Source organism: Saccopteryx leptura, chromosome 1 (assembly GCF_036850995.1).
Source record: "Saccopteryx leptura isolate mSacLep1 chromosome 1, mSacLep1_pri_phased_curated, whole genome shotgun sequence".
Classification (NCBI taxonomy): domain Eukaryota; kingdom Metazoa; phylum Chordata; class Mammalia; order Chiroptera; family Emballonuridae; genus Saccopteryx; species Saccopteryx leptura.
Window position 1 is genome coordinate 297,487,896 of NC_089503.1, and position 133,541 is coordinate 297,621,436.

Genomic DNA, 133,541 nt, shown 5'->3' on the forward strand with positions numbered 1-133,541 from the left:
ACATGTAAAGAATATTTTATAAATCTTACATCATAGAGCAGCCATCATTCCTATTCATCTCTTATTTTTTAAAATACATTCTTTCAATCCTGTCTCTCTTGGTTATTAGCCCTTCTCTTTTTGCTTTTATTTACATGCTTCTTGTTTAGGATCATTTTTGTTCATGGCTTCAGCTATCATGAAATGGTCATAAATTCTAAAGCATAATTTCACCCCCCAACTGGAACCTAAATTCCACCCAGATATCCTGAAATAATCTTAAAGGCAACAAAACCAAAACTGAATCTTATCTCCAAATCTGCTTATTCCACCTACATTTTTTATCTCAAGTAGTGGTGTACCCCAAGATCCACACAATGCCCCAAGCTAGAAACCTCATCTACCTTCAACTCCAATCCTTGTCATAATCTCTGGAATCTGTCCATGACCTTCTTTTATCTCCACTGATCCTGCCTTATCTCTAACCTGAAATAATGCCACTGCCTCCTCAATGCCCTTCCTGCCTCCATTCTCTTCCATTATAATCCATCGGCTGTACTACCAGCATAATTATCAGCAAATATTTTCCAAAGCAGAAATCTGATCATCCTCCCCAAATTCACTCTCCATAAAAGTCTTGCATGGCTAGACATTGCCTATGAAATAACGTACACACAGTTGCAGTATCATCGTGCTTCAATCCTTCTTACACTGGATGCTGGTAAATGTTTTTAACAACCAGATCTCCAGGAAATAAAGCCCTGATTTGTAGTGTTTACCTCTGTCAGTAGGACAAATATTGTCACAAATGAACGATCTCAAGCTATCCCAAAGTCACCAAACACCGATCACAGAGTCAATAAGAGATGCACACAATTGGTTCATATGGACTCTATGAGTCAGCTTTAGCACAGACTGTTTTGTTTGGTAAAAACTCAGACTGTTTACCTACACACTAGTGACTAGACACTCTCTCTTTCCTCCCAGGTTTTATCACAACTAATCTCAAGCATGCAAATACTACTTTTCAAATACATACTTTGGCAATGTGTAATTTTTTTTTTTTGTATTTTTCTGAAGTTGGAAACAGGGAGGCAGTCAGACAGACTCCCGCATGCGCCCGACCGGGATCCACCAGGCATGCTCACCAGGGGGCGATGCTCTGCCCCTCTGGGGCATTGCTCTGTTGCAACCAGAGCCATTTTAGCGCTTGAGGCAGAGGCCAAGAGCCATCCTCAGCCCGGACCAACTTTGCTCCAATGGAGCCTTGGCTGCGGGAGGGGAAGTAAGAGACAGAGAGGAAGGAGAGGGGGAGGGGTAGAGAAGAAGATGGGCGCTTCTCCTGTGTGCTCTGGCCGGGAATTGAACCTGGGACTCCTGCACGCCAGGCTGATGCTCTACCACTGAGCCAACCGGCCAGGGCCGGCAATGTGTAATTTTATAACAGTTAAAAACATAATTCTCCTATAACTATGTAATGGACATGTACCACATATTTACTTGTCATAGTAATAAGTGAATATAGCTTTATACCCTATCATGTTGGCTCTTAAGTAATATGAGTTAAGAAATCTTTGATGCATGTTCATTGTTGTTAGTCAAATAAGTTTGTAAATATGATATATATGTTTGCTTGCTTATAGTTTGCATTGGGTGTGGGGGACAGGCCGTAAGCTCGCAAAGTCCTTATACTCTAAGGCAGGGGTCCCCAAACTACGGCCCGCGGGCCACATGCGGCCCCCTGAGGCCATTTATCCGGCCCCCGCCGCACTTCTGGAAGGGGCACCTCTTTCCTTGGTGGTCAGAGGATCATAGTTCCCATTGAAATATTGGTCAGTTTGTTGATTTAAATTTACTTGTTCTTTATTTTAAATATTGTATTTGTTCCCGTTTTGTTTTTTTACTTTAAAATAAGATATGTGCAGTGTGCATAGGAATTTGTTCATAGTTTTTTTTATAGTCCGGCCCTCTAACGGTCTGAGGGACAGTGAACTGGCCCCCTGTGTAAAAAGTTTGGGGACCCCTGCTCTAAGGCTTAGTTTTAAGACTAAGCCTTTCCCACCCTTTTAATACTAAGATCTTTTCAACACTTAGCTTTTCCCCACACCCTTGACTGTTGCATGATGCAGGGTGGTGCACTCTTATAAGGAATCCCATTTATGCCTCAGATAAGTGACTTTGTATCATAGACTTTCTTATTTGTATATTGGCTTAAAGGCTTTAATTTCTACACTATAAGATAAGACGGGGGGGGGGGGGCGGGACTCTCTCTCTCAGATCCTGTCATCAGCATTGCAGAGGAGAGGCAGCCAAGATGGCGGAGTGCTGAAGGAGAAGCCAGTTTGTGCAGAGTTTGTGCAGAGAGAAGGAGATGGGGAACAGAGGTGAATAAGGCTAGTGAGGTAGAAATCTTTAATTCTAGGAATATTCGGATAAATCTGTGGCTTTGGGAGCCCTGAATGGAAAAGGAAATGTTTTCTCACTGTGTGTATTTTCTCACTCGCCAGGTGTGAGCTAGGATTAAAGGTAATGGCCCACCAGTTCTTGGCTCCATTGTTTCATTACTGTCTATCCAAATCAAATGCGAATCTGCACGGGCCAGGTGGTTGTGATGGTGGCCGTGCCTACTGGCCTTAAAATTGTATATTTGAATGACAGTCATTTTTTTAACTTTTTAAAAGTTGATAATGAAATAGCAATTAACAAAAATGTAAATTAATTTAAAATTCAGAATTTATGGTGGTTTTGTGACGTGTTCTCAATCCAGAGAGAGTAAAATTTAAATTATAACCATGTATTTTCTCAACAAAAAATTTTACTATAACTACAATTATTAACCTGTGAGGTTTATTGATACTTATTACTTTGAAAAGGAATATAGATTTTGTTCCAGCCAAAACATTAAGCCATTTGCTATTTAGAAGCCACGAACTTTGAACTTTTTTTCATAATTGTGTTTCACCTCTCTGAAACATCTTATCCTGCCTAGTGAATTAATAATAATAGCCACCATTCCATTGTATCTGGGATTGTGTAAGTACTTTACCTTCATTACTTTGGTTAGTCCTTACAACAACCTCAAGAAGGTAAATAGCACCATGAGGCTCTGAGATTCTTTTGCAATGATCACATAGGGAAAAAATCACAATCATTCCGATGATCACATACTTTTGCTATGATCATACACCTAAAAATCTACAGGGATAGGTTTCAAATGCAAGGCTTTGACTTCAGAGTCAGGTCTTTTAACACTTGAAGCTGACATTCTCATCTTTGAAATATGTCCACTGTAAATCTGTCTCTGACTTAACCAGATAGAAATGAATCACTTTCTTCTCTGTGTTCTCATAGTATTTTGTTTCTGTTTTCAATTATGCTAATGATAATAGGATTTATTGAGAGCTTGACGTATGCTAGACAGTCACTTTACATGCATAATCTAATTTAATCCTCACAAAATTCTGAACTAGATATAATTATTTCAATAGTCATATATGGTAACTGGGGCTGAGAGATAGAAATAAGTTGCCCAAGTTTATACAGCTACCAAGTGGCAGAGCCAGCATTTGAACCAGTCTAATGACAGAGCTCAAGGTTTTAGCACTAGCAATTTACCTTCCACACTAGGCTGTTAACTCTTTGATGGCAGAAACATGTTTGTTTTTATTTAGGCATCCCTAGTTATTTGAATAATGCCTGTTTTATAGTACATGGTAAATATTAAGTGAGTAAATAGTCAACACATAATATATCTTCTTTCCCTTCTTCATAAAGGGACAGGGGTTGTACAATGTGTACACTACCCCTTCTCCCCTACACATACCCACACATCTTCCTGATACATCCCTCAGAAGTAGTGTAACTTCTTTTCCTCTTTTAGACATTACTGGATGGTCATTTTTACCTTAGAAAAATATTGGTTTGGGCCTGACCAGGCGGTGGCACAGTGGATAGAGCGTCGGACTGGGATGGGGAAGACCAGGTTCGAGACCCCGAGGTTGCCAGCTTGAGAGCGGGCTCATCTGGTTTGAGCAAAAGCTCACCCGCTTGAGCCCAAGGTCTCTGGCTCGAGCAATGGGTTACTCGGTCTACTGAAGGCCCGTGGTCAAGGCACATATGAGAAAGCAATCAATGAACAACTAAGGTGCTGCAACGTGCAACGAAAAACTAATGATTGATGCTTCTCATCTCTCTGTTCCTGTCTGTCTGTCCTTGTCTATCCCTCTCTCTGACTCTCTGTCTCTGAAAAAAGAAAAAATCTTGGTTTGGGGCTGGGTGGATTGCAGCCACAGAGCTGTAACAGTTCTCCTTACTATTTCAACAATTCCTTCCTTTTAACGGAAATTTTCAAGTGAAAATTAACATCTTAATTTCTTTACATCCATTAAAGATCTAAAAAAAAATTTTGTTTTTGTATTTTTCTGAAGGGAAAAATTGGGAGGCAGAGAGAGAGACTGCTGCATGTGCCGACCGGGATCCACCTGCAAACCCAGGGGGCAATGCTCTGCCTATCTGAGGCCTTGCTCTGTTGCAACCAGAGCCATTCTAGTGCCTGAGGCAGAGGCCATGGAACCATCCTCGGCGCTGGGGGCCAACCTTGCTCCAGTGGAGCCTTGGCTGCAGAAGGGGAAGACAGAGATAGAGAAAGGTGGAGAAGCAGATGGCCGCTTCTCCTGTGTGCCCTAACTGAGAATCGAACCCGTTACTTCCACACTCTTGGCTGACGCTCTACCACTGAGCAAACTGGCCAGTGCCAATGATCTAAAAATTTTTACATCTTTATACAACAATCTAGTGAGGGGTAAGGCTGATATTAACTCATTTTTATAGAGGATTAAACTGAGGCTAAAAATAAGAAAATTATTTTCTGCAGGTTACACAACTAGAAAATATTACAGCCAGGACTTGAACTTAGGCCATTTAATTCCCAGATCCTGTACTCTATTAGGGAACGATGTCAACTTTTACTTTCTTAGTATTATAATACCAGATGAAACATTGTAGCATTTAGCCAGGAAAGCAGAAAGAATATTTTAGCAAAGGTAAAGAAACTGAAGGCAAGAATATGAAGAAAGCTGAATAGGTAAACAGTGCTAAGCAAGCAGAAAAATTTGTAGAGATAATGCCGAGGATAAGGAGAAGTAGGATGTGGAGGAGACTCTAAGATGGAGATAGGAACAGGAACAGTGGGGAAGGTGGACTAAAACACCAGAAAGTTTGGTATTCAAAGTCAAAGCACCCAATAGCATCAGGGCAGCGGAGGACACCGCGGGATGACAGGAAGGGTGGCGGAACAGCACACCTACCGCGCCTGCCCGGACCCCGCCCCGCCCCGCCCCGCCCCGCCCCGCGCTCGCGCCGGCGAGCCCGAATCGCCCCCGCCCTCCCCCAGGTCTCTTAGGTGATGCTGCAGCCAAGATGGCGCCGGCGGTGGGTTCGGAGGCCTGAGCGAGATGCTCCCGGTCCTCGGCGGCGGCGGCGGCGGCGGCGGCGGCCTCGGCCCGGGCCTCGGTTTTCTCCCGGGCGTGAGTGCCCAGGCTTCTCTCCTTCGGCCGGGTTGACCCTGACACAGCGGAGACGGCCACGAAGAGAGGACGCAGTGAGGAACCGAGAGAGCGCGCGGCGCCTCCCGCCTCGGCACCATGGCTGGGCTCATCAAAAAGCAGATCCTGAAGCACCTCTCCAGGTCAGTGAGAGCTTGGGGCGCGGGGGCCAGTGCGCCTCCGCCTTGGCCGCACCCGACCTGCGGCCTCAGGGACGGCGGGGACTGACAGCCGTGCAGGGGCGACCCTGTGCCTCCCCGCTCCGGAGGGGCCCCGGTTCTCCCTTCGCGGGCGGCGCCCGGAGTCGGCCTCACAAGTGCGCCCCTGGCCGGCGGCAGGCTCGAGGAGCGGCGCGGAGGGCAGCCGCGAAAGGCGGTGGGCTGGGGCCGCCCCCGCGGGGCGTCTGGGGGCGTCCCGGCGGAGACCCGAGCTGGCTTGGCGTCAGCTGCTGCCCGGGCTCCGGAGGAGGACGGCGCGAGCTCGGTGTTCGCCTCCACTCGGGGCCGAGTGGTTTCGTTAACCCGGGGCACCCGGGGCGCCCGGCGCGGCGTGGGCTCTTCTGGCAGAGGCTTATCTTGAAATGATAACCTTTTTATTGTTCTGAATTCACCCCGCCGTGCCCGCGCGGGTGCAAGGGAGGGTGTGCCCGTTTGCACAGTTAGGATTTATTGCAGGTAAACAGTTCCCAGCTTTGGCAAATTCTATCTGGAGTCATCTTAGCCCCACGTCATTCTCACAAAAACAGTTGCTTTTTTAAATCCGAGACTCATAAATTCACAAGAGTCAACATCTGTGGTGGTAAACCCAGGACTTGTCGTTCTTGCCATTTCTTAAACGTGGTTTTAGTTAGAAACATGACTCAGTAAAGCTGGCAGTTTTTTGCTCCTGGCTTCTCTAAATGTAGGAACTTGTTTCCAAGTTGTTAACAGCGAATCCAAAGCGCATGGTTATGACCCTTTTCCCTCTTTTTTTTTTTTTGTCTGTAAGTTAATGATTACTTTTAACTCATTGTAGAAAAAGACTAGGGTACATGATATTCTTGTATAGTAGTGACAATTCTTGGTTCTACAGATCGTTGTATATCACAGGTTATATATTGGGGAACAAAATTAATATTTCTGTGAATTGGCAAATATTTTCCTCATAACATTGAATAAGAGATAACAGATTTCTTAAAGTAATAAGTAACAGCAGCATTTATGAATATACATTTCTTATTATTACCATTCATTAAAATGTTTCTTTTAAAATTGTACACAGGGTCCATATGAATAGCGTATTTTGGAAGAAAATTTTATCTTTATTTTTAATTTATTATTTAGGTAAAAAGTTTGACTTATCAGATGTCCTTCAGTCTTTCTTATGTTTAGATCGACAAGCTTATTCAGACCTACAGAAAATGATTAGAATGTTTCTCACTCTCCCCAGTGTGAGAATACATAGTTCCATTCTATGTAGATGCAAGGGAGGCAAGTTAATTCAATCAATGAGTGCCTTAAAGCATTAGTTTCTCTTGAAGAACAGTTGAGAAAGGACTATTAAAAATTAATAGTTGGGGTAATGGCTTACTGCACAAAATAGACAACACCCACATATGCAAAATTTGTATGATTGCTAATATCTGTGTTCTAACTAGTAATGAGGATTTTTTTTCAGAGAGATTTTGAAACACTTTTTTAGTTATTTCATATTTTGAAACAACTCAGGTGACTGAAGAGTATCACATTTATATTCTTGGTTACTCTTACTGCTATTGCTGTCATCTTTTTATGTTATTTATAAACCTAAAGGTTGACAATAGATGAAACAAGGAGGTAATAGCTATTCGAGCAGGAATGAACTTTTGAAATTATCTGAGTCAAGCTTAATTTTATAAATAATCTAGTAGTGAAGATGTCACTACATATATTGATGTGATCATCTGAAATACAGTTTAATACAGTTTAACAGGAAATAGTTAAAACGTATTACCTCTCAGTAGTAGATAGTACATACTGCCAGTGAATGCAACCATGACACCTTCTCCAAGGGGGCCTTACTGACTGACCAAATTTTCTCATAGCATTCATTCTCATCTCTCAGTATATATCTGCTGTTTGTTGGTCTTTTTCACTTGACTGTAAATCCCATGATGGCAGGGATTTTTGTTTTGAGTCTAGCATAATGGACACTCAACTCTTTTTTTAATTAAAAAATTTTAGAAAAAGTTTTTTTAGATTTTATTTATTGATTTTTAGAAAGCGAGGAGAGAGAGAGAGAGAAAGAGAGATAGAAAAGAAAAGGAAAGAAAAAAGAAAGAAAAAGAAAGGTAAGAAGCAGGAAGCATCAACTCATAGTAGTTGCTTCCTTTATGTGCCTTGATTGGGCAAGCCCAGGGTTTCGAACTGGTGACCTCATCGTCCCAGGTCGATGCTCTGTCACCTGTACCACCTAGGGTCAGGCCTAATTAAAAGAAATTACTGGTTTTAGGGAGAGAGAGAGAGAGAGAGGGAGGGAGAGAGAAACATTCATCTGTTCCTCTGTGTTCCCTAAAGTGGGATGGAACCTAGAACCTTTAAATATTGGGAGGATGCTCTAACCTATTTTTTTTTTTCTTTTTGTATTTTTCCAAAGTTAGAAGCCTGGAGGCAGTCAGACAGACTCCTGCCTGCGGCCTACTGGGATCCACCTGGCATGCCCACCAGGGGGCGATGCTCTGCCCATGTGGAGTGTTGCTCCGTTTTGGCCAGAGCCATTCTAGCGCCTGAGGCAGAGGCCATGGAGCCATCCTCAGCTCTGGTGCCAGCTTTGCTCCAATGGAGTCTTGGCTGCGGGAGGGGAAGAGAGAGAGAGGAAGGAGAGGAGGAGGGGTAGAGAAGCAGATGGGCACTTCTCCTGTGTGCCCTGACCGGGAATCGAACCTGGGACCTCCACAGGCTGGGCCAACGCTCTACTGCTGAGCCAACCAGCCAAGGCTCTAACCTATTTTTCGAATGAATGGATGAATGGCACCAATCAACTGACTCTGCCTCACATTGCTTTTTTTTGTTTTTTAACTGAGACAACATTCTATTCCACAATCTTATTGTAGTTTACCTGTGTTTTTTAGGAAGCAATGGGTAATCAAATCATTGAATAAATGTGGGATTTATGGTATCCTGGAAAGAAGGACTAGGAAAATTGGGGGTCTTTCAGTAGGGAATAAGACTATCTGGGAACCACCAGGAAAAAAAGTGTTTACTCTGAGCCTTGAGATTGAAGTATGGTGAAATTATAAGATTAAAACCCAGACCAGTGTTACCTGGATATAGGTGCTTGAGAAATAGGCTTTGAGGCCTGACCAGGCGGTGGCGCAGTGGATAGAGCGTTGGACTGGGATGCAGAGGACCCAGGTTCGAGACCCCGAGGTTGCCAAAGAAAAGAAAAGAAATAGGCTTTGAGTAAATGCTGAACTATTTGAGATATTTAAATCTATATACTTGTTTTTTGCCTAATTGTTTAGTTTCTGTCCCAAGTATGTCTTGTATTGTTAATAAAATTAGTTTATATACTTGGAGCTGATAGGTGTGAGTTGGGGAGAAGGAGGAAAGGAGAGGGAGGCCATTTGCAGATTTCATTTGCCTATTTGGTGGGTTAGAGATTGGAGTTGTTACATTTTAAGAGAAGTGAAACAGGAAGTCTTGAAAGGAGAAATTACCCTGATCTTTCATACTGTAATTGGTGCAAAATATGCTTTGTGTTTTGTTTTGTTGTTTTTTTTGGTTCTTTTTTATTTATTTTATTTATAGAGACAGAGAGAGAGAGAGTCAGAGAGAGGGATAGATAGGGACAGAGAGACAGGAACGGAGAGAGATGAGAAGCATCAATCATCAGTTTTTCGTTGCGACAACTTAGTTGTTCACTGATGGCTTTCTCATATGTGCCTTGACCGTGGGAACTTCAGCAGACCGAGTAACCCCTTGCTCAAGCCAGTGACCTTGAGTCCAAGCTGGTGAGTCTCGCCCAAACCAGATGAACCTGCGCTCAAGTTGGTGACCTTGGGGTCTCGAACCTGGGTCCTCCACATCCCAGTTTGACTCTATCTGCTGGGCCACCGCGTGGTCAGGCCAGAATATACTTTGGAAGCTTTCTTAGGGGTGTCTTTTTTCACAAGGGAATGGAAAGTTCTAAAGAAAAGTTATAATAATTATCAGAAAGGAAATAAGAGCAGGAGCTACTTTTCAGTTTAAGACCTCATTATCTTTTTCTGTGTGTGTGTGTGTATACCTATGCTTGAGCAGAAGCAAAGGGGAAAATAGAAGCTGGAAGATGGGGTGTATTTAAGCCAGAACCTGTACAGGGGTAGGTAAGATTCAGATACAAATAATCCCGCTTCTGCTCTGGCTCAAGGCATCCTATAATGGGTACAACAAGGTTTACTGGGGAGTAGGAGTTGGGTGGACAGACATACATCACACCTGAGGGGAGTCTATGTACTGTTTAAAGCAGTGATGTTCAACCAGGGGTGATTTTGCTCCTCTGGGGAAATTTGGCAATGTCTGAAGACATTTCTAATTGTTACATTTGAGGAGGGGATAGGGTTAAGGTGCTGAAATCTAGTGGTTAGAGGCCAGGGACACTGTTAAACATCCTACAATGCACACAGCCCATTCCTACACAGCGAAGAAGTATTTGGTCAAAATGTCAATAGGTTTGAGGTTGAGAAACTGGTTTAAAGTGTACACGTGTGTCAGATGATTGAACTAGGATTTCTGTGCCAGTGAAGGTTATTTTGTCTGTAAACAACAAAACCCTGCTCTGTTTAACTTAGGTAAAAAGGTAAATATAACTGAAAGCTGTTGAGTCACAGAATAAGGGAAAGTACAGGAACTAGAACCTCATTAGAAGGTTCCAGCTCCTAGAACCTCATTAGAAGAGTTCTTGAACCTCAACACGGTTTATATTTTGGACGAGATAATTCTTTGTTGTGAACGGCTGCTCTGTACATTGTAGACTGAGAGTGTTTAGCAACATCTCTGATCTCCATCCACTAGATTCCAATAGCAGTCTTAACAATGAAAAATATCTCCACACATTGCTAAAATGTCCCCCGTGGACAAAATGGCTTTTGCATGTTAACTACTGCTTTAGGGTGCTGTCCCATCTCTCACAATTCTCAGTTTGTGATCTTTCCTTCCAAGTTTCAGATTCTTGGGAGGGAGAATTGGTTTGGCCCAGTTCTTATTTATCATTGTGTCAGCAATGGCAAAGAATTATAGGTACAGCAAAGATATGATCAGGGAGTGAACTAATATCTTGTGTCAGGCTTGTTGTCTTTAATAGGCACTAAACTAAATTATGTGTCAGAGGGCCTCGTTTGCTGTGTTCAGGAAATTGAACTTCATCCCATGAGATGACTGCTAATCAAGAGTTCCACACAAAAGGACATGATCACTAAAGATGCCTGCTTGTCAGTTTTTTTTTTGTTTTGTTTTGTTTTTTGTACTTTTCTGAAGTTGGAAACAGGAGAGGCAGTCAGACAGACTCCCGCATGTGCCCAACCGTATCCACCTGGCCTGCCCATCTGGGGTGTTGCTCTGTTGCAACCAGAGCCATTTTAGCACCTGAGGCAGAGGCCATAGAACCATCCTCAGTGCCCCGGCCAACTGTGCTCTAATGGAGCCTTGGTTGCGGGAGGGGAAGAGAGAGACAGAGAGGAAGGAGAGGAAGAGAGGTGGAGAAACAGATGGGCGCTTCTCCTGTGTGCCCTGACTGGGAATCAGACCCAGGACTCCTGCACGCCAGGCTGACGCTGTACCACTGAGCCAACTGGCCAGGGCTACCAGTTTGGTTTTTGAAGTCTAGGGATTAGTAGCAGTTGTCTGGGGTGGCAATAGAAAGTCTACAGAGGGGCTCCGATGAATTTAAATAGAAAAGTAATGTATTGGAAGGATGTCAGTATCCCATGGATTTATGGGAAATTTTACCAGACTTGGAAAGGGACAAGATCCATGCTAGTTCCAAGGTTTTAGGTAGCAGAAACTACCTAGAACTTAAACTAAGTTCTTAACTAGTTGCTTAAACTAAGCGGAAAGAACAACTAGAAAGAGGGGTCGTCTGAGAAAATTGCTGAATATTTGGAATATTTGTTAAAGAGATTAGGAAGTATTGAGCACTTGGCAGAATCTTGTGACTGAATGGCAAAGTAATGAGAGTTTAAAGATTGCCTCACAGTGTTTGATGGGATGGTTTAGGTTGCAGAAGGAAGGAAAGGAGAAAGGGGGGAGGGAAGGGAAGGAAGGAGCTGTATAGCCTTGGGAGAAATGGAGAGAGCCATCCAAGAATTGGAAATTTATCTAGGTGGAAGAGCAGTTGAGAAAAACAAATGAGAGAACTGGAAGGTTGGAGATTTTTCTGAAAGTATTATATTGAAGTTTTAAGATTTTAGAGGTGAAATAGGCCCAATTTTAGGACATGGTGTCAGATAAGGTCATGGAAGTGAATTGCTAATGAAATTAAGCGTGTAATTGGAGATGAATGCTGTTAGGTCTATAATTGTTCATGTACTGGACATTTCATTTTTTTAAATTTAAAAAATTTAAAATTTTTTTAGTGTGTGCGAGGGGGGGGGAAGGGAGAGAGATGAGAAACATCAACTCGTAGTTGCAGCACTTTATTTATTCATTGATTGCTTCTCATACATGCTTCAACTGGGGGTTCCAGCTGAGCCAGTGACCCCTTGCTCAAGCCAGCGACCTTGGGTTCAAACCAGTGACCTTTGGGCACAAGCCAGCGACCATGTGGTTATGTTTATGATCCCAGACTCAGGCTGGAGACCCAGCGCTCAAGCCAGCGACCTCGAGTTTCCAAACCTGGGTCCTCAGCATCTCAGGTTGATGCTCAATTCAGTACATCACCACCTGGTCAGGCTAATTTTTATTATATTTATTTTTAGCGAGAGAGGAAGGGGAGGGTGGAGAGAGACAGACAGACAAAAACATGAATCTGTTCTTATGTGTGCCCTGACCAGGGAATTGAACTGACAAATGATGCTCTAATCAATTCAGCTATACAGCCATGGCTGTACTAGACTTTTTTTTTTTTTTCCTTTTACAGGGACAGAGAGAGAGTCAGAGAGAGGGACAGACAGACGGGAATGGAGAGAGATGAGAAGCATCAATCATCAGTTTTTCATTGCAACACCTTAGTTGTTCATTGATTGCTTTCTCATATGTGTCTTGACCGCGGGCCTTCAGCAGACCGAGTAACCCCTGCTTGAGCCAGAGACCCTGGGTCCAAGCTGGTGAGCTTTTTGCTCAAGCCAGGTGAGCCCGTGCCCAAGCTGGCAACCTCAGGGTCTCGAACCCAGGTCCTCGGCATCCCAGTGCGACACACTATCCATTGAGCCACCACCTGGTCAGGCAGACTTTTTTTTTTTTAAGATTTTATTGAATCAGGCCCTGGCCGGTTGGCTCAGTGGTAGAGCGTCGGCCTGGCGTGCAGAAGTCCCGGGTTCGATTCCTGGCCAGAGCACACAGGAGAAGCGCCCATCTGCTTCTCCACCCCTTCCCCTCTCCATCCTCTCTGACTCTCTCTTCCCCTCCTGCAGCGAGGCTCCATTGGAGCAAAGATGGCCCGGGCGCTGGGGATGGCTCCTTGGCCTCTGCCCCAGGCGCTAGAGTGGCTCTGGTCGCCAGAGCGACGCCCCGGAGGGGCAGAGCATCGCCCCCTGGTGGGCAGAGCGTCGCCCCCTGGTGGGCGTGCCGGGTGGATCTGGTCGGGCGCATGCGGGAGTCTGTCTGACTGTCTCTCCCCGTTTCCAGCTTCAGAAAAATACAAAAAAAAAAAAAAAAGATTTTATTGAATCATTTTATGGGGGGGAGTGAGAGAAGGGGGGAGGAGCTGGAAGCATCAACTCCCATATGTGCCTTGCCCAGGCAAGCCCAGGGTTTTGAACTGGCATCTTCAGGGTTCCAGGTTGACGCTTTATCCACTGCGCCACCACAGGTCAAGCTGGACATTTTTAAAAGGAAGTGCAACATAGATTTTTATAGACTGTCAAATTATTTTCTCAAATGAAAATTTTATATAATCGATAAGCTAGTTATTTATATCTTCTATTTTTATGGTAAAGTTCAATAAACTTTTTGAAAGTTTATGTATACTGTACCAGGTCTTGAGCACTTGGCTTTAGAGATACAAAGATGGGTAAAATATGGTCTCAGCTCTTGGAAACTTCAATGATTCCCATCCTGGCATAAGAAGCATGGGTAGGATCACAGGATGTAACCTACTTATAGAACTACTGTATTCTGCCATTGAAATTTGTGAGATTTGTTTTACTTGGATTAGGCTACTGGAAAAAAAAAATTGAGTTAAATGTTACCTTTTAGGATTATAAATAAATTTACTTTTATAAATTTGGATATTTTAAGGTAACTTGGTTACTTGACAGTAATCTATAAAAAGTAATCTTCCATAATGTTTATTTTGACACTAGATATACTAGTTATTTATTTAACAAATATTTACTAGTGCTACTTTGGTCCATGTTGCTGGGGCAAGAAATCCCTGCCCTCAGTGGAGTTTACATCTTAATCAGAGGATGCTGATAGTAAATAAATAAGTGAAGTACATTATATCAGTTTGTGGTAAGTGCTACTGAAAAAAATAACAGGAAAGGGTGTAAAAAGTGCCCAGAGGTGGGGCTGGGATTTGCAGTTTTAAATCTGTTGAATCCAGAAGCCTTAATTGAAAAGTTCATAATTTGAGAAGAGATCTGAAAGACTGGTGGAAGCAAAGGCAGAGATCCAGAAGTGGGAGCTTGCTTGTTATTTCTGATATATATCTAGGCCACCAGTAACAGGAGGAGTGAAGTGTGAAGTGAATAGAAGATAAGATCAAAGGCCAGAACTTGTGGGATAGTGTAATGACTTGGCTTTTACCTGAGTAGGATTGGAATGCACTGGAAAGCTTGGAGCCAAGGATATCTCTGCAGCCACGTGGGAAATAAATAATAGCAGGGCAAGTGCAGAAACAGGAGCCCAATTAAGAGTGTTAACTATCCAGATGAGAAAGATATTGTCTTGGACCTAGATGGATGCAGTGGAGTTTTTGAAATATTGTCCGGTTTTAGATGTATTTTGAAGGTAAAATCACAGGATTTTGTTGACAGATGAAATGTGAGTGAGAGCAAAAGAGGGCAGTCATGGATGACTACAAAGTTTTTGATACAAGTAGCTGATAAAGTAGAGTTCTGTTCACTCAGTTGGAGAAGACCGCTGGAGGTGTAGGCTTATGGATGAAGATCAAGAGTATGGTTTTGAACCCCGGTCGGGTTGTTCAAGGGATGAAGTGTCGACCTGGCATGCCAAGTGGGTTAAGATACTTACAAGAAGCAGTCAGTGAATACACAATTAAGGGGAATAACAAGTTGATGCTTCTCTCCTCTCTCAAATCAATGGAGGAAAAAAAGTTTGGTTTTGGATACATGAATTTGGATATCTTTTAGATATCTATGAAGATTTTTTTTAAATTTATGATCTAATTTACACTACATGTTTAATCTGGCAGCAATGTGAGTGTTTTTTGTGTGGTTATTCTTCAGTTAATGCACTACAGAATTTTAACAGTAGGATGTTTGTTTCGTTTTGTTGGCTAGTATATACACTATGTAGAAGTATCTGAAATTTGAGCAGGTGCCCATTTCTTTCAGATTAACTTCCAAGTAAACCAGTTCTGAGTCTTATGAAAGTTACTTTCCGGACGTTGATTTGAAAACTTTAGGTAAAAAAAGGGTTGGATGCTTGGTCCATTGGATGTTGTAATATCATCATTCTAGAATCAGAAGGGATTTATTCCTGTCTATCAGAAGGTAATTATTAAAATGTTATATGTGTCATTTGTCTAAGGTTAAAAGTTTGTCAGGTGGTGTTGAGTGGTTAAGTCACTGATCCAGCACCCTTTAAATTTGATTTTTCTATGCTTCCTGCTCAGGCTGTTGTTCCCACCTAATGGCTTGATATTCTTTTTTATTTATTTATTTATTTTTTGCATTTTTCTGAAGCTGGAAACAGGGAGAGACCGTCAGACAGACTCCCGCATGCGCCCTACCGGGATCCACCCGGCACGCCCACCATGGGGCGATGCTCTACCTACCAGGGGGCTATGCTCTGCCCATCCTGGGCGTCGCCATGTTGCGACCAGAGCCACTCTAGCGCCTGAGGCAGAGGCCACAGAGCCATCCCCAGCGCCCAGGCCATCTTTGCTCCAATGGAGCCTTGGCTGCGGGAGGGGAAGAGAGAGACAGAGAGGAAGGTGCAGTGGAGGGGTGGAGAAGCAAATGGGCGCTTCTCCTGTGTGCCCTGGCCGGGAATTGAACCCGGGTCCTCCTCACGCTAGGCTGACGCTCTACCGCTGAGCCAACCGGCCAGGCCTTGATATTCTTAAACTCAGCTTTCAACATTGCCCTTATTACTTATGGTGTTTCACCATCCTGCTGCAGTACCCCTTAGGAGGTTCTTTTTTTTTTTTTTAAATAAATAAATTTTTATTAATTTTAATGGGTGACATCAATAAATCAGGGTACATATATTCGAAAAAAACATGTCCAGGTTATCTTGTCATTCAGTTATGTTGAACACCCATCACCCAGAGTCAGATCGTCCTCTGTCACCTTCTATCTAGTTTTCTCTGTGCCCCTCCCCCTCCCCCTCTCCCTCCTTCCCTCCCCCTGCCCCCCGGTAACCACCACACTCTTGTCCATGTCTCTCAGTCTCGTCTTTATGTCCCACCAATGTGTGGAATCCTGCAGTTCTTGTTTTTTTTTCTGATTTACGTATTTCACTCCGTACAATGTTATCAAGATCCCACCATTTTGTTGTAAGTGATCCGATGTCATCATTTCTCATGGCTGAATAGTATACTCTGGTGTATATGTGCCACCTCTTCTTTATCTAGTCTTCTATTTTTTTTTTTTTTTTACAGTGATTAAAGCCTTTAAGCAAACTCTTGGCCAAAACAGCAAGAATCCATTAAAGAGTAGTGTCCTTAACAAGTTCACCAAGTCCAAGTTGGCCCCAACACCATGCCAAGTCCCTGATAAATGCAACCCAACCAGTTCCGTCTGTTAGGAGCTGTCCCAAGGAGCAGGAGTCCAGGAAAAGTCCACATCCAGGAAAAGTCCGCATGGCACTGGAATTGTTGTCACAATTCTATACTTTGCAGTTCACGTCCAAGTCCCAATGACCGCTGCTTCTATCTGGTAATGATTCAGGTAGACTGGAAAAGCCATCTGCAGCATGTGTGGAGATGGAGCTTCTGGTCTCTGCCTGGAGAGATGAGACCAAGTTGCTTTTCCCTGGAGCTCTGCGACTGTGGCTTGGTAAAGAGAACCTTGGGATACACTAAGCTGGGTGGCAAAGGTAAATTCATAATAGAAGTTGGCAAAAGGGGGAAAGAGAGCTCTAAATTAGGAGTAGGTCCCAGCCTGAAATATGAGTGGGGCATTGAGGTAGGAGGAATAAAGGAAACACTATATATTAAACAAAGCAGCAGAAAATAGGACTATCAACACCCACAACAGAGATCTTCAAGGGAAGAATAAGAAACCTGACTATTCAGGCAAGACATAGTTAAGTGGCCCTTGTGCAAATGAGATCAGTTTACCTGCTTCTTGGAAGAAATACCCTAGGCTCGTCCACAGTGTCGTAGATGGGGCCGACGGCCCTGGGCAGCTTCAGCCTTCAGTGGCAAACCCCAGCATTTTGGGCAAGGTTAGGTCATAGGTGGCTGGAGCAGGGCTGGAAGAGACTGAACCCTCCCTTAGAGGAGCAAGGGGGAAGCATACCTTCCAATGTCCCTGTTTCCTCACAGCAGAGGCATGTAAGTCTGGTAGGCTTTAGCTCAATGACCTTCCTTTCCACTATTGAAGCAGGACCCAGATGGCATCCTATGAGACCCCTTTGGGGCGTTGGAGCCTTTAAGGGTGTATCCTAAAAGCTGGTAGTTCCCCTGATCTCTATGGGGCTTTTTCTGCCTCTTGGTATCTTAAAAGCCATGCTCAGAAGATCTCGCTGAGGGGTTTGAGGATCCCCATCCGCCTATATAAATCTTTTCCATATATCGGGCTATTTGGAAAAAGACAAAACAGTGTTATTAGCTGGATCAAATAAAGAAGGTAGTAGTTTGCAGGAGAAAAAGATTTGGCGTCTCCTGTTCATCAGCATTCAAAAGAAATTTAAAATTTTTTAAGTAAAAAGCATGGTATGGTAGACCTGTAGGAGTTCCAGGATATGACTCCCCCTTTTAAATTTTTTTTAAATTGACCTTAAAATATTTGCTGGGTACACTTTAATAATACCTTGACTTCAAAGATTGTAAGAAATACACATAATTCGAAAGGTTTGACAAAATACAGCAAATGCTTTTGCTCCATATGCAGGAGCATTGTCAGTTTAACCAGTTTAGGAAATCCAATAATAGAACAATGAATACAGACAATGAGCTATAACATGCTTAGCAGCCTCTCCTGTTCTGACAGAGGTTACTATAGGAGGTTCTTTTATTGGAAATCCTTTGACTCAGCAGTTCTTTGAAGTTATGGAAGCATAATTTCTCTGTTTCTTTTTACTTGTGTGTTGTATATTGCACTTCATCTTAATACTGCAGTTTTTGGTGTATTTTAATTTTCTTTTATTGATTTGAGAGACAGAGAGAGACAGGAAGGGAGAGAGAGAAGGAGTAGAGAGATGAGGATCATCAGCTTGTAGTTGCTTCACTTTAGTTATTCATTGATTGCTTCTCATACATGTCTTTATGGGGTAGGGGCTCAAGCCCAGCCAGTGACCCCTTACTCAAGCCAGTGACTATGGGCTTCAAGCCAGCAATCCCACACTCAAGCTGGTGACCTCCGGGTTTCAAACTGGGGAACTCAGCATCAAGCCAGCAACCCCCTACTCAAGCTGGTGACCTCAGCGTTCCTGGTTGACACTTTATCCACTGCGCCACCACTGGTTGGGTATGTAGTTTTCAGTGTAAACATTTCCTTAATACGTTGATCTGTATATTATATTATTTAGGATGAGTAATTAATATTTTTATTTTATATTGGTATTTAATCAGTTGGCATTAGTGACTGGAGATTGGATGTAAGTAACAAGTAGAAGACTTAATGACTATTTCTCTTTGAGTGAAATATGAACAGTTATCATATCAAGACCAAGTTATTAAAACTGAGAGCTGAAGCAGATACGATTTGAGATTAGTAATTTATTGTTTGATTTTTTTCAGGCAATTTTTCTGTCTGATAATTCACTGACTTATTTTTAGACCTCACTGAGGCAAAATGCATGTAATATATAAATCTTTTTTTTTTTTTTTTTTTTTTTTTTACAGAGACAGAGAGTCAGAGTGAGGGATAGATAGGGACAGACAGGAACGGAGAGATGAGAAGCATCAATCATTAGTTTTTCGTTGCGCATTGCGATATCTTAGTTGTTCATTGATTGCTTTCTCATATGTGCCTTGACCACGGGCCTTCAGCAGACTGAGTAACCCCTCGCTTGAGCCAGAGACCTTGGGTCCAAGCCGGTGAGCTTTTTGCTCAAACCAGATGAGCCTACGCTCAAGCTGGCGACATCGGGGTCTCGAACCTGAGTCCTCAGCATCCCAGTCCGACGCTTTATCCACTGTGCCACCGCCTGGTCAGGCGAAATCTTGAATTCTGTAGTTATCTATCCTTTAAGACTTAATTTTTTGTATATATATACTCTTTCTACTCAAAAATACCATTAAGAGAGGGGTAGCTGGCTTCTTTTGCTACTGCTACCATAGCATCAAGTGTTTTTTTCATCTACGGTTATCTGTTTGTAAACCTTTTGTAACTTTATTGTTAGTAATTAATATTTAGGGATAAACATACTAATGCCAGAAAATTCAGATATTATAAATTTTTTAAAGCTCTGCTACTAGATATTAAATTTGAGTTTCTTTAAATTTTCCTTCTGCTGTGATGCTTTATATTTAAATGAAATAAACTATAAAAGGGGACATCCATAATATGTAAGATTTATCTTTAAGAAATATTGTAAATATCCTCATTGATAAGTCATTCATTTATTTTTTTCTACCAGTGATTAAAGAAGGTTCTGTAAGATATATAAATAATACTAAACGCTAGGAATGTCTTCCTGAAACAATACAGTAGACAAGTAAGTAAATAGAATTTAATATAGAATATAAGTTTTATGAGATCAACTTTAACGTAAGTAGAGACAGTTAGATGGTGATCTAAGCCTCAGAGAAAATTATAAAGCAGTAATGAAATAAAAGCATATAAACAGCCTGACCGGTTAGCTCTGTTGGTTAGAGCATTGTCCCAAAGTGCAAGGGTTGCTGGTTCAATTCCTGGTCAGGGTACATACAGGAACAGCTCAATATTCCTGTCTATCTCTCCCCTCCTTTCTCGCTGAAATCAATAAATGAAAAATTTTTAGAAAGCATATAAATGATAGCTTAGTGATATAAAGTGGATAGTTATTAGATCTGTTTTCTCTGACTACAGCATGCATACCAAGGGAATATATAAGGAAAATATTTAGAGACGTTAAGGGGATGTAGGTCCTTCAAATTTGGCTGCAATTTTATTTTTCACTCTTTTCCAGTTTTACACTTCTTCCTACCTACCCCTTCACCCATCTTTTTACTAATTTTTTTGGAGGCAAATTATGTCCCTAAATGAGAGGACATCCTTTCTGGCTTCATTTTCATTGTCCGTCTTCCATAGACAACTTTAACTAGGCTAGTCTTCACTGGTCATTATTGTACTTTTGAAGTTTTTAAGGTCTTAAAATATATTCTTTGTTTTATTAAAACAAAAGCTTTATATGTGTTAGTTCTTCAGATTGTCATCTGTTTAAGGGCAGATGCATCCTGATAGGCTCTGAATTCTGAGGACAGTGACTGTGCTTGTCTTATTTGTCATTGTACCTTTAATACCTATCACAGTACTGTGGTACATAGTAATTGTTCAGAAGCATATTTAGCTGACTCGAGAAATAAGTTTATACTACATTGGCCTTTGTAGAATATGTAGGATGCTCTGAATCCATTTTTGGCTGGTTTAAAGTTGACTCATATCCAAAAAATTTAGATTAAAAACTTTTTTAAAATTTTTTTATTTTTTTGTATTTTTCTGAAGTTGGAAATGGGGAGGCAGTCAGACAGACTCCTGCATGCGCCTGACCGGGATCCACCAGGCATGCCCACCAGGGGGCAATGCTCTGCCCATCTGAGGCGTTGCTCTGCTGCAACCAGAGCCATTCTAGCGCCTGAGACAGAGGCCATGGAGCCATCCCCAGCGCCCGGGCCAACTTTGCTCCAATGGAGCCTTGGCTGCGGGAGGGGAAGAGAGAGACAGAGAGGAAGGAGAGGGGAGGGGTGGAGAAGCAGATGGGCGCTTCTCCTGTGTGCCCTGGCCAGGAATCGAATCTGGGACTCCTGCACGCCAGGCCAACGCTCTACCACTGAGCCAACCGGCCAGGGCTAAAACTTTTTTTCCAAATAAATATTGCACTTCTCCAGTTTACTTTATTTATTTATTTATTTATTTATTTATTTATTTATTTACAGGGACAGAGAGAGAGTAAGAGAGAGGGATAGACAGGGACAGACAAGAAGCATCAATCATCAGTTTTTCGTTGCACGTTGCAACACCTTAGTTGTTCATTGATTACTTTCTCATATGTGCCTTGACTGCGGGCCTTCAGCAGACCGAGTAACCCCTTGCCCGAGCCAGCGACCTTGGGTCCAAGCTGGTGAGCTTTTTGCTCAAGCCAGATGAGCCCGCGCTCAAGCTGGCGACCTCGGGGTATCGAACCTGGGTCTTCTGCATCCCAGTATGACGTTCTATCCACTGCGCCACCGCCTGGTCAGGCTCCAGTTTACTTTTGAGTATATAGATGTAGTTTATTGCTGGATCCCTCTTTGGTTTGTGGTTTACTTGTCATAGGTAACTTTACTGGTTCTATGAAATGAAATGAGGATTATAGTTTTAACTGGGCCTTTTAACAGTTAATTTGACAATTTGTATTTGTAGATTTTATGTCTTTTAGAGTCCTTGTCTTAATTGGTTTCATTTAATGTTGAATTATACAGGTCAGTCTTGGTATAACTTTTGTGCAATATAGTTATCTCATGTTTTAAATTAGCATTTTTAATATAATTTTTAAAATATATATTAATTTAATAGAGTAGTGGCAATTCCATTAGTAGAGAGATTGAAGAAATCATAAATGGCTAATTTATCTTAGAATTTTTGCAATGCCTTTAGTTAATCCAGTGTGAAATACAACTGTATTTTAAAAAAGTGAATCGCAGCTAAATATTTTTATTATATCATTCCTTTTCTTTTCCTTCCCTTAAACTTGCTCCCTCTGTGTCCCCTGTGTACCCATTCCCTGCAGCGATCCATGCTGGCTGTGGTGGAGATTGGTGTGCTGTGAATTTCATAATCACCCAAATGAGTACCAAAGGAGTCTAAGAAACCCTGGCAACTGGCTACTTGCTTTCTCCAGTAGGGACCTTTTGTCTGAAATTTCCTGCCCTCAGGTAATACTTCTGTTCCCCATGTATTCTTTTTTTTTTTTTTTCCCCTATAAATGCGAGCACTTATGCCCCTCTTAACAATACTTAGAGAATAATTTCTAATTTTTGTTTTAGTTAGATACAGATTCCATTAAAAAAAAATGTAGCTACCGGGTCATGAAATTCCTTTTAGAACTTTTTTTTTTTTTTTAACAGAGACAGAGAGAGAGTCAGAGAGGGATAAATAGGGACAGACAGACAGGAACAGAGAGAGTTGAGAAGCATCAATCATTAGTTTTTTGTTGCGACACCTTAGTTGTTCATTGATTGCTTTCTCATATGTTCCTTGACCGTGGGGCTACAGCAGACCGAGTAACCCCTTGCTAGAGCCAGCGACCTTCGGTCCAAACTGGTGAGCTTTGCTCAAACCAGATGAGCTTGCACTCAAGCTGGTGACCTCGGGGTCTCGAACCTGTGTCCTCCACATCCCGGTCCGACACTCTATCCACTGCGCCTCCGCCTGGTCAGGCTAGAACTTCTTTTCTGGCCCTGGCTGGTTGGCTCAGCAGTAGAGTTTCCATGAGGGGTATGGAAGTCTCAAGTTCAATTCCCGGTCAGGGTGCACAGGAGAAGCAACCATCTGATTCTGCCTCCCTCCCCCACTTCTCTCTCTCTCTCTCTCTCTCCCCTTCTTCCACAGCCATGGCTCAAATAGTTCAGCAAAGTTGGTCCAAGGCACTAAGGATGGCTCAGTGGCCTCCACCTTAGGCGCTAAAATAGCTCGGTTGCTGAGCAATGGAGCTGCAGCCCAGCTGGGCAGAATATTGCCTGGTTGGAGCTTGCCGTGTTGGATCATGGTCCAGGTGCATGTGGGAGTCTGTCTCTGCCTCCTTGCTTCTCACTTAATAACAACAATAATAATAATAACAATAACACTTCTTTTCTAATATTAGGTTTGGCAATGCATGTATAACCAGCTCTTTATCATGTTGCCAAGAGAAGAGTTTAATATTTTAGAGTCAGATACTTGAAAATAGTAATTAGCATTTGATCTATTCTTTAATGACTAAGGCCTCATAGTCTAATATAATTAATGAGGTATGAAGGTTCTTTTGATAAAGAAGATGCTTTGATCAGTTCTCACTGAAGGATTTAAGAGTTTACTTTGTGTACTTAATGTTAATTGTATTCTTCATTAAGGAGATAGAAATAAATAACTCATGAATAGCAGTGAAAATAGGATTCATATTTGAAGGATATAAGGCAGGGGTCGGGAACCTTTTTGCCTGAGAGAGCCATGAATGCCACATATTTTAAAATGTAATTCCGTGAGAGCCGTACAACGACCCGTGTACGTTACCCATTATCCAATAAAAATTTGGTGTTGTCCTGGAGGACAGCTGTGATTGGCTCCAGCCACCCACAACCATGAACATGAGCGGTAGGAAATGAATGGATTGTTATACATGAGAATGTTTCATATTTTTTTTATTAAAGATTTGTCTGCGAGCCAGATGCAGCCATCAAAAGAGCCACATCTGTCTCGCGAGCCATAGGTTCCTGACCCCTGATATAAGGGCTCCCTAAACCATTCTTTCCTCGCTCCCTTGTTCCTTTTTAAAAATTCATTATCAAGGAAAGTGGTTATGTTATAAAACCAGATTTGAATGGCACTGAATTTCTTTCAATTTAGGAATCAGTGAAAAACTCAGTATCATTAATAGTCCTAATGCTTAGAAACTGTATCCACGTAAATACTTGCAACCTATTTTTAAAGTCTAGTAAGAAATTGGACTAATTAAAGAATAACTACGAATGAAGTTGTGCAACTCATTACATACTCACCTAGGAGCAATAGGATAGTTGATAAACTTCTTGGCTGTATGTTGGCTAGCAATTGTATAGGTATGATGACATAAGTCTTATTTTTCCAATATTCTTGTCTGCTTTGATTCCATACTGCTCACAAAAATTAAGGGATATTTTATCACTTTATATTCATTTTGAAATATCCCCTAATTTTTGTGAGCAGTATATCATTTGGGTATCTAGATCTCTACTAGAATTGCTGAGGGAGAGATGCCAAGCTTTAACCTTAGACCACTAGTGAAACCTTTGAGATTCTCTCTAGGATATTGCTAGTTAAGGACTTTTTGTTTATGATGTCATTCAAGGATGGTTCTGATTTTGTACCTCTAGGAAATCCTCTGGGACCTTTGCTCCTAAAGGATAGCCATAATTAATCCTTTGCTTTTTCTAGATTGTACCTTCTTACATACCTTTTTTGGCCTGGTTTGCACTTAGCCTATTGAAGATGAGGTGTTATGGTTTTATTCTGAGTTTAAACCACAGCTATTCAGAAATTTATTCAAGTCACCTACCAAGTTTAATTCCTTGGTAATTTCTTTACCATCTCATTTTAATCAATTATGATTCCTTTTTATTTAAATAACTCTTGAATTTATGTTCTTTCTACTGAAACTAGCACATAGCCCTACGTCATACAAAGTAGATATCAATATTTGAATTTCTCTGTTGTCACTACCCAGATTTACTTTCTTGCATCAGTTGTTGCAGCTAAGTATTCTGGGTTCCTTCTGGTCTCAATACTTTTTCAGTCCTTGGCACTGTTATCAGAGATCTTTCCAAAATGCTAATTTTATCATTAATTTTTTGGTAAGAATCTTTTAATGGCTCGTGTTTTAAGCTTTTTAAAAAAATGTTTGTTTATAACAATAGATTTTTTTTCCAAAAAATATTAAAATAGAACATTATTGTATAAAATAGATAAAAGTAGAGCTTCTCTAGTGGTCAGTAATTAGAGGAGTGAGCTGTCATATCCTTTTCCTTTTTATTTCTTCTATCTGGGTTAAATCATGAGCAGTCTTCTTAGTGGCATTGTGGAAATGATACTGAAGTGTAGGATGAGACTCAAATTTCTTGACCTGAGAAATTTTCTTGACAGGCCTTCATGATCTAGCTTTAGTCAACTTTCAGAGTTCATTTCTTTTTGAGCTACCTCATGCCTTGCACTTCATCTTTGCCTATTGAATATGAATTGAGAACCTTGGATATGCTGCTGCTTTGCTGGAAATGTTCTCTTTACCTTACTCTTACTCTTAAAACTCTTAGTCTTCAAAATAGCTCAAGTGCTCTTTCCTCCTTGAAGCCTTCCTAAAGCAGTATTCTTTTTATTTTTTTTAAAAGATTTTATTTATTGATTTTACAGAGAGAGGAGAAGGTGGGAGAAGCAAGATGTATGAATTCATAGTTGCTTCACTTTAGTTATTATTCATTGGTTGCTTGTCAGAGGTGCCTTGACTGGACAAGCCCAGGGTTTCTAACTGAGGACCTCAGCATTCCAAGTCTACAATCTATCCTCTGTGCCACCACGGGCCAGGTAAAAAGCAGTATTCCTTTTAACATAATTGATCATCTCTTCCCTTGTACCTCCATCTTATACTGTCCTTATTTTTATTGTAATATCTGGCACACAGTGCCTGGCACATAGTAAGATGTTAATGTACTGTGATGGTTTCTGTGGTTGTCTCTAGTAATAAACTGTGAGGTCTTTGAAAGCAGTAATTATATTGTATTTGTCTAAACTGCCCAAGAGCCTAATCAGTGCTCAATTTTTGTAATGAAGGATCTATGTCTAATTGTGTCAAATGTTCCAATGTTTCAACAAAACTCAGAAACTCAGATTTCAGTATAAAGTCCATCCGTTTTAAATGCTACCCACAAATTCAGGTTTTCTTTTTCTTTCTTTTTTACAGAGAGAGAGAGAGAGTCAGAGAGAGGGACAGACAGGGACAGGAACGGAGAGATGAGAAGCATCAATCATTAGTTTTTCGTTGCGCGTTGCGACTTCTTAGTTGTTCATTGATTGCCTTCTCATATGTGCCTTGACCGCAGGCCTTCAGCAGACCAACTAACCCCTTGCTCGAGCCAGCGACCTTGGGTCCAAACTGGTGAGCTTTGCTCAAACCAGATGAGCCCACGCTCAAGCTGGCGACCTCGGATTTCGAACCTGGGCCCTCCGCATCCCAGTCCAACACTCTATCCACTGCGCCACCGCCTGGTCAGGCTCTAGGAATTTTTTTATTTCTTCTCTGATCTCATTCTTAATCCATTCGTTATTTAACAACCTGCTATTTAGTTTCCATGTGTTTGAGAATTTTTGAGCTTTTCTGTTGTGGTTCATTTCTAGTTTCATGCCATTGTGATTGGAGAAAGAGCTTGATATGATTTCAGTCTTCTTAAATTTGTTGAGAGCACTTTTGTGCCCTAACATGTGGTCTATCCTAGAGAATGTACCATGAGCACTTGAAAAGAATGTATATTCTGCTGCTTTAGGGTGAAAGATTCTGAAGATATCTATTAAATCGAGTTGATCTAGTGTTTCCAATAAGTCTGCTGTTTCTTTGTTAATTTTCTTTCTTGAGGATCTGTCTAGTGATGTTAGTGGAGTATTGAAATCCCCTACTATTATAGTATTGCTGTTGATCTCGCCCTTTAAATCCATCAAAGTCTGCTTTATATATTTGGGTGCTCCTATATTAGGTGCATAGATATTTATAATAGTTATATCTTCCTGTTGTATTACTCCCTTTATCATTATGTAGTGGGCCTTCTTTATCTCTTACTATATCCTTTGTCAGGGGTCCCCAAACTTTTTACACAGGGGGCCAGTTCACTGTCCCTCAGACCGTTGGAGGGCTGGACTATAAAAAAAACTATGAACAAATTCCTATGCACACTGCACATATCTTATTTTAAAGTAAAAAAACAAAATGGGAACAAATACAATATTTAAAATAAAGAACAAGTAAATTTAAATCAACAAACTGACCAATATTTCAATGGGAACTATGCTCCTCTCACTGACCACCAATGAAAGAGGTACCCTTCCAGAAGTGCAGCGGGGGCCGGATAAATGGCCTCAGGGGGCCACATGTGGCCCACGGGCCGTAGTTTGGGGACCCCTGTCCTTTGTTTTAAAGTCCAATTTGTCTGATATAAGTATTGCTACCCCAGCTTTTTTTTCATTTCCATTTGCATGAAATGTTTTTTTCCATCCTTTTACCTTCAATCTATGTGTATCTTTTGTTCTAAGGTGTGTCTCTTGTAGACAGCATATGTATGGGTCCTGTTTTCTTATCCACGCAGCTACCCTATGTCTTTTGGTTGGATCATTTAATCCATTTACATTTAAGGTTATTATTGATATGTAGTTGTTTATTGCCATTTTCTTCTTTAAAGGTGTATTCCTTTTTTGCTATATTCTTTTCCCACTTTGATCTGTTTACAACAGGCCCCTTAACATTTCCTACAGCATTGGTTTGGTTGTAATGAATTCCTTGAGTTGTTTTTTGTCTGGGAAGCTTTTTATTTCTTCTTCGATTTTAAATGATAGCTTTGCTGGATAAAGTAGTCTTGGTTGTAGGTTCTTGTTCTGCATTACTTTGAATATTTCTTGCCATTCCCTTCTGGCCTCGTGTTTCTGTTGAGAAGTCGGATGTCATCCTTATGGGGGCTCTTTTGTAGGTGATAACTTTTTTTTCTCTTGCAGCTTTTAATATTTTCTCTTTATCGCTTAGCTTTGGTATTTTAATTATGATGTGTCTTGGTGTAGGTTTCTTTGGGTTTCTCTTTAATGGAGTCCTCTGTGCTTCTTGGACTTGTGAGAGTTTCTCTTGCATTAATTTAGGGAAGTTTTCAGCTATGATATGATTGACAAAGTCTCTATCCCTTGTTCTTTTTCTTCTTCTTCAGGAACCCCTATGATGCGGATGTTATTTCTCTTCATGTTGTCACAGAGCTCTCTAAGAGTTTCCTCTGACTTTTTGAGTCTCTTTTTTCTTCTCTGCTTTCATGCCTTCATTCCAGTTGTCCTCCAACTCGCTGATTCGATCCTCAGCTCTATCTATCCTGTTTTTAATTCCTTCCATTGTGGTCTTTATTTCTGATACTGTATTTGTTATCTCCGACTGATTCTTTTTTATACTTGCTATTTCTCTCTTTAGGTGTTCATAATGACCATCCATTGTTGTTCTAAGATCCCTAAGCATCCTTACAATCATTATTTTGAACTCTGCATCTGGAAGTTTGATTATTTCCGTATCACTCAGTTCATCTCCTGAAGGTGTCTCTTGTGGTTTCATTTGGATTGCACTTCTTTGTCTTCTCATTGTCTGTTTGGGGGGGGTTTTATTTGTAGAGTTGGTTGAGTCTAGGCTTGGTGTTGTCTGCCTCCAGTTTTCAGTTGTGTTATTCCTAGGTCTTCTTGGGTTGGTATCAGCTGTTATCTGTAGTCCACTTTCGGATTTGGGCAGCTTTGAAGTCTTGATTTGTTTGTTTTCTTTTTTTCTTTTTTTGATTTGTTTGTTTTCTTAACAGGTGATAGTCTTGTTTACTGATCTCAGCAGGGGGCTTCCATGAAACTGTATCCAGGAATGCGATGGGTGTAACCTGAGACTCTGAAGGCCTCTTTAGCCAATTAATCTCTCTGGGGGCAGGGTGTTTTCTCAGCTTCAGTAGGGGGAGGTGTATCTCAGATCTCCATGGAGACCTGAGTTACTGTCCCTCCCCACTTCTTGTTTTCAGCTGTGTCTTGTTGGGCTGATTGGAGCTGGATAGATGTCTGGAGATCTCTGATCCGGAAGCAATTCAGCTCTGTTTTGTGAAAGGTTCAGTCCCTCCCCCAGCTATGGCCGCCTCCAGCACGGATGAGTCAGCTTTTTTAGGTCATCTCCTTTATTCCTTAGCCCCTCACAGTCTGTCCCTCTCTCTTTCCTTTCTTCTTGGGAGATAAGCTGGTCTTTTCAACACACCTCGCTCCCTGGTCGCCAGGCAAGTGGCTGTGAGCAGTAGTTTCTGCTCTTTTCCCTTGTGTGAGATCCCCTCTGGGCTCTCAGCCTCACCCCCCCCTCCGTTCCTGTAAGCAGGGGAGATTCAGGCACTCCCTACCAGGTTTGTTGTGGCTTCTTTGCTCCTTGGTTTTTGAGAGCTGTTCTTGTAGTTCAGAGTTGGTTTTTCATGCTGATTTTTCCTAAATTGATTTGTATTCCAGTTTGGTGGTGAGAGCTAGGCGTCTGTGCGTCCGCCTACTCTGCTGCCATCTTTTCCTTCCGTCCCTTTTCTTTTTTTAAGATTCTGTAGGATTCTCTGTATAAGCAATGATGTTGTCTAGGAAAAATACACTTTTACTTCTTTTCTAAACTAGATGCCTTTTATTTCTTTTTCTTGCCTTATTGTACTGGACAATATTGAATAGAAGTGGTGAAAACAGATAGCCTTGCTTTATCCCTGTCTTATGGGAAAGGCATTTTAGTCTTTAGTAAGTATGATTTTAGCTGTAGGATTTTTTATAGATGTCTTTTATAGTGGTGGGAAAGATCTCTTCCGTTCCTAGTATATTGAGAGTTACTTTTCCATGCATGTTGATTTTTGTCACATGTTTTATAATGCCTCATCATGTGTTTTTACTTTTAATATGGTGAATTTCAGTAGTTGTTTTTTTTCATGTTAAACCAACCTTCTTTACTGGAATGAATACTTGGTCATTATATATTGTACTCACATATTGTTTTTTAAATGTGGGGCATAGCTTGTGCTGTGAAATATATTGTTTGTTAAGTGTGGATCATAGTTTGCCTTGTGAAATTTGTTTAGTAGGTTGTGATCACCATTTTATTTTATTTTTATTTGTGACAGAGACAGAGAGGGACAGATAGGAACAGACAGGAAGGGAGAGAGATGAGAAGCATTAAGTCTTTGTGTGGCACCTTATTTGTTCATTGATTGCTTTCTCATATGTGCTTTGACGGGGGGTGGTGGCTACAGCAGAGCTAGTGACCCCTTGCTCAAACCAGCGACCTTGGGCTTCAAGCCAGCGAGTGACCTTTAGGCTAAAGCTAGTGACCATGGGTTCATACCTATGACCCCGCGCTCAAGCTGGTGAGCACGTACTCAAGTCGGCTGAGCTAGCATTCAAGCCAGTGACCTCAAGGTTTCAGACCTAGGTCCTCTGCCTCCCTGTCCCACACTCTGTACACTGCACTACTGCCTGGTTAGGCATGATCACCATTTTATTTTTTTTAATTTATTTTTATTTTTTTGTATTTTTCTCAAGTTGGAAACGGGGAGGCAGTCAGACAGACTCCCGCATGCACCCGACCGGGATCCATCCGGCACGCCCACCAGGGGGCGATGCTTTGCCCATCTGGGGCATCGCTCTGTTGCAACCAGAGCCATTCTAGCACCTGAGGCAGAGGCCACAGAACCATCCTTGGTACCCGGGCCAACTTTTGCTCCAATGGAACCTTGGCTGCGGGAGGGGAAGAGAGAGACAGAGAGGAAGGAGAGGGGGAGGGGTGGAGAAGCAGATGAGCGCTTCTCCTATGTGCCCTGGCCGGGAATCCAACCCGAGACTCTTGCACGCCAGGCCAACGCTCTACCACTGATGATCACCATTTTAAAAGAATGAAATAGAATAGAAAATGTCAGACTATATTAAACTGTTGCTTTGTGAAGTTTTTGTTTCAATTATGTGTGAATATTAGATTTTAACTTAAACAGTCTGTTTCTTGACCTAGTTCAATTAAAAAATTTGAAAATAACTAATTCACTTTAAAGCCTGAAGATAATGAGGCATAGAGTAGAGCAAGAAAGCAGCTAGTGCCTGATGTATGGTGGTGCAGTGGATAAAGTGTTGACCTGGAACGCTGAGGTTACCAGTTCAAAACCCTGTGCTTGCCCGGTCAAGGCACATATTGGAGTTGATGCTTCCTGCTCCTCCCCCCCTTCTCTCTCTCTCTCTCTCTCTCTCTCTCTCTCTCTCTCTCTGTCCCTCTCTCCCTCTCTCCTCCACCTTCCCTCCCTCCCTCCCTCTTTCCTCTCTAAAATGAATAAAGTCTTTTTTTTTTTTTTAATGGATTTTATTATTGCTATATGCTCTTAAATCAATGTTGGTACTTTTACTTTTTTTGTGACAGAGAGTCAGACAAAGGGACACATAGGGACAGACAGACGGGAACGGAGAGAGATGAGAAGCATCAATTCTTCATTGCGGCACCTTAGTTGTTCATTGATTGCTTTCTTATATGTGCCTTGACCGGGGGGCTACAGCAGAGTGAGTGACCCCTTGCTCTAGCCAGTGACCTTGGGCACAAACTGGTGAGATTTGCACAAACCAGATGAGCCCACGCTCAAGCTGGCGACCTCGGGGTTTCGAACCTGGGTCCTCCGCGTCCCAGTCTGACACTCTATCCACTGTGCCACCGTCTGGTCAGGCTAAAATGAATAAAGTTTTAAAAAAACAAACAAACAGAAAGCAGCTAGCCCTAAGAGGAGGGTGCCAGGTTAAAGGAGGTAGCTTGGGTGAAAAAATGGTCTTCGGTAAGGGAGAAAATGAGACATATGGGTTGCTTTAGAAAAGTCTTATCTGTTTCTTAATTTTGATTGGAGGGATTGTTATGGCTGCATGATGAAGCCCATGGACAGTGAAAGGATGCAATTAGTTACAGATTAATAATTTAATGTTCCTAGCCAGAGGACTTGGCAGTCTATTAGATTTTGGGAAGTCTTTCCAAGAACATCTTCTCTTGTATGACATGTGTTGTAAGATACTTTTCTCTTCTAGAAATCCTGTTTTGGACAAAATCAAGCAGAAGCTGTTAAATTTGCTTATACAAAGATACTGCTTCTTATAATACGTCTTCATGTACAATGAGAATTTTTTTTTTTTTTTTTTTTTTTACAGAGACAGAGAGTCAGAGAGAGGGATAGATAGGGACAGACAGGAACGGAGAGAGATGAGAAGCGTCAATCATTAGTTTTTTGTTGCGACATCTTAATTGTTCATTGCTTGCTTTCTCATATGTGCCTTGACCACGAGCCTTCAGCTGACTGAGTAACTCCTTGCTGGAGCCATCTTCCTGGTGAGCTTTCCTCAAACCAGATGAGCCACGCTCAAGCTGGCGACTTTGGGGTCTCGAACCTGGGTCCTCCGCATCCCAGTTTGACACTCTATCCACTGCGCCACCGCCTGGTCAAGTGTACAGTGAGAATTTAATCCTTGTAGGGGCACACAGTTTTGAGATACTAGCTAATACTTTTAATTACTTGTTCTTTTTAAGAGTATTTGAGTTGGGTGCAGCTTGGGAGAATGAAACATGATGGGGGAAGAATCTTTATGGTACCTTTAAGTTCTAAAATGTTGGATCTGTGTTTCTCTTTCAAATATACTCTTTATTTATCATCCTGATCCTAAGGTAGTACATACTTTAGTTTCAAATTTTGAAGGAGAGAATCTGATTAAACAGCCTAGAAACCTTGTCAACCTCTAGGTGAATTGGCTGTGAAAAAGGAAGTATGCTAAAATATCTAAGATTTGCACCTTTCCTCCACGGCTGTAGCCTTTCTCTGGCAAGATGGAATCACTGGTAGCTGGAGAGCTATCCTAAGAGGTGCTTGTTCATCAATAACAGTTTAATTTCATACCAATATTAAAAATAAAATCATAGTATTGAAATAAATTATTTTCCAAATGGTTAAAGTTGATTTTTTTTTTCTTTAACTCAATGGTTTTTAGCCTCTTTGCTGTCCAAAACCCCCTTTTTAAAATACAATGAAATATCCTGGAGCCCTGAAGCCCATCCACTAACTTCACATTGAGTGTCTACTTTAATTTAATTAAACAATTTAACATACATTGTTAAATTCTCTATAAAATCTAGTTGTTCATGCTATAGCATAAAATATTACAGGATAGGAATGATAATTTCCAATTACAACTATTATTTGAGAAATATTATCAAGTAGCAGAGCCTGTTCTTAATTTTAGAGAAATAGTAGGTATAGATATGAATATCTAACAATAGGTACAATAATAGGAACCATAAACAATTTCAGTACAAGATAAATCAAGAAATTCATTATATGAATGCATAGAAGTAAGTGTGCAAGAAGGTTGGAAAAGAGTTTTTATAAACTACATTCTAAGATTCTTTTTAACTCAGAGTCTTTGATTTTACCCTCCAATATTAACCTGGAGATGGTCATTTCACAAATCTGTTTCAGGTTTCTCTCCCCCACCCCATTTATTTACTGATTTAGAGAGAGAGGAATGGGAGAGAGAGAGTGAGAGAAACATTGATCTGTTTCTGTATGTGCCCTGACCGGGGATTGAACTGGCAACCTCTGCGTATTGGGACAGTCCTCTTACCAACTGAGCTATCCAGGCTGGGTTGTTTCAGGATTCTTTAGCAAATAAAACAACTGTATGATCTTTGTTTTCATGATATAGCTGTAAAATGAATCCGATGAAAACTCAAATCATAACTAAAATTTATAATATCTGATATAAAATTTGTACTTTTGATTTATACAATACTTTACTGCATACTTAGTGTTTTATCAAGATAAAACTTTTTTAGACAATTGTGATTATTGGTTTATATATTGTCTCTGTATTGTTCATATTCTTATTTAGCCTGTATTTTATTATTAATATTTGTTAAAACTTACTGAATTTCTCTGTGTTAGGGACAGTTCCTAGTATTTTAACTGTTCTAACCCAGTTAATGTTCAAACAGTCCCATGAGGCAGATGCTATCGTTACCCCATTTTACAGATGAGGAAACTCAGGCATAAAGAGGTTAAGTAGCCTGACTAGGCAGTGGCGCAGTGGTTAGAGTGTCAGACTGGTGCGGAGGACCCAGGTTCGAGACCCCAAGGTCTAGCCAGCTTGAGTGCCGGCTCATCTGGTTTGGACAAAGCTCACCAGCTTAGACCCGAGGTCGCTGGCTCGAGCAGGGGATTACTTGGTCTGCTGAAGGCCCGTGGTCAAGGCACATATGAGAGAGCAATCAATGAACAACTAAGGTGTCGCAACGAAAAACTGATGATTGATGCTTCTCATCTCTCTTCGTTCCTGTCTGTCCCTATCTATCCCTCTCTCTGACTCTCTCTCTCTCTCTCTGTTTCTGTAAATAAATAAATAAATATCTTAAAAAAAAAAAGAGGTTAAGTAGTTAGAAGTATTTTTCTTCTTGCAGAGCTGCGATTCTGGACTTTTTATGCATTTACGCTGTGTTCCCTTTAGCAAATTAAAAACTTTGATTATATGGACTTTCTTTGTTTCACCCTGTTTATTTAGTACAGTACTTTGAACATAATTTAGATTCTAATAATTATGTATTGATTGTAAATTGTTTAATATAAGTCAAACCAAGCATTGGACTGGGATGCAGAGGACCCAGGTTCGAAACCCTGAGGTTGCCGGCTCGAGTGCTGGCTGATCCAGCTTAAGTGTGGGATCTCCAGCTTGAGCGCAGGGTTGCTGGCTTGAGTGTAGGATCACAGACATGACCCCACGGTCGCTGGCTTGAGCCCAAGGTCTCTGGCTTGAGCAATGGTTCACTTGCTCTGCTGTAGCCACCTAGTCAAGGCACATATAAGAAAGCAATCAGTGAACAACTAAGGTGCTGCAACGAAAACTTGATGCTTCTCATCTCCCTTCCTGTCTGTCTATCCCTGTCCCTCTTTCTGACTCTGTCTCTGTCTAAATAGATAAATAAACAAAAAAATAAAAATAAATCTAACCCATTCTTTCCATTTGGCTAGAAGTTGTAGTTAGCTATTTTTTGTTAATACTGAAATAACTAGTAAATTTATTCTTATTCTTATGTATTAAGTGTAATTAAAGGAATTTTGGGTAAAATGAAAACTTGCTTTTATATTTTAAGTGTTTTAAAATTGTTACCTTGTTAAAAATATGAGAAAGTTAACCAATAAAATATATATTCACACTGAAATTTATTTTATAAGATATTAATGTAACAATAAATGACACATTTATTTAAAAACCTTTTTGCATGCTTATAATGTACAGAATGAAACTGTGGGTTCTGAATTTTAGAAATATCAGAGTTGTGCCATTTTTATCTTTATTATATGTTACAACTTTCTTATGTGGAGTTGTAGGTTTGACATATTCAAGTCAGTCAGCTTCCTCTTTAATCTTTCTCGGTGCTGGCTGGTTGGCTCAACAGTAGAGCATCAACCTGGCGGGTGGAAGTCCCCCGTTCGATTTCTGGTCACGGCACACAGGAGAAGCGACCATCTTCTTCTTCATTCCTCCCCCCCTCCATGTCCTGCAGCCATGGCTCAAATGGTTTGAGGAAGTTGGCCCCAGGTGCTGACGATGGCTCCATGGCCTTGCCTCCGGCACTAAAAATAGCTCAGTTGCCAAGCAATGGACATGCAGCAGCTCCAGATGGGCAGAGCATCACCCAATAGGGGGCTTTGCAGGTGGATCCCTGTCGGGTTGCATGTAGAAGCCTTTCTGTCTGCCTCCCCACCTCTTACTTAAAAAAAAGTCTTTGTTGACATATCTTGTTTGGTTTTATATATGATAGATTTCAGGCTTTCATTCTTTCTTCCCCCTTATCTCCACCAAATAAATAATTATTTAGAGTTTAATTATTTGACCTAGATTTCTATTATTTTTTAAAGTTTAGCTTTAAAATGTTTATATAGCTTTTTGTAGCTTTAAATGATTCTTTTTTCTTTTTTTTTCTTTTTTCTTTTTGTATTTTTCTGAAGCTGGAAACGGGGAGAGACAGTCAGACAGACTCCCGCATGCGCCTAACCAGGATCCACCCGGCACGCCCACCAGGGGTGACACTCTGCCCACCAAGGGGCGATGCTCTGCCCCTCCGGGGCGTCGCTCTGCCACGACCAGAGCCACCCTAGCGCCTGGGGCAGAGGCCAAGGAGCCATCCCCAGCGCCCGGGCCATCTTTGCTCCAATGGAGCCTTGGCTGCGGGAGGGGAAGAGAGAGACAGAGAGGAAGGAGGGGGAGGGGGTGGAGAAGCAAATGGGCGCCTCTTGTGCCCTGGCCGGTAATCGAACCCGGGTCCCCCGCACGCCAGGCCGATGCTCTACCAACGAGCCAACCGGCCAGGGCCGAAACCCAGCTTTCTAATAACTGTGAATGTGACAGTTACCAATGTTTTCATCTTTCTATTTCAATTTTTTTTTTTTTTTTTTTACAGAGAAAGCAATAGACAGGGACAGAAGACAGGAACGGAGAGATGAGAAGCATCAATCATTAGTTTTTCATTGCAGGTTGCAATACCTTAATGTTCATTGGTTGCTTTCTCATATGTGCCTTGACCGCGGGCCTTCAGCAGATCGAGTAACCCCTTGTTCAAGCCAGCAACCTTGGGCTCAAGCTAGTGAGCTTTGCTCAAACCAGATGAGCCTGAGCTCAAGCTGGCGACCTCGGGGTCTCGAACCTGGGTCTTCCACATTCCAGTCGGACGCTCTATCCACTGCATCACCCCCTGGTCAGGTTATTTCAAATATTTTAATTAAAAATATAATAGATGAAGAATATTAAAACAAGATGTTTTCAAGATTAGCTCCATAGCTCAGTCATTTAAAAGTCCTATTTGGCTAAGCACGAACTTTTGATATTGCACCAGTTAAAATTTTAACCAAATTGTTCATTTAATATGAATAGAAAGAGGGAAGGAGAAAGAACTCAGTCAAACATCTATTTTGTACCAGATGCTTTACATATCATCTTTACTCCTCACTAAAATCTTTTGAGGTTGGTATTTCCCCCATTTTACAGATGAGCAAATTGAGTTAGAGAGGCATCACAATAAGTACCTAAACTAGAATTCAAACCTGTTTGTCTGACTTTATGGCCCATGCTTTTTATAGATCTTAACCCTTTGTTATGAATCAATTTAAAGATAGAATTTCTTGTGAATGACATATATTTTAATCTTTCCATCTTTCACTTTTTACTCTTGCCTAGCCTGTTTTTTTGGGAATCTGTTGAACTTTTGTCTTTATGAAAGTGATAAACGCTCCATATATATTTAAACATACAGAAAAGTATAAAGATGAAGAAATAAGTCTAAGATCTTACCAACCATAGGTACTCTTGATATTTGAGATTTTATAATGCTGCCTTTTTTTTTTTTTTTTTTTACGGGGACAGAGAGAGAGAGTCAGAGAGAGGGATAGACAGGGACAGACAGACAGGAACAGAGAGATGAGAAGCATCAATCATCAGTTTTTTGTTGCAGGTTCATTGATTGCTTTCTTATATGTGCCTTGACCACGGGCCTTCAGCAGACTGAGTAATCTTTTCCTCGAGCCAGCAACCTTGGGTCCAAGCTGGTAGCTTTTTTTTGCTCAAACCAGATGAGCCCGTGCTCAAGCTGGCGACCTCGGGGTCTCGAACCTGGGTCCTCTGCATCCCAGTCCGATGCTCTATCCACTGCGCCACCACCTGGTCAGGCAGATTTTTTTTTTTTTTTTTTATAATTTTTTTAAAAATTTTTAAAAATTTATTCATTTTAGAGAGGAGAGGGAGAGACAGAGAGAGAGAGAGAGAGAGAGAGAGAGAGAGAGGAGAGACGGGGGGGGGGAGGAGCTGGAAGCATCAACTCCCATATGTACCTTGACCAGGCAAGCCCAGGGTTTCGAACCGGCGACCTCAGCACTTCCAGGTCGACGCTTTATCCACTGTGCCACCACAGGTCAGGCCAGGCAGATTTTATAATGCACTTTTTACGTAATTGAAATTACAGTATAATTTTGAACTTTGACTTTTCACCAGTCATAATAAAAACATTTTTTATTTGATTGGCAACATATATGCTTGATACATATAGAGTATAATGGATCAAAATTAAAGGGATTAGTCCCTTTAGGCATTTAGCTGCTTCCTCTTTTTTCTCTTTGTAAATATCATTAAGATGAACATTCTTTTACTACCCAGTCAAGATGTTGCCTGATTTGTCCTCTAACCACCTCCCTCCAGATGCACAAACATACATTATGTTCTACCCAACACAAAGGATATATAGTCAAATGTGTTTGTGAGTTACTCATATTAGTCTGTCTATCTGTCCCTGTCTGTCCTTCCTTTTGTCTTGTTTTCCTGTATCACTGTCATCAGCATACAAGCCCACTGACTTTTCTCACATTAAAACAAAACAAAACCTGGTTTCTCTCCTACCTTACCGGCCCTTCTTAATCTCCTTTATTGGTTTCTTTCACATTGCCTCAGCCTCTTAATGGTCCCTGACCACAGACTTTGAGCCATTTGCTTTCCATTTCCATCTTGCGACCATAAATACTGTTTATAACATTGGTGATTACAAAATTTATATCTGTAGCTACTGAATGAGATCTGAATATCCCACTACCTAATTAGCATCTGAGGTCCTCTTGGGTATCTGAGAATCATCTCTTTTTTAAAAATTTTTTATTAATTTTAATTTATTGTCATCTCTTAACCTTTTTAAAGCCTAAATTCTTATCCTTAATTTCAACTTATTTCTCCGTCTTCTCCCCAATAAATGAGAATTCTAGTCTTTCATTTACTTAAACCAAAAACCTTAGAGTCATCTTTGAATTCAGTGTATACAAGCAAATCTTGTTGGTGTTACCTTCAGAATATAGCTAAACTGTTCCCTTCTCACCACTTCCCACTCTTCCATTTTGATCAAAGGCAACATCTTCTTTTACCTGTATTGTCACAATAGCCTCCTGTTTGGGCTCCCTGCTCCTGGCCAGGTCTTCCTATTATATAGTTCTAAGTGATCCTTTAGAAATGAAAGTTTCCTCTAGTCAAAACCATCTCTAGTCACTCTCATTTTTACTCAGAGTAAAAGGTCCTGCATGATCTGGCCCTTGTTATTTCTGTAACCTCATCTCCTTTTATTCTTTTTTTTTTCTTTGAGAGTGAGAGAGAGACAGCAAGAGGGAAAACGAGGGTAAGAAGCATCAACTCGTAGTTGCTTTTACCTTAGTTTTCTTTGCTTTTCACATGTGCCCTGACCCCTTGCTCAATCTAGTGACCTTGGGCTTTTCATGCTAGGGGCCGTTGTGATCAAGCTGGCAAGCTTTGGGATCATGTGGATGATTCACCTGCACAAGCTATTGATCGCAGAGCTTTGAACCAGAGACCTCAGCATTCCGGGTCGGTCGACACTTTATCTACTGTGCCACCGCCAGTCAGGCTCCTTTTATTCTTGCCTTTGCTCATTCCTCCAGTCACACTGGCCTTTTTACTGTTTGTCAAACATGCCAAGCATGTTCCCATCTCAAGTTTCTGTCCTTGCTTTTTCTCTGCCTAGAGCAGGGGTTCTCAAACTACGGCCTGCTGGCCACATGCGGCCCCCTGAGGCCATTTATCCAGCCCCCGCCGCACTTTTGGAAGGGGCACCTCTTTCATTGGTGGTCAGTGAGAGAAGCTCATTGACCATCTCATTAGCCAAAAGCAGGCCCATAGTTCCCATTGAAATACTGGTCAGTTTGTTGATTTAAATTTACTTGTTCTTTATTTTAAATATTGTATTTGTTCCTGTTTTGTTTTTTTACTTTAAAATAAGATACATGCAGTGTGCATAGGGATTTGTTCATAGTTTTTTTTATAGTCCGGCCCTCCAGCGGTCTGAGGGACAGTGAATTGGCCCCCTGTGTAAAAAGTTTGGGGATCTCTGGCCTAGAGCATTATTCCTGGAGTTATTTCCATAGATAGCTCCTTCACTTCCTTCAGATCTTTGCCCAAATATCATCTTTTCAATGAGGCTTTTCCCATTCATTGAAAAAATTAAAAGGCTCTCTGCTTGCATGTCCTATTTTACTGTTATGCTTTTTTTTTCTTCATAGATGTCGGAGCCTAGCTTACTATATATTTAACCTGTTTTTCAATTCTCTGCACCACCCCTCACTATCTATCTTGTTTATTGTTAAATTCCCAGTGCCTATTAAATTATAGGAGCAGTAAGACTTCACTTAATGTTGTTGATGTAGAACTGTGGGGAAGGACGTATAATGAAACCAGTTTCACCATAAGCTAATTGATGTCAACAATAATTAAGTTCCTGTGGTGTCTCATCAGTGTTCTAACAAAATGACATTATTTGAGGATCTGTTATATCAGTAAAAATATATTAAATGAATTAATTAGTGGACAGAATGGTCAGGGCCTTGGATAATTGGTGCCCTCTTTGTCCTTCCAGATTTATCTTCTACTTTCCTGGCCCTCTTGCTGCATTCCAGATGCTAATCTTTTTATATTTATATTTTATACCATGCTTCCTCCTGCCTCAGAACTTTTATACGCTTTATCCCCTCAGTTTGGAATACTCTTTCTTTCCCTGACACCTTCTTTTCCTTCTGTAGTTAACTTCTACTCATCCTTTAGATATCAGCTCAGGTCCTTGTTTCAAAGAATCTCTGGATTAAGACCTCCTACTGCAGGGGTCCCCAAACTACGGCCCGCGGGCCACATGCGGCCCTCTGAGGCCATTTATCCGGCCCCTGCCGCACTTCCAGAAGGGGCACCTCTTTCATTGGTGGTCAGTAAGAAAAGCATAGTTCCCATTGAAATACTGGTCAGTTTGTTGATTGAAATTTACTTGTTCTTTATTTTAAATATTGTATTTGTTCCCGTTTTGTTTTTTTTTTTTACTTTAAAATAAGATATGTGCAGTGTGCATAGGGATTTGTTCATAGGTTTTTTTTATAGTTCGGCCCTCCAACAGTCTGAGGGACAGTGAACTGGCCCCCTGTGTAAAAAGTTTTGGGATCCTTGCCCTACTGTATGCTCTCTCAGTCATGTTATTTGCTCTCCTGTCTTACCAGCTAAACTGAAAAGCAGACTGTGAGTGTACTGCTTGCCTCTGTATATGTCTGTATAGTAAATCCTTAATAAGAACTTACTGAATGTTCCCTTCTAGCTGTAATATTTTGCCTTGAGGAAGTGGCAGATCATTCCTGTATGATTAAGAATGGTAGGCTATCAGGAAACTTCACAATATTAAATTAAACATGATTGGCAGTTAAATATAATATAGCCCGACATTATTCGTCAAATATGGGTTAAATATGAACTTTGTATTTCTCAGTTGACATTCTGTGAGAAGATACGGATATAGATAAAATCTAGGTCAAGAAATTCTGGTTCAGCATCAGTAGGAAAGCATGTGTATATTGATTGATATTCTTGTTGATGGGTAAGGCATGTAAAAACCCAGCACATTTTGCTGTTTTAATATTTAATTTCAGAAAAGGTTAAAGACTGGCTAATAACTCTTGTTAGCCAGTACATTTTGTCAGTAGTTTCACTTTTAAAAAGTAATTGCTGTGTGAAGTTAATAATTTTACATTTTTAGTGTTGTTTTAAGGATTAAGTAGTATATATGAAAGTGCTTTAAAGTATATGTAATTTACTATTATTACTATTATTGTGACATTAAGCAAATAAGTTACTCATTATATTTACTCATGTAAAAAGTGAGGGTAAAAGTAGCACGGACCCTAATTGGTTATTTTGAACGTTAGTTGAGGTAGTAATACATGCATAGAAGGACCTGGTATACAGTGCACCCTTGGGAAAATGTTCACTACTGTTGTTTTTTTTTTGTTGTTTTTTTACAGAGACAGAGAGAGTCAGAGAGAGGGATAGATAGGGACAGACAGACAAGAACAGAGAGAGATGAGAAGCATCAATCATCAGTTTTTCGTTGTGATACCTTAGTTGTTCATTGGTTGCTTTCTCATATGTGCCTTGACCGTGTGCCTTCAGCAGACCGAGTAACCCCTTGCTCAAGCTAGCGACCTTGGGTCCAAGCTGGTGAGCTTTTGTTCAAACCAGATTAGCCCGCGCTCAAACTGGCGACCTAGGGGTCTCGAACCTGGGTCTTTCCGCATCCCAGTCCAACACTCTATCCACTGCGCCACTGCCTGGTCAGGCTGTTCACTACTGTTTTAACTCTTATTACCAACCTTTCATAAGTTTAAGAGCTTTCATTTTTAAGTCATTATAGAGGATCTGAGTTCTTTAGTTAGAATTCAGCGTACACTTTTGGCACTTTTATTACATGTGTACTTTATGTTCAGTTATCAACTCCTGTAGAAAAGATAAATGGTGCTGTCTGACCAGGCAGTGGCACAGTGGATAAATGGTCGGACTGGGACACAGAGGACCCCGGTTTGAAACCCCAAGGTTGCTGGCTTGAGTGCAGGCTCATCTGGCTTGAGCATGGGCTCACCACTTGAGTACAGGGTCACTGGCTTGGCTGTAGGATCATAGACATGACTGCATGGTTGCTGGCTTGAGCCCCAGGTCACTGGCTTGAGCAAGGGGTCACTCACTCCGCTGTAGTCCCCGGGTCAAGGCCCATATGAGGAAGCAGTCAATGAACAACTAAGGAGCCGCAACGAAGAATTGATGCTTCTCATCTCTCTTCCTTCCTGTCTGTCTGTCCCCATCTGTCTCCCTCTCTCTGTCTCTGTCACACACAAAAAAAGATACATGCAGCCTGACCAGTGGTGGTGTAGTGGATAGAGTGTTGACCTGGAACTCTGAAGTTCAGAGTTCAAAACCTCGGGCTTGCCCAGTCAAGGCACAAATGAGGAGCAACTATTAATTGATACTTCCTGCTTCTCCACCCACTGCTTTTCTCTTTCTCTCTGTCTCCTGTCTCTAAAATCAATCAATGAAATCATTAAAAACAAAATCAAAGATACAATAAATGGTATTTGTGCAACTAATTCAGGGTTGTAAATAACCAGTATTTTTAAGAGTCTCACATAGAGCAGTGGTTTTCAACCACTAGTCCTCCAGAAATTTTGTGCCAGTCCACAAAAGAGTTAACCACTCTGATGTATGAAGATTATAGCCCCAGTGATCTTAGTCGAATTCGGTTATGTTCAGGGTTATTTCTGCCATAGCAATTCCAAAATAATTCTCCTAGTGAAAACCACTGACATAGAGAACACCAGTATCTGCTGCTAAATAGAGTTGCATAATCCCCTTCCTCAGAGAACTTTTAGAACTTTAGTGTAATATAATTTATTCCTAGAGTGATCTGGGTTAGTCTCTAAAGCTGGGAATCACTGGGTGATTCTAAAAGGAGTGCTAATGTGGGTGTACTCAGATTCACTTGCTCTGAGCGCCAGTGCTGGGACAGCAGCTCCAAAGGTATCAAGGACATTCATTGTCCAGTGAGGGCTGGAGGGGCAGCTTTTCCCCAGACAGAAGTGCTAGCAGAGGCCATTGGTTTTTTGCTGAGCCCTCCCCCCACAGAGTTGGCAGTCAGGTTCTATATCTAAGTCTTCATAAACCTGGCTGATGCTCTTCAGTCTGCTGGCCCTTCAAATTGCTGGCCCTCGCAAGTCAGTTCCACTGGATTTTCTATACAAATAGCCTGTCTTTTTGGGTCATGCTTCAGACTTTTCTAAAATCTCCCAAGGGTTTATAAACGCCATATAAGCAGCATCTGTCCTCAGCCTGTTTTGTACTTCTCTCACAAAGTAGCCACAGGACAAGTATTAGTTACAGACAGCCTCAGTTAGCAGCTAGGCCTCTCCCATATACCTCCAAGCTCAGCAGAGTAGCAGCCATCTGCAATTGTTTTGTAGTTCATGCTGGGTGGTCTTGGGCAGGGCATAGGCAGCTGCTGAGTTAGGTGAGCATCTCCCAGCAGGTCCTAGAGGTAGCACACCCAATGGACAACTTAAGACATGCCAGAACACCACCCATTTATTCCCAGGAGCACAACATTCAAGGGGCAGACTCATTGGGCACCAGAGCCCTGATGAAGTGAGTCCTGCCACTTGGAGTTGGTCCTTGCACAACATATCCCCCTGTGGTTGCAGTCAGTCTTTGTAGCCAATCAGACTGGAGGTAAATCTCTCCCATTGCAGTGCCAACAGCAATCAAGGCTCAACTACAACAGGAGGGTACTACACACAAACCACACAAGAGTATACCTGGCGGCCCTGGCCGGTTGGCTCAGTGGTAGAGCGTTGGCCTGGCGTGCAGAAGTCCCGGGTTCAATTCCCGGCCAGGGCACACAGGAGAAGCGCCCACCTGCTTCTCCATCCCTCCCCCTCTCCTTCCTCTCTGTCTCTCTCTTCCCCTCCCTCAGCCGAGGCTCCATTGGAGCAAAGATGGCCCGGGCGCTGGGGATGGCTCCTTGGCCTCTGCCCCAGGCGCTAGAGTGGCTCTGGTCGCGGCAGAGCGACACCCTGGAGGGGCAGAGCATTGCCCCCTGGTGGGCAGAGCGTTGCCCCTGGTGGGCGTGCCGGGTGGATCCCGGTCCGGCGCATGCGGGAGTCTGTGACTGTTTCTCCCCGTTTCCAGCTTCAGAAAAATACAAAAAAAAAAAAAAAAGTATACCTGGAGTGTCCAGTTTGGGTGACAAGGGACACTGCTCTACTGGGCCCTATAGAACAACTACTACATAAGGCCAGTCTACCAAGACTGGAGACGTAGCAGCTCTACTTAACCCATAGAAACAAACACGGAGGCAGCCAAAATGAGACAAAGAAACATGTCCCAAATGAAAGAACATAACAAAACTCCAGAAAACTAAAAAAATGGACACAATCTACCAGATACATAATTCAAAACACTGGCTATAAGGACACTCAGTGAATTTAAGGGGAAAAAAGAAGAACTTAGTGAGGACTTCAACAAAGCGATAGGAAAACATAAAAATAGAGATAGGAAACAAAAAAGAACAAATCAGAAATGAAGTATTCAAAAAAAATTTATTAACTGAAATGAAGAATACTTCACAGGGAATCCACAGAGTAGATGAAGCATAGAATCAGATCAGTGATTTGGAAGATAAAAACAGAAAACACCCAATCAGAACAGCAAAAAGAAAAAAGAATCCAAAAATGAAAATAGTTTAAGAAGCCTCTAGGACAACTTCAAGCATACCAACATTTGCAGTAAAGGGGTGCCAGAAGGAGAGAGAGAGAGCGAGCAAGGAATTGAAAACCTATTTGAAAAAGTAACTGAAAACTACCCTACTTGGCAAAGGAAATAGACATATAAGTCCAGGAAGTGCAAAGTTCCAAAAAAAATGAACCAAAAAAGGCTCATACCAAACCACATCATAATTAAAATGCTGAAGGGTTAAAGACAAAGAGAGAATCTTAAAAGCAGCAAGAGAAAAGCAGTTAGTTACCAACAAGGAAGCTCCCATAAGACTGTCAACTGATTTCTCAAAAGAAACATTTCAGGCCTGCAGGGAATGCCACAAAATATTCCAAGTGATGAAAGGCAAGGACCTACAGCCATCATAACTCTGTCTAGAAAGCTGTCATTTAGCATAGAAGGACAGATAAAGAGTAGCCCAGACATGACAAAGCTAAAGTAGTTCATCACCACCAAATCAGTATAACAAGAAATGTTAAATCAGGGTACATATGTTCAGAGAAAACATCTCCCGATTATTTTGACATTTGATTATGTTGCATACCCCTCACTCAAAGTCAAATTGTCTTCCGTCACCTTCTATCTGGTTTTCTTTGTGCCCCTCCCTTTTCTCCCCTCCCCTCTCCTCCCCCCCCCCCCCCCCCAGTTACCATCACATTCTTGTTCATGTCTCTGAGTCTCTTTTTTTTTTTTTTTACAGAGAGAGAGTCAGAGAGAGGGATAGACAGGGACAGACAGACAGGAACGGAGAGAGATGAGAAGCATCAATCATTAGTTTTTCGTTGCAGCACCTTAGTTGTTCATGGATTGCTTTCTCATATGTGCCTTGACCGTGGGCCTTCAGCAGACCGAGTAACCCCTTGCTCGAGCCAGCGACCTTGGGTTCAAGCTTGTTAGCCTTGCTCAAACCAGATGAGCCTGTGCTCCAGCTGGCGACCTCAGGGTCTCGAACTTGGGTCCTCTGCATCCCAGTTCGATGCTCTATCCACTGCGCCATCGCCTGGTCAGGCTGATTCTCATTTTTATGTCCTATGTATGGAATCATATAGTTCTTAGTTTTTTCTGATTTACTTATTTCGCTCAGTATAATGTTATCAAGGTCCATCCATGTTGTTGTAAATGATCCAAAGTCATCACTTCTTATGGCTGAGTAGTATTCCATAGTATATATGTACTAAAGCTTTTTAATCCACTCGTCCACTGACGGACACTTGGGCTGTTTCCAGATCTTTATCAATGTCACCCCATTAAAATTAATTAAAAAGAAAAAAATGTTAAAGGATCTTCTTTATAAGAAGGAAAAAAATAAGATCAAAATATGGGTAATAAAATGGCAATAAATGCATATCTACCAATAATTACTTTAAGTGGATTAAATGTTCCAATGAAAAGACACATAGGGGCTAAGAATGGATGAGAAAACAATATTTAAAAATGCCTCAGTTCAGATTGAAAGACACACACAGATTGAAAGTAAAGTGATGGAAAATATATTTCATGAAAATGGAAACAGAACAAAACAAAAAAGCTGGGTTAGCAATAGTTATACTAGACAAAATAGATAAAACAAGAGACAGAGAAGGACCCAGCAATTCCACTTCTGGGTATTTATCTGAAGAAACCCAAAACACTTCATTGAAAAGACATATGCATCCATATGTTCATTTCAGTGGAATATGACCGAGCCATAAAAAAGAGTGCACTCTTGCCATCTGCAGAAACAGGAGATACCTAGAGGATATTGTGCTAAGTGAAATAAATCAGACAAAGACAAATGCCACAGGAACAAAATAAAAGAACAAGCAGAACAGGAACAGAAACAGACTCATAGAAACAGAGTGTATGTTGATGGTTGCCAGAGGAGATGGTGTCGGGGGATGGGTATTAAGTACTATGTATGGTGTGTCAGATGGATACTAGAATAATCAGGGTGATCACTTCATATATATATATATATTTTTTTTTCATTTTTCTGAAGCTAGAAACAGGGAGAGACAGTCAGACAGACTCCCGCATGTGCCCGACCAGGATCCACCCGGCACGCCCACCAGGGGCGACGCTCTGCCCACCAGGGGGCGATGCTCTGCCCATCCTGGGTGTCGCCATGTTGCGACCAGAGCCACTCTAGTGCCTGGGGCAGAGGCCACAGAGCCATCCCCAGCGCCCGGGCCATCTTTGCTCCAATGGAGCCTTGGCTGCGGGAGGGGAAGAGAGAGACAGAGAGGGAAAGCGCGGCGGAGGGGTGGAGAAGCAAATGGGCGCTTCTCCTGTGTGCCCTGGCCGGGAATCGAACCCGGGTCCTCCGCACGCTAGGCCGACGCTCTACCGCTGAGCCAACCGGCCAGGGCCTCACTTCATAATTTATATAAATGTCTACTGGATTGTACACCTGAAACAAGTATAATAGTATATGTCAACTGTAAAGAATTCTTAATAAAGAATAAATAAAGAATTCTTAAATACATTTATTTTTTACTTTTTTTATTTTTTTGTATTTTTCTGAAGCTGGAAACGGGGAGAGACAGTCAGACAGACTCCCGCATGTGCCCGAACGGGATCCACCCGCCACGCCCACCAGGGGCAATGCTCGGCCCACCAGGGGGCGATGCTCTGCCCCTTCGGGGCGTCGCTCTGCCGCGACCAGAGCCACTCTAGCGCCTGGGGCAGAGGCCAAGGAGCCATCCCCAGTGCCCGGGCCATCTTTGCTCCAATGGAGCCTTGGCTGCAGGAGGGGAAGAGAGAGACAGAGAGGAAGGAGGGGGGGTGGAGAAGCAAATGGGCGCTTCTCCTAAGTGCCCTGGCCGGGAATCGAACCTGGGTCCCCCGCACACCAAATGTCACTGAGCCAACTGGCCAGGGCCTAAATACATTTTTAAAAAAAGGATAGCGCCCTGGCCGGTTGGCTCAGCGGTAGAGCGTCGGCCTAGCGTGCGGAGGACCCGGGCTCGATTCCCGGCCAGGGCACACAGGAGAAGCACCCATTTGCTTCTCCACCCCTCCGCCGCACTTTCCTCTCTGTCTCTCTCTTCCCCTCCCGCAGCCAAGGCTCCATTGGAGCAAAGATGGCCCGGGCGCTGGGGATGGCTCCTTGGCCTCTGCCCCAGGCGCTAGAGTGGCTCTGGTCGCGGCAGAGCGACGCCCCGGAGGGGCAGAGCATCGCCCCCTGGTGGGCAGAGCGTCGCCCCTGGTGGGCGTGCCGGGTGGATCCCGGTCGGGCGCATGCGGGAGTCTGTCTGACTGTCTCTCCCTGTTTCCAGCTTCAGAAAAATGAAAAAAAAAAAAAAAGTAAAAAAAAAAAAAAAAAAAAAAAAGGATAGCTATTGTCTATTATTATTCATGGGATGATGAATGGCAGTGATTACTGCTGCTGCTACTTCTAATGGGTCCCCCTACCCCTCTTTTTTTTCTTGTACTTTCCTTGAGGTTAGTTAGTAGAATAGGATTATCCCTTTCTGTTTTGTAGTCTAGCAAAGTAAATAAAATGTGATATGTACTGCCTTTCATAGTGCTTGGAAAATAGTGCATACTCAATAAATATTCATAAATTTGCAAGGCAGTGAGAACCAGAGCTTGATTACATATAGGAATATGATATTCAAATAAACGACAAGAACACTGTAAGAGAGCTATGGACAAGAGAGATTAAAACAACAAATAAAACCATATTGGAAAACATGGATTAAAGTAGAGCCTGTCACTGTGGTTTTGGGTTTCTTAGTGCTATTACATTTTTAATGCTCTGTGTATTTGCAAGACTGACTACTGTAACTGACATTAAAATAAATGTCAATATATATTCTCTTTCAGATTTACCAAAAACTTATCTCCTGACAAGATAAATCTAAGTACACTTAAAGGAGAAGGTGAACTGAAGAATCTGGAGTTGGATGAGGAGGTGCTCCAGAATATGTTGGATTTGCCAACATGGCTTGCTATCAACAGAGTTTTTTGTAATAAAGCATCAATTAGGGTGAGTCTTTGACATCTGTGAAAATTATTTTGTTTTTATTTTTTAATTTCATCCCTATCTTTTTTTTTTTTTTTTTGTATTTCTCTGAAGTTGGAAACGAGGAGGCAGTCAGACAGACTCCCACATGCGCCTGACTGGGATCCACCCGGCATGCCCACCAGGGGGCGATGCTCTCCCATCTGAGGCGTCGCTCTGTTGCGACCAGAGCCATTCTAGCGCCTGAGGCAGAGGCCACAGAGCCATCCTCAGCACCGGGGCCAACTTTGCTCCAATGGAGCCTCGGCTGAGGGAGGGGAAGAAAGAGACAGGAAGGAGAGGGGAGGGGTGGAGAAGCAGATGGGCGCCTCTCCTGTGTGCCCTGGCCAGGAATCGAACCCGGGACTCCTGCACGCCAGGCCGATGCTCTACAACTGAGCCAACCGGCCAGGGTCATCCCTATCTTTTAAAATAAATATTTTGTTTTAGATAATTCTGTAAAGAAGCATTTTTATTAACATAGTTTTCAAAGGAAAATACCTTTGTATAAATTATTACATGAACATATGCCTATGGATTTAGTCATATACTAATATACTAATTATTAATATATATATTTTAACTTTTGTTAAATACTGAATGTTATTAACATTCAAATAAGATTATTAATAGTTGCCTATCCAGGCAGTGGCACAGTGGATAGAGCATCGGCCGGGGACACTGAGGACCCAAGTTCAAAACCCCAAGTTTGCCAACTTGAGCGTGAGCTTAACAGCTTGAGCACAGGATCACTGGCTTGAGCATGGGATCATAGACATGACTCCATGGTCACTGGTTTGAAGTCCAGGGTCGTTGGCTTGAACCCAAAGTCGCTGGTTTGAACCCAAGGTCGCTGGTTTGAATAAGGGCTCACTGGCTCAGCTGGAGGCCCCCCCCCCATCAGGACACAAATGAGAAAGCAACCAATGAACAGCAAAGGTGCCTCAGTGAAGAATTGATGTGTCTCATCTCCCTTCCTGTCTGTCTTGACTGTCTTGTGTCTGTCTCGCTCTCTCAAAAAAACCCCAAAAAACAATTAGTAGTTTATTGATAAAATAATTGGTTAAATTTGGCATATATTCAAGATTTTTAATAAAATTTGTTGTCAAATGTGACAATTTAAGTTTGTGATAAGTAAACTTTATTTTAAATGAAGACATGAGGATTGGTAAGTTATTCTGTATGTTTTACTTTTATTTGAAGTTTTATCCCCTTTTCTCATTTGTTTCCTTTTTTTTTTTTTTTTTTTTTTGTATTTTTCTGAAGCTGGAAACAGGGAGAGACAGTCAGACAGACTCCCGCATGCGCCCGACCGGGATCCACCCGGCACGCCCACCCGGGGTGATGCTCTGCCCACCAGGGGGCGATGCTCTGCCCCTCCCGGGCGTTGCTCTGCCATGACCAGAGCCACTCTAGTACCTGGGGCAGAGGCCAAGGAGCCATCCCCAGCGCCATCTTTGCTCCAATGGAACCTTGGCTGCAGGAGGGGAAGAGAGAGACAGAGAGGAAGGGGGGGGGTGGAGAAGCAAATGGGCGCTTCTCCTATGTGCCCTGGCCGGGAATCGAACCCGGGTCCCCCGCACGGCAGGCCGACGCTCCACCGCTGAGCCAACCGGCCAGGGCCTCTCATTTGTTTCTTATTGTGAGGATTTTAAATTTTCTTTTATTATTATTACTACTAAAAACTTATTCCTGCTTGCCTTGACACTAATCATGTCATATCACCTCTTGCTATTCAAGACTAGGCTTAGTTTGATAGTCTGTTCAGTAGAAAGATTGAATGCTAATTTGTTTTGTAAAGTTGAAATTGGGCACCAAAGTAAAGATTATGGAATAACTAACTCTTAATTTTTTATTCTATCCTCCATAAACCCAAATATCTACAAAGACAAGATATTTTAATGAAGGTTATGTTTGAATATTATTTATTTGAAATTGCCTGCATTTCACAACAATGTCCTCACTTTTATATTTGTTTTGAATATATACAAAAAAAGTGGTCAGAATTCTAGAATATAAAAAATTGTTAAATAAACAAAACACTGATTATGCTTTGCTGGGAAGTCATAGCCAATGTATTTTAATTAAGGACTGGGAAAAAAAGATATTGAAGACAACCTGAAATGTTTTTTTAAAAGATGACTAAGAAAATATGATTAGTCTTTTATATAATGTAGGCACATCTAATTTTAAGAGGATAATGAATTACTCATTTTATTATTTTGCAATTTAAGAAAAATGTCATCTGATACAATTTGGTGTGTCTACCACTATATTACAAAAGAAACTGTGTTGGTTACTATTTTATATTTTTTTACTGATTCATTTTAAAGAAACATATTATTTTCCCCAGATCCCATGGACAAAACTGAAAACACATCCCATCTGCTTGGTAAGTTCTAAATTGCCTCAGAAACATTTATATAAGCATATGATCTAATTATTATTTTAATATTAATGAATTTTGTAATTGGAAATTGCACTCTATAAAATCTGATGATCTCAGAAGTATATGGCTACATCGTATAGTTTTTCTCTCACAGTATAATATATTCAATTACTCCACCAGATAGTAAGTGCCTTGAGAAAGGACTGAGCACATTGTTTTCTGTTCTGATGTTTGTCTTTTTAGGCCTTTAGAGGGACATTTAAAATGACTGCTCACTTACTGTTTACTTTGCTCATAAAGAAATGAAAGAAAATGTAGTCTTGCCTGACCTGTGGTGGCACAGTGGATAAAGCGTCGACCTGGAAATGCTGAGGTTGCCGGTTCAAAACCCTGGGCTTGCCTGGTCAAGACACATATGGGAGTTGATGCTTCTAGCTCCTCCCCCCTGTCTCTCTCTCCTGTCTCTCTCTCTCTCTCTCTCTCTCTCCCCCCCTTCTCTCTCCTCTCTAGAATAAATAAATAAAATAAAAATTAAAAAAAAAAAAAGATGAACTTCTCCATCAACGGCTTGTTAGTATCAAGAAAATAACCAGTGGTCACTCAAAGCCAACTCTAGACTCTGTTTAGAAGAAAAAAAAAAAGAAAGGAAAATGTAGTCTTAATATGATATTTTTATGGTATACATAAAATATTTAATTATTTAAATTTTTTATGCATTTTTATTAGTCCCTAGATAAAGTAATAATGGAAATGAGTACTTGTGAAGAACCACGAAACCCTAATGGCCCCTCACCAATTGCAACTGCTTCAGGACAAAGGTAAGCTATTTCCATTCATCTGTATGACTGTCAGTTATTTCCATTAATCTGTATTCCTGTAGTCATCTCTGTTATCTGCAGTAATAGAACATAAAGTCCACTAACCTTAAACTGTCTCTGTTTCAATCACCTCTCCCATCAAATGTTTTACAGTTTTAGTATATGTTACAAAAGTAGCAGAATTGATTTTTAGCCTCTTTTATTCATCTTGCTTTTTGTGATATTTAAATAGTAATGATCAACCAAAGGCAGAGCAATAGAAGAAAATGAAAGCAGAAGAGCTTAGGCATTCTATAAATCAGATGTGCACATTTATTTTATGCATCAGTGGAATTTTTATGACTCTAAAGAGTTAAATTGGTGCCTACAAAAATCATAGACCTTTTGAATTACTCAAATTCATTAAAGAATGCTTACAATTTAATTTTAATAGCTAAAATCAGATGCTAATAAAGTAGAAGCATGAGGCCCATTCATAGAGCCTTCTTGAAAAGTTAGAATAGTTCTTAAAATATAGATCTTTTAAAAAATGCCTATTTATTTTTGCATACAGTGTGTTTAGGTCTTAAACTATACATTATTTCCTCAAGGTGGATTTCTGCACTATTTTGTATTGTGCAAACTATTTATCTTAAATATTCACATAGATATTAATGTGATTGGTGCCTCCTTCAAGTTGTACAGATTAGCAGCCCTGACGTTATAATATTCTACTTGCAGAGCAAAGCCAGTGATAAAACTCTTGAGGATGAAACATGCTCATACACATACACACACGTTATACGTGTACATGCAACATTCTTTTTCACCAAGGTTGACCACCGTTATATTAGTGTATTCTATCAGATGTGCTATTTATATTTGCACTGCAGGTAATAGTGATTGGGAAAAGAGCTTTTATATTAACTTCTTTGTCATTTATGCAGTGCTCAACAATTGAAGATTTTAAATTTAAATTGTGTTTTCAAGTTTGATAGAGTAGATTGGAGCAGTTGGTCATTAAATTGACGAGTCAGAAAAATTATAAAGTAGAAATCTTTATAAGTTATTGAAAGAGTTAAAGATCAGGAAAATTGTTATTAATGAAAAATTTTAATTAGATATGGCAGAAATTAGGTATTTTTTCAATATGAGCTGAGTGCAGTTGATAGTGTTCTTCCTAATTCACTTTTTATAGTATCAATAAACTTCATAATTCGACGTTGTAATTAATGATAACAGCCCTTATATTTTAATGCATGGCAGTATGGTTCATCTGTTTCCATGTTTTCCAGACTTGCCTGATTGTAACTTAGGGTGTTTACTAAGTCTGCAGAGTCTTTATTTATTTATTTATTCATTTATTTATTTGTTTGTTTATTTGTTGTTAAGAGAGACAGGAAAGGAAAGAGAGGGTGAAAAGCATCAACTTGTAGTTGCTTTCACTTTAGTTGACTGGGGACGAGCCAGTGTCCCCTTGCTCAAGCCAGCTACCTCTAGGCTCAAGCTGATGGCGAGCTTTGGGGTCCCATACACAATTCCCCTCAAGACAGAGACTCCATGTTGACAAGCTGCACTCACAGCCAGTGAGCGACCTTGACGATTGGAACTGGGGACCTCAGTGTTCCAGATTGATGCTTTGTCCACTGTGCCACCACTGGTCAGGCTAGGCTTCTTTTGAAATTAAGATTCATTAGCTCTATAATGGTTGTCGAGAACATGAATATGTATTTTTAACAATTCTTCATAGTCATGCAACTTAGGGAACCACTGATCTATTTGATTTTGTTTCTAAGAGATTTCTTTTAAATAGAGAAAAACTAATAATAAATAGGCTTAGAAGAAACTTGTAAACTGGAATTTTCCCTTTTTAATTTATAATGAAAGACATAACCATAAACATGTAGTCTTAGTCATTAACATAGGCATCACCTTTTTGATGGTAAATCCTCTAATACAATTGTAACACTTTTTAATGTGTGTTTATTAGAACAGATGGGGTTGGATATTTGGAAGAGTATTCCCATATAATTATTATAGAAATATTCTTTGCAACTCCAGGAATATTTCTAAGTGACCAATATTTGTCCTTATGATCAAAGCAGCTCTTTCCTAGGATGCTGATGAGTTCTTACTCTTGGGTTCTCAATTTTGTAAACCCAAGGTAGATGGCTATCTCTTTTTTGTTTTTTTTAAATAACAAAACTACCTCAGGCAAGCAAGACAAGGACTGTATAAATTACTACCCATATTATCTTTCAATGAAAGACTGTAGCAACCCTTTGAAATAGATATTATTTTCACTTACAATACAAATGAGGAAACTGAGGTTTGTAGACTTTCAATGGTATTAATATACTACTGTTAATAGTATAAATAATAGTTAATTTTATGAAGTATTATGAGTCAACAGATGGACATTATTTCATGTAATCCACAGATAAACCTACAAAATATTGCTTGATTTAAAAGATAAGTCAGATAAGGCTTAGAAAGGCTAGGTGATTTACTTACACATTAAAGTAATAAATCAAAAAGCATAGCAGCAAGTATGGTGGAGGTATGTACATGATCCATAAAGATGGTGGGTTCACTTTTATACATGTGGGTTTTGAAATGTGTTGAGAGCAAGCCTTGTGGAGCTGTGATTGGCATTTGAATTTTACAGTCTGAAGTTCTAGTGAGAGTTCTGGATAGAGACATAGAAGAAAAGTAATGGTCAAATTGATGATAATTGAAGTGATGTGACTGTTGGACAAATTTTTACCACCCCACCTGCCAAAATATATTGATAATCTATATTCCACTTATGCTGTACTACTACTCATAATTCTCAAAACACAGCCTTGCTTTCCTATCTGTGCCTTTGCTCATGCTTTTCCCTGTTCCAGGATTTCCCTTCCATCTGTCCCCATGGAAAGTTCATCCTTTTTTTCTGGATATATTTCTCCCTAGTTATATGCAATTTCTTCCTCTACCAAGCGTACTGATAATTCATTTTTAAAAACAATTAATTACAGATTCCCTTATGTTTCAGTTGCTAGGAAATTTTTTCCTCCCCAAGTAACGTACGAGTCCTATGTCCCAGTGTTCACATCATAGATGGCTCAGTATTTGCTGAATTGAATTAGGGAATGTGAACTTTTTCTAAATTTATTCCTAAATTATGAGGTTATATTCCAGCTGTAGTCTCTTATCCTTTTTTGTGTCAAGAATTTAGCTCTCTTATTCATATTATAGATGTTATATATTATAGTTGTCTGGACTAATGCTTTTTGAGATACTGATCATAATAATTTAATTTAGGAAATCACCTCTAATTTTAAAAATCTTTTATCATTTTGAGAAGAGCATTTTTATAACTTAATGTAACCAGGTTAGACTATTGTTTTAACAACAATTTGGTTTTCTTAAACCAAAATGAATAATGTGGTAGTTTGTGTACTTTGTGTGAGAATATTAACAGATAACTTTTTTCTTTTAATGATTTTCTTGGTATTAGCACATTATATTTTGTTTTACTTCCCTTTTACAGTGAATATGGCTTTGCTGAAAAAGTAGTTGAGGGAATTACTGTTTCTGTAAATTCCATTGTTATTCGCATTGGAGCAAAAGCCTTCAATGCATCCTTTGAACTTTCCCAGCTACGGATCTATAGTGTAAACGCAAACTGGGAACACGGAGACTTAAGGTTTACTCGTATTCAAGATCCACAGAGAGGCGAGGTAAAGAGTTTTTTCTTTTTTTTCAACAATTTTAGTCACTGATAAATAAAAGAGGATGTTTAAAATAATTACTTTGTTACCTAGATTCATATACTACTAGATTTACTTTTGTCTTTTAATCACACTTTTCTCTGTTTTCCCCTTAATCATTAAATTACATATTTTAATGTTTATTGCAATAAATATTTCAACTTACAGGGTTAAGTTCTATTTTAACTTCATTGCTACTAGGAACTGACTTTTTACATTTACAAAATTAAAATATGTCATTTAAATTCTTGGTTATATGATTCAAATGCTTTTTGTACTCTATTAAAATTAGATTACTGAGAATAAAAGTATTAACAGCTTTACAGGTGATGAATAAAATTATGAAGGTGTGCTACTGAATTTGTTGGAAGTGTACAGTTTCAAAAAATACAATCATAGTGACTGTATCTAAAAAGTCATATGAAAATTAGTGAAGAGGTACATTTCTATTTTTTTTTCTTTTTTTTTTTTTCTTTTATTTTTTTTTTATTTTTTATTTTTTTCTTTTTTTTTTCCCACCCCTCTGAAGCTGGAAACAGGGAGAGACAGCCAGACAGACTCCCGCATGCGCCCGACCGGGATCCACCCGGCACGCCCACCAGGGGCGAAGCTCTGCCCACCAGGGGGCGATGCTCTGCCCATCCTGGGCGTCGCCATATTGCGACCAGAGCCACTCCAGCGCCTGAGGCAGAGGCCACAGAGCCATCCCCAGCGCCCGGGCCATCCTTGCTCCAATGGAGCCTCGGCTGCGGGAGGGGAAGAGAGAGACAGAGAGGAAAGCGCGGCGGAGGGGTGGAGAAGCAAACGGGCGCCCCTCCTATGTGCCCTGGCCAGGAATCGAACCCGGGTCCTCCGCACGCTAGGCCGACGCTCTACCGCTGAGCCAACCGGCCAGGGCCTTTTTTTTCTTTTTAATCTACATTTTTCTTATTCTGTTCTGCATGATCTCTATCTTCTCTTTAGGTTTTGACATTTAAAGAAATAAATTGGCAGATGATTCGAATAGAGGCAGATGCTACCCAAAGTTCACATCTTGAAATTATGTGTGCTCCTGTTCGATTAATAACCAACCAATCAAAAATCAGAGTCACACTTAAAAGAAGAGTAAGTTAACAGATTTCCTTTTTGATTCATGTGATAACTATTGGAATTAACAGGAGATTTAAAATAATTTTAAGTGAAATATTCGTATAGTAAACAATGCAAAATGAAAGGAAATATAGTGCCTTATGTAATATTTGAAGAAACTTACTGTGATAACATTTTTTCAGCCTTCTAGATTTAATATTTAGATTTTTTTTAATTTTATTTTTATTTTTTACAGAGACAGAGAGAGAGTCAGAGAGAGCTATACATAGGGACAGACAGACAGGAATGGAGAGAGATGAGAAGCATCAATCATTAGTTTTTCGTTACGACATCTTAGTTGTTCATTGATTACTCTCTCATACGTGCCCTGACCGTGGGGCCAACAGCAGACCAAGTAACCCCTTGCTCAAGCCAGCGACCCTGGGTCCAATCTGGTGAGCTTTGCTCAAACCAGATGAGTCCGCGCTCAAGCCAGCGACCTCGGGGTCTCTAACCTGGGTCCTCCGCATCCCAGTGCGACACTCTATCCACTGCACCACTGCGTGGTCAGGCTAATATTTAGATTTTTATTTTTTATGATTGAGTAGATTTCTGAGTTGCCAGATATCTGTTGAACATTAACAGTTTTATAATTTTATTTGTCCTGTTGAATTGCTCAGGAATGGGTAACTGAAACTATTAGGTTTAGAAGGTTATTAAGACAACTGGTAATTAAGATAAATAGAAAGATATTTACTTAAGGTTGTCAGAGTTGAGAGTCCACTATGGATTGTGATGTAATTTAATGATAGAGTTATGACTTATTTTAACCATGGCTTATAATCTCAAAAACATGTTTCGTGTCACTTGATACAAACTACTATACTAAATTATAATTGAAAAATATATTTTTAGAATATGTGGTTAAAATAGCATTTTAGTTTTTAATTTAATGCTACTTTTTCTACTAGTATTAGTTGAAGTAACATTTATTAACAAATGATTTATTAGCTATAAATGCAAAATTATATTATATAAGTACTTGTACCTATTATAACCTTTACCTGTTTAGGTACAGGAATTTGTCCTTTTTTTTTTACCACTCTGTTGCCAATACTAGGAGATATTCTTTCCATACTTTTGGAACTCAGTAAATATTTGGTGAATGAATGAAGGATTCATATTTAATGCCATTCAAAAATTAAAAATTTTAAATATAAGTACATTTTAAGTTTTATTTCTTGGCTTAATTTTATCAATTTTTTTTGACAGTTAAAGGACTGCAATGTTATTGCAACAAAGTTAATTCTAATATTGGATGACTTATTATGGGTTTTAACGGATTCTCAGTTGAAAGCTATGGTACAATATGCAAAATCTCTTAGTGAAGCAATAGAAAAATCAACAGAACAAAGGAAGAGCATGGCTTCTGAACCTACACAGGTATGCTATTAAGTTAACGGGGAAAAATACCTATTATATGTAAATGGTTTAAAAATCAGAACAGTTAGTTGTTTACTTTATGTAAAATAGATTTTAATACTCTTGAGTCTAAGAATCTTCTTATACGCCTTACTATATAATATTATATACTTGATACCCATATGAAAACATTAATTTTATTTCTATTTGTGTAGTGATTATTTTGTTTGGAGGCCTATATTAGACTCTAGAGAATTAATAATGGCATAAATTTTTTTTCTTTTTTAATTTTTTTTTGGTATTTTACTGAAGAAGCGAGAAAGCAGAGAGACAGACACCTGCATGCGCCCAACCAGATCCACCCAGCATGCCTACTAAGGAGCAACACTCTGCCCATCTGGGGCGTTGCTTCACTGCAACCTGAGCTGTTCTAATGCCTGAGGGAGAGGCTGTGGAGCCATCCTCAGCACCGGGCCAACTTTGCTCCATTGGAGCCTTGGCTGCGAGAGGGGAAGAGAGAGACAGAGAGGAAGGAGAGGGGGAGGGGTGGAGAAGCAGGTGGATGCTTTTCCTGTGTGCCTTGACTGGGAATTCAAACCCAGGACATCCACACGTGGGGCCAACACTCGAGTACTGAGCCATCCAGCCGGGGCAACATAAAAATGTTTGATATTGCAAATATCTCCTCAGGAAGTTAAGAATAATTTTAAAATTAGAATAAAAACTGGGTAAACGCTGTATTGTTCTACCAGTAAGTAATATTTATTCAATGAGATATCCTCATAATTCTCTGGGGAACCTAATTTTAAAAAGTCAGAACAGAACACTGGACTCTAGCACAGAATAGTTTTCCTGAGCAGGAAGCCTAAATTTAAGCAGAAATATATGGTGACTAAATTTAAAGTGCATTATATATTAAAGAATCTACTTTTACTTATGGGCATGTGGAAGCCAATGGGAATTTTTAAATAGGAAAGAACAATCAAATGTGACAAGGTGGTATTACAGAGAATGGACTGAAAAAGAGAGAGATTGCCAGTCTTAGGAGAGTGGTGGTGGACTTGAACCTCTGGTAATGGTTTTAAAGAAGAAACAGCATGGCCCTGGCCAGCTGGTTCAGTGGATAGAGTGTTGGATTTGTTTTGTTCCTATATAATTCAGAAAATAATTTAGGAAAACTGAGTTATTGATATAAAAGTAAATGTATTAGCTTATTTTTTATCACTTTATTCCTAAAAATATTTCAGTTTTCTTGTGTGGGGAATTTCAAGTATTGAACTTGCAGTGATAAGGCACTTTTGAATCTTTTAGAGCTCTGCAGTAGCCCCATCAACACAGCAAGCAAAGACACCACAGACTTCAAATGCTCCTGATCTAAATGACGCAATTGTGAAACTATTTAATGACTTTAATGTTAAAGAAACTTCTCATCATTTAGTGATTTCTCATCTAGATCTACATATATGTGATGATATTCATGCTAAAGAAAAAGGTAATTAAAGCTGTTTATTTTAAACTATTTTTTCCACAATTTACTATAAAACTGATATTTTACATAATCCTATAGTATGTACTATACAATAACATCATAATTTATCATTCATAAGTGATACATGCATGAAAGGTGTAATAGACATAGATCTCAGTACATTGAGCTCCACAGATACAGTACCAGGGCAAGTACAAGCCAGATGGGCACTGGGCGACTGTGCTCACTGAGGAACAGGAACTCCACCCGGACAAGGAGACCCTAGGAAGCTGAGAGGCACCATAGCCTCACATGCTTTCTTTGTGCATACTTGCTGAGAGGAGCAGAAGCAGAAGCTTCGAGATGCTTCAGTCAACTTCTCTGAGTTTGCTAAGTGCTCAGAGAGTTGGAAGGCCATGTCTGCTAAAGAGAAAGGAAAATTTTAAGACATGGCAAAGGCAGACAAACCCATTGTGAAAGAGAAATAAAAACTTACGTCCCTCCTAAAGGGGAACAAAGGAAGATCCCAGTGCACCCAAGGCGCCTCCTTGGTCTTTTTCTTGGTTTGTTCTGAGTAGCGCCCAAAAAAATCAAAGGAGGGCATCCTGGCCTATCCCTTGGTGATACTGCAAAGAAGCTGGAGAGACAGGGATCACTGCGCAGATGGCAAACAGCACGATGGAAAGAAGGCGGCTAAGCAGGAGGAAATACAAAAAGGATATTGCTGTTTACCAAGCTAATGGACAGCCTGATGTGGCAATAAAAAGAAACTTGCCAAGGCTGAAAAGGCAGGGTAAAAAGGAAGAGGAAGAACAGGAGGAAGAAGATGGAGATGAAAATAATGATGAGTAATAAATTGATTCTAGCGCAGTTTTTTCCCTCTTTAGATAGCCCTGTCCTGGTGGCATTTGCAGTAGCCATTGAAGACTAACCGTGCCCGGTACAGTAGGGGGTTGTGAACTGGCAGGGGAATTTAAAGCAGGTTCTTGTTAGTGCACAGAGCAAATTAGTTATATGTGTGGGTGGTAATTATTTTATCTGCAGTTATCTCTGATGCAGCTTATATGAAATAATTGTTCTGTTAACTGAATACTCCTCTGTGCAAAAAACTTGCAGCTGTTTTGTAGACATTTGCAACACTTCTAAATAAATACAATTTTTTATTAAAAAATAAATATTGGCCCTGGCCAGTTGGCTCAGTGGTAGAGCGTTGGCCTGGCGTGCGTGAGTCCCGGGTTCGATTCCCGGCCAGGGCACACAGGAGAAGCGCCCATCTGCTTCTCCACCCCTCCCCCTCTCCTTCCTCTCTGTCTCTCTCTTCCCCTCCAGCAGCTGAGGCTCCGTTGGAGCAAGGATGGCCCGGGCGCTGGGGATGGCTCCTTGGCCTCTGCCCCAGGCGGTAGAGTGGCTCTGGTCGCCAGAGCGATGCCCCCTGGTGGGCAGAGCATCGCCCCTGGTGGGCGTGCCGGGTGGATCCCGGTCAGGCGCATGCGGGAGTCTGTCTGACTGTCTCTTCCCGTTTCCAGCTTCAGAAAAATAGAAAAAGAAAAAATAAAAATAAAAATAAATAAAAAATAAATATTATAAATTGGTTTGAAATTTTATTTTGCTTTAGTAGTTAGTACTTCAGCCCACTTGTTATCTATCAATGCTAAAAAATTAGGCTTATAGAAATCAAAGACTGAGCAGATGACATCCTTGGAGAATAGTGAAATATTAAATAATTGTCCTTGAATTAACTTTTTTATAATTTTGAAATTCTGCATAAATTAAATTATTGCCAGTACTAAAGTTTATAATTTCCACATGTGTTTCCAACATAGTGGTTTATATTTTTCTGACCCTATGTGCATGTAAACACAATTATGTGGCTGTTTAACATTTCTTGTGTCTTCTTCTCCCAATACTATAAAATTTGGGCAGGATGCTCAATTTCAGTTGTTTTTTCTTTCCTTTTAGCCTTTGTCTTATTTTTCTTATTTAGTGGACAAAGGTAGCGGGGTAGCAGGAAGCTGTCCTTGGTCACTTTGAACATCTGTGGTTCCCTAATTAAGATTCTGGGGCATTTCTCTGTCAGAGAATGTCCCTGGCCCCTAAGTGTTAAAAGGATTCAGCAGGTAGTCTTTTCTCTAGGACGCTGGTTCTCAAACTTTGGTGAGAATGAAAATCAAGCTGGGTTTTTTTGTTTTTGTTTTTTTTTTCTGAAGCTGGAAACGGGGAGAGACAGACTCCCGCATGCGCCTGACCGGAATCCACCCGGCACGCCCACCAGCTGCGATGCTCTGCCCACCAGGGGGCGATGCTCTGCCCCTCCGGGGTGTCGCTCTGCCACGACCAGAGCCACTCTAGCGCCTGGGGCAGAGGCCAAGGAGCCATCCCCAGCGCCCGGGCCATCTTTGCTCCAATGGAGCCTTGGCTGCGGGAGGGGAAGAGAGAGACAGAGAGGAAGGAGGGGGGGGGGTGGGGAAGCAAATGGGCGCTTCTTTTATGTGCCCTGGCCGGGAATTGAACCTGGTTCCTCCGCATGCCAGGCCGACACTCTACCACTGAGCCAACCGGCCAGGGCCTGAGGGGTTTTTTTTGACAGAGAGAGGGACAGATAGGGACAGGCAGGGAGGGAGAGAAATGAGAAGTATTAATTCTTCATTGCACTCCTTAGTTGTTCATTGATTGCTTTCTCATATGTGCCTTGACCAGGGGGCTACAGCAGAGCGAGTGACCCCTTGCTCAAGCCAGTGACCTCGGGGTTTCAAACTTGGGTCTTCTGCATCCCACTCTAACACTCTATCCACTGTGCCACCACCTGGTCAGGCAAGCTGGGATATTTTTTAAATGGAGATAATCAGACCTGTGTTTCTCAAACCTGAATCAGAGTAGTACCTATGAAAATTGTTGCTCTGGATTTTTAAAGCTGAAAGAGTGAATATTGAGTCTGATCATGGGTACTGAGCAGTAGAAATGATCTAACCATCATGTAAGGCTACCAGATCAAAGGGGGGGCATGAAAGGTTAGGAAGATTGGGAATTTGGATATTTGTCCTTCCTTTGTCCATCTTTCTGTCATTTGGCATAGTTGGTATCTTTTGTTTTAGTGATTTGGAAGGAAAATCTAAATCAAACAAACCAAAATAACAAAAAGAAGGGTCAAGGTTAAAATAGTGAGAAAAGAACAGAAAAAAGTATTTTCTAAGCTCTTTTACATTCCTCACTTTATGTATTCCCTCAGAGAATAAACTGAGGGAATTTAAGAGAAAACTTCCCCACCAACACATCCCCATCATTGTACAGATCTGTAATTAGTTCTCTGCATTTTAAAATCCAGAAAGTTCTTAAATGTTTCTTCTTAGGTTTGTAAAAATTTTACTTGCTGGAAAAACTTGACCTACTCAATTGTATAGCTATTTATTTTCTTCATTTTACCCACTTATATAAATGAGTTTTGCTGCAGAATTACTGTTTTTATATTAATGCTGCCTCAGAATCTGCTGGGAGTGTTGTGTATGTGTGTGTGTGTGTGTGTGTATATATATATATATATATATATACCATATTACTTTCATAAAATATAAAAGTTCTGAATTCTAAAACATTTGGCTCCAGAGATTTTAAATTAAATGAGTGGTGTTGATCTGCACTAGAAATTCTGCTAGTTGAAGCCCTGGCCAAGTAGCTCATCCCAATATGCCAAAGTTTTGGGTTTGATTCCTGGTCAGGGTGCATATAAGAATCAACCAATGAAGGTGTAAATAAGTGGAACAACTATTTCTCTCCCTCACTCTCCCTCTCTCCCCTTCTCTTCCCTTCTCTCCCCTTCTGTCCTCTCTTCCTCCCACTCTCTCCTTGTCTCCCTCCCTCTCCCTCTCTGTCTCCCTCACTCTCCCTCTCTCCCCTTCTATCTCTCTTCCTCCCCCCTCTTTCCTCTGCCTCTCTCCCTCTCCCTTCTCCCTCCCCTTCCTCCCTGCTTCCCTCTTCCTCCCTTATTCCCTCTCTTCCTCCCTTTGTTCTTCCCTCCCTCTCTCTCCCTCCTTCTCTCTCACTTCTTCCCTCTCTCTCCCTTCCTCCCTCTCCCTTCTTCCTCCTTCTCCCTTTTTCTTTCTTCCTACTTCTCCCTTTCCCTCTCTCCATCTCTTCCCCCTCTTCTTTCTCCCCCTTTCTCCTCCCTCTCCCCCCTCTCTTTTCCTTTTTTCTCCTTTATTCTCTTTCTAAAAGAAATTCTGCTAGTTGAGATAGAGTTAACAAATGAATGAAGAGAGTGTGTATATAGCTATGTCTTAATTTGTATTTTATTTGTCCATGCTCTTTTAAAGTTTGATTTTTTATGTTGAAGTTACACTGACTTACCTACTTCTAATCTGAATTTAGTTCTGTGACCATGGATAACTTATATAACCTAACAGACCAATTTCCTCTTTGGTAAAAGGCAGGCTGCTATAGTGTAGTGGTAAAGATTTCCTAGGTTCAGAACCACTTACTGGCTGTCTGACCTTGGCCTATTTAATGTAACTTTTTTTTTTTTTTTTTTTTTTTTTACAGAGGCAGAGATAGACAGGGACAGACAGACAGAAACGGAGAGAGATGAAAAGCATCAATCATTAGTTTTTCGTTGGGCGTTGCGACTTCTTAGTTGTTCATTGATTGCTTTCTCATATGTGCCTTGACTGCGGGCCTTCAGCAGACCGAGTAACCCCTTGCTGGAGCCAGCGACCTTGGGTCCAAGCTGGGTGAGCTTTTTGCTCAAGCCAGATGAGCCCGCGCTCAAGCTGGCTACCTCGGAGGTCTTGCACCTGGGTCCTTCCGCATCCCAGTCCAATGCTTTATCCACTGTGCCACCACCTGGTCAGGCTTAATTTAACTTTTCTGTGTCTCAGTTTTTTTAATTTAAAATAGTGGTCGGCAAACTCATTAGTCAACAGAGCCAAATATCAACAGTACAACGGTTGAAGTTTATTTTGAGAGCCAAATTTTTTAAACTTAAACTATATAAGTATGTACATTGTTATTAACTTAATTAGGGTACTCCTAAACTGGCCTTTGCTAAAAACATTCTCAGTCTGATTGAGCTGCATGTGGCTCGCGAGCCGCGATTTGCCAACCACTGATCTAGAAAATGGGCATAATTATAATAGTATCTATCTCAAAAGATAGTTATGAAGAACAATGAGTAAATATAAAAGTTGTGCTATTGTATGTGTATTATATTTTTTAGCCTTTTACCTTGCAAATGATAGGGGCTTAATACTTACTAGATTGAAGTGCATTTCCTAAAATACTTAATGTATTATCCATGATAACAGACAGTTATTACTGCTTGGTCTGTAGGTATGATAAATCAAGTGTTTCTGATGTTTACTTAATAACTTTTTTTTCTTTCTCAAATCCATATTTTTCTTTTCACAGAGTCAAATAGACGTATTACTGGCGGGGCTATGCAACTGTCTTTTACAAAGCTAACTATAGATTATTATCCTTACCACAAAGCAGGTATGTATAACCATTTCTTTAGAAGACATAAATCTTGCTTTCAAATTATATAGCCAATTTACTTCATTTTATTTTATTTTGTCTTAATTCAATTTTTTTTTTTTTGTATTTTTCTGAAGCTGGAAAAGGGGAGGCAGACAGACTCCCGCATGCGCCCAACCGGGATCCACCCGGCATGCCCACCAGGGGGCGATGCTCTGCCCATCTTGGGGCGTCGCTCTGCGGCAGTCAGAGCCATTCTAGTTCCTGAGGCAGAGGCCACAGAGCCATCCTCAGCGCCCGGGCAAACTTTGCTCCAATGGAGCCCTGGCTGCAGGAGGGGAAGAAAGAGACAGAGAGGAAGGAGAGGGGGAGGGGTGGAGAAGCAGATGGGCGCTTCTCCTGTGTGCCCTGGCTGGGAATCGAACCTGGGACTCCTGCACGCCAGGCCGATGCTCTACCACTGAGCCAACCGGCTTTAATATTTAAAGCAGAAAGAGATCGAGGCATTTGGTATTTGTTGTTTTGCCTCTGTAGTATCTTACCAAGGAAAATGTAATGGCCATAGAAAATCTCCATGCATTTTATATTGAAGTGTATGTAGGTTATTAGAAATAATAACTTCTTTAGATTTTCTAAATTTTATCAATAAATAAGATTTAATAGGCTGCTTCTTTTTTTTTTTAAGCAGAGACAGAAAGTCAGATAGGGACAGACAGACAGGAAGGGAGAGAGATGAGAAGCATCAATTCTTCCTTGTGGCATTTTAGTTGTTCAATGATTGCTTTCTCATATGTGCCTTGACCGGAGGGCTACAGCAGAGTGAGTGACACCTTGAGCCAGCGCCCTTGGGCTTCTCTCAAGCCAGTGACCATGGGATCATGTCTGTGATTCCATGCTCAAGCCAGTGACCCTACACTCAAGCTGGATGAGCTCTTGCTCAAGCTGGTGACCTTGGGGTTTCAAACCAGGGTCCTCTGCATCTACTCCGATGCTCTACTCACTGTGCCACTGCCTGGTCAGGCTTAATAGCTTCTTAATAATCAAATATTTATAGATTTTTCACCCTAAATAATAATAATAACAAAAAAGAATATATGTTTCTGGCTAAATTAAGTAATTTGACCTTATACCCAATTTACACATGCTTAAAATATTTTTAAGTATAGGAATCACATTGGGAGGTAAAACTTAGTTATAAAGTAAATTTTATTTTCTTAGCCCATTTGTATACACATTTCTTTCCTTAGTTGCTACAGAGAAACCTAATCGTCCTGATTTTTAAATTTTTATTCCAAAAAAGTTATATACTGATACATCTTTGTGACTGATATTTATCTTGAGAATTTTTATCAGTTTCTTCAGTTTTTTTAATAATCCTCATCATTTTTTTTTCTTTTTGTATTTTTCTGAAGCTGGAAACAGGGAGGCAGTCAGACAGACTTCCGCATGCACCCGACCGGGATCCACCCGGCACGCCCACCAGGGGGCGATGCTCTGCCCATCTTGGCGTCGCTCTGTTGCAACCAGAGCCATTCTAGCGCCTGAGGCAGAGGCCACAGAGCCATCCCCAGTGCCCGGGCCATCTTTGCTCCAGTGGAGTTCTGGCTGCGGCAGGGGAAGAGAGAGACAGAGAGGAAGGAGAGGAGGAGGGGTGGAGAAGCAGAGGGCGCTTCTCCTGTGTGCCCTGGCCGGGAATCGAACCCGGGACTTCCGCACGCCAGGACAACGCTCTACCAGTGAGCCAACCGGCCAAGGCCCTCATCATTTTTATGTATATATTTTGTTAGCCTCTTTACAATAAAACTTTGATGAAAAGACTTTTCTTTGATGGTATTCTCTGAGACTCTACCCAGTGGAGATATGCCAGGTGGTTGATATTCAGTGAAGGTTCACCATCAGTGCTGTTTTGAATTGAAATGTTACATGGTGTTTTACCAAGTATTGGTTCTAGGTAGAAACCCTCCCAGATTATTTCCTTTTGACCTCTTTTTTACCTTGTGTTTTCTAGGAAGATTAAAATATGCAGTAAGTGAAGGCTGTAAATTTATTGGAAAATTGAAGAATCCCTTGAGATTATGAATAAATCTCATTAGAAGCATAATAGAATAAATAGAAATTGTGTACTTTTCAATGCAATTTCTTGTTACTCATTTTACAGGAGATAGTTGCAATCATTGGATGTATTTTAGTGATGCAACCAAGACAAAAAATGGATGGGCCAACGAGTTGTTACATGAATTTGAGTGCAACGTTGAAATGCTTAAACAGGCTATAAAAGATCATAATGTAGGTTCACCTCCTAAATCCCCAACACATGCCTCTCCCCAGCAAACACAAACAGGTATTTTACCTTTAACAACATTGTGGCATTCCTCTGATATTAATTTTGTGTGTGTGTGTGTTTATATTTTCTGTAAGTATTATGTTTTTTAAAAATTTATTGACTGATTTAGAGAGAGAGAGAGAGAAATATCAATTTGTTGTTCCATTTATTTATGCATCCACTGGTTGATTTTTATATGTGCCCTGACCTGGGATTGAAGCCACAACCTTAGTGTATCTGGATGGTGCTCCAACCAACTGAACTATCTGGCCAGGGCAGTAAATTACTGTATTTTGCCATGTATAAGATACACCTTCATTTTGGGGCCCGAAATTTGAAAAAAATGTATTACATAAATTTATTGAACTAAAGTTTTATTTATCATAAAATTCATACAACTCATTACTGTCAAAACGCCTATCCATTAGCTTGTCCTCATCTGTGTCTGATGATGAATTACTGTCTTCAACAAATAAGCGTAAAAACAAGCGTGGAAAAGCGGGGGATGCAAGAAAAATAAAAACTACAACCACTGTATAAGACACATCAAGTTTTTAGTCCCAGAGTTTTTCGGGAAAAGGTGTGTCTTATACATGTGGAAATATGGTATGTTTAATTGATATATAAAAATTTTGTATTTCATTTAGACCATAGGCCTATGGAAGAAAGCTTTTTTTTTTTTTTTTTTAAATGTAGGACTAATACCCAGGTAGAATATTTTAGACTTTAAAATGGCTTGCAGATTTCTCTTTTTAATAAGTATTTCAGCCAGTCGTTTCTCGGCCTTTTGTCTAAGCTCAAGTGTAATAAGTATTTCAGCTAAACGTTATCTGTGAGAGTATCTTAAATGTGATATAAGTATGATTTCTGTTTAAAGAATAATGATTATGAAAAAATAATCAAATAACTTATTTCTATATCAGTTTATATGAAGTATTTTCCCATATATTATCTCATTTGAGAAATCAGTATTTTTAGTAGCTGTCATAATAATAAGAGTGACTGTTAGAAAAAAAAAATTGAAAGAAGTTTTTATTTCCCACAGAGAAAGACTCAGCTCTGAAAGGGACTTCCAGAACACCTTCAGTATTATCTCAGCAACCCAAAGCTAAGTTAATGTCCAGTTCTGTTGTGGTTAGACTTGCAGATTTCAATATATACCAGGTATGTTTCACTTTTTAAATTAAATTTTCTGATAAGTACATTTACTATCTTCGGCAAGCAACTCTTACAAACTAATGCCACCATTTTATTTAAAAACATCTTAACTAGTTTTGTTAAGTGGCTAAATTAGACAGGATAGAAAATAGCAGTTCATTAATTTTTGTGTATATAGTTTCCCGGGATTAGGCACACTGTGAGGTTAAAGTCACAGTTCTCTAGTTTGCCAAGTATGCACAAGACTTCTGAATACAACTGCAAGTTCAGGAGTTTCTGTAAACTACCCACAGATTTGAGAATTCACAGGAAAAATTCACATAACTACTTGAAATCACCTGAGTCACATTTATTCCAGGGGAAAGAATACAAATTAGAATCAGCCATAGGAAGAGGGCAAAGAGTGGATTCTAGGAGTGTTCTAAATTCAGAACCCCCTTTTCCTCAGGACACGGACATGTAACCACATGCATGAAATATTGCCCACATAGTTGAATTCAGTCTCTAGATAGACTGATACCAGTTGACCCAAGGTATCCACCCTCTAAACAGTTAAACTACTAAGTAATCAAAGTATGGCCAGTGGCACTCTGAGATATCTTGTGACATAAACTGTTGGTTGTGGCCCCAGCAATCCACTGTGAATAGAAAATTCCAATTGTTTAGAATTACCTCCCAGGAGCAAAGAAAAAGGCCAGACCTCTCTTTGTAGTCCAGATTCTTTATTACACAATTGTCTTAATGGAAGAAACTATAATACCTTTTTGCTTTATTAAACTAAGAAGTATTGGTTATACTGCAAACATAATTTTATAGCTAAGAACTGTATATCCATTTACACTAAAAATCTTATTCAGGCTGTAATCTCACAACATGGTCTGACCTTGCAACCCAACACAACTGAATATGTATCCTATTTTTAAAAAATAAAAAAGGATTCCAGATGTACATTAGCATTTATGAATTGTTCTCATTTATTTTGATAAGCTCATGACTTTGAAGCTTACTTTTATCTGAAAAGTTTTCATTTTACCATTGGTTTTCACTGGGGGATGATTTTGCTCCCCAGAAGACATTTGACATTGTCTGAAGACAATTTTGGTTGTCACAGTTGGAGAGGGTTGCTGTTGACATTAGTTGGTAGAGACCAGTGATTCTGCTAAACATTCTACAGTGCACTGGACCACCCCCACAAGAAGGAATTATCTGGCCCAAAATGTCAATTGTGCCAATTTTGGAAAACCTTGGTTTATCAGTTATTTTTTTATTGTGCAGTTGCATTTATATATATATGTTTTATCTGATAGAAATATTCTATCTTATTTTAAGGCTTAAAATAATGAGTTTGCTAGGAATGTTCTGCAGAGTTGACTTTAATTGATAGAAATCCAGAGATTATAGTTTTCTGACTAGTTGATTTTATTTTTTATTTTATTTTATTTTTATTTTTTCATTTTTCTGAAGCTGGAAACAGGGAGAGACAGTCAGACAGACTCCCGCATGCACCCGACCGGGATCCACCCGGCACACCCACCAGGGGCGAGGCTCTGCCCACCAGGGGGCGATGCTCTGCCCATCCTGGGCGTCACCAGGTTGCGACCAGAGCCACTCTAGGGCCTGAGGCAGAGGCCACAGAGCCATCCCCAGCGCCCGGGCCATCTTTGCTCCAATGGAGCCTTGGCTGCGGGAGGGGAAGAGAGAGACAGAGAGGAAGGAGAGGGGGAGGGGTGGAGAAGCAAATGGGCGCTTCTCCTGTGTGCCCTGGCCGGGAATCGAACCCGGGTCCTCCTCACGCTAGGCCGACGCTCTACCGCTGAGCCAACCGGCCAGGGCCTGACTAGTTGATTTTAAAATAATTTAATGTGAAGTTAAATATATAGTAAAGTTTTTGTTGGAAATTAATCATTACTAAATTACTGGAAGCAGTTTTTTTTTTTTGGTTTTTTTTGTTTGTTTGTTTTGTTTTTTTTGTATTTTTCTGAAGCTGGAAATGGGGAGAGACAGTCAGACAGACTCCCGCATGCGCCCGACCGGGATCCACCCGGCATGCCCACCAGGGGCGACGCTCTGCCCACCAGGGGGCGATGCTCTGCCCCTCCGGGGCGTCGCTCTGCCACGACCAGAGCCACTCTAGCGCCTGGGGCGGCGGCCAAGAAGCCATCCCCAGTGTCCGGGCCACCTTTGCTCCAATGGAGCCTTGGCTGCGGGAGGGGAAGAGAGAGACAGAGAGGAAGGATGGGGTGGGGGGTGGAGAAGCAAATGGGCGCTTTTCCTATGTGCCCTGGCTGGGAATCGAACCCGGGTCCCCCACACGCCAGGCCGACGCTCTACTGCTGAGCCAACTGGCCAGGGCTGGAAGCAGTTTTAAGAGTTTGAAGTGATAACTGTGTTGCATACATTCTTTGGAAAGGCTTTTTTATTCAGTGTTACTTTAGGAAACTTATTTTTTCAGGTCTCTACAGCAGAACAATGTCGTTCTTCCCCCAAAAGTATGATTTCTTGCAATAAAAAATCTTTGTATCTTCCACAAGAAATGTCAGCTGTTTATATAGAATTCACAGAATATTACTATCCAGATGGAAAGGATTTTCCAAGTAAGAGAATTTTATATTTTATTATTTGTCTATTATTTAGGAAGTTTCTTTTTTTCTTGATAAGTTTTAGAGCTTTGTAAATTGAAAAAAGAGTCAACGGTCCATTATTTTTATTATCATTGTGTATAGTATGTAACTCTTGTATGGCATTTTTATATATTATTATTTGCTCATATGTTCTTTTCTCTTACTAGCTTGTAGCATACTTGATGTTAGGAATTTTGTAGTAATTCATTTTTGTAAATGAATTCAATTTTGTAAAATGAATTCATGCTTCATTTTATCCCTGAATTATATTTTTCCCCTAAAGTGAGAAGCCAGGAGTCAGAGAAACAGACTCCGGCATGTGCCTAACAGGGATCCACCCAGCATGCCCACTAGGGGGCATGCTCTGCCCATCTGGGGCATTGCTCCACTGCATCAGGAGCCATTCTAGCGCCTGAGGTGGAGGCCATGGAGCCATCCTCAGTGCCTGGGCCAACTTTGCTCCAGTGGAGCCTTGGCTGCAGGAGGAAAAGAGAGAGAGAAAAAGGAGAGGGGGAAGGGTAGAGAAGCAGATGGTTTCTTCTCCTATGTGCCCTAGCCAGGAATCAAACCTGGGATTTCCACACGCCAGGCCAACATTCTACCACTGAGCCAACCGGCCAGGGCCTATCCCTGAATTTTGACTCATTTTTGTATTTAGTAGCTGTTTGTTTGGTGAAAGTTAGGCTATGTGTAGATTAGATTTTTTTTCTTTAGTATAATTCTCATTTATATTTCTGCTATATTAATATAAGTCTATATTTCATTGAGAAAATGAATAATGAAGTTATTCTTTTAGCTACAGGGAATTTTTTGGGCTTGGTTTTAATAATTATATATTATATCTTGGACAACTTTTGGCACTTGTCTTTATTTAGAAACATTGAATTACATGAATTTTTATTTGTAAGCTGCTTTGGCTGCTTAGAGTTAAAATGATTATACATTGTGTTCTTTGAATATTATAATTTTTTGCTATTTGTTTTGTAGAGGAATCCTAAAACTGAAATTTGTCTTTGTTTATGTGGTACCTTTTTAATTATTGTGGTAAAAGTCTTAGTTGAGAAAATGTGTTTAAATGGAATAGGACTAGGTTGTTATTGGAAGAAAAAATTTTACATCCTCTCTTTAAAAATAGAACTCCACAATTTGTTTGACCCAGTTTGCCCATTTTGTTTAATATTTACTTAATATAGGTTCTTAGTTTCAAAGAAATTTATTTTATCGTGAGAGAGAGAAGGTACAGACAGGGACAGACAGACAGGAAGGGAGAGAGATGAGAATCATCAACTCATCATTAGGGCACCTTAGTCGTTCATTGATTGCTTTCTCATATGTGCCTTGACCGGAGGGCTCCAGCCAAACCCGTGACCCCTTGTTCAAGCCAGGAACTTAAAACTCCAGCCATTGATCTTGGGCTTCAAGCTAGTGAACTTTGGGCTCAAGCCAGAGACCATGGGGTCATGTTTATGATCCCACACTCAAGCCAGCACCCCCTGCACTCAAGCTGGATGATCCTGCGCTCAAGCCAGCGACCTTGAGGTCAGTGTCCCAGGTCAACACTCTATCCACTATACCACCACATGATCAGGCCAAAGGGAATTTGTGATGCTCGTGCCTTTGTTGTTTCATTAAAAAGAAGATAGCCTGGAAATTACTTTGGAGAAACTGATGTTGAACTATTTTATCACTTTAATTTTTGTTTGTGCCAGACTTTAGGGATCTAATCCTCACCATTTTATGCTTTTCAATAGTCTTTTATATATTTCACACTTATTTGTTTTTTCTACCTTCCTGACTAAAATTATAAGTAAATTAAGATCGATTAAGACATTTGCTTAGTACCTTATACAGTAATATGACACACCTGGAACTCAAGCATGGGTCTCCTTTTTTTTTTTTTTGTATTTTTCTGAAGCTGGAAACGGGGAGAGACAGTCAGACAGACTCCCGCATGCGCCCGACCGGGATCCACCCGGCACGCCCACCAGGGGGCGATGCTCTGCCCCTCCGGGGCGTCGCTCTGCCGCGACCAGAGCCACTCTAGCGCCTGGGGCAGAGGCCAAGGAGCCATCCCCAGCGCCCGGGCCATCTTTGCTCCAATGGAGCCTCGGCGGCGGGAGGGGAAGAGAGAGACAGAGAGGAAGGAGGGGGTGGGGGTGGAGAAGCAAATGGGCGCTTCTCCTATGTGCCTTGGCCGGGAATCGAACCCAGGTCCCCCGCACGCCAGGCCGACGCTCTACCGCTGAGCCAACCGGCCAGGGCCAAGCATGGGTCTTCTAAATTGAATTTCATTCCCCCTCATCTAGTGTTTCCCCAGGATATTCACAGCCATTTGTCTGTAATTGGGTGCCTGTTCTTTTCAGCCCTCTCACCCCCAAAGTATTTTCCTTAAATAATGCATCACTGAACTAGTAATTTTTCTTCAGAGATAAGACTAGTTTCCAGGATTTCTATCTCTTGTAGGTTTATTTTTATCAGTTTTGTTAATGTGTGCCAAGGGATTTATAATCTTATTCTATAATCTGTGGTTTTTTTCCAATAAAAATATAAATTTTTTCCCCCAGCAATTTAAATCGTAGCCCAGTAGATACCTACCTATGAGTGGAATTGGTAGCTTATGTTGTAACTGTTTTTAATTTAACTTTTCATTATGGAAAATTTTCAAACAACTGTATGGGGATTCAGTTTCAGTTCTCATGTTTTATCTCTCAGTTAAGTGATCCAGCTTTAAAAATGTAACTTTTAAAATAATTATAAATGTAATATGTCCTTTAGCCCATGAGCCTACATTTGGAGATAACTTGTCCTAAAACCGAAGTGTGTATTAGTTTGCTAGTATTGGTTAACAGAGAACCACATGCCGAGGGCTTTCTTCACAGTGCAGGAGGCCAGAAGTTCCAAATCCAAGTGTCAGCGAGTTGTTTCCTCAGAGGCCTCTCTCCTTGGCTTGTAGATAGCCATCTTCTCACATGCTCTTTACTCTGTGTGTGTGTTTCCTAATCTACTTTTGTGACTCCTGTCATACTGGACTGGGGCCCGTCCATATGAACTCATTTTTACCACAGTTGCTTCTTTAAAAGCCCTATCTCCATATACACTCACATTCTGAGGCACTGGAGATTAGAACTTCAGCATATCAATTTTGAAAGGACATAGTTTAGACCGTAACAATAAGTAGGGTATTGTTAGTTCTGGGTTTTTTTGTTGTTGTTGTTTTGTTTTTTTTTGTATTTTTCTGAAGCTGGAAACGGAGGGAGACAGTCAGACAGACTCCCGCATGTGCCCGACCGGGATCCACCCAGCACGCCCACCAGGGGGCGACGCTCTGCCCACCAGGGGGCGATGCTCTGCCCCTCCGGGGCATCGCTCCATCGCGACCAGAGCCACTCTAGTGCCTGGGGCAGAGGCCAAGGAGCCATCCCCAGCGCCCGGGCCATCTTTGCTCCAATGGAGCCTCGGCTGCAGCTGCGGGAGGGGAAGAGAGAGACAGAGAGGAAGGAGGGGGAGGGGGGGTGGAGAAGCAGATGGGCGCTTCTCCTGTGTGCCCTGGCTGAGAATTGAACCCGGTTAGTTCTGTTTTTTACAGAGACAGAGAGTGTCAGAGAGAGGGATAGACAGGGACAGACAGACAGGAACGGAGAGATGAGAAGCATCAATCATTAGTTTTTCGTTGCACATTGCAACACCTTAGTTGTTCATTGATTGATTTCTCATAAATGCCAGGACTGTGGGTCTTTAGGAGACCGAGTAACCCCTTGCTCAAGCCAGCGACCTTGGGCTCAAGCTGGTGAGCTTTTTGCTCAAACCAGTTGAGCCCGCGCTCAAGCTGGAAACCTTGGGGTCTCGAATCTGGGTCCTCCGCATCACAGTCCGACGCTCTATCCACTGCGCCACCACCTGGTCAGGCAGTTCTGTTTTTGATATATGTTTCTTTTACATATTTGGTTTCCATTCTGTTCTTTTTCCTTAATTATATGAGCATATTCCAGGTTTCTACAAGTTCATTTTAAGTATCTTTAATAGCTACATAGTAATCTATTTCATAAGTAGACCCCTGTTAGAAGCTGCATATTGATTTCTGCTGTTTAATGCATCAGGTTTCTTCCTCTATCCCCATGTGTAGTCAAGGTTCTTCCCTCCGTTTGTGCTCTAGCCTTGGGGACTACACTTGCTGTCCACTCTTCTCTGTGGCTGCTACCATCACTTAATCTCTGCTTGACATTCCTTCTCCTTTCTTCCCTACCAGAGTGCGATGTGATCTCCTCAGCACCCCACATCCTTGCTATTTTCAAAGACAAGCACTCCTATATCCTAATCAAATGTCTCTGTTAGACTTGAATTTAACTTTTCTACTTTCACGTCTGTCTATTTTTTAATAGTCTCTGAAATTTTTAAGGAAAGGAACCATGCCCTGTTTTGTTTTTTAATTTTTTGTGATTAATATAATAACACAAAATATAGTTGGCATTCAATAAATCTTTGCTGAAAGAAAATGAGAAAGACAGCCTGACCTGTGTTGGCGCAGTGGATAAAGTGTTGCCCTGAAATCCTTAGGTCACCAGTTCGAAACCCTGGGCTTGCCCAGTCAAGGCATGTGTGGAAGTTGATGCTTCCTGTTCCTACCCTTTTCTCTCTCTCCTCTCTGAAATGAAAAAAATCTTTTTTTTTTTTTTTTTTACAGGGATAGAGAGAGAGTCAGAGAGAGGAATAGATAGGGACAGACAGACAGGAACGGAGAGAGATGAGAAGCATCAATCTTCAGTTTTTTGCTGTGACACCTTAGTTGTTTATTGATTGCTTTCTCATATGTGACTTGACCGTGGGCCTTCAGCAGACCAAGTAACCCCTTCCTCAAGCCAATGACCTTGGGTCCAAGCTGGTGAGCTTTTTTGCTCAAGGCAGATGAGCGTGCACGCAAGCTGGCAACCCTGGGGTCTCGAACCTGGGTCCTTCGCATCCCAGTCCTATGCTCTATCCACTGCGCCACTGCCTGGTCAGGCATGAATAAAGTCTTAAAAAATGTTTTTAAAAAAGTGAGAAAGACAGGAAAGAAAGAAAAGAAAGAAGTCCTATGTGGGACATTATCATAGTGCTGTCTCTAACTGCTGTCCCAGCCATTGGGCTTATTTTCCTTAACTTAATATAGTATAAAAATTTTATATATGCATACTCTTTCCTTTAGTATAAGAAAACAGGTCTGGGCCCTGGCCGGTTGGCTCAGTGGTAGAGTGTCGGCCTGGCGTGTGGAAGTCCCGGGTTCGATTCGCAGCCAGGGCACACAGGAGAAGCGCCCATCTGCTTCTCCACCCTCCCCCTCTCCTTCCTCTCTGTCTCTCTCTTCCCCTCCTGCAGCCGAGGCTCCATTGGAGCAAAGATGGCCCGGGCGCTGGGGATGGCTCCATGGCCTCTGCCTCAGGCTCTAGAGTAGCTCTGGTCGCAACAGAGCGACGCCCTGGATGGGCAGAGCATCGCCCCTTGGTGGGCGTGCTGGGTGGATCCCGGTCGGACGTATGCGGGAGTGCTGTCTGACTGCCTCCCCGTTTCCAGCTTCAGAAAAAAAAAAAGAAAAAAAAAAAAAGAAAACAGGTCTGAATTTTTATAATAAAATCTTCATCAAGATCTGAAAATGATATTGGTTTCTGTGATACAAATATATGTGCATATCAAGAAGTGATATACTCAAATTACAAATACTAGTTTAATATACATTAGCACTAAAATATTTGTCCAACCCCTAGGCATTCTAATATGCTATGAAAAAGGTATTTATTTGGTCATTTAAGAGATAATTGAGTTTTTACTTTATACCACTCACTATTTTAGGTTTAGGATTAAGGGGAGAATAAAACTGTACTTGGTCCCTCCTCTCAAGGAGATTTGCCTGGTTTATACCTTTTTTTTTTTTTTTTGTATTTTTTCGAAGTGAGAAGCAAGGAAGGGGGGAAGACAGATAGACTCCTGCATGCACCTGACTGGGATCCACCCAGCATGCCCACCAGGGGGCGATGCTCTGCCTATCTGGGGCGTTGCTCTGTTGCAACCAGGGCCATTCTAGTGCCTGAGGCTGAGGCCATGGAGCCATCCTCAGCGTCCGGGCCATCTTTGCTCCAGTACAGCCTTGGTTGAGGGAGGGGAAGAGAGAGACACAGAGAAAGAAGAGGGGGAAGGGTGGAGAAGCAGATGGCACTTCTCCTGTGTGCCCTGGCCGGGAATTGAATCGTGGACTTCCACATGCCAGGCTGACGCTCTACTGCTGAGCCAACCGGCCAAGGCCTGGTTATACCATTTTAATAAGAAATTACTCATTAGCCTTACTGGTGGTGGTGCAGTGAATAGAGTGTCAACCTGGGACACTGAGGTCCGGGGTTTGAATCTCGCAGTCACCTGTGTGAGCGCAGGGTTGCGGGCTTGAGCACAAGCTCACAAGCTTGAGTGTAGGGTCGTAGGCTTTAGCACGGAATCATGAATCCAATAGTCACTGGCTCGAGTCCAAGGTTGCTGGCTAGAGCAAGGGGTCACTGGCTCTGCTTGAGTCCCCCTCCCATCAAGGCAAATATGAAAAGCAATCAATGAACCACTGAAGTGATGCAATTACAAGTTGATGCTTTTTATCTCTCTCCCTTCTTGTCTGTGTCTCTCATTCTCATTGCTTGCTCGGTAAAAAATGTTAGTCATTTGACTTGGTTCTCAAATTGTGGAGGATTCAGATTAAGAATCACAACTTTGATTCAGTAATTCATTAAACAGTTAAAGTTTTTTGAAGTTTGCTTCTTGGTGACTATAACAATAGGGGGGAAATCTAAACATTATTTGTCATTTATACAATTAGTTTTAGATTGAATTGTATATTTTTAAGTTAGTGAAGCAGAAAAATGTTCTGTCAATCTAAACGTGTATGCTGTCATCTACACGTCACTTTAATTTGGTTAATAACATCAGAAAAACTTTTTACCTTAATTAAAAAACAGTGAAACTTGTTTAAAATGTCTTTTCTGTCCTCAGGGAAGATCTAGACCTACCTGTTTAATAAAAATCTTTAAAAAATTTTTTTCTTCACAGTTCCATCTCCCAACCTTTATAGCCAGCTAAATGCACTACAGTTTACTGTGGATGAAAGAAGTATTCTGTGGTTAAATCAATTTCTATTGGATTTAAAACAGAGCCTTAATCAGTTTATGGCTGTGTACAAGTTGAATGACAATTCAAAATCGGATGAGCATGTTGATATTCGAGTTGATGGCTTAATGCTAAAGGTACCGTATAAACCAGTGGCTACAAGAACAAAACCATTTTTATAGAAGAAAAGTTAACACCATTATAATTTCCAGGATATAAGAGGGGTGGTCAAATATAAATCAGCTTCATTGCAATTTTAATTTGATTTTGAAATTTCAGTTTCAATTTTAATTTTCAATTATAGAAGCTGTAAGAGACTACAGCTTTTTTACTTCTTTTCCTACCTTTTATTTCTGTCATTGCTCATCCATTTGGAGGTAAGCAGTAAAGGTAAAATTTACATTGGAATCAAGTCAGTCATTTTTTTTTTACTTCTTACCAGAGCTGATAAAAATGATCTTTAAGAGGGTAAATAATACAAGGAAACTTTTAAGTGATATCTGGGTTTTATTCATCCACATTCTATTATTAATATCCAAAGATAATAGAAAGTTGCTTTATATTACAGTCAGAAAACTGGTAATCTCAATTTCATGGTTTTTTAAACTTTAGAAAAAGGAAATTAAAAATAGTTTAGTGGAGTTAGTAGACTTAAGACTTGGGCATGAAAATTTCAGTGTTGCTTGTAGACTAAATTTATATACCTTTAGTTTCTTCTCTGTAAAATGAGGTTAATAATACTTAACAATTACATTACAGAAATGTTTTAAAGATCTTATGATATTCAATATAAAGAGACATATTTATAACATTTATAATTATAACTGAAGATCTTTGCATCTTCTGAGTATGGACAATTTCAAAACCAGTCACTTTGAACTTTTTTATATGAATATTTTAAGGACTGGGGCTAATGATGTCTTGAAAGTTATTTTTTACATAGTTGAACTTATACATTTAAGTTTGTTTTCTTAATAGTTTTCTCCTAGAAAAGTGATTCTGATACCATCTATTGAGTCATACCATTTACTCATCTCTTTATCCTACAGATTGCTTAATTCTAAAATATCCTAACAAAAAATTCTCTTTTTTAAATTTGGTACTTTCTTAATGTATACTCAGGGCATTTAGTAGTACTGATTTAATTTAATTTTGTTCTTTTTATTTTGTGATATGTTATATGCAAATATATTAATATGATTTGTACATTATTCATTACGTTTGTTTTTTAAGCTTTTCTTAATAGTAAAATAAATCCATTTACTCAGTTTAATAAACATTTGGGAGGAGAGAGTACCTTATATTTGGATAGGTAAGTAGGATTTGGGGAGAAGAATCTCAAAAACGAATTCTTGAGCTAAGTCATGTTGTTGATTATTTTCAAGATAAATGGATTTTTAAGTTAGACTAGATTAATATTTTTTCTCTTCTAGTTTGTTATTCCTTCTGAAATGAAATCTGAATGTCATCAAGATCAACCACATGCAATTTCTGTTCAGAGTTCTGAAATGATTGCCACAAATACCAGGCACTGTCCAAACTGCCGACATTCTGATCTAGAAGCCTTGTTTCAAGATTTTAAAGATTGTGACTTTTTCAGTAAAACATATACCAGCTTCCCCAAATCTGGTGACAGTTTTAATCTTCTGCACCCAATCTTCCAGAGACATGCTCATGAGCAAGATACCAAAATGCATGAAGTTTATAAAGGAAATATTATTCCCAAGTTGAATAAACACGCTCTTAAAACTTCTGCTGCCACAGATGTTTGGGCTGTGTACTTTTCTCAGTTTTGGATTGATTATGAAGGGATGAAAAGTGGAAAAGGACGACCAATAAATTTTGTAGACTCTTTCCCTCTTTCCATCTGGATTTGTCAACCAACAAAGTATGCACTGTCTCAAGAGTTTCAGACTTGTAATCAAGTGTCTCTAAATACATCACAAAGTGAATCTAGTGACCTGAGTGGCCGACTGAAGCGGAAAAAGCTCTTGAAGGATTATTACAGTACAGATTCTGAGCCCTTGACAAATGGTAGTCAGAAATCTTCAGATACATTTCTGAGATTTTCCTCTTCCTCATCAGATGCAGATATTCATGTCCTAGTTCATGTTCATAAACATGTCAGCATGCAGATTAATCACTATCAGTATCTGTTCCTGCTATTCCTCCATGACTCACTTATTCTGCTTTCAGAGAACTTAAGGAACGATGTAGAAGCTGTGACTGGCAGCCCTGCTAGTCAGACATCCATTTGCATTGGAATTTTACTTAAAAGTGCAGAAGTGGCTCTTTTACTACATCCACTGGATCAAGCAAATACTCTTAAGTTTCCTGTTTCTGAAAGTGTGAACCCAGTGGTTTCTCATTGTTTGCCTACAGAAAATGGAGAATTCTTGTCTTCAAAAAGGAAACAAGTTAGTGGTACAAATCAAATTAGAAGTAGGACTGTTAATCATTTGTCAGATAACAGATCTCTGAGTGTTGACCTTAGCCATGTTCCTTTGAAGGATCCTTTGCTTTTTAAATCAGCTAGTGATACAAATCTGCAAAAAGGTATTTCCTTTCTGGATTATTTATCAGATAAAAATTTAGAGAAAATAAGTGAGGATGAAAGTAGTAGAATTCTTTGCAAAAGTGGCTCAGGGGAAATTGGATTAGAAACAAGTGACCAAAAGAATTTATCTTACACAGATTCAAATAGTGTCTTAAAGTACAGAGAGGATTCAAGTATGCTGTCATTTGATAATGATGGTAATCAAAACATGCTTTTAAACAGTAGTAAAGGAAATGAAACCATAGAATCAATCTTTAAAGCTGAAGATTTGCTTCAAGAAACAGCTTCACTCTCTGAGAATCTGGAAATCAGTAAAGAAGAAGCACCCACAATTAGAACACTTAAGTCACAGTCATCTTTAAGGTAAGAGTATAGTATTGGAATTGGGTGGAGGGGTGGTTGTTTCAGGTCAGGGTGTGTGTGTGTTTGAGCATATTTTGTTTTTGAACCAAGAAAACCTCATGGCAAAATATGTCATTATTAGAGTTAACACATGGAAGAGTAGGTTTTTCAAAATATAAAAACACTTTGAGCTTATAGTTATAAAATATAATTTAAAAACTTGTAGATACTATATGCTTATTGTTATTTTGTCAGAATTATGTTTTAGAGACGTATTTTTACCTTAAAGGTGACAGTTTTCTAATAATTTTGTTTTTGGACAGTGGGAAGCCTAAGGAACGGTGCCCACCGAACCTGGCTCCACTCTGTGTTTCTTCTAAGAACATGCAGAGAAGCCCCTCACAAACCTCATTGGATACCATCTCACTTGACAGCATGATACTGGAAGAACAGTTGCTGGAAAGTGATGGAAGTGATAGTCATATATTTCTGGAAAAAGGTAAAGCAATACAGTAACAAATTTATATTATATATATATGCATCTTAAAAATGATGCTTAAGTATTTTTAGTTATATTTGATAATTATATCCCAAAAAAGACATTTTATTTCAATACACATATATGCATAATACAAAGGGCATTGCACTAATTTTCTAATAATTGTTCCAGTGCTTCTTTTAACTATATACTTCTCTTTTTTGTGTTTGTTACTGATATCTAGTATTTATTTGTATATAGATCATAAAGAAGACAATATTAAGGCTACTAGCTCTCTGTATCTGGAATTTTGATTAGATGACCTTAATTAGCTTGATGAATTCTCAGTTATGTGGTCATAGAACTAGAGTACTTATTCCCATACAAGGATTCCCTCATACATGATTATGTCTGATGAAAATGAAAGAATACCCTTTTTATCCAGAGGTCACTAATGCCTCAGTAAAGATGACTAGGAATGACTTAAAAAGAATTACATGCATCCCCACCAGTAAGGCATTGGGGACTTTGTGAACAGGGATAAAAGCATGGCCATAGCCAGGGAGTAGTTCATCTCAGACACTGAAGCTAAGAGACCAGAGACACATACAAATTACATTGTAGATAAAGAGTAATAAGCCTGTGAGATGTAGTTGAAGACATATAGGTAAGGAAAGACTCAGAGCTTCAGAAACAGGCTTAGAGAAATACAGTCAGGAAGCAATAGAGGCAGATTTGGAACTCAGCTAATCTGACTCAAGAGTCTAAGCTTTTAGTCAACCAGTGTGCTTTGCTAACTCCCCTGACATGGGAAATGGTTACCATATCAAAAAGCCCTGACCTAACCCTACGATAGGCAATTCATAGCAATCTTCTTTCCAGCATACTCTACCAGTAAATGGAGAAAAGGTACTAATATGGGTCATAAAAATCTAGATTCACAGAGTTCTATTGCTAGTTCCTCTGCCCCCTTTATGTTTTTAAATCCTACCTTAGCAGAGGATTTCTGTTCAGTGATCAACATGTTTCAAAAACAGTATTCCTGTAGAGCAGGGGTCTCAAACTCAACTCAGTATGTGGGCCGCAGAGCAAGATCACAGCCGTTTGGCGGCGCACTAGGTCTACAAAAGGCAACTGTTACGCAATACTTTTCTCACTGCAGTTGAAAACAAAAAAAAATCAGTACAACAAGCACAATCGTACATGCAGTTTACTCAGTGTCACAAAACGACCAGAAACTGTAGTTCGCATCACAACTGCTGTTAACTAAGCTAATATCTAGCTAGGATGCTAGAGAAATGAAAAATACAAGTAGGCCCCTAGTGCCAGGGTCCAGCCCCGGGGGGGATCCAGGGGTCCCACAGGAGGAGATGGCGTCGGTGAAAATCGAGTGAGAGAGCCGAATTCTTTTCTTTCTCTTTATTCTCTAGTTAGCATTTACTGCCAGGCATCTCTGCTAAATGCTGGTCTAGCTTTCTTTTTATGCACACACACTAAGTTACAATCACATGGTATTTTGTTTCACTATGGTTACATGTTTCCAGATAACAGTTAATTCATATCTATAAACTATAAATCAGGTGGTAAGTTATTCAAAGTACAGTTATACAATAGCAATAACAATATTGGTACAAACTTCTAAAAGATTAGTATTAATTAATAACTCTACTGTTGTTGTGAGTCAAGGGCGCAGAGAGAGATTAGCAGACGAAATCATTCAGGACTAGCAAAGGACCACCGCTTGCTCAGGCAAATGGCCTTGAGTTCATGCAGTGTCCTAATTTTTCTCACAAGACTTCAAAAGGCTTGCTTATTAAGAAATTGTCATAACATCAAGAGTAACTTTTGCTTAAAGATATATAGAGTGCACCTGCAAGATAGCTTAGTAGCAACATAATATCAGAAGGCATTAATTGCTATTGCTTCTATGGATCCCCCCATATTTCTCTTTATTATCTGAACGAAAAACCCTGGAAAGTATATAAATCTCATGAGAATGTCTCACTGAGAAAGCCCAGCAGCTGCCTTCAGTCATAAAACAAGTCTCTTAGTAAAACATTCTTTTCTTGCTGACTGCGTTCCCATCCCAGGCCACGCAACGGGCCATTCCATTACTCCTTTCCTAAGATTCTATTGTCTAGTCAAATTTTATTTATTTACTATATTCACACACTAGTTAAGTTCTAACTATATTCTTCTCAGAGTGTTCCACCATCTGCAGGTCAGGTAAGCAAGAAGAAAGGAAAGTTTCTCTACTCTATCACATGAAAAGGCTAGGGAGGAAAAATGATGAATTAAGTGAAGGCCGAAAGGTGCTCTGTGCACAGCCACTGCCTTCTACCCATTCACAAGTCACAATCTATTCTTTCTAACATGATTAAGAAGAAATTCTCCTACAAACTTAACCCTTAAGAGGGATATCATAGCCAGCCTCTTATGTTTATGAGCCCAGTTCAAGGGGCTTACAGGCTTCTCTGTGGAACTCACACGCTCTGTCTCATTTCCAAAGAAATTCCTACGAATCTACAGGGAAAGCACGGTACTATTATCCCTGTGCTATAAATAATAGCACACACCCAGAAAAGGCGGGATATAAGGCCAGATTAATTCAAAAAGTTAAAGGGGGAAGTATCGTTGTGCCTTTCCTTTGCAGTGACTTTGTCAACCCGCAGCCATTGGTCTTCACTGCGGTGACTCTGTCAACCAGCAGCCGTTGGTCTTCTCTGCTGTGACTTTGTCAATCAGCAGTTTTTGATCTTCTTCTGCTGTGACCTTGTCAGCCAGCAGTTGTGGGTCTTCTCCTGCTGTGACCTTGTCAGCCAGCAGTTGTTGATCGGCTCCCGACACCCTAGGCTTACTTAATTTTATCCAAAATATTTTGAACTTCTTGGATTAGTCTGTGGGCCGCACAAAATTGTTCGGCGGGCCGCGAGTTTGAAACCCCTGCTGTAGAAGATACTCCTACATATTGTCAAAAAGCATCACTGATTTTCTTGTTATTTCTAAATATTAAATAATTAATAGAAGTGACTGCCACTCAATTTGGAAAATACAGACAATTGCAATTTTTTTTTTAAATTTTTTTTTTTAATTTATTCATCTTGGAGAGGAGAGGGAGAGACAGAAAGAGAGAGAGGAGAGACAGAGAGAGAGAAGGGGGGGAGGAGCTGGAAGCATCAACTCCCATATGTGCCTTGACCAGGCAAGCCCAGGGTTTCGAACCAGCAACCTCAGCATTTCCAGGTTGACGCTTTATCCACTGTGCCATCACAGGTCAGGCCACAATTGCAATTTTGAAACCCAAAATTTTCACAATTCAGTGATGTCAACTATCATTTATTCTATAAATATGTATAGACATTCATTTACATATGAATTTGGTGTCATATTACATATATAGTTTTTTAACCTACTTTTTATCAGATATAAGCATTTTCTAATATTACTTAAACTCCTTTGATAATATTTTAAATGGCCATATTAAATTGTCATAAGAATGTAATGACCTTTCAATCATTTCCCTGATATTGGATGTTATAAAGTTTTGTCTGCATTTCTAATTACTGTCTTAGAATAGATTCCAGTGGTAGACTATTTTTAGGATCTTAAAAAACTCAAGGCATTCATTCTGTGTGTAATATTTAAATATGTGACTAAAGAGTCCCGATTCTCCTAAACTGTAATGCTTTTCTTTATGTCAGAGGAATTGATTTTCATTAGGAATACTCGTTTTCTTTGTGTTAATTTTACAAGAAATGTATGAATATTTTCTCAGTGTAAAAAATGTCAGATATTATACAAATATCTAGAGTAAAAAATGGATGTTTCACTTTAAACTACGATTACTCTGCCCCTTAATGTCATTCCCCACTCTAGAAATAGCACTCATCCCAACTTTTGTTGTATACTGTAAACCTCCAGACTGTTTTCTATGTATTTTTCTATACATATGTGTATGTTTATACATATAATATATACATTGACATATATATACACAAAGAGATATACATCTGTATGTATATGTGTGTATACATATTTTTGAATATACAGTGTGTCCGTAAAGTCATGGTGCACTTTTGACCTGTCTCAGGAAAGCAACAAAGGACGATAGAAATGTGAAATCTGCACCGATTAAAAGGAAAACTCTCCCAGTTTCATACCTATTCAGTGTAGTTCGATGTGGGCTCACACACAGATATTTTAGGGCTCCTTAGGTAGCTATCCCATATAGCCTGTACAGACTCGTCACTGACTGATGGCCTACCAGAACGGGGTTTCTCCACCAAACTGCCGGTTTCCTTCAACTGCTTATCCCACCGAGTAATGTTATTCCTATGTGGTGGCGCTTCGTTATTAATGTGCTGATATTCACATTGCACTTTGGTCATGGTTCAAATTTAGCGAACCACAGAACACACTGAACTTTCCTCTGTACCATCCACATCTCGACTGGCATGGCCATGGGCTGCTCCGCTGTATACACGGTGTTACGTCATCATCTGCGCATGCGCACATGCTGCCACATCATCCTACAGAAACTGGGAGGGTTTTCCTTTTATTTGGTGCAGATTTCACATTTCTGTCATCTTTTGTTGCTTTCCTGTGACCCGTCAAAAGTGCACCATGACTTGATGGACACACTGTATATACATAGTTATATACAGATAAATAAACACATAGCTGGACTGCTGCCCTAGTACAGGCTCCTAACTTCTATTTATGTCATTTTCAGTTCATTTTTCTTTCCATAGAAAGAATACTCTTAAAAAATGTAAATACTGCCTGACCTGTGGTGGCGCAGTGGATAAAGTGTCGACCTGGAAATGCTGAGGTCGCCAGTTCGAAACCCTGGGCTTGCCTGGTCAAGGCACATATGGGAGTTGATGCTTCCTGCTCCTCCCCCCCCCCCCCCCAGTCTCTCTCCCTCTCTGTCTCTCTTCTCTAAAAATAAATAAATAAATAAACAAAAATGTAAATACTATCATGCTGCTTTTTCTTTTAATCTTGATGACTTCTCACTGATACAAGGCTTAGATTAAAAACCTTAGCATTACTGACAGTGCTCTGTGCAATATTGCCCTACCTTGTCATTGCTACTATTTTTTAATGTGCTTACTACACTTCAGATTTACTTTAGTATATTTCAGTCTTATTCTCAGTTTCTTCGTGGTGACAAAATACTTTCCACCTTAGGATCTTTGTACCCATGCCTAAAATGCTTTTTTATTTGTTTATTTTAGCTTAAATATTACTTTATCAGGGAAGCCTCCTTAATACCTGTGGTAGGAACTCCCTGTAAATGGGAGTTTATTATCTCTTTATGCCACAATTGTACGTGTATATAAGGTCTACCGGAAAGTTCTGTCTGTTTTTGGAATAAAACAAAATACAAATTTTTCTTACTGTCAATAAACTTTATTAAATAATATAATTGCCATTATTATTAATGATTTCTTGCCAGCGTGAAGGCAATTTGTATATCCCATTTTTGAAAAATGTTTTATCTTTTGATGCGAAATATTGAACCAGTGCTTGTTTGATATCTTCTTCATTTTTGAATTTTTTGCCCTTCAAAAAATTTTGTAAGGACAAAAACAAGTGATAGTCAGAGAGTGCTAAGTCTGGGGAATATGGTGGATGTGACAGACATGCTTCTGTAGCATTTCTTCCTTGTTGAAATTTGTAAAAATTATGGTGGCGTAAATGAACCTTATCAGTAGCCATGGGTACACTATCGCTTCACACATAAGACTAACGTGAATCAACTTTGTTTTAGTTAATTTACTACGTCAGTATGTATATATTAAGTAATAAAAATAGAGAGGCACACATGCACCAAATAAACGTGCTTACATGTCAAAACTTGTGATAGAAACGGACAGAACTTTCTGGTAGACCTTATACATCTTCTCTGGCACTAAAATAGTTTTATTCATTCTTTCAATAGATAATTTATTGAACACTGACTATGTTGCCAGGCACTGGGTTAGAAGCTGATTATATATTAGTAAATATAATAATGAAAACATTGAGGCCATGTTTTGTATGTCTTTGGCTTTTCTAATCTAATTTTTCTAGTAATTTATTTTTACAGTATTTTTTAAAAGTATTGATATTTGAAGGGCACTTTTTAAAAAGTTTGTCTTTTACCAGAGAATTTGAGAAATAGTGAAATACAGCACATTGAGTAATTAAGGCAGGTAGGTAAGGATGGAAAAAGATTACATTGATGATAATGGCATTAACTACTTGTAGAAGATAACTAGAAGTTACTGTAGGATACTGAAGAGAAAAATTAAATAGTCAATGTAGGACAGAGGAAAGGGGCTTGCACTGGCTGATCATGGACCTGCTGATTACACAAGCACCACGCTTGCACAGAGAATGCAGGCTGTGGCCAGCGGTGGTAGATTTCTTTTCATGCTGTCTGAATGTAGGTAAGAATCTCTAACATTTTCTTGTGAGATGTTATTTCTTATTATTTGCTAACTAACCACAATTTAATTTTTCTTTGTTTATTGTCTTAACGCTATGCTTAGGACAGAGTTATAGAGATTACCCATTTTGGCTAGATAAATGTAACATTTGTGGATCATTTGTAAAACTGATTTTAATTTATTATTTTATTTTGTATTATTTCAGGTATTAAAAAGAATTCGAGTACAAATGATCAAAACCCAGCAGATAATGCAAATGCCAGTGCAAACCTACAGAGTTATGGTGAAACCTCTCCAGATGCCATCAGTACAAATTCAGAAGGGGCTCAAGAAAATCATAATGACCTGGTAATTGTTTTAGAGTTTCTATGAAGAGAAATGCCACCAACTTTATCTCATATTTAATACGTTCACCTTTTAAGACATTAATATATAAATTGAGGTGACTTAGATTGTGGGTAATTTACTATGTTCTCTCTTGAAAATTCACTTTCTACTCTTGAAAATTCTTCCCTCTCACTGAATTGTTTTTCTCTGAATTTTACTTAGAATTTTTTTGAGCGTGTGCTGAGGAGGGAGGTTCTTTTTTTTAGTCTTTTATGTTTTTCAAATATGCATGCCTGACTGGCAGTGGCACAGTGAATAGGGCATTGACCCCTAACACCAAGGTTGTAGCCTAGAAATCCAAGATTGCTGCCTTGAGCCTGGGGTTGCCAGCTCAATCCCAAGATTGCAGGCTTGAACACAAGGTCACCAGCTCGACCCAGGGGTTACCAGCTTGAGCCCAAAATTGCCAGCTTCATCTCGAGGTCATTCGTTTGAGCCCAAGGTCACTGGTTTAATAATCAATCAAGCAAGGTATGAGAAGCAATCAGTACATAACTAAGTGGAGTAACAACTTGATGCTTCTCTCTCTTCATCTCTCTCTCCTTCCTCCTTCCCCCATATATATATCTGTACATACACACACATATACACACATTGAAAAAATGTGATGGTAAGGACGGAAATCATTTTCTATGAGGGGCCGTCTACAAAAGAAATATATTATGGTTTATTTAAGCCATCTTCACCCAGTGAAATATTCCATGGATGACTTAGAAAATATGTTCAGCTCTTAATGCAAATAATGTTACATGGAAATATGTAATTAGTCCTCATGGTCAAAAAAATTTTTTCTTGACAGTAAGAAAAAGGAAGCTGAAATTTATGACTATAATTCTTTTGATCACTATATATACGGCTCACAAAAATTAGGGGATATTTCAAAATGAATATAAAGCGATAAAATATTCCTTAATTTTTGTGAGCAGAATATTTGGTTTATTAAGCTACAGTTGTATTTTTAGAGGTTTTAATAGTTTTTTTAAAATTTTGTTTTAATTGGTATATTAATATTATTTATGCCATCATTGTTAGATGTCAGTCGTGATGTTTAAAATTACTGGTGTTAATGGAGAAATTGACATCCGAGGAGAAGATACAGAAATCTGTCTTCAAGTGGACCACGTGACACCAGATCAGTTAGGCAATATCAGTCTTCGGAATTACCTTTCTAATCGTCCAGTAGGTGAGACTTTAATATGACAAACTTTTTGTTTGATACATGACTCATCGGCATACATATGAAATTCAAGGAATTTATCAGAGATTTGTTCTAGATCACTTTCATTACATAATGTTAAATTATAAGAAGTATCAGTTCAAGATGTATTAAGTATTTTCTTGTTTGAAAATACTTGCTATGAGTGAGTTCTTATTTTTTCAGTCTTCCAATTCTTTGAGCTAATGGGTCTGAGAAAACTGAGCTCTTTCTGTATGAAAATATTGCTATAGAAGGTCAAACTTCATTCTGTATGAGAATAAATGTCAATTTCTATATTCCATTATTTTGCTTATAAATGAGCATTTGCACTTGGTATGTGGAAAAATTGTGTATTCTGTTCTTTTGGTGCTTCATTATAAGATCAACACCTTCCCTTGGACAGAGAGGGATAAAAGCAACAAAACATGCAGTATATGAAGAGGAAACTACATTAAATCATCCTTTTTTCAAAGTTTAAATAAAGTTATTATACATGATGATTTTTAGTCATTTCAAGAAATGAATTTATTAGAATAGTCATACAAATAATTTAAAATGACAATATTCTATTTTAAATATTTTTAAAAAGTCACTATGCTGTAATATTTTTATTTGCTATATACACAGAATGCTGTATCTGATATATAACATGTTGAAATACATATAGCATCATGGAAAAAGCTTAGCTACTGGCTATGTGTATCTGCCATACAGATACAGTTTACAGTGTATCTGCTATTATTAGCAAGTGTAAATCCCAATATCATGCAAAAAGGAGGAAGCTAATTATATAGTTGGGAAGGTTTCATAATGGACAAAAACCAAAAAAAGATTAAACATAAAATTTCATAGACTTTGTTCTATACCCAAGCCAGCCACTTTTCAAATTGTACAGTCTTAGATTTCCAGTTGCACAATTAGTTTTTTACTTTTCTTTATAGCTTACTTAGTAACATATGCTGTTACTTTTTTCAAATTGTTTCTAACTGAAGAAATCATTTTTAATGCTTTGTATGTATGGATTAAATAGTCAGTGTTATCTAATACCTAATTTTTTCCACAACTGTCTCAGTTGGTTGTTAGAAGGATAAACAAACAAAACAGGAAGAAAGAAAGAGGTTAAGGAAGGGGAAGGATTAAATGGAACAAGAGAAAAAAATTAATCTTTAACATTTCAAACATTAATCAACATATGAACAAAGACTTTATTTTTGTTTTTCTATAATGTATAGATTTTAGATTCCTTTAATAGGAGGACCTTAATATAGTAGTTGCATGGCATAAGAGTTAGTAAGGAGGAATGGTTTTTGACTAATATAGGTTTTGTTTCACCTCTGCTCCAAGTAAATACTCTTTTTTGTTTGAAATTATTTCTGGCTCTTAGCTCCCTGGAGTATATATGTATCTGATGTATATATGTAGCTATATAGCTGGGTAAAGGACAGTATAAAATCACATATGCCCAGTTTGTTTCTAATAACACATTTTATATAATGAGTTAATTAACTCTTGTTTTTCTTAATATGGGAATAAAATACTAACATATCTAAGTACATATTCATATCCATGCTGAGGGAAAATAAACATTTTCTATGATAATTAAACTAGTGGGGTCTCCTTATGAGGACCCACAGGGCAGAGTACTCTGATTCCTCAGTAACTGAAACTGCTTTGCCTTTCCCGAACAATTTGTTTTTAATCTTGGGTTTTATGAATTGTGAAATGGATGGTATTTTTCTTTTTGCTGCAAGAAAACTCATTTTTGGTCCACCTTTGGTACAGAAATTTAAATAATGTATTTTGAGTTAACCTTTCTACCTATTTTATTTTTTATTCTTATTTTTCTATTGCTTAGTTTTTGTCTTTTATGTTATGTGCATGTTTCCTCCTATTCTTTTTGGAGTGAGGTTAAGTAAAATAAAAGTTACTATAAGAGCCAATTTACTTCAGTGGTTGCACCAGCTTTTCTTTTTTCAAAATTGGATATTCTATGGGTGCTGTATTGAAATTTAACAATTTGTTTTTGAACTCAAGTGTTTATACTTGAGTTCTGTAAGCTAACCTGGAATTCTTTTTTGGAACAAGGACTAGGCATAAGTTAATGTAAATATTTAATTCCCAGCTTTAATGAGGTGCAAAACTTGAGGCTTTCATTACTTGTTGAGAAATGGCTTGAGTCACTTTAAATGCCTTGACTCTTCATGGTAGCTATTATATTATAAATTTATAGACAGGTACATACTCAGACACACTGAGTATCTAATGTATGCATGATATCTGATTTATATTGTGGCATGTATTTTTTACCAAAAAAATAGAAAATAGAGACAAGTCAGCATTATTGTAGTAGAAGATTATCTATAAAAATTAAAGTTAGCATTATGTGGTATATTATATATGTACTGTAAATATTACTTAAATTAAAGGTAATTATTACAACTTCATTATTGTTTTACCATTGTCCAAAATGAAAGTAACCTCTAATGTCAACCTCTAATTGTGAGTGACATTTTTGAGTAGTACTACAAGTTTAATTTTTTTTCCTTTTTCTATAGGTTCTGATCATAAAGCTGTTGTTCATTCCAAATCCTCTCCTGAGATTACTCTGAGATTTGAAAGTGGGCCTAGTGCTGTAATACACTCTTTGCTTGCAGAAAAAAATGGATTTCTACAATGCCATATAGAAAACTTAAGCACTGAGTTTCTGACGTCTTCTCTTATGAATATTCAACATTTTTTGGAAGATGAAACTGTTGCAACAGTGATGCCAATGAAGATACAAGTTTGTAACACAAAAATTAATTTAAAAGTATGTTAATAAATATCTGAACTTTGATTCATGTGTAAGAATATGCCCTCTCTGTAATATATACAGTGTGTCCGTAAAGTCATGGTGTACTTTTGACCAGTCACAGGAAAGCAACAAAAGATGATAGAAATGTGAAATCTGCACCAAATAAAAGGATAACTCTCCCAGTTTTATACTTATTCAGTGCAGTTTGCTGTGGCTCATGCACAGATTTTTTAGGGCTCCTTAGGTAGCTATCCCATATAGCCTGTACAGACTTGTCACTGACTGATGGCCTACCAGAATGGGTTTCTCCACCAAACTGCTGGTTTCTTTCAACTGCTTATCCCACCGAGTAATGTTATTCCTATGTGGTGGCACTTCGTTATAAACGTGCTGATATTCACATTGCACTTTGGTCACGGATTTGAATTTAGTGAGCCACAGAACACACTGAACTTTCCTCTGTACCGTCCACATCTTGACTGGCATGGCCATGGGCTGCTCCGCTGTATACACGGTGTTACGTCATCATCTGCGCATGCGCACATGCTGCCACATCATCCTACAGAAACTGGAGGGTTTTCCTTTTATTTGGTGCAGATTTCACATTTCTATCGTCTTTTGTTGCTTTCCTGTGACCGGTCAAAAGTGCACCATGACTTGAGGGACACACTGTACTTTACCAGCATTTATTGAAATGAATGTGTTGGTGTTTTTGGTGAATTAAATAGGGATTCTTAGGAATTAGAAAATAATCAAAACAGAATGGGCAGTTTTCTCTCTATGTTAACTAAATCATGTAAAGATACATTTCTAACTCATTAAAAATATTGACTGAAGTAATGTTTGTTAAGGAAATGATTACATTAGTTTTATCACTTACTTTAACAACAATATGCTGATGCTATTTCTCTTTCCTGTAGGATGACAGTCCTCGTAGTATATCTCTTGAACCAGCTCCTATAACCATTCATATTGATCATCTTGTGGTAGAGAGAAATGATGATGGCTCTTTTCATATCAGAGGTATATATGAAAAATACTTACATTGAAATTTGAATTTGAATTATTTGCATGCTGATCATTTCTTTTCACTTAAACACTTATTATATGTATGCATATATGTAGCAGTAGATGATTGAGGGACACTTTCAGTGCATTGTAATAAAATACTGCCTATATATGGATCGCTACCTTGGAAATAACTCACCTAAGTTGATTAGTACCTACTGTATTCTACAAACATGTTTTAAGTGAAAATGAGAGAAGTTTTATGGTCTTACATGCCTCTTGGTGTTACTTGGGTCTCTTACCTGATATTTTTCTTAGCTTTATTACCCACTACAGGGGGTCCTTGGGTTACAACACAGTTCTGTTCCTACGACAGTGATGTAACCCCAATTTTGTTGTTAGTCAAAAGACACCCTTGCCTAACAGAAATGGAATATTTGTGCTTTTAACAGTCTAAAATGGTGTAGGTAAGCCTACTGGGGGATGCCAACTGCCTCACCCATTCACCGAGTTACTGCGAATTCCACTGCGCACAACCAAACTAGCTCACCCACATAGAGTGTAAGTATGACACTAACTGTATAAGTTGAAATGCTCGCATCTCAAATTTTTAAAGTTTTTATAAGAGTGAGCATCATAAACTTGATATGTTGTATGTCGAGATTGTCGTAACCTGAGAACCCCCCGTATTATATATTTACCCAACCAACCTGTTACACTTCCTGTGTTGGAATTCCTTCTACTTTCCCATCTCTATAATCTTATTTGCTTGTTACTCCTCAATAGAACTGTTCATTTCTTTCCAAGCTTATCTCTAGCTCTTCCTTTTCAATGTACTCAGTTAAAGTATATTGCTGTGTATATTGCTGTTTGCTTTAATATTTGTATCCATTCAAAGCAAGATTTTTAAGGTCTTTAATGTAATGATTATATCTTATAATGTAGTGTGAAGTAGTAAAAAGCGCTTGAGTCTGTAGACTTGTGTTCTGGTCTTCAGTTAGTAGCTAGCTACTTGAGAGTGAAATATGAAGGACTGATATATGCATGTATTCATCTCCTATCAAAATCTCATCAGAAGACATAAAATATGTAAAAAGAAAAAATTATACGCCTGACCAGGCAGTGGCACAGTGGATAGAGTGTTTGACTGGGATGCTGAGGACCCAGGTTTGAGACCCCAAGGTCGCCAGCTTGAGCGCGGGCTCATCTGGCTTGAGCAAAAAGCTTACCAGCTTGGACCCAAGGTCACTGGCTCGAGCAAGGGGTTACTCAGTCTGCTGAAGGCCCGTGGTCAAGGCACATATAAGAAAGCAGTCAATGAACAATTAAGGTGTCGCAACGAAAAACTGATGATTAATGCTGCTCATCTCTCTCCGTTCCTGTCTGTCTCTATCCCTTTCTCTGACTCTCGCTCTGTCCCTGTAAAAAAAAAAATTATAACAGTATTGCAAAAGAAAAATATATACCATTAGTGGGCCAGAAATTCTTAAGAAAGTCAGATGCAAAGTAAGAAATATTTGTAGGCATAAACCCACATAAGATAAGACTTTTGCTGGGATAGGAGCAGTTTGTAGGGAACTCTTAACTGAACAGTATTTTCTTCTGGAGTGTAGAACCAACTAGAGCATAGATCAAAAGTCAGCTTCATTACTGATAAGTGCTTAGGTATGAGAAGTTAGGTTTGCTCTACTGCTCTCTCTCAAATGCTTTAGATCCCAAACTGCAGGTCTGTCTTGTAAGAAAACAGAACACAATGCACCTTTTTTGCCTACAAGGCTTATACAAAATGAGAAGGAACTTAACCATAAAAATATACATTCTTTTAATAAACTTGTCAATCAGATAAGTCATATTTTCTCCCCTATGAAGAAGTGAGACGAGGAACCAAGAAAGTCCAGGAGACTACTCTAGCTACTCTAGAGAGAAACTGGAACTCTCTTACATTGCTGGGATTGTAAAATGTGGATGCTTTGGAAACAGTTTGCAGTAACTGAGAAAGTTGAACAGTTAACTTACGACCAAGCCATTCTACTCAAGAGTACCCCCCTCCAAAAGAAATAAAAGCTTAGGTCCACATAAAAACTTATACACAAATATTGACAGCAGCAGTATTCATAATAAGAAAAAGACCATCCAAATGTCATCATGAATGGACAAAGAAAATGTGGTATATTCATATATCAGAATATTATTCAGCTTGAAAAAAGAACTAAATACTGACAATGTGTTTCAACATGGAAACTGAAAATATCAATATTATGCTAAATGAAAGAAGCTAGGCATGAAAGACCACATATTATATGATTCAATTTATGTGCAATGTTTAGAAAAGGCAGACCAAGATAGACAAAAAAGTAAATTAATGGCTGCTTAATGCTGGGGGAGCCTGAAGATTGGAAGGGAATGGGACTGTTAATAGGTGTGGTGGGTTTTGAGGGTGATGAAAACATTCTAAAAATGATTGTGAGTACACTAAAAACCACTGGATTTGTACACTTTAAGTGGATGAATGGGGTATATGAACTACTCTTTAATATGAATTACTTTTCAATAAAAGTATAGTCTTAGAACTATGGGGATATGAGAACCAGGCTCAAGGTTTACCTTCAGGATTCAGGCCGAAAACCACAGTGCAGTGTGAAAAGATTGCTGCTTGCCACTGAGCAGTTGATTTTATAGTTTGCACTGGTCATTACTGATCTATAAATTCAACATAACTACAACTGCTGCAGCCAACATTATTTTAGCTCTTATACTAGAAACTTGAACTTGCAGCTACTGTTCTTCTCTGAAGCTGGAAACGGGGAGAGACAGTCAGACAGACTCCCGCATGCGCCCGACCGGGATCCACCCGGCACGCCCACCAGGGACTTCGCTCTGCCCCTCTGGGGCGTCGCTCTGCCACGACCAGAGCCACTCTAGCGCCTGGGGCAGAGGCCAAGGAGCCATCCCCAGCGCCCGGGCCATCTTTGCTCCAATGGAGCCTTGGCTGCGGGAAGGGAAGAGAGAGACAGAGAGGAAGGAGGGGGGGATGGAGAAGCAAATGGGCGCTTCTCCTATGTGCCCTGGCTGAAAATCGAACCCGGGTCCCCCGCACGCCAGGCCGACGCTCTACCGCTGAGCCAACTGGCCAGGGCCGCAGCTACTGTTCTTGTTGTTACCCTCAGAAAGGAGAAAGAGTTCTCTTCCTTCCCTTCTTTTGTCATTAGTAGCTGAGGGAAGTCTAAGGTGAATACAGTTTGATCAGTAATGTCTAGGTCACATGAATGGAAAAGAATCTGAAAAATTGAGTAATATTTTCCAACATTTACTGAATGAAGCAATTTTACTCCCAAAAAACGCATAAACTATTAAATTATTCAAATATAGAATGAGATTCTGATGATGGGTGGGCAAAATAAATGACAGAAGGGCTATTTTTAAAATACAATAAGAAATAAATAATACACTTAATGCTAAAAAAAAGTGGAGACTTTTAAAGAAATATAACTAATATCCTTAGATGATAGGATGTTGAAATCATAACAAAATCCTATAAAAATAACCAGTTAGAAATCCTTAAAAATTAAAAGCCTGATATTTGCAGTAAAAAAATAATAGTCCACTTAAAATCCATCAGCAGGACTTTCAATAGATACCAGAGTCTGATCCATTTTTATGATTTCTTTTTTTTTTTCATTTACAGTTTACATTAATATTATTCTGTATTAGTTTTGGGTATACAGCGTAGTGGTTAGACAATCCTATACAGTGGTGCCTTGAGATACAAGCAGAGCAACATATGAATTTTTAAAGATATGAGCTGTGACTCGGTTCGTATTCTTGTTTGAGATCCAAGCGAAATTCTGAGATACGAGTTGTGATTTGGGAAGCTGTCGCTAGTTGGCGCATTGGCGCACGGGTCCAGTATCGGCAGCACAACACCAGCATCTCGTTCTTTCTCACGTGTTACCCGCAGAATCACATCGAATCTCGTATGCTGTACTCATTCTTGCATCATTTTGCATTTTTTACGTGCTATCATGAGGCCGAAGAAAGTGAGTGTAAAGGACAGTGGTGAGAAGAAGAGAATGATGTCGATAGAAGTCAAGCAAGAAATAATAGAAAAACATGAGCGTGGTGTACGAGTGCTTGAACTGGCAAGGCTGTAGGACCACAATACATCTACAATTTGTACCATCCTTAAACAAAAGGATGCCATCAAAAGTGCAAATCCAGCAAAAGGGACTACAGTTCTGTCCCAATTAAGGACAAATATCTATGAAGAAATGGAGAAGCTTCTGCTGGTGTGGGTGAAAGAAAAAGAGTTGGTAGGAGATACAGTGACGGAGACTGTAATATGCGAAAAGGCACGTATTATTTACGGCAACTTGAAGAAGAAAGAACCATCAACCTCAAAAGAGGCAGCAGAAGATACATTTAAGCCAAGTCACCGCTGGCTTGAAAATTTCCTGGTGGTGAGGCACGGTGAAGCTGCGAGTGCTGACATTAAGCAGCTGAGGAGTATATCGCACGTTTTGCTGCACTTATCGGAAAGGAAGGCTACATCCCCCAACAAGTGTTCAACTATGACGAAACAGTATTGTTTTGAAAAAAAAGTGTCCTCAGAGGACTTCCATCACTGCAGAGAAGAAGCTGCCAGGCCATAAACCCATGAAGGACCATCTGACCCTTGCATTGTGTGCAAATGCTAGCAGTGACTGTAAAGTAAAGCCACTGTTAGTGTATCATTCCGAAAATCCTTGAGCCCTTAAGACTCACAAGACTTTTAAAGAAAAACTGCAGGTTATGTGGTGCGCCAATGCTAGGGCATGGGTTACATGCAGTCTTTTATTGAATGGGTAAATCTCATCTTTGGTCCTGCAGTGAAGAAATATCTTCAAGAAAATAAACTCCCGACGAAAGCATTACTAATCCTTGAAAATACTCCAGCCCACCCACCTGGTCTTGAAGATGACATTTTTGATGAGTTTAAATTCGTGAAAGTTCTCTACCTCTCACCCAACATGAATTCAATCTTGCAACCTATGGATCAGCAGGTCTTTTCCAACTTTAAAAAGCTTTACACAAAGCACTTGTTCCGCTGCTGCTTTGAGGTGACTGAGAATACCAATCTAACCCTTTGAGAGTTTTGGAAAGATCACTACAACAACACGATGTGTTTACGCATTATTGACTTAGCATGGCAAGAGGTTACAAGAAAAACCTTGAACTCGGCATGGAAAAAGTTATGGCCTCATGTTGTTGCAGACAGGGACTTCGAAGGATTTGAACCAGAGACTGAGACCGAAGTAGAAGCGTTGGAGGAGATTGTGTCCCTTGGAAACTCGATGGGTCTGGAGGTAGATAGATGAGGTGACATAAACGAGCTCATCAAGGAACATGAGGAGGAACTCTCAACTGAGGAGTTGAAGGAGCTACAGATGATGCAACATATGGAGCTTCTGCAAGAGATTAGTAGTGAGGAGGAGGTAGAGTTGGAGGAAGTGATTTATTTCTACACGTGAAATTAAAGACATGCTGGCAATGTTGGAGAAGCTTTCAAGTTTTATTGAAAAGAAACACCCAGAAAAAGTTTCAGCTGGTCATACTTCAGCACTTTTTAATGACACTTGTTTGTCACATTTCCGTAACATTTTAAAAGGCAGGCAAAAGCAAACCTCTTTGGATAGATTTTTATTCAAAAGTCCTGCAATGAAAGTGCCGCAAGTGCAGCCAAAAGGCAAAAACAGGTGATGATTAAATGAAAAATACATAATGTTAAGCTTAGGTTAAGTTTAAAGTTAAAAAAGTGCATTTTTTTACAATTAAGTTTTTGTGGTTTCATTTTAAGTAAAGAAAGTGCAGTTTTAGTTTTGTTTAAAGTAAAGAAAATTCAGTTTTAGTTTACATTTAGTGTTAAGAAAGAGCAGTTTTAGTTTTCATGTCTACAGTGCCTGCATCCCTTCCTCCCTCCCTCCCTCCCTCCCTCCTCCTCCGCCATTCACCTCCGTTAGCTGCACTCGTTTGTCTTCAAGGTAAGAATACAGTACTAAATAATACTTTTTTCTTTTATTTCATATATTTTGTTATGCATTGGTAAAGTATACATGTGTGTTTCTTAGTTAAAAACATGTCTTTTTTCATAATTTAGGATGGTTTGGGGATGTTTCACAGGGCTGGAACGTATTTCAGTTATTTTAAATGGGAGAAATTTGTTTGATATACAAGTTGACTGACTTACAAGCTCGGTTACAGAACGAATTAAACTCGTATCTCAAGGTACCACTGTACTTCACAAAGTGATCCCCCTGATATTTCAAGTACCCACCATAAAAACAAACAATTCAGTTAAATAGTGGGCAGGCCTGAATAGACACTTCTCCAATGAGGTTCGAATGCTTGGAGACCCCTGGGTGTGCACATGCTGACTGCTTCTGACCAGCTGCACCTGCTCAGATTTTTGGAACATAAATCCTTCACTCTTCCTCACTGCCCTTTGCTTAAGAATAGCTTCAGCTGCTCTTGCACCTGATGGAATTTTTTTTGGGAGGGGGATAAAGATGAATTTTTATTCACTTGACAAGACAATGGTATTAAATTCTCATAAACCGCTCCATTTATATAACTACGTTACAACAGCAGCTGACTCAAACTTACTTCCCCAAGATGCTTATATGGCTCCAGCTCTATTAGTTGAGCACAGAAATCTCAGTTCTGTCACTGATATTAAAAAGTTCCTTACAGGTAAGGTGGGAAAAATAAACCTGTCTCCTCAGCCCTTCCTTAGAGTTGTGCTTCCATCTGCATGTTCCCTAGAGAGCACTGAACAAATGCTGGCTTTTTTTTTTTTTAAGTCTCTGAAAAGGCTTTTGTAGCACACCAAAATAGTTATGCAAACATACGGTTTTGATCTATACTCTTCTAATAGCTAATGCTGTCAAGCGTTTCTTCATATCTTTATTATTGGTCATTTATGTATCTTTGGGAAAATGTCCACAACTTTTGCCTGTGCTTTAAATGGATTACCTGTATTTGTCTTTTTATCATTGGGTTTTAGGAGTTCTTTATATATTGTAGAAATAAATCCCTTATTAAATATAATTTGGAAATATTTTCTCTCATCTTATGGGCTATCTTTTTAGTTTTTTCATACTGTCCTTTGAAACACTTTCTTTTTTCTTCCTTTAATGGAATCTAGTTAATCTGGGATTTTTGTTGTTGCTTTTGTTCCTTTGGTGTTTTTGGTATCATATCTAAAAATCCATGAACACATCTGAAGTTAGGATTTATTGCTATGTTTTCTTTTAAGAGTTTTCTAGATTTAGGTTTTAAGTTTAGTTCTTTGATCCATTTGAGTTAAGCTTTATATTGGTGTGTAGGTAAGGACCATAGACACGTGGGTTTATTTCTAGACTCTCAAGTACATTACATTTATCTGTACATTTGTCTTTGTGCCAGTACCATACTGTCTTGACTACCATGTTGTGTAGGAGTAAGTTGTTTTGAGTATTCTGGGTTCCTTGCAATACCATATAATTTTAGAATCAGCTTGTTAATTTCTATAAAGAAGCCAGCTCAAATTCTGATAGGGACTGTGTTAAAGCTATGCATCAGCACTGGACAGTTGGCTCAGCAGTACAGCATTGACCCGATGTGTGAAACTCCCAGGTTCAATTCCCAGTCAGAGCACAAAGGAGAAGCGACCATTTGCTTCTCCACCCCTCTCCTCCCATCTCTATATCTCTCTCTTTTCCCAAAGCCATGGTTCGGTTGGAGCAAGTTGATCCCTGGCAGTTGCTGAGGATGGCTCCATGGCCTCATCTCAGGTGCTAAAAATAGCTCAGTTGTCAAGCAATGGAGCAACAGCCCCAGATGGGCAGAGCATGGCCCCATAAGTGGGCTTGCCAGGTGGATCCCAATCAGGGTGCATGCGGGAGTCTCTCTTCCTCCCTGCTTCTCACTTAAGGAAAAAAGGAGCTATGGATCAATTTTGGAAATATTGCATCTTAACAATATTAAGCCTTTTCATCCATGAACATGCAGTCTTTTACCTTTTTTTTTTTTTTTTTTTTGTATTTTTCTGAAGCTGGAAATGGGGAGAGACAGTCAGACAGACTCCTGCATGCGCCCGACCGGGATCCACTCGGCACGCCCACCAGGGGGCGGCACTCTGCCCACCAGGGGGCGACGCCCCGTTGCGACCAGAGCCACTCCAGCGCCTGGGGCAGAGGCCAAGGAGCCATCCCCAGCGCCCGGGCCATCCTTGCTCCAATGGAGCCTCGCTGCGGGAGGGGAAGAGAGAGACAGAGAGGAAGGAGAGGGGGGAGGGGTGGAGAAGCAGATGGGCGCCTCTCTTGTGTGCCCTGGCCAGGAATCGAACCCCGGACTTCTGCACGCCAGGCCGATGCTCTACCACTGAGCCAACCGGCCAGGGCCTTACCATTTATTTAGATCTGTGATTTCACTAAACCTATTCATTAGTTCTTAAAGAGTTTTTCAGTGGATTATTTAGGGTTTTTTTATATGCACGGTTATGTCATTAATGAGTAGAGATAAGTTCCTTTTTATTGTGGATACCTTTTATTTCTTTTTCTTGCCTAATTGTCTTGGTTAAAACCAGTGGGACATTGTTAAATAAAAGTGATAAGAGCAAACATCCTTGTCTTATTTCTGATCTTTAGAGAAAAGCATATGATCTTATACTATTAAGTATTTTATTGGCTGTGGGTTTTTTGTAGTTAGCCTTTATCAGATTGAAAAGTTTCCTTCTATTTCTAGTTTGCTGCATGTTTTTATCACGAGAAGGTGTTAGATTTTGTCACGTTTTTTCTGTTTCTATTGAGGATAATTATGTGATACTCTATTCTATTAATGAGATGTATTATGCTAATTATTTTTCTTCGGGGGGGCTATTAAAACAACCTTGCATTCCTGGGATAAATACCATTTGGCCGTGGTGTGTAATTATCTTTATATAAAATATATTGCTGGGTTTAGTTTGCTAACATTTTGTGTAGGATTTTCATGTTTATATTTATGAGCATATTGATTTCAGTTCTATATGATTTTGGAATCAGGGTAATACTGGCTTCATAGAATAAACAGAGAAATGTTTCTCCTCTTCTTTTTGGAACAATTTTTAAAGATTTGGTATTCTTCTTGAACTGTTTGGTAGAATTCACTATTAAAACCATCTGGGCCTGGGCTTTTTGGTAGAATTTACTATTAAAACCATCTGGGCTCGGGCTTTTCATTGTGTTTAGTGTTTTGGGGTACTTGGTCAATCTTTTTATCCTGTATGCATTATTCACATTGTCTATTTCTTAAGTCTATTTTAGTAGTTTATGTCTTCTATTTCATCTAAATTATCTAATTATTAGAATACAGTTATCAGCCCTGGCCAGTTGGCTCAGTGGTAGAGCGTTGGCCTGGTGTGCAGAGGTCCCGGGTTTGATTCCCGGCCAGGGCACACAGGAGAAGCACCCATCTGCTTCTCCACCCCTCCCCCTCTCCTTCCTCTCTTTCTCCCTCTTCCCCTCCCGCAGCTGAGGCTCTATTGGAGCAGGGATGGCCTGGGCGCTGGGGATGGCTCATTGGCCTCTGCCCCAGGTGCTGGAGTGGCTCTGGTCACGACGGAGCGATGCCCCGGAGGGGCAGAGCGTCGCCCCCTGGTGGGCATGCCGGGTGGATCCCGGTCGGGCGCATGCAGGAGTCTGTCTGACTGTCTCTCCCCGTTTCCAGCTTCGGGGGGGAAAAAAAAATACAGTTATTCACTGTATTCATTAAGGTTAATAGGTTAATATTCCTTGTTTTATTTCTGATTGTAATAATTTCTTTCCCTTTTTTTCCCTCTTTTCCTTTTTTTGGTCAGTTTTGTTCACTTTTCAACAAATGAACTTTAGGTTTTATTGACTTTCTCTTTTGTTTTTCTATTTTATAATAATGTATCATATTAAAAGAGATATATTCATTTTTAAATAGTTATTCACAATGACATTAAGATTTGTCAAGTATTTGAGAATGTTATCTTAGCATTTTATTTGTTTGATCAGATTCTCAGATGCTTAATATTGGAAATGATTTGAAAGAAAATGTCACCAGTGAATCCGCGCTTACCAGCAGAAAGTACGATCTGAAGAAGCAGCACAGTATCACTCAAGCCACGCAGACAAGTCCAGAGGTCACTTGGCCTTCTCAGACAGTTAACTCTCCTGAGTGCTCCTCTGACTTGACTAGGGAACAGGTAATAGGAAAATTAATTTATTCTCAGTTTTAATAACTAAAATCAATGTTAGATACTAAATAAGAAGTAATTTATTATTTAAGTAATGTTTATTGGGTACCTGTTATGAACCTCCACACTGTTAGATGCTATGGATACAGTGTTGAACAAGATGGGGACAGGCTCAGCCTTCCGAGAGGTTGTGGTCTGAGGGGAGTAGAGGAGTGTGTGTGGGAGAGTGCTGGTTCCTGGAATCTAGCAGCGCTTCCTGGAGGATAAGTTCATTTTGATGTCTTATTTTTAATTTGCAAAAGTATAATATTTCAGAAAAATACTTAAAATGTTCTAACTTCCTGCCATGCTATTAGTTAGTACTTCTTTATTTTCCTCTGAGGCTCTTTTTCATAATTTTCCAAACAGTTGTTATTTGTGTGTGTATATATGTGTGTGTGTGTGTATTGTATTTTTTACCTTAATATTGTTTAACAGTTTTATTTTTATATCACTATGTATGCTTCATATTTATTTTTAATGGCAGAATAAGATGGATGTATATGTACTGTCATTTCTAAACCTTGCTTTTAACATTTGTTAACATTTGAGTTGCTTCTTTTTTTATATATGCCATTATAAATAAATGAAATGTACAGGAGAAATTTAATTCTTTATGATAGAACCACAGAATGAGTTAAGTCGTCTATTCAATGGGATTTGTTGGATGTCAGCTGTGATCTAGGATATAGAATTGAACAGTATACCATCCTTATTTGTTGAGCAACTCAAAATCGAGTGGGAAAGATAGGGGTGTGCAGTTGGTGCTTACAGCATGCTGTGTAATACTATACTGTAGACTGAGGAAATTCTGGAAAGTACCCAGCTTGGTTTATAAGGCAGGAATTCTTAAGCTGGGACTCAGAGAAGTCTGAGAACTCTGAAATTAAATGCATATATTTTTATCTGTAAATGCCTATTTTTTGGGGGGGAGAAAGTACTTAGTTTTATCAAATCTTCATAGTTAGGGGTTAGAGAATAAATAGTTCTAAGAGGATAAAATGCTTGAACTGAATTTTAATGAGGAGAGGAGAGACCTGTTGGTTATCTAGATGAAAATGTCTAATGAGCTATTCAGAATGTGGGTCTGAAGCTCGAGAGAGTGGTTTAGCTGGAACTGGCTATATATGATAGTTGGAGACACAGGTGTACGTGAGATTATCTGAGAGGGTAACTCAAGTGATAAAGGAAGATGACCAATTATGAAATCTAACAGAATATTAAAATTTAAGAGTTCTTAAATAGCAGAGGAAAAGAGATGAAAAGTCCATAGTGGAGAGGGATAAATATGAAAGAGCTTGTAGCAGAAAAGGAGAGACACTGAGGAAGAAGAGGCGAGGTCAGCAGTGTCTAAGCCACAGAGAGGTCCAGGAAAATTAAAAATAAATCACTGTTAGATTTCTCTCTCTCTCTCTCTTTAAATTGTAGAGAGAAACAGGAAGGGAGAGATGAGAAGCATCAACTCCTAGTTGTGGCACTTTTTTGATTGCTTCTTTCTTTTTGTATTTATTTATTTATTTTATTAATTTATTGTGTTTACATAGATTCTAGTGTCCCCCCGAATACATCTTCCCCTTCCCCAGTACATACCCTCTGTCCCCCTCCCCGTAACACCCTCCGCCCTTCCCTCCAGGATTTGCTTTTCTGCTCTTATCTATTCACCCTGTCATCACCTTTCCCTCTGTCCACTTTTCTTCTGGATCCTTTGATCCCACCTCTGTCTCAATTCCGTTCCTCAGTTCTCATTGTTCCTTGGATTCCTCAAATGAGTGAGGTCATATGATATTTTTCTTTCTCTGCCTGGCTTATTTCACTCAACATAATAGTTTCCAGGTCCATCCATGTAGTTGCAAAAAAATATTTCCTTTTTTGGTTTTTTTTTTTTTTTTTTTTTTTTACACAGACAGAGAGTGTCAGAGAGAGGGTTAGACAGGGACAGACAGACAGGAATGGAGAGATGGGAAGCATCAATCATTAGTTTTTCATTGCGCATTGCAACACCTTAGTTGTTCATTGATTGCTTTCTCATATGTGCCTTGACCGTGGGGCTAGAGCAGATGGAGTAACCCCTTGCTTGAGCCAGCGACCTTGGGTCCAAGCTGGTGAGTTTTTTTTTTGCTCAAGCCAGATGAGCCCTCACTCAAGCTGGCGACCTCGGGGTCTCGAACGTGGGTCCTCTGCATCCCAATCCGACGCTCTATCCACTGCACCACCGCCTGGTCAGGCTATTTCCTTCTTTTTATGGCCTCATAGTATTCCATTGTGTATATGTACCACAGCTTTTTAATCCACTTGTCCACTGATAGACACTTGGGCTGTTTTCACATCTTGGCTATTGTAAACAATGCTGCCATAAACATGGGGGTGCATTTCTCCTTTTGACTCGTTGATGTGGTGTTCTTGGGATATATTCTTAAAAGTAGGATGGCTGGGTCAAAAGACAGTTTGATTTTTAATCTTTTGAGGAATCTCCATACTGTTTTCCACTTGGCTGCACCAGTCTGCATTTTCACCAGCAGTGCAGGAGGGTTCCCTTTTCTCCACATCCTTGCCAGCTCTTATTGTGTGTTGTTTTGTTGATGAGCGCCATTCTGACTAGTGTGAGGTGATATCTCATTGTGGTTTTAATTTGCATTTCTCTAATGACTAGTGATGAGCATTATTTAATGTGCCTATCGGCCATCTGTATGTCCTCTTTGGAGAACTGTCTATTCATTTATTTTGCCCATTTTTTGATTGGACTGTTTATCTTCCTGGTGTTGAGTTTTACAAGTTCTTTATAAATTTTGGTTACTAACCCCTTATCAGACGTATTGTCGAATATGTTCTCCCATTGTGTGGTTTGCCTTTTTATTTTGTTCATATTGTCGTTAGCTGTGCAAAAGCTTTTTAGTTTGATATAGTCCCATTTGTTCATCCTGTCATTTATTTCACTTGCCCGTGGAGATAAATCGGCAAATATATTGCTGCGCGAGATGTCAGAGAACTTACTATGTTTTCCTCTATGATGCTTATGGTTTTATGACTTATATGTAAGTCTTTTATCCATTTTGAGTTTATTTTTGTAAATGGTGTAAGTTGGTGGTTTAGTTTCATTTTTTTACAGGTAGCTGTCCAGTTTTCCTAACACCATTTGTTAAAGAGGCTGTCTTTACTCCATTGTATTTCCTTGCCTCCTTTGTCAAATATCAGTTGTCCATAGAGCTGTGGGTTTATTTCTGGGTTCTCTGTTCTGTTCCATTGATCTATATGCCTGTTCTTATGCCAGTACCAGGCTGTTTTGAGTACAATGGCCTTGTAGTATAACTTGATATCAGGAAGTGTGATACCTCCCACTTTATTCTTCTTTTTTAAGATTGCTGAGGCTATTCATGTTCTCTTTTGGTTCCATATAAATTTTTGGAATATGTGGTCTATATCTTTGAAGTATGTCATTAGTATTTTAATTGGTATTGCATTGAATTTATAGATTGCTTTGGGTAAAATAGACATTTTAATGATGTTTATTCTTCTTAGCCATGAGCATGGTATATGCTTCCACTTGTTTGTATGTTCCTTGATTTCTTTTATCAATGTTTTATAATTTTCCGAGTACAAGTCTTTAACCTCCTTGGTTAAATTTACTCCTAGATATATATATATATTTTGCAATAGTAAAGGGGATTGTTTTTCTTAATTTCTCTTTCAGACAGATCCTTTGTGGTGTATAAAAATGCCTTTGATTTCTGAGTATTAACTTTATATCCCGCCACCTTGCTGAATTCATTTATCAGGTCCAGTAGTTTTTTGACTGTGACCTTAGGGTTTTCTATGTACAGTATCATATTTTCAACAAATAATGATAGTTTTACTTCTTCTTTTCCAATTTGGATGCCTTTTATTTCTTCTTCAAGTCTGATTGCTGTGGCTAGGATGTCCAGAACTATATTTAATAAGAGTAGTGAAAGGGGGCACCCCTGCCTTGTTCCTGATCTTAAGGGGATTACTTTTTTTTTTTTTACAGAGACAGAAAGAGAGTCAGAGAGAGGGATAGATAGGGACAGACAGACAGGAACGGAGAGAGATGAGAAGCATCAATCATCAGTTTTTCATTGCAACACCTTAGTTGTTCATTGATTGCTTTCTCATATGTGCCTTGACCGCGAGCCTTCAGCAGACCAAGTAACCCTTTGCTTGAGCCAGCGATCTTGGGTCCAAGCTGGTGAGCTTTTGCTCAAACCAGATGAACCCGCATTCAAAGCTGGTGACCTCGGGGTCTTGGAACTTGGGACCTCCGCATCCCAGTCTGACACTCTATCCACTGCGCCACCACCTGGTCAGGCAAGGGGATTGCTTTTAACTTTTGCCCATTGAGTATGATGTTGGCTGTGGGTCATAGATGGTCTTTATCATGTTGAGGTATGTTCCCTGTATTCCCACTTTGCTGAGAGTTTTGCATAAATGGGTGCTGGATTTTATCGAATGCTTTTTCTGCATCTATTGATATTATCATGTGGTTCCTGTCCTTCCTTTTGTTATGTGATGAATCACATTGCTTGATTTGCAAATATTGTATCAGCCTTGCCTCCCCAAATAAATCCCACTTGATCATGCTGTATGATTTTTTTCATGTATTGCTGGATATGGTTTGCTAATAGTTTGTTGAGAATTTTATCATCTAATTTCATCAGGGATATTGGCCCATAGTTTTCTTTCTTTGTGTTGTCTTTGCCTGGCTTTGGAATCAGAATTATGCTCGCCTCATAAAAGGAGCTTGGAAGTTTTCCTTCCTCTTGAATTTTTTGAAATAGCTTGAGAAGGATAGGAGTTAGTTCTTCTTTGAATGTTTGATAGAATTTGCCTGTGAAGCCATCTGTGCCAGGGCTTTTGTTTGTTGGGAGTTTTTTGATAATTGTTTTGATCTCTTTTATTGTAATCTGTGTATTTAGGTTTTCTGATTCTTCCAGATTGATTTTTGAAAGATTATATTTTTCAAGGAATTTGTCCATTTCACCTAGGTTGTCTAATTTTTTGGCATATAGTTCTTCATAGTATTTTCTTACAATCCTTTGTATTTCTGCTGTCCGTTGTTACTTCTCCACCCTAATTTCTAATTTTATTTATTTGAGTTCTTTCTTTTTTTTTCTTGATGAGTCTGGCTAAGGAAGTGGTTCTCAACCTGTGGGTTGCGACCCCGGCGGGGGTCGAACGACCAAAACATGGGTCGCCTAAAGCCATCGGACATATTTTATTTAAAAATGTATAATAAATATGTATTTTCCGATGGCTTTAGGCGACCCCTGTGTTTTGGTCGTTTGACCCCCGCCAGGGTTGTGACCCACAGGTTGAGAACCGCAGGGCTAAGGGTTCATTGATCTTGTTTACTTTTTCAAAGAACCAGCTCTTGGTTTTAATTGATCCTCTGTATTGTTTTTTTAATCTCTATGCCATTTATTTCTGCTCTGGTCTTTATTATTTCCTTACTTCTACTTCCTGTAGGCTTTACTTGCTGTTCTTTTTCTAGTTCTTTTAGTTGCAGGATTAAGTTGTTTATTTGAGCTTTTTCTAGCTTCTTAAGGTATGCCTATAGTGCTATGAACTTCCCTCTCAGGACTGCTTTTGCTGTGTCCCACAGATTTTGAGTGGTTGCATGCTCATTTTCATTTGTTTCAAGGAAATTTTTTATTTCTTCCTTGATCTCATTGTTGGCCCATTCGTTGTTTAATAACATGCTGTTTAATTTCCAAGTGTTTGAGTGTTTTTCAGTTTTTCTGTTGTAGTTGATTTCTACTTTCATGTCATTGTCGTCAGAGAAGATGCTTAATATGGGTTCAATCTTTTTAAATTTGTTGAGACTCGTTTTATGCCCTAATATGTGGTCTATCCTAGAGAATGTACCATGAGCACTGAAAAGAATGTATACTCTGCTGCTTTAGGGTGAACGGTTCTGAAGATACCTATTAAATCCAGTTGATCTAGTGTGTCCCTTAATTCTGCTGTTTGTTATTTTTTTTTTCTTGAGGATCTATTCATTGGTGTTAGTTATTGAAATCCCCTACTATTATAGTATTGCTGTTGATCTCTCCCTTTATGCCCATCAAAATCTGCTTTATATATTTAGGTGCTCCTATATTAGGTGCATAGGAATTTATAATGGCTATCTCTTCCTGTTGGATTGCTCCCTTTATCATTATGTAGTGACCTTCTTTATCCCTTACTATAGTCTTTGTTTTAAAATCCATTTTGTCAGATATAAGTATTGCTACCCCAGTTTTTTTTTTTATTTGTTTGCATGAAATATTTTCTTCCATCCTTTTACTTTCAGTCTATGTGTATCTTGTTTTGAGGTGCGTCTCCTGTAGACAGCATATGTGTGGGTCCTGTTTTCTTATCTGTTCAGCTATCCTATGTCTTTTGATTGAAGCATTTAATCCATTTACATTTAAGGTTATTATTGATATGTAATTGTTTATTGCCATTTTATTCTTTAAAGCTGTATTTCTCTTTTGCTATATTCTTTTCCCCCTTTGATCTGTTTTCAATAGGCCCCTTAACATTTCTTGCAGCATTGGTTTGGTTGTAATGAATTCCTTGAGGTTTTTTTTGTCTGGGAAGCTTTTTATTTCTTCTTCAATTTTAAACTATAGTCTTGTTGGATAAAGAAGTCTTGCTTGCCCTGGCCGGTTGGCTCAGCGGTAGAGCGTCGGCCTGGTGTGTGGGGGACCTGGGTTCGATTCCCAGCCAGGGCACATAGGAGAAGCACCCATTTGCTTCTCCACCCCCCCCCTTCCTCTCTGTCTCTCTCTTCCCCTCCCGCAGCCAAGGCTCCATTGGAGCAAAGGTGGCCCGGGCGCTGGGGATGGCTCCTTGGCCTCTACCGCAGGTGCTAGAGTGGCTCTGGTCGCGGCAGAGCGACGCCCCGGAGGGGCAGAGCATTGCCCCCTGGTGGGAGTGCCGGGTGGGTCTCGGTCGTGTGCATGCGGGAGTCTGTCGGACTGTCTCTCCCCATTTCCAGCTTCAGAAAAATACAAAAAAAAAAAAAAAAAAAGGTAGTCTTGTTTGTAGGTTCTTGTTCTGCATTACTTTGAATATTTATTGCTAATTCCTTCTGGCCTCAAGTGTTTCTGTTGAGAAGTCAGATGTCATCCTCATGGTTGTTCCTTTGTAGGTGATTGACTGGTTTTCTCTTACAACTTTTAATATTCTTTCTTTATCTCTTAGCTTTGATATTTTGATTATGATATGTATTGGTGTGGGTCTCTTTGGGTTCTTTTTTAATGGGGTTCTCTCTTCTTCTTGAACTTGTGTGATTCTTTCATGCATCAATTTAGGGAAATTGTCAGCTATAATTTCTTCAAAGAGCTTCTCTAGTCCTTATTCTTTCTCTTCTCCTTCAGTAACCCCTATGATGCGGATGTTATTTCTCTTTATGTTGTCACAGAGCTCTCTTAGTGCTTCTTCAGACTTTTTAATCCTCTTTTCTTTTTGCTGCTCTGCTTCCGTGCTTTAGCTATCTTGTCCTCTAAGTTGCTGATTCGATTTCTCTGCTTCATCCAGCCTGCTTTTAATTCCTTCTTGTGTAGTCTTCATTTCTGATATTGTGTTTGTCATTTCTGTCCGGTTCTTCTTTATGTTTTTCGTGTCCTTTTGATGTTTACAATTTCTTTATTGAGGTGTTCATTAAATCCATCAATTGTAGCTTTGAGTTCCTTAAGCATCCTAACAATCATTATTTTATACTCTGCATCCAGTAATTTGATTACTTCCGACTCTTCCAAGACTTTTTAAGAGGATTTATCTTGTTGAAGCATATGACCTATGCTTCTCTGCCTTCTCATTATTTTCCAGTTGTGGTCTCCTTATGTAGTAGAGCTGCTTTGAAGTCTCTGTAGATTGCTTCTTAGTACGTGCCTTGACTGGGGTGAAGGGCTCTAGGCAAGCCAGTGACCCCTTGCTCAAACCACCAACCTTTGGGCTCAAGCCAGTGACCATGGGGTCATGTCTGTGATTCCACATTCAAGCCGGTGACCCTGTGCTCAAGCTAGATGAGCCTGTGCTCAAACCAGTGACCTCAGGGTTTTAAACCTGGGACCTCAGCATCCCAGGTCAGCACTTTATTCACTGCACAACTGCCTGGTCAGGCTGTTAAATTTTGAAATTAGGAGTTAGTGTTTTGAATTTCTGGGTCAAAACTTACAAACATTTTTAAAGACTTGAAATGTGTTTCCAAATAGTTTCTCAAAGCAGTTTTCAGCATAAGTGCCCTCTTGCCAGCACTGCGTATTTTTACTGTTCCAAGTGTCACACTGTTAGCTGCTATATAAATTGTCTCTATTTTCTGAAATTTTCTGATTTTTCTGATTAAATTCTGTCATTTTTTCAAATTTATCATTTCAGCTCATGGAAGAGAATGAATCTCTTAAGCAGGAATTGGCTAAAGCTAAGATGGCTCTCGCAGAGGCTCACTTGGAGAAAGATGCTCTCCTTCATCATATAAAGAAGATGACAGTTGAATATCAGTAGTGGCAGTCAAAAACTCAGATGACAGCACTGGAATAGGGAGGTTATATTTATAATGTGATGGTACCAATTAGTGGAAAATTTCCTTTTCATAAAAAGACAATAAAATGAAATGAAATGTGATTAAGTGGTGACTATTCCAAAGCCAGTTTAGGAAGCATTAGGTACAGGCATTACAATCTCTTGGTTGTTTTGGGTTTTGGGGGTTAACCCTCTTTTTAACTGGCGTGATATAGGGAAGTCAACACATAAGGTAAAATAATTACATGTCTAATGAAAAGATGATGTCTTTTCCTAATTTTGATATTTACATTATAGGCATTTTTTAGAAAAATGAAAATATATTGTATTCCACAGATTGCTGAATTTGTCACTATCTGTTATGAATTACTATTATTTACAGAGTCAAATGCTTTTAGGGCTAATGTAAAATAAAAGGCTTACATTTTAAGTGTTATTAAAATAATGTGCTTAAATCTATAATTGTTAAACAGTCTAATAAGATTAATTATATAATTACTGGGTTTGAAAATTCTGGAAAATCATGCCCTGTTGAACCGATAAAGTAACTTGGAAATGTGAAAAATAAATCATTTTAAATGATGGGTAAACTGTATAACTTGAAGCTATAATTTTCAATAGAAAAGATGGTACAAGTGTAAAAATAAAAGCACAAACTATAACAAAGCAAAACAGAGTATATGGTCAACTGATTTAAAAAACATTATTTGTATGCTCCTTGAAACATTTATTGATAGAGGTAAAAGTAATTTAACTATTCTTTTAAATTTGGCAACATTTATAACTAAGATTTTTAATTAATACTATTTATATTACTTCTTTAACTTTATCTTTATTTGAGGGGAATATTTTCAGAGAATTTTCTTTATATCATACATGCAGAAATAATTTCGTACCATTCTTGTAGTATCAGATTAGTGAATGTTTGCACATACCCAATTTATATAGCTAGTTTTGATTAAAGTTCTTTGTGACATATGTACTATCTTCTATAATAAGAATAATTGGTAAGTTTTTAATTCTATTTTCTAGGAATTGTTAAGGTTGAAGCCAACATGAGAATCTCAGTCGTGTATTATGAAATAAATGTTTGTGAGTGTTTAAGAAAGTGAGGCTTTTGAAAATTTAAATATATTTCTGATAGAATTAAACTAAATGGGGTCTATTTTAAAGTTATATTCTTAAACATAAATGTATCCAAGATAGAACATGAAACAGCTGGACTAATTTTTCTTTAAGATACTTGAAAATTTTAAATCACCTTGTGACACTTTATGGTGCTGTGCTTGTTCGCATGACCTCTATAGCCATCTTTATATCTCAGTCCTTGGAGGAAAATATATGTTTCATTTACATAAGTGTTGGAGTGACTTATACTTTATTGAAAACAGTACTGGCCTCTTTTTTTTTCTTCTATAACATCCATTTTCATTGATATGATTTTCAAATACAGGCCCTGTTTTTGGATCTGAGAATACAACAAAGAACATTATTAATTGTTAATATTTTACCACAGAGTATTTAAAAATTTTCTTACACCAAAGGTCTTAAAGCAAAGGTCTGATTAAAGATTTAAACAGCTTAGCTAATATCCTTTGTAGGGCACTTTTGATTTATAGACATATATTCCACAAATGCAGTCTCTCGTAGAGAACAGCAGGCTGGATGGGACAGTCACTGTCAGCTGGCAGTATTGCTCAGGGTGGATCTATTTGCTCTATAAAATTGAAATTTATGATATAGGGCAATTGTTTAGTGTTACAGACGCTGAATGTCTTTCTTACTATTTTTCATTGCTCTCTCTGAAGAAAATCATATAAATAGTAAAGATGATTATTAATATGTATCTGAGCATTCTATATACTTTGTTGTTTTTAACAATGTATAATGAATGCTATTTTTATAGAGATTTAAAATCCATAAAACACATCCAGAAACACTCTTTCATGTAATTCCCACACACACACACAAACTCCCTGGGAGTAGATATTCACATTTTAGAAGTTAAATAAAAACCCTAAGGCTCAGAAAGGACATATGACTTGACTGAAATCACAGTAACCTGCTCCTTTGACTCAAATCCCAGTTATACACTTTTATTTTAGTCAGTGATTCACAGATTTTTGCTAGGGGTGGGGAGAATCACTTACTGTCTTTTCTCTGTTTGAAAGATAAATATAATACTTTAAATAGTGTGCATGTGTATGATATGATTTTTAATTGACTAAGTGAAACCCAACCTTTTTTGGTGGTGTGAGAAATAATAGGAATAAACCTATATTGCCATATCTTGAAAAAAATTTTTTCTAAATCTTTAGCAGAGACATGTTAGTGATCAGGGGAAGGAAATGATAATCATGTTTCTCATTTAACATTTTCTTGGTATCTTGTATTTTTTTTTCTCTTCTCATTTTATCTTAGAATTTCAGAAGACCACCTTGTGAAACTAGTTGTGGTCAAGTATTACTTAAGCCATGAAAAAATGGCTGTGCATGGTTGCAGGCAAATGTAGGTGGTATTTTAACTGTAGTTATTTTTATTCACTACTTGCTAATATGGGAGTTATAACTTCCTCTTTACTAAGTTTTTATTAACCTCCATTTTATTCAAAGCATCTTCCTATTTCAGTGAATGGCAACACTATCACCCTGGTTCCCAAGCTAGTAACCTAGAATTTATCTTAGACACCGTCCTCTTCCTAACTCTCTCTCTCTCTCTCTCCCCTAACCTCCATCAATTCATTACCAGGTCCTGTCAGTTTACCTTGCACGCATCCTTCAAATTTGTCCACTGGTCTTTACTTCCCACCACCTTTCTAATCTAAGCAACCATCGGCACCTTTGGTCTGCATTACTTGAATTGCCTTCTAACTGGTATTCTCTAGCTACTGTGGACCTCTTCTGAATCATTCTCCATATGCAGATAAAGTTCTTGGTTTTGAAGTGCAGTTTTAAGGCAACAAACCTACTCCATTCTTACCCCTAGCTTAAAACACTTCAGTGACCATTTTCAGTTACTTTGTGTTCTGCTTTCATTGCACTTGAAGTATGAATAAGGGAGAACAGAGTGCTTCTTATACATTGGAAACTTTGTTCATGCTATTCCTTTGGCTTGAAATACATTATTCTATTCCCTGCCTAGTTAATTACTAATTATCTTTCAGTTATCAGCTCATTCCCTAATTTCTGTCACAAAGCAAGGCTCCTGTTACACATTATCACATGAACACATGCCTCTAGTTAGCATTGAACACTTTTGTAATTTTACATGTATTTGTTTGATTAATGTAGACTCTCTAGATCAGGGGTCGAGAACCTATGGCTCGCGAGCCAGATGTGGCTCTTTTGATGGCTGCATCTGGCTCGCAGACAAATCTTTAATAAAAAAAATGTTAAAAATATAAAACAGCCTGACCAGGCGGTGGCACAGTGGATAGAGCGTCGGACTGGGATGCAGAGGACCCGGGTTCGAGACCCCGAGGTCACCAGCTTGAGCACAGGCTCATCTGGCTTGAGCAAAAAGCTCACCAGCTTGGACCCAACGTCGCTGGCTCGTTCAAGGGGTCACTCGGTCTGCTGAAGGCCCGCGGTCAAGGCACATATGAGAAAGCAGTCAATGAACAACTAAAGTGCCACAACGAAAAACTGATGATTGATGCTTCTCATCTCTCTCCGTTCCTATCTGTCTGTCCCTATCTATCCCTCTCTCTGACTCTCTCTCTGTCCCTGTAAAAAAAAAAAAAAAAAAAAAAATATATATATATATATATAACATTCTCATGTATTATAATCCATTCATTTCCTACTGCTCATGTTCATGGTTGCAGGTGGCTGGAGCCAATCACAGCTGTCCTCCAGGATAACAGCAAATTTTTATTGGATAATGCATAATGTACACGGGTCGTTGTATGGCTCTCGCGGAATTACATTTTAAAATATGTGGCGTTTATGGCTCTCTCAGCCAAAAAGCTTCCTGACCCCTGCTCTAGATTGTAAACTCCATGAGGACAGGAATTGTGTTTTTGTTGTCATTGTTCAACTTTGTATTCTTTATGCGTCATACAGTGCCTGGCACATAGTAGGTGCTCAATTAATTTGTTGAAAGAATAAAATGGATGAGATATCAAGGATGTTTTCAGATATTCAGTTCTTCCTTTCAGTTAGATTGAGGGGAGATAGAATACAGACAGAAAAGTCAGTAGTGGTTATTAAAAGGGACATAGTCCTTGAGTCCACAGGGAAAAAACTGGGGAATGGAGAAATCTGCCATACTGTGTTCTTCAGGATTTTGAGTATCTGAACTTACAGTAAGTTTATCTTAAGCCATCAGAAAACAAATTAACATCACTTCATAAAACTACTACAATGCCAGGATATCTGTCATCTGGCTTTGATTATAGCATATGGTGTTGAGGCTGTCAAGATCTGCTAGTCCTATCAGCTAAACAAAATGGAAATAAGGCCAAAAGAATAGTGGCTGAAAGTTTTTGATTTTGAAAAATTTACTGATACACAGGCTCTATGGCAGGGGTCTCAAACTCAACTCAGCATGTGGGCCGCAGAGCAAGATTACAGCCGTTCGGCGGGCCACATTAGGTCTACAAAAGGCAACTGTTACGCAACACTTTTCAGTGTCACAAAATGACCAGAAACTGTAGTTCATGGATTAGTCTGTGGGCCGCACAAAATTGTTCGGTGGGCCGCAAGTTTGAGACCTCTGCTCTATGGTACCTAATACCTTAGAGTGCAGTCTTGTTTTAGCTTACATCTAGAGATGCTAAGGAAAGTAAATTTTGAACTTGTTTCAGTTTCCTTTTAGAATATGTAAGAGCTTGAAAGTTGAATTTGCACAGGATATAAAAACAGTAAAGGCCCTGGCCGGTTGGCTCAGCGGTAGAGCGTTGGCCTAGCGTGCGGAGGACCCGGGTTCGATTCCCGGCCAGGGCACACAGGAGAAGCGCCCATTTGCTTCCCCACCCCTCCGCCGCGCTTTCCTCTCTGTCTCTCTCTTCCCCTCCCGCAGCCAAGGCTCCATTGGAGCAAAGATGGCCCGGGCGCTGGGGATGGCTCTGTGGCCTCTGCCTCAGGCGCTAGAGTGGCTCTGGTTGCAACATGGCGACGCCCAGGATGGGCAGAGCATCGCCTCCTGGTGGGCAGAGCGTTGCCCCTGGTGGGCGTGCCGGGTGGATCCCGGTCGGGCGCATGCGGGAGTCTGACTGTCTCTCCCTGTTTCCAGCTTCAGAAAAATGAAAAAAAAAAAACAAAACCAAAAAACAAAAAAAACAGTAAAGCAGTAATGTTTTAAACCACTAATTTATTAAATTATAAATCTTTATAAATGTTTTGCTGTTTTTATTGAGAAATACCAAAATTAAGGTAACATGAAGCAAAAAATGTAAACATGATGGTTTTTATAAACCATTGAATATATCTAATGGATCACTGAAGGGGAGGGAAATTCATATTAATGTTACAATCTTGAAATTAAGTATATTTGTTGTCAACACTGCTATGTGATCTTGGCAGATTTGAGAGTTTGAAACACTTTTAAGAGAAAAACTTTAAAAAATATAAAATCAACTTATTGTCTTTTTTCTATTTATATAGTAAAAGATATATTATAATTTTTGATCTTAGAGAAAACAGGTATCTAAATCACCAAGAAGAGTCATCTGGGTTTTAAAAGATTCTGAAAAAAACCCACAAAACTTGGAAAATAGATTTTCTTTTCTTTCTTTTTTTTTGGGGGGGGGCAGAAAGAGGGACAGATAGGGACAGACAGGAAGGGAGAGAGATGAGAAACATCAATTCTTCGTTGAGGTTCCTTAGTTGTTAACTGATTGATTTCTCGTATGTGCCTTGAGAAATGTGCCAGGGGGGCTTCAGCAGACCGAGTGACCCTTTGCTCAAGCCAGCGACCTTGGGCTCAAGCTGGTGAGCCTTGCTCAAACCAGATGAGCCTGTGCTCCAGTTGGCGACCTTGGGGTCTTGAACCTGGGTCCTCCACGTCCCAGTCCGAAGCTCTATCCACTGCGCCACTACCTGGTCAGGCTAGATTTTATTTTCAATTTGTGTCCTCAATCAAAAGTCAATTCATTCACATGTTATATTTTGACTGGTAAGTAAAATATCTCATTCTTGTCTTTATTTGTATTTTTATGTGAAATTTATTTAGGTGAAGAAATACTGGAAGTCATGGTGGTTAGGAGAGTACTGTGAGGTGATTAACCTTTTTCTTGTGTTTATTTAGCAGAATTTTTTGGTTGGTATGTATGACAAATTACTCAAATACAGTACTGTATTATAAATGTCATCAAGAATAAATGAGAATATTTTCAAAGACATAGGTGTGTAAATAAAGGTTTAAATAAATAGAAATTAGAATAATCCTTGTATGGGTGAAATAAATTTAGAGGGGTATTATCAAAGTTTGTCTCAAATATTTTAAATCACTTCAATTAAAATAGACATATAGTAAAATCAGTGCAGGAGAGTTTCAGAAATAATCACTGTGAACAAATCCAGTGTAAGGAAATGTGTTGAACAAAACTCCAATGCTTGAGCACTTGTGAAGGATCTATGGTAAAGAATTTACTTGGTGTATCGTGAATTAAAGCAAAAAAGTAGATACACATAGAAATTCTATTTATTGTACAAAAATTGGCACATACAGAACCTCTTTAATAATGATATGCCTACAAAAGTGAGCATATTTTTTCCAAAATGGGAAGCGGGAAAGCAGAGAGACAGACTCCCGCATATGCCTGACTGGGATACACCCACCAAGGGATAATGCTCTGCCCATCTGGGGCGTTGCTCTGTTGCAACCAGAGCCATTCTAGCACCTGAGGCAGAGGCCACAGAGCCATCCTCAGCGCCCGGGCCAACTTTGCTCCAATGCAACCTTGGCTGTAGCAGGGGAAGAGACAGACAGAGAGGAATGAGAGGGGGACGGGTGGAGAAGCAGATGAGTACTTCTCCCGTGTGCCCTGGCCGGAAATCAAACCCGGGACATCCACACACCAGGCCAACACTCTACCACTGAGCCAACCAGCCAGGGCCTGTAATTTTTACATATACATACCTTTATGCCTTCAGAATTCAGTTGTTGCCTGACCTGTGGTGGTACAGTGGATAAAGTGTCAACCTGGAATGCTGAGGTCACTAGTTCGAAACCCTGAACTTGCCTGGTCAAGGCACATATGAGAGTTGATGCTTCCTGCTCCTCCCCCTTTTTTTCTCTCCTCTTTAAAATGAATAAAATCTTTTTTTTTTAAAGTATTCAGTTGTAAAATAAGTTTGCTGAGTAGCCTTCAGCTTTGTCTTTTGATCCACTTTTTGTGTGGTTCCATTATTATGTCTAGAGGCCATTACTTGTGACCAGTTTTAGAAACTGGGGCAAAATAATATAAAAATATTCACTGCAAAGTCCTTTTTGCCATGTAAAACAACATAATGGTCTGGGGAGGCGGGTGGGGACCATTAGTCCACTTAGTCCTTGTGTTCTTGGTCCTAGTTTTTATTTTTTAGCATAATTGCTTTGATTGTCCATTAGTTCTAAATTATCTTCTTAATATATCTTGTGAGCACACTAAATATATTTTGTTGTTGTTAATGTTATTTCTCATTTTCTAATTACACAAATTAGTTGGCATTTGTATTTATGTAACCGTGGGATATATTTTCTTAACATACCATGAACATTTTCCCATGTCACTCTATAAATAAAATCTTAATTATTATATAGTATTTCATTGATTAGATTACCAAAGTTTACCAAGTGCTGTATAAATCATTTGGGATTTCCCAGTGTTTTACTATTGTAAATGACTGTAGTGAACATTTTTATGCCAAGAGATCATCTACTTGTGGGATTATTAGGATAGTTTCCCAAAAGTGGAATGACTGCATCAAAGGCCATGAATTTCCTATAATCAAAACTACTTTTCGGAAGGCTTCAACAAAGTTTGTGTCCTCAGAAGCACTGTCACCAGTAGTGAGTATCATCATTAAAAACAAAGCAACGGTTGAAATGAAAGGGCGTTAGACAATAACTGGGAGTCACATGAAGAAGTAAAAATGTCAGTGAAGATAAATGCATATGCAGTTTTAAAAAATATTATTGTAATAATGGCATGTAGCTCTACTCTTTCCTATCAGATTTAAGACTAATACATTTTTTTTAATTGTTAGTACAAAATAACTTTGTTTTGTTACTATGTATTTGGTTTGCTATTTAATGTAAGAGACTAAGGCATTAAAGCTTTCATCAGTTTATGTTTTTGGACACAGTGTATAAATATGTGACGTTGTGTGCCAACTGAAAGGAGTGGGGACAGAGCTGTTAAAGAAACAGAAGTGAGGCAACTTCTCTGGCCTCCATCTTACCTCGGGGCCAGGGAACCTTGCCGGACAGGATGCGCTGTACTCAATAAAGCCTTTTACTATTCCACACTTCGCGGCTCCGAGCCCTCTTCCTTTCTTCTCGGCGGGGAAAAATACCTTACATTTTGGTGCCCAAAACCCAGGAGGAGTAGAAGTCCGCAAGGACCGCTCCTCTTCCTCATCCCCTCCGAGAAAGAACCAGGAGAAAGAACCAGGATCTCCGACCTTCCACCCACTTTGGTGCATGGTGAGGTAAGTCCCCTGCCTTCCTCTCAGTTCTTTCCTCCGAGACTCCCTGTCCGAAACCGTAGCTATGTCAGGGAAGTCTTTTCCGTCCGTCCGAATGCGTGTGCTGTGGGGACTTCCCAAGCACATCCACTTTACCTTTTATGTCCGTGGCCAGACCTTGAGATTTAGAACGCTAATACTCAAATCTGACTACTCTGAGGACTGAGGGCGGCCGTGGGGACACAGGAATCTCCCTCCCTAAAGAAGAAGAAACTGTTCTTCTCCGCTGTGGCCAGGCCACAGAACCCAATGAATTAGCCTCCTGAAGGGACTTTTGGTTTTAACACCCTCATCCATTTATCGCCAAAAAAGCTGGGAACTGATTGGAGATCTCTTACATTCACGGCTTCTAATTATTCACGCACCTGTCCTTAATCTCTGTGCTGCCTGTTCCACCGCGCAGGCCTTTTTCTGGCCAGAGAAGAAGAAAAATAAAAGAAAGAAAGAAACAAGTGAGAAGTGGTTGAAGCCTAAATCTATTTTGAAGGTGCAGCTATGAAGGATTTGGATGTGAAAGATGAGACTATCATTGATCTCTGATTTGTGACCTGAACAATTACTGAAATGCCTGGTGGAAGGTTCAGCCATTCTGGACCTGAACCACAGTGCTATGATCACATACCCACATTCAGCAAACAAAAGCCCCGCAGATAAGTTAGGAACCGTCTATTGTAACTTTAACATATCTCTTTTGTGTATGTGTAAGGTATGTTTGATTTTAGCTTTCTAAGTAGTTTGTAAAAATAATGAGAGAATAAGTATAGATAAAAAGCAGAAGAGGTTTAAAAACAGCTCTCTGCCACTCTGGTATCCATGGGTCAGGGAGGGGAGTAAGAGCTAGGACAGGAGACCAAGAATCAGTGACAGGAGGAAATTAGGACGGTGTGGTGCCCTGAAAGGCAAGTGAGGAAATTGTTTAAAAGGAGGGAAATGATTGGTTGTGGTAAGTGCTGCTCAAAGGTCAAAAAGATGAAGAGTGCAAATTGACAATTAGATTTAACAATATGGACATGGTTAGTGACCTTGAAAATGGTTTCAATGTAAATAGGAGCAAGACCTGTTTGCAGTGGGGCACAGGGAAAAAGATGAAAAACTGGAGAGAATGAGCATAGCACTCTAAAGACTTCAGTATTAAAAGGTAAGCCAACCATATAATTTACAGTCCAAACTGGAACGTTTGCAAAGGGCACCATTAATAATTAAGCCAAAATTTAATAATCAAATATAAACGAACTGTCATGACAAACGAATGTCATTTTATGAAGGAGACGGGGCTATGACTGGAAGTGTGGTTAGTTTTCTTAATAAGGGAGAAATAATAGGAAATAGAAGTAATCTGGAAGAGAGGGAAAGTTTTATGATAGAGGAGAAAAGAATGACATTCTTTGAGTAGGCAAGGGGACAGTATACATTGCACAAGTGGACTGTAGCCAGGGGCATGTAGAAGGCAAATGATAAATGCAGATAGGGTGGGTGATGTCAAGTGAACTCTTGGAAATTTAAAAAGTTTGTATTTTCTCATTGAGATAGGTAGGGAGGTCATTAGCTAATGAGGATTAGGGAGGAGTTACTGGAGGTTTTGGGAGAGAGAAAATATGGAATAGTTTTATAGGAGAAATGAATGAGTGGTGTAGAGAAATACAATATGTTGCCAAGCACCATTAAGGTTAAGTTGTGTTTAGTCATGTGTTGAAGTGAGACCAAAAAACACTGGGTTTTTTTGTTTTGTTTTCCATCCAAGTACTAACCAGGCCAGATCCTTCTCAGCTTCTGAGATCAGGCGATACTGGCCACGTTCAGGATGGTATGGTCATAGACATATTTTTGTTTTGTTTTTTCATGCCAGGTTTTATTGCAGGTGTAATTATAGAGTTGAAAATCGGATTTATCAGGGATTATTGTTTAGTCAAGCACAATGAATAAGAGAAAGCAAGGGAATTCAGAGTGTATGCAAGGGAATGATGTTATTTGAATAATCATTTATCATGATTTTATCATTTGACCGTAATTAAATCTGGTGTATTAGCTTTATAAGACTACTATAGCAAAGTACCATACACTGAGTAGTTCAGAACAGGAGAAATTTATTTCAGTTATAGAGGCTAGAGGTCTGCAATCAAGGTGTCAGCAGGGCCATACTCCCTCTGAAGCTTCTAGGGGAGGATCCTTCGTTGCCTCTTGCAGTTGTCCCAGGCATTTGTTCCCTGGCTGTGGTGGCAGAATTCAAATCTCTACCTCTGTTCACAGGGTTGTCCAAATTTTCCTGTTTTTATAAGGACACCAGTTATACTTTATTGAGGCCCACCCTAATGACCTCATCTTCACTTGACTACCTCTGCAAAGCTCCTATATTCGAAGGACACATTCATAGGTACTGGGGGATACTAGGTACAGGTACAAGAACTTCAATGCATCTTTTGGGAGGACACAAGTCAACCCATAACACCTAAGTAGAGAGAAGGCCATGAGGGGGATATGAGACAATGAAATAATGGGAGAATCAATAGATTTTAGGTTCCAGTGGTATTGAAGTTTGGAGCTGGGATTCTAGAAATAAGGTAGAAATTGAAGGATAGGATATTTGAAGTTGAGATTATGTCGGGGTTTATTAATGGTAACAAAAGACCTAAAATGACTTGAGTGAGTAGCTAACAGAGTGAAGGACAATTTCATTTGAGGAGACCAAGGACCTGAGAGGCCAGGGTGTCAGATGGCTCAATGCTGAGGATCTTAATGTCCCCAATAATAACAAAAGTATTAGAGTGAAGTGATCCAGGAGCTAAAATGTTCAAGGACCAGGAAGTTGTAAAAAGATTACCTCAATCAGAATGAGTAATGGGTGCTATGGTCTGATGGTACAAGGTTCAAAGATGACTGTTTTTGAAGAGAAGAGGGAGGAAAAATGTTCTGGAAGTATTAATAAAGTGCTAGAAAAATGCCTGCCCCACCTCAGGCCCTGTGATATGAATGCTGTGGGAAGGAAAGCTGCCACTACTTGAAAGGGCTGCAGGAGAAGCAGGGCCCTTAGGGGCAGACAGGTTGCAGTTAGATAAAGTGGGTAAAGGAATAAAGAAGACATTAAACTGATTTTGCTTATGACTGACTGAGTTTCAGAGGGACTCCCCGTGGGAAGGTTCTGGGTGCTGGAGAGGAATGGAAGGTGGGGTCAGGAAAGGTGATGCAGGTTAGTGTAAAGCAGGGGTCCCCAAACTTTTTACACAGGGGGCCAGTTCACTGTCCCTCAGACCGTTGGAGGGCCGGACTATAAAAAAAAAACTATGAACAAATCCCCATGCACACTGCACATATCTTATTTTAAAGTAAAAAACCAAAACGGGAACAAATACAATATTTAAAATAAAGAACAAGTAAATTTAAATCAACAAACTGACCAGTATTTCAATGGGAACTATGCTCCTCTTACCACCAATGAAAGAGGTGCCCCTTCCAGAAGTGCTGCGAGGGCCAGATAAATGGCCTCGGGGCCGCATGTGGCCCGCGGGCCGTAGTTTGGGGACCCCTGGTGTAAAGGTTAATGGCTTGAGAGGGAGGGATGTTAGGAGACCATGGCTTGTGATGAGTGACATACAGACTGAGGTTCTGATATTTGTTCTTTTGGCCCCAGAGATGAAGGTAGCGGTGAAACTGTGAGTGCTAGGGGAAGACATGGAACCTTGCCTGGGTCCCATGATTTGGAAGTTCCCACTTGATTTTTGCTGGTAGATAATACATGGAAGCATTCAGGGATGGCCTCCCTCTGAGCTCATGGACTCCCAATTTCTTTAGAGCAATTATCAGTATTCAAAATGATCTTGTATATTTAATTACTGTTAACATGTTTTCTTTTTTCCATGCTAGAAGGTACACTTTTAAGGGCAGACATATTGGGAATCTTCTTCCTTCTTATAGCACCAGTGCCTAGAACTGAACTTGGCACATGGCACCCAATAATTATGCAGACAGATGAATTCATGAAGATTACATGCCTTCAATCTACCGATGGGTTTGAATGCACTTACTCCTTCAATTAAACCCCATCTCCCTTATACCTTCAACCTATCAGATCATTTATCAGCATTCAAACATATACTAGCCTCTCCCATCTTTAAAAACAAACGTTCTTGAGCCTTCATCTCTCTCCAGATACTGCTCCAGTATCCGTGGCCAAGTTTCTCAGAAGAGTTATCTGAAACAAGCTGTCTCCATATCCTCACATTCTCTTTATTCTCAATTCCACAACAACCTGAAGTCCCAACCCACCACTACCATTCCACTGAAACTGTTTTTGTTACCATCAACCTTTATTTTGCCATATCTAGTGAAAATGTGCATGTCCTCACCTTAAACGTTTTAGAGTTGTCGACACTACTCCTCCTTGATCTTGGCTTCCATGATTGCGACACTCTTGATTTTCCTCTTAATTCATTGTATGTTCCTTTTCAATCTTTATCTTCTTCTTCTCTAGCCAACCTTTATATACTTGGATTTCCTTTCTTTTTTTTTCTTGGGTAATCTCCATTTCCTGTGGTTTTTAAAATATCTTCTATGTGCCAAGATTTCCAGAAATATATCTCCAACTCAGACCACTGTTCTAAACTCCAACTGCCTACTTAACATCTTCCCTTGGGCGTTTCACAGGCATCTCACACCATGTTCAAAATAGAGCTCTCGGTCCCACCTTCCCCTCTGCTCTTCCTGTGTTAACATTCAACATGATAATCTTTTGGTATTTCTCATTTTAGTAAATGGCACTACCATCCACACAGCCAAAAGCTTGGATCTTTGTTTCTACAATTTCTCTCAATTTATCCTCATATACATGCAATCCATCAGCTTGTCCTATTGAGTCTCTCTACATATATTTCCAATATATCAACTGCTAACCATTTTCACACCCCTTCCCAGTCCAAGCAATGTAATTTTTTACCTTCAATAGCCTCTCAACTTCCATTCTTGTCCCCATCTATCTTTTTAAAGAGCAACCAGATGATCATCTTAAAATAGAATGCAGATATATCACTTCTCTTCTTAAAATACATCACTGATTTTCAATATACTTAAAATAGAACTCCAGATCACTAACATGTCTCACAAGGCTCAGCACGCTCTGACTTCTGCCTAATCTAGGCTGTGCTTATCTCCTCTCCAGCCTTAAGGAAAAGGTCACACTGCTCCTTCTGTCTGTGATGCTCTTCTCCCAATTCTTCACTACCTATCTAAATACTTCTCAGGTCCCCATTTAAATGTCATTTCACTGTTTGGTTTTTAATATAATATGCAGGTACACTTACTAAAAACAAGTAATTAGACTTAACTTTGTTTTACTGGACCCAATGATTACCACCAGCTCTTGTATAACATGACTTCTCCTTTTTGGAATTTTCAAGAAAATTTTCCAGGAATGAATATGGGTGATTTTTTTAAAAGGTATGTCTAATGTGTCCTCATAAAATAAAATAACAGTTCAGTGGATTTTCATTTTCAGGTTATGATATTTTTGTCCTCTCATGAAATAAGGACTGTTGGTTGCCTACTCAACAGCCATTCCCCCTTCTAATTACGAGAACTCGAGTTTTGTTTGGGTATCCACCCTTCTCCACCCCACCATGCATTTTAATAAGTCAAGTTTCATTGTCCCTAAAAGTGAGTGGCTTCAGAATGGGCATGTGAAACAAGTCTAGCCAGTGAGATCTTTCTTCTGCTTGATATATCACGTCTACTTGTAATGACTGCGAACTGTAGGATCATCTTATCAATAAAATAATGAGTAACTCAGGACAAGACTGATCTCCTGAGCTTGGCAAAGCAGAATGATGGAAGGAACCGAGGCCCTTGAGTCACTAAATTAACCAGTCACATGGTCAATTTAGAAATTCATATGGGAGATAATAAATCTGCTTTATTGCTTATACTAGTTGTGTTTTCTATTTCTTGGAACTAAAATTTTCTTGGGACACTTAATTCTATGTTGTTCTCTTGCTTCATTGGGGAAAATATAAGGCCATCATGGTTCTTGTTCTTTTACATATAACTTGTTTTCACCGATTGCTAGCAATATTTTTCAAAAGTATAATATTTAAAATTAAAATACTTCTATAGCATGTATAGCCATTGGTCTTTTTTTCTTGGCACTATCTTTTTAATTTGGCAGATTCAAGTCTAATACTGAAAGTTTTCATTTTTCCCAATAATTCTTGCTTCTCCTGATCATTCTTCTGATGACCTCGCTTTAAATTAATGACTGCCAAACACTACTAAATAATCAAAGCTGCCTAGTAATCCCTCTATATTCACAGTTATACTCTTCAAGTCAACTATGTCATGATTTTCCACAGACCTTCAACACTCCTTCTCCTTTCCTCCCACTCAAGTCCAGCACTTTCCTTATCATTTCACTGTGAAGGTAGAAGTAATCACAAGAGAATTTGTACATTTTCTTACCCTATGTCAGATATGAAAATGTGTACCCACTCAGATACCCCTTCAGGAAAGGTCTAGCTGCCCATTGCTAGGTGTGTGCTTGGTTATAGCTTCCATCTATTAATGACTGCATGGTCCACTTCAGCTTTCAAGCTGAGGTCATGGGCTTCTGTAGTGGCCCCCAGTCAATGACAGAATAAGCATCAATTTTAATAATTTGAGATGAGTGTATTTCATCAAGATTTTCTACTTTTTACATGTAGAAATGTACATATTTTAAAAGTAATTGTTTCAGTTTCATTGTTTTTTACTTAATTTCTTTCCACTGTATGATTTCTCAGAGAAAGGTTTGAAGTTGCTTTATTTAAAAAATATATTTACTAGTTGCAATAAATCAATCTGTGTTAGTCATTTTCAGGTGTGTCATTAAAGTAATTTGGTTTGTTAAAAATATTTTTATCACTTGAAAAGTTGTTAATAAACTATAAGCTTCATCTGTTTTATAATTCTGCCAGTTTTCAATATTATGCTTATTAGCATTTAGTTTCTGGAATCTCTTTTTTTAATGTTTGAAAATGTAAACATCTGTGCATCTTCAGTCTTCTGGCAATGTCAATGTTCTCCATTTATCAAAATTAGTGACAGTGAGTCTATCATTACATCACCTACTATAACGTTTTATACCCATGGACGTAATGCATCTGTGGCTGAAGACTTGAACCACTTTAAAGAAACTATGCGTATGCTTCAGTTGTCCCATAATCATGTTTTTTTGTTGTTGTTTTGTTTTTTGTGACAGAGACAGAAACAGGGAGGGAGAGATATGGACAGACAGGAAGGGAGAGAGATAAGCATCAATTCTTTGTTGCGGCTCCTTAGTTGTTCATTGACGACTTTCTCATATGTGCCTTGTTGGGGGGGGGGGGAGGCTACAGCAGAGCGAGTGATCCCTTGCTCAAGCCAGTGACCTTTGAATTCAACCCAGTGACCATGGGGTCATGTCTATGATCCCATACTCAAGCCAGTGATCCCGCGCTCAAGCCGGATGAGCCCGTGCTCAAGCCAGCAACCTCGGGGTTTTGAACCTGGGTCCTTCATGTCCCAGTTCGACGCTCTATCCACTGTGTCACCCCCTGCTCAGGCCCATAATCATGTTTATTGAACCCTTCTACATTGCAATATAATAAATATAACCAACATTGTATTTAATAGTAGTCTACTACCTCTAGCTTTTCCATTTAAAATTTTTTTTATTGAATTTATTAAGGTGACAGTGGTTAATAAAATTACACAGGTTTTAGGTGCACAATTCCATAGTACATCATCTGTATATTGCATTGTGTGTTCATCACCCCATTGTGTGTTCATGTCTCCCTCCATCACCATCTATCCTCCCCTCTATCCTCCTCCACCTCTGCTCACACCCCTTTCCCTCCAGCAATCCCCACACTGCTGCCTGTGTCTATAAGTGTTTATTCTTTGCTTAATCCCTTCCTTTTTCACCCAGTCCCCAACTTCTATCCCTTCTGATGGCTGTCAGTTTGTTCTCTGTATCCACGAATCTCTTTCTATTTTGTTTATTTTGTTCATTAGATTCCACATATAAGTGAAATCACATGATATTTGTCTTTTTCTGAGTGGCTTATTTCACTTAGCATAATAATCTCCAGGTCCATCCATGCTGTCGCAAAAGGCAAGATTTTTTTATTTTTTCAGCTGAGTGGTATTCCACTGTGTAAATGTACCACAGCTTTTTTACCCACTCATACACTGATGGGCACTTGGGCTGCTTCCAAATCTTGGCTATTGTAAACAATGCTGCAAGAACATAGGGGTGCTTATATTCTTTCAATTTAGCCTTTTGGGTTTCTTTAGATACATTCCCAGAAATGTAATTACTGGGTCATAGGGCAGTTACATTTTTAATTTTTTGAGGTAACTCCAGACTGCTTTCCACAGTGGCTGCACCACCAATCTGGATTCCCACCAACAGTGTATAAAGGTTTCCTTTTTCTCCACATTTTCCCCAGTACTTGTTTGTTGATTTATCGATGATAGCTATTCTGACAGGTATGAAGTGATAACTCATTGTGGTTTTTAATTTGCATCTAATGATTAGTGATGTTGAGCATCTTTTTATATGTCTATTAGGCATTTGTCTGCTTTGGAGAAATGTCTACTCAGGTCCTTTGCCCATTCAAAATTGGATTGGTTTTTTTGTTTGTTTGTTTTGGTGTTAAGTTTTATACATTCCTTGTAAATTTTGGCTAGTAAGCCCTTATCAAATATATCAGCAAATATGTTCTCCCATTTAGTGGGTTGTCTTTTCATTTTGTTGATGGTTTTCTTTGCTGTGCAAAAACTTTTCAGTTTGATGCAGTCCCATTAGTTTATTTTTTCTTTTGTTTTCCTTACCTGATGAGCTTTTCCTTCTAATTTTTTTAAAGCCAGTAAAAAATGTCCAAAATAATCTAATTACCACTTTTGCTTTAAACTGTGTAGTAAAGAATACATTTTTAAAAGACTAATCATCATTATTTGCTTATGACTATATTTAAATTTTGATAAATTATATGCTTCCATGGAATTTATTGAAAATGATTATTTTCTCTAAATATTATCCTGTTCTTCAGGATTAAAATGAAAATTTTCATAGGAATAGACAGCTAAATCAATGAAACAGAATTAAGAATCCAGAAATGGACCCACACTTATATGGTCAACTGATTTTCAGTAAAAGTGTCAAAGAAATTTAATAAAAAGAATAGTCTTTTTAAGAAATGTTTTTGGGGTGATAGGCACACAGCACAACACAACAGTTCAAATGCTATAGAAATATTTACCCGAAACCTATGTACTTTTATTGCTCAATGTCACCTTGTTGAATTTAATTTTCAAAATTAAATATATATTTTTGGGACAACTGTATATCCACATGAAAGAAATAAGCTTTGATCTTTCTTCCTACTATACATTAAATTTAATTCAAAATGATCATAAACCTAAATGTAAGGGCAAAAACACATATACATTCTTTTTTTTTTTTTTTTTTTTTTTTTTTTTTTTTAATATCTGAAGCTGGAAACGGGGAGAGACAGTCAGACAGACTCCCGCATGCGCCCGACCGGGATCCACCCGGCATGCCCACCAGAGGGCAATGTTCTGCCCCTCCGGGGCATCGCTCTGCCGCGACCAGAGCCACTCTAGCGCCTGGGGTAGAGGCCAAGGAGCCATCCCCAGTGCCCGGGCCATCTTCGCTCCAATGGAGCCTTGGGTGCGGGAGGGGAAGAGAGAGACAGAGAGGAAGGAGGGGAGGGGGTGGAGAAGCAAATGGGCGCTTCTCCTATGTGCCCTGGCCGGGAATCGAACCCGGGTCCCCCACATGCCAGGCCGACGCTCTACCGCTGAGCCAACCGGCCAGGGCCAACACATATACATTCTATGAAAGAAAGCATAGGAGAATAAACCTAGGGATAAGATACAAAAAAGCATGAACCATGGATGAAAACCTGACAATTAAAAAGTATTAAAATATTTTGCTGTTGAAACCATTAAGAAAATGGAAGGACAAGATATAGCTTAGGAAAAGATATTTACAAAACATGTATCTGACAAAGGACATCCAGATGTGATTTAGGGTTTTTGCAACATAATAACTCAATATTAAGAAACAGGAAAAAGATTTGTACCAGTACTTAACAACAACAACAAAAAGCTCAACTTCATTGGTTATTAGGGAAATGCAAATTAAAGCCACAATGAGATACATACCTATTAGAATATCTTTTGTTTTTAATTTCTTGAGATAGAAAGAGGAAGAGAGATGAGAACTATCAACTCATAGTTGAGTCACTTTAGTTGTTTGTTGACTGCATCTCATATGTGCCTTGACTGGGGGGTAGGGGGATTAAAGCTGAGCCAGTGACCCCTTGCTCAAGCCAGTGACCTTTGGGCTCAAGTCAGAGAGCATGGGGTCACATTTATGATCCCACACTCAAGGCAGCGACCCCGCGCTCAAACTGCCGAGCACTCACTCAAGCCCCATGAGCCCACACTCAAGCTGGCGACCTCAGGGTTTTGAATCTGGGTCCTCAGCATCTCAGGCTGACGCTCTATCCACTGTGCCTCTACCTGGTCAGGCAACAGAATAAACTATTAATGTACAGAATGACGTGGAAGAATTTCGAAAGCATAATGGTAAGTGAAAAACAGGCGCTAAAGATACAAAATATGAGTATAAAATTCTGGAAAAAGCAAAAACATAAGTAGAAAACAGATCAGTGCCTGCTTTGTGGCTGCAGGTGAAGGACAGCTGGACTGGAAAGGGTAAAAGAGAACTCTGCATGTGAACTTTCCTCTGGTAGTGGCTGTACATCCCTGTACATTTACTAAAACTCATACAACTTTATACTTGGAATGGATGAATTTTATGTAAGTATGCTTCAGGAATTTAAGAGTGTGTACATTAAACCTTAAGGTGGTTTCTCTTAAAAAAGGATTGCTATTCAGCAAATATATTGTTGCTAATGGGTATCAGCTTAAAATGTCTAACAGCCCATTTTGTACGAAACATAATTGTCTTTGTTCAGTATAGTTGTAATGTTTAAAAATCCTAATCGTATTGTAAATAATTTGATAGCAATCATGATTTGAGTTATAGAATTGTGAGATTATAAATTTAATAAAATAGAGCTTTCAGTAACACTCCATTTATTCAAAGTATAGTGGTCTATAACAAATTCAGGAATGTATAAATATAAAAAATATATTTTACAGCTGATTTTGAGGTCACAAGGCCTATACATTAATTTTAGACATTATAAAGGTGAATGTTGGTAAAGCCATTGTGAAAAATATTGTATACTATTGTATTTGCCAAAATCAATAGAATAGTTTACATAGGGAATAAAAATATATAAATGAGTACATCTATATATATTTAGGCTTTTAATATTTTTTTTATCATTGCAAACACTATGATCATCTACAATTATAAGAATACATTTTTTAAAAATCTGATTTTGGACTAAAAATTCTAATATTAAGACTTTTGGAGCAGTCCAGAAGAATGACATTTCTGTGAACAAAGGAATGAACACATTGCCAACCGTCAATAATGCCTTTCACAAATGGCTTTCTGGAATAATACTTTATTACAGTAACAATCATTTAAGAAGAAATGTAAGAAACATTTAAGATTTGAAATAAGGGAGTGACATCAGAGCAATGGCACTGATACCGTAAGGAGTGATACCGATAAATCTCCCCCAAAATTCAACAAGATCTTCAACCAGAGACAGAAAAATCTATCCTTGGAGCCTCCAGCAGTTCCACACTAAATGCAAAGGTATGATCGAGCGAAAAATTGACTAAGTATATAATCAACCCCAAAGGAAATAAGACGGAGGAAGAAACACTCTGCCTTCCTCACTAACCTAAATAAGGGCTGCTTTCACTGGGAACTGAGAGTATAGGAACTAAGGCGGGCATAGGGTGTGAATAGAACCAGACTGCGGCACAAACGTCTGAACCAGGCTGTGGCACGGACATCCAAGCTGAGGAAAAACTGTGCTTGTGGCAACCCAGTCAACACAAGCTAATGCTCACGCCAAACCCAGACAAAGAAAGGCACTTGGGACAGCCATCCGCCCCGATCTCCTGGTCGGGGGGAGCAGACAGTGGTCCAGAGATTCCTCCTAGAGTCCCAGGAGTGGGCGCCCGTGTTACCGGACAGAGGGGCAGGGGCAGAGGCCTTTGTGTGGGCCAGAACCGGAGTCTCAGGGTCGCTCCTGCTCCCTGAAAAGTGGCACGCGAGGAGTGAGTGTGAGCGAAATTCCCTACGCTCGAACTTTTCCGTGCAGGCAGGGTGCCTCACCCAGAGTGAGAGGCTGCTGGCCAGATATCCTCGTCAGTGAGCGCAGATAGTGGGCGAGAGATTCCCCCGGAAGTGGGCGCCTGTGTTACCGGACAGAGGGGCAGAGTCAGAGGCCTTTGTGTGGGCCAAATCCGGAGTCTCAGGGTCACCCTTGCGCCCTGAAAAAGCGTTGCGTGGGGAGTGGGCGGGAGTGAAATT

At 39.7% G+C, this 133,541-nt stretch overlaps 1 protein-coding gene, 1 long non-coding RNA gene and 1 pseudogene across 3 annotated transcripts; all 3 read left to right on the forward strand.

Annotated features, from left to right (window-relative positions):
- The first annotated feature begins 5,374 nt into the window (after nt 1-5,374).
- On the forward strand, nt 5,375-113,734 carry BLTP3B (bridge-like lipid transfer protein family member 3B). 2 transcript variants are annotated; one of them, XM_066357027.1, is made up of 21 exons: nt 5,375-5,665; nt 48,643-48,805; nt 51,174-51,212; nt 51,936-52,027; nt 55,542-55,731; nt 56,725-56,865; nt 58,102-58,272; nt 59,563-59,743; nt 65,117-65,200; nt 67,341-67,523; nt 68,551-68,669; nt 71,116-71,257; nt 78,344-78,537; nt 79,834-81,320; nt 81,623-81,798; nt 88,420-88,562; nt 89,634-89,784; nt 92,355-92,608; nt 93,514-93,616; nt 103,636-103,826; nt 112,233-113,734. In XM_066357027.1, the coding sequence occupies exons 1-21, from the start codon at nt 5,622-5,624 to the stop codon at nt 112,356-112,358; spliced, it is 4,374 nt and encodes a 1,457-aa protein (XP_066213124.1). In that variant the 5' UTR covers nt 5,375-5,621; the 3' UTR covers nt 112,359-113,734. The 2 variants fall into 2 exon arrangements, with proteins under 2 accessions (XP_066213124.1, XP_066213131.1); XM_066357034.1 differs by lacking the exon at nt 103,636-103,826.
- Nucleotides 59,869-60,571, forward strand: LOC136379254 (putative high mobility group protein B1-like 1; annotated as a pseudogene).
- A 3,374-nt stretch (nt 113,735-117,108) lies between the features above and the next one.
- Nucleotides 117,109-120,829, forward strand: LOC136385750 (uncharacterized). Its single transcript, XR_010747866.1, has 2 exons — nt 117,109-117,246; nt 117,667-120,829. It is a non-coding gene; the product is annotated as an uncharacterized lncRNA (long non-coding RNA).
- Nucleotides 120,830-133,541: the final 12,712 nt, after the last annotated feature.

Bases quoted from the DNA above. Each gene is read 5' to 3' on its own strand.
- BLTP3B (XM_066357027.1), top strand. From the start codon at position 5,622: ATGGCTGGGCTCATCAAAAAGCAGATCCTGAAGCACCTCTCCAG. The intron at 55,732-56,724 runs GTAAAGAGTTTT...TCTTCTCTTTAG, and splicing joins AAGATCCACAGAGAGGCGAG to GTTTTGACATTTAAAGAAAT. The intron at 59,744-65,116 runs GTAATTAAAGCT...TTCTTTTCACAG, and splicing joins TATTCATGCTAAAGAAAAAG to AGTCAAATAGACGTATTACT.